The sequence below is a fragment of the Dermochelys coriacea genome, chromosome 5 (genome assembly GCF_009764565.3).
Source record: "Dermochelys coriacea isolate rDerCor1 chromosome 5, rDerCor1.pri.v4, whole genome shotgun sequence".
Lineage (NCBI taxonomy): Eukaryota > Metazoa > Chordata > Testudines > Dermochelyidae > Dermochelys > Dermochelys coriacea.
The window spans coordinates 79,233,163-79,377,341 of NC_050072.1; the positions used below are offsets into that span (position 1 = coordinate 79,233,163).

Genomic DNA, 144,179 nt, shown 5'->3' on the forward strand with positions numbered 1-144,179 from the left:
TTGAAAAGAAATGTCATTAATTGTTTAAATACTGAGACACAGTACCTAGAGAGAGAGAATATAGTGTGTGTGTAACGTCAATGCGAAATAGAACAATATGAATTATATTGTTGCATTTGTTAGGTATTTTGATCTGATCTTTTATATTCAATGTATATATTTGGATAAGTATATATTATATAGGACAAATGATATCCCTTTTCTATCCTTTCATATGATGTGAAAAAGCCTGAAGAAACTTGATCTTAAATACTAAGTGATACATGAGATTTCTCAGTAATTACACGGAAAACAGCCAACCTTGTGATCCTGAATTTTGAGCAAGGAAAAAAATTGTAGTTAAAGCGTAGACGTTTAGCACAGGAGGCTACGTCTTGACTACCTAAAGTTTGGTTTGTGTGGTGCACTAGCGTACGTACAGCTTTTCTGGAGTATGAAGGGGCTAACTCTCGAGTCGAGAGAGAACTAAGGCGGAAGTAGAGCAGATTGAAAGCAGCGGGTTTCTCCATCTATGCTGGGAACTCTTGAAATGGATCTTATCAAAGTAACCATGGAGAACAGAAAGTAAACGGTACCGAGAAATGTAAAAAAGGAGTGTATGCAACCAGATGTGCATCAGGAAAGCAGAGAAAGGGGAACAATTAATAAGGAAACGGACAAGGAAGCGAATCAAAATACACCGTAGCATCTGCAGGATAAAAGCAAAATGTAAATCAAAGGTCAAATACTTGAAGGGTATCAAATAAAAGTGTCATAGGAAACTGACCTACAAGAGAGTCCAACCTGAGCACACCGAGCTCCAGGGAAGAGTTTAAAGCTGTCTAAACTCGTCTGTCTAAAGTGTCAACCTGCGCCTACTATACTATACAGGTCCCTTCCAGTCGTCCCGCTTTCTCGGCCAAGATGCTGTCTTTTGACAAGTCCATAGCAAACAAGTAAAACTTTACACTTCATAGTCCTGCCTTAGCAGGACACGTCTGGACACCCCAGAAGCCCCCTTAGCCACCGTTCCCTATCTATGGGATAATGGAAACAGAACTGTTTTAAGAACCCCAGCTCCCCCAGTTTGGGGACACCTTCTTTAAGAATGAAACCAGGAACAAAGTGCGGGAGGCTGCCAAAAACGGGGCTCTGTGTTTAGACCCACGGTTAACCTCTCGCTCGCTCGCTCCCTCCCTCTCTCTCTCTCTCTCACACACACCACACACTGTATTTTGTGCTGTCGTAAAGCCCACGTGTCCAGCGCGGAGTCTGCCAGAGAGGAGCCCGGACGCGCCTGAAATACTCAGCCACAGCAGAGGGAGCCCGGCTGCTCGGATCTCACCAGGTTTATCCCTTCCAGCCGCTACCTGGAAGCTCGTGTTGTCGAGGGATAACAAAAAAGTTCCCTTCTTAAACCTCGTACGACTTGTGATCTCCCAGGGCTGCGCACACAGCACAGACACAGGCGTAAAGCCAATAGAAATACTCAGGTAAGGGGGAGCCATGCCATGCCCGGCTCTGGGTCGGGGACACCCAGGGGAGCCGTGGAAGGCGGTTTTGTTGTTTGTTTGGGGTTTCTTCCTCCTCCGAGGGCGCGATCCGCCGTTGTGTCTGACTGTGCCAAGTTTCCTGAGCGATTGTTTTGCTCATACATACGGATCTCGAAGTGCAGAATCGTTTTCCCTCTCAGCCTTTCTATGAAGTGAACTTTGGGGTTGTTTGTGGGTGGTAAAAATGCACCGGGGTGGGGGAGAGGGAGAAAGATCCTTGCAGCAGGCGTGGGGAGGGGGGGGGGGCGGGGGCTCAGTTAGCCACGGAGCTTTGCGGAGGCATGGCGAGCTGGCTGGCTGGTCTTTCTGATTTTGGGGTGGCTCCCAGGGGCACCCCCTCGCTTTGCAGACGCTTTGAAGGCGTGAGGGGCTGTACATGCCAGACCCCCGCCCTGCAGCTCTGTACTGTGGTTTATTGACAGAGGAGCACTTGGCGTTTGGTGTGGTCGTTGGAAAGTTCCCTGCTCTGCCTGTTTCAGAGGGAGCCGGTTGGTTACCTGCCAGGCCGGGACTCCTCTGAGCCTCGGCTGGGGATTTCTCTCGCCAGACACCAAACCAGGGCACTTGGGTCTGCCGGCTCTTTCAAACAGCCCCCGCACCTCCGCCGCGGGAGGCGGTGTTTGAACGCGGGCTCGGCCCGGGGCAGGCGGGAGGCAGGAGCTCACGCCGGTCTCTCCCGTTTCCCTGCTCTCTAGGCTGCGGAGATGTTGAAGCCCGGCGACCCAGGCGGATCCGCTTTCCTGAAGGTGGATCCCGCCTATCTCCAGCACTGGCAGCAGCTGTTCCCGCAGAGCAGCCAGCTCAAGAGCAGCGGGGCCCTCAGCCAGCTCCCGCCGCCGCCCGATCCCGCGGCCGACAGCCTCCGCCAGCGCCCGGCCTCTCTCTCCTCCGCTTCCTCTTCCTCTTCCTCTTCGTCTTCGTCCACCCCGTCTTCCTCCACCTCCGCCGCTTCCCTGGCCGGGCTGGCCTCGATCTCTGTGGCCCAGATTCCCGCCTTCGGGCCGCTACCGAGCTCCGAGGCCCCCTCCGGAGCCCCGGCCTCCCTGCAGAGCAAAGACTTGGGCGGCGGGGGCGCCAAGGGCAGCGAGCGGGCTGCGCCCAGGTTTCGCTGTACGGCAGAGGAGCTGGACTATTACCTGTATGGACAGCAGCGCATGGAGATCATCCCCCTGAACCAGCACACCAGTGACCCCAACAACCGTATGTACCCCTTCATACAGCTACCCTCCCTGCCCAGGGCAAGCCTGACACCTAGAGAGCCCGAAGTCAGCCCGCTCACGCCCAAGGCTGGGTAACGGCGACCTTGACCCTGCACCCTCTCGCTCTGCTCCCTGCTCTCTCCTGCTGACAAGCGTCAAATGTCCTGCTCGTCCCCGCCAGTTACAATTAGTCGCATTGCTTGGTAGATCCAGGTTTTAGTCTCATTGCTTGGTAGAACCAGGTTCCATTTCTGTCGAAGACCCTTCTCTGGGAGGCGCCCTTTACAAAACAAGCTTTTCTGGAAGCAAGTTTTTGAGAGAGTGCTTAGGGAAATGAATTCAGAATGCAGATAAGCAACACAGCAATTCACTGCGAAGTGGTTCCTTTTGTTTCTCTTACTTGGTTCCTATATGAAAAGCCAAAGTTTGCAGGACGTTATTCTTAGCTCTTTTACAAGAAATCAGTTACTCAGCTGCGCTTGGCAGGGGAAAAGTTTTCATTTGAAGGGCTGCGGAGAACTTCCTCCCCCCCATATCTCACCTTGGAATATCATTTACCTTTCAGAGCTTGTTAACATCAATCACACCTTGGTAGTTTATTTTTATTTCTATTGAAAAGTGTGACATAGTAATCTAATAGGACACGTTTGTTTTCAAAAGTATAAATGTCCTGTACCGGACTGGATGTCAAACCAATTTTGTGCATGGGATCTGATAGGCACTTACTCCTGTTATCACCGTTATCACCGCAATTATTTTTTTGGAGGTAGACCCAAATCATTAAGCAGTCCTTGCTGATTTTTAAAACCTACTGTTTGTAGCATTCATAAACATTAAATATACCTTCAATGGCCTCAATAGATCATATTAATTAAAACATGTTAATACTTTCTCGAAGTATTGACCAAATTGACCCATCCCATTTATTAACAATAACATGCATTTCGTCTCGATGTAAGCAGAACATATCTTTATCTCGTATGTTTTCTGCATTGTTCCCAAAAGACTGCTTCTTAAATAAATATAATTATCCTTTGAACTTTTGTTTTAGATAGCCTGTGAAAAATACTCCAGAACACCACAACAGCCCATAAACACATACAAAAGTAAAATGTGGGTTTGTTTAATTTCATTTCAAAGACTGACTTGTTTCGAAAGTTGCCATTAAATGGCTCTCTGTTGTGAATTAATTAAATTACATTGATGTTAATACTCTTAAAGAGTATGAGGGAAGTTGGTACAAGTTTAGTTCCTTCTTTGCCTTGAAAATGTTTCTGTTTTGGAAGGCGGTTTAGTTTTCAACTACTTTTGTGCTTCAATTTTACTCTGTAGCCAAAAGAGTTAGTGTATTTTCTACTCTCCAGTGCAGAAAACCTGATCTCATAAATTACATGCACTTAATGGAATTTGAATGCACTTTTAATCGCCAACCAAACTACTCAGACAATACATGTTTAACTTCTCAGAGCAGCTCTGTAAATCTACAAGATAAAGGTTTTAAAAAGAGAAAGAAAGATAAAGTGATTTGGAAGGAACATTTTTAAGGAGTGAGTGGAATAAATAGCACGCTGCAGAGTAGCTGGTGAAGTCTGCAGAGTTTCCTTCCAATCACAGCATTAAAGGTGGATTTGATAAAGAATACATCGATCACAAAGGACGTTTGTAAAATGCTCATCTTGTTGTGCCTAACTAGTTTTCACTGTTTTTGAAAGCAAGGGAGAAACGGTGCAAGAATTATTACATTTTACAGGTCTTCAGTAAACGCATTGTCATTTAACTTGTTTAGTAGGCAACTTCTCCTTGCAATTATGTTAGATTTGTTATTATTATTTAATACGAAATGTTAAGACTTAGATATGTTTGCTCTGTGATTTTGGGCAATATGTTAACAAAAGGGAAATAATACATACTTCATATGGAAGTTACAATAATATGCTCTTCACTTATTAAGGCACAATTCAAAAAGAAAACTGATCAGCACTGGGAGAGCTGGTACATACATCATATAATATGAAAGAAAATGTACAGAAATCACAGTACTGTGATCTTTGGTAGAACTGATTTTCAACTAGCTTCACTACTTCCTTAATTCCGTATACTGTAGGTGGCTCTCTGAGGGGAAGGAGTGTGGTTTGTGGATGAGGTGAGAGGTGATTGATTTTAATTTGAGTTCTAGCTCCAAATAAACCTACCGAAGTTCCAAGACTGGCAAAGAGTCGCTTAAAAAGCACAGAAGTTGCAATGCTGTTTTTTTAAAGAGTTCTGTGCCGGTATGATAGCAACAGATTGAGGGCTCGATCTGTTGACGTAAATGGATAGTATAACAGAGTAGAGACTGCGGGATCGGGCCTTAATATATGCAGAGATTTCGAAGTAGACAGGCGTAGGAACCTTACTAACAGATATTTTTTGGATTTAGTTTTGTTTGCGCTTCTTCTTAAAAATACTGTGAAATTATAAATCACTGTAGTCATTATTTCTTCTCCAAACGATACTTTAAACATCCTTTCCCCCAACAGTGAAGGATAAACTCCTTCTCCGCCTTAGAGGAATCACAGTTTAGTTTAACATCTTTAGGGAAACGCGGTCTCTTTACTGCGCTGCAGAAAAGAGACTGGTTCAAACTTTTTCCTTGATCTAGATGCTTTGCAAATAAAACCTCACCCATACGTTTAATATTAATATTGTGGCACAAACCTACAAAAGACCTACAGTGATGATGAATTCCAAATTCACACGCGCCACTAGCTCAATAGCTCACATATCGTGGCTAATAAATAAACTAATTAATTAAAATAAAATTAAATAAACATTACAAAGTTGCAAATTGCGTGTCAGCATTAATTTTACACGTCTTGGGCTTTGTCACCATTTAAACGTATTATAATGTGAGGTTCACATTTAATTTACTTGATTTAAAATATTTTTACAGAGAATTATACAATATGAACGATCACAAAAGTGATAGTAGTTTTGACCATTTTGGTTAGTAAAGTTAATACGTCTTTTCAAAATGCGTATTATTTACCCTATGATAGTAAAAAAGAATTACTCTAACAAATAATAAAAACTCTACGTTATCCTACATATTATCCTGCTCAATTATGCTAGCCATTTAATATCCTATCATCTGTCATTTATATGGACTGTTATGACGTTAAAGATAGATACGAAAAAGTTACTCCGCAAACACATGCGTCGATTTTCAAACATCAATTGAAAATTGTTGTATTTTTTAAATGAACTCACAAGGATTGTGGGCTAAATGTCTGGGTGTTTTTTTTTTTCAAATTGGGTTATTTTGAGTTTGAAAACCATAATAATCAAACTAATTAGGACCCAAACCTGCAGTCTTTACACCCATTGAAGGAAATGGGATTCTATTAAAATCAATGGTAATGTTGCCTGAGTAGGAGGCACGCGATTGGGGACAATTATCTGAGTAGCTCTTTATTTAAAAGGAGCAGAATTATTGGGGGGAGGAGGGGATACATATAGGAGAGGATGAGGTCCTGGGTTGGGTATGTGAATACCAAGTTTCAGCGGGGGGAAAAGTTGAACTGCCCCAAGTACAGCGGCCCCTTGTTCCTGGGAAGAGGCTTTCATAATGGAAAGGCTGAGTCCTCTACCTGAACTGTAAAGCACCAACCTGCCGCTATAATAAATATGCTGTGTAAAACGAATGGGTCACATAAACCAGCAGTCTGCACGCCTCGTACTATTCAATTTCCAGGGAGCTGCGAGTGTATGTATAACATGCAGGGAAGTGGATCCGTGTGGGGAATATTTGCATTTTTGCAGATTGCTGGGAACATGTATGATTTAGCTATTTTACATCATTGGTTACCCAGCACCCTTTAACATAGCAGATAGCCATATATTAGATTGAGGTTAGAGAAGGTGGTGACTGTTTATTTAAGGTGATAAAATGGTCCATCAGCAGTAATCTCCATCGATATGTGCCACAAGGAGATGAAGGATGAGGGGACAAGCCACAATTAATTGCCCTACAGTTTTGTGGAAGAGAGTGGAGCCAGTGCAGACCGAGCTTCGATCTCCTCTCCCAGAGCCCATTCATCATCTCTACCTTGTATATGGGGGTCTCTCAGGGGCAGGGGGTAGCAAGGTTTATCTATACACAATATTCTCCTAACCTTCTGATACCTTAGACTGAAATTTAATTCCTTCGTACACTCAGTCGAAGACGGAGAATATCAAAATCCTTCTCCCCGCCCCCGCCCCTCGCCCAGAACACGCTGTTTGTTTTGTTTCCGGCGGTGAGGGTTTTCCAGGAAAAACTGAGAAAACCCTACATCGTCCAGCGCTGTTCTGCACACAGGAGTCACCTGCCCCCCCTCCGCCCCATAAGGAACCAGTGAGGCGGAGCGTGACTTTCTTGATCTCTCTCCGGTCATATAGAGGAGCGATTCACCCGCCGTGGAAACTGCCCCTTCCGCTTCGGTCTGTGCCTGATTTTATCGGGGCAAAGCTCTGCCCGCTGGGGGAGAGGGAGAGGGAGTGACTGAGGGTCTTGGTCTTGTCGGTTTGAGAGAAGGGGTTGGGGGCTTGTGCAAAGAAAAAGACAACGCACCTACTTTTAAAGATCTATCGCTCTACCACCTAGCCACGCGGCTGTAAGCGTGCCCCAAGGCAGGATACCTCCCCCTAGTGCATTGTGCTAGCTTTATGGATCCCGGGGGGCATATTTACTCCATAATCCCCTGGGAAAGCGGGGCAGCTAAGCAGCCAGGCCTTCGCCTTGTTGCCGTCCCCGCAGGAGCAGGGAGGCGAGGGAGCCGCACGCAGCCCGGGGCAGCCTCCGGGGAGGGAGTGGGAGAGATGGCGCTGTCCGCAAAGGGCCTCCGCAGCAGCAGCAGCAGCAGCAGCAGCGCGTGCCCTGCCTGGCGGCACCTGCTGCCGAGCCCGCGTGCCTGGGCGGGCCCGCGCGCTGTGGAGACAGGCTGCGCAGAACGGCCCCCGCCCCGGGCGGCAGAGCTGAGCTGGGCCAGGCGCGGGCAATGGAGCTATACAGATGTAGCTGTGCGGAGGAGACAACGCCAGGCCCTGGGAAGGAGGGGGAAAGCAGAGCCCCCCACTGCGGTGCGCACTGGCCTGCATTAAACTTAGCCTGAGTGTAGAGACTTCTGCTGAGGCCAAGCCTGGTTTCCTGTGCAAAGAAAGAGCGAGAGGGGAGCAGCAAGAAACCCCTCTGCTTTACTGCTGCTGCCACTGTTACCTGTGGGATCTCTGGGACGCCATGGAGAGGACTTTAAAATCAGGTGGATTTTTTTTCCAGAGAGAATAATGGTGTGAATCCAAGTTCAACAGGCTTGAAAAATCCCCTACACCTCAAAGGGGAGAATTTCCATCTGGTCAAAATCAGACCTCTTAGAGGATTCTAGAGAAGGTAAAAAAAAATGGTCTCATTTCCTAGCTAGTGACCAATGAGCCCCTTTCCTCCCCCACTAATGGCTGAGCTATGGTGGTAACCTGTAAGGAAGCAGGAAAGCCAATCTAAAAGATTCTAGCTTTGTAAATGCATGTGAAATATGCTTTACCTGTCTCCTTTGTTGTTGCATACAGTTCTTCTCATGGGCATATATAAATATTGATACGATACTTAGTTTAATACAAATAATTACTACTACTACTAATTAATAAAATAATTTGGCGCATAATCCCATAGATAATTAGCTCATCCGATGACAGGAAAAAATGTGCAAAAGAGAAGTAAAAGAGATCACCCCCTATCAAAGACGAGGGCAAAAAGCTCTTTGGGATGGATTTTGTTTTGGGTTTTTTGCACAAAAGGATCTCCAAGCAATTTACACACTGTGATGAATTTGTCTTGATAACAGCCCTATGAAGTAGGGAGATATTAGTTCCAGTTTACCAGTGAGGAAACTGAGACCCAGGAAGATTCAATGGCTTACCTAATGTCACATAAAAAGTCTTTAGCAGTCAGGAAACCAAAGTGCAGGTCTCCTGTCTCCCAGTTTAGGCCCTTAACCACTAATGGGCATAGACCACCCTTTCTTTCAGGTGTATATATTATCTATTTACACAGAAAGATAGGGTTAGTATATGATGTATATTTATATGTTGGCAATAACATTTGAAATGATGGGCAATTATACTGGATACCAGCAGACTCCTAGTGAATCATGAAGCACAAGGTCAAAGGCCAAACTTCTGCAATACCAGCAAACTGCAGGTATCCAGCATAACTGCACCTTTGAAACACGTTATTGCTGAGATGAAATGTATTTTCTTTCATTTATTGTTACAGCTGGTTATATATAATGTTTATATCATTATGTTGGTTTCTACATGCATCGCCAAGAACTTTCTTCATCCATTCAGCTTTCCTTTTAAATATACAGTGCTGCTGTTATTCAAATTAGTGTGCTTTGAGGTTGTGCATGTGTCTTTTGGGGGAAATGGTGTGTTCTTTCATTGTGCTTGAGTCTGAGATTTGTATATATATGTGCGTGGAGTTATATTACAGACTTTATGGTGTATTCATTTAATGGCAGTTTTTGTATGGGGAAGAATAAATGATAAAAATATTGCACTCCTCCCCAAAAAGCCATAGCAAGCAACTCTACAAATAGATCATTTAATTTTTTTACCTTGCTCCTTCCTTTCCCTTATTCCTCCCATCAACAGATAGAGTGTGGGGATATAGAATCATAGAATATTAGGGTTGGAAGAGACCTCAGGAGGTCATCTAGTCCTGTCCCCTGCTCAAAGCAGGACCAACACCAACTAAATCATCCCAGCCAAGGCTTTGTCAAGCTGGACCTTAAAAACTTCTAGTGATGGAGATTCTACCACCTCCCTAGGTAACCCACTCCAGTGCTTCACCACCCTCCTAGTGAAATAGAGTGAGAAACTGTGAACTCTCTCCAGAGAGTCTGGCTGCATTCTCATTTGTTAACTCCAGCATTCTCAGGGAGGTAATGCTGAATTTTACCAGGAGACATCCAGTTCTGGCTGCAGTCTCCCACGCTTCATCCATTTCCATCAAATCTCTGTTTTTTACTGCCATCTCCTTCCGGCTTTCTTCCTAAATTAGTGCCTGATCGGTAGTCCATTGAAGTCAATGGAAATATTTCCATTGACTTCAGTGAGGTCTGTAATGTTCATTACCATTTGGATCCATTAGGGCCAAAAAGTGGGGCTGGCGCAGTGGTATGTTACTTACTGCCCTGGGTGGCAGCCCTTCTGAAAAGCGCAGGATTGCCGTACCATTTACAGAAGGACCAGAAAATCCCTTCTGTATTCACTTTGCACATAGTTTTTTTTCTGGAAACCACAGTAGTGCAGTAGAATCCTCATACTTCAGGATGCAAGTTGATCACAATTGGGGGATAGAAGAAAATTTCCCACTGGTATATTATCAAGCAATTATGTCCACTATATTACACCTTGTTCTGAGGTATCCAGCAAGTGACTACTGTGTGAGACAGGATTTTGGTCTAGATGGACCATTAGGCTGTTCCAGATCAGCAATTCTCATGTTCTAGAAATTAAGCTTCCTCATCTCCCCTCCTTCCCCCCATCACTTGAGATTAAGGACTTTTTTCCTCCTCTGAGATGAAGGACTCCACCATTCATTATGGGCTGTCTTTAGCTGGCAGGACCAAGTGAGCAGGAGGGGCTGAAAAATATGGTGCTTCAGAGACTCCTGAGAATCATCAGACAAAAATAAGAGGCACAAAAAGGGAAAGGGCAAGTACAATAGCAATGTCCTCTAAGTAAGGTAAAATATGTATTCATGGGCTTCCACTTCTTATAAACTAGGAAACTTGCTTGGATTGTATTTTTAATTAAATAAAGTCCTCCAAAGTTACATATTTTTAAGCATTTGACTAAAAGCATGAATGATTCAGATCTTGCTTAGCATGAATGACAGACTTACAATGCACTGCCAGCACCCCTCCCTTTTACTCTTTAGCCAGCCCAGACTCTCTAGCCAGCCCAGTTTCAGAAAATATCCAGCTTTTCAGTCTTTCAGCCTTAATAGTAATGAAAGGGAAGAAGTACATCAGGAAGAGAAGATCCTGCAAATGCCAAACATCAGCTATTACTGTTCAGTGGGGATAGTTGGTGGAAAGGGAACAGCAGTACCCTTTGCTAGCTGGTGAAAAAGAATCTTCTTCTGGGGCCAAGTGACAGTGACATGGCATCCATTTATATTTTTCTTCAAATTTCCAATCTCTGTTTCTTGGAGATAGAGAGTGCTAAAAGGTTGTTTTCATGCTACTAATCCACATCTATAGTCAAATACAAAATACAATGCATAAAGCAGGGGAGGTTCTAACAGGTGTGTGTGTGCGCGCGCATGTGCGTGTTAAAAAATGATATGTACCTGGTGGCAGGGTACAGGGAGCTGACACTGGAGTTACCTGGACAGAGTCAAGAAGATGCCTTGGCTTCATTTATTCAAGTTGTTTTGCAGACATTGTGTCGCCAAGAGGACCGTTAATAACCAGGATGCTGGGAGAAGGTTACACATCTAAAAGATCATCAAGCAGGGTACAAATTATTCATAGTTCAACGGTTTGCTCTGGGTGCTAACTGAGATCTTGGTTAGCCATCTTTTCCTTAAATCTGAGACTTCCTTACAGAATTTTTTTTGTAGATTACATTATGAGAAATCAGATTTTTTTTTTTTAAAAGAGTATTTAATTGACAGTTGTGTCTTTTTTGCCATTTGGGGCCTGGTCCAGTATACTTTCACATATCAAACTCCAGTTGCAATGTACATTTTGGTATGCAACAAATGCAGGATTGGGGTCATCATAATCATTCCTTGACCCTTAGGTTTCTGGGGGAAGAGGGAGGTAGGATGTTGTGATATTTTTCTCTACTTTCCAAATAAGCTTTGAAAATACAAACATGGATTTGCTAAGCTTTGTTATCTAGATGTGTGTTTGCTTTTGGGAATTGGTATGGAGAGTGTTTGCTACATAATAGCCTCTCTCAAGACAGTGAGTAACACATTCTAAATTTTCTGTGAGAAAGAGAGACAATGAATTTATCTGATATCATGAGACATTTTCTTGTATAAAATATATTTTCCTGTTAACTTTTACCTTTTTATTAAAAATAAAAAGTAATTGACAAAAATCAGGTACAAATATTTTAGCTTACACACAGTTTTGGTATGGGTTTTAAATGAGGTTTTATAAACAAATAAGTTATAATGATATATTGAAGTAAAACATGTTCTAATAAAAGAAACCCTGCATAATAAACATCTTTATATTTATAAAGCATATTTCACATCAGAGGATCTCAAAGTTCTTTAAAAATTCTGGGCCATATTTGGCTGTGAGGAAATGAAAGGTGTGCAAATAGGCCCGTAGGAGTAGTCAACATGGAAGGGGGAAATGAACGTCAGTCGCACAAATCACATAGTTTGAAAAAGGTGCTGGGTAGGGAAGAGAGTGGTTGAGGGACGGATGTCTATGTGGCATCATCTGGCATATCTGTGGGAAACTATTTGCCACTTTAATGATGACACTGTCAGAACTAACTCCTGTGGGTTCCTGCGTCATGCTGTCAAACCCCCTTGGGTGAGGGAGTGGCCTTAACGTGGGTGGGGAAGACATAGCAGCATACATCAAGATTTCCACATGGATTTTGCGATATCTACACATTTTGAAAACCATTCCCTTTACTCCCATTTATCGTCCGGCAAACCTCACTTTCAGATTGCATGATGAATTAGGAATTTCATGAGATGAAACAAAGAGTTGACTGTGCAATCCCACCTCCTCCCTGGGCTTCTTCCACAAGAGTTAAGTGATACAGACTTCTCTCTCTATAGAATTACTTAATTGAAGCCACTTCTCTAGTGGAGGACAGCAGTGAACTGGCACAGGACATACTTGTGGAGGATATAGAAATTTGCTTAAGGACACAGAGAATCCCTCCAGGATTGTTTAGGGACAAATGTTCAAGGGTGTTTCATACTAGCCTTCATTTGCCATTTACTAACTCTTGCAAGTTTCTCAGCTTATCACTTGCATGTGTTAGGACACATGTGGACAATAGATGATAATGCTCAAAAATATGGGCAATTAAAAGTATGTGCAAAAATTTGTGAATGCATAAAGAGAGGCTGTATTTTGAAAATGTAACCCTTAATGTCCATGCAGAGTAGACAGAAAGGTTTTTTTAAGGTCTCATTTGAAAGACTCCAACATAATAAACAGCATGGAACTACTCAATTCATCTACCTTGGAAGGAAGAAGGATTGAGTCAGTCCTGCTGGGATTTGAACCTGTGGTTCCAGGGAGTCTAGTTATTCCAAATCTGTGGGTTAGACCACTAAACCTCAGGCCCTCTGGTGAATAGTTTGCATTATTTTTATAAGAATGCATGTGGCTAATGTAAAATTATTAGGGGAAGAACCACGAATTGCTATGTGAATATAGTAGTATAATTATTGCTTTTTGTTTGTATTTCTGGAATAGATTCATATAAAAACTTTAATTGTGCTACAAGATGTAAAATTGCCGAGGACAGTAACATAGTTCAATAGATTTATTATTACGTTAACTCAATGTATCTCCAGAGAAATGGATTTTCTGAGCATGAAACATTTTCCTGGAAGTTGAGCATTCGTGGCATATGTAAAAATGTGTAATGGAAACACTTTTCCAAAATGTTCGTTGCTTATAAAAGAAAATCCCAGACAGATCTTCCCAAAATATAGAACCATCATTAATAGTGGTAGTTAGTGTAATCAGCATTTTAACACAGTGGTCTTTTTGTTAGGAACCGGTTGCATTACCAAACATGGTCGTCTTAACATCATCCTCATCTGCTATAGTAGACATTAAACATGTATTATTGTACAATAAAACAATGTTCTTAAAGTTGTTTTGTGGTATCTGGGAAAGTCAGATTGAGCTGTAAGAAAGCAAATGAATAAGATTTCGTAAATATAATTTATCATTGAGAGTTTTCCTTTATTTCTTTGTATTAAATAAGCATACATGCATGCACATGGTAATGTGGAACTAGAGCTAATATTTTGTAAGAAATAAGGATCAAATTAAATTCCATTCCAATAACACCCCTGAATTGAGCTGTAGCAAGATGAATAGGGGGAAGGAGGGAAAGATCTTCAGAAATCATGAATGAGATATAAAATTGAAGCATATTACTAAATCCTTCATCACAGGAGGCAGATGGTTTAAAACAGCCTTTGTATTAATCAAAAAAACTAATCGTAGAAACTCTGTCCCAATGAGTGAGGCTTGGCAGGTCAATGAACACATTGTGCTTGCAGAATGTCTGCAGAGCTTCTGCTGAGGCTCTCACATTTCTCTTTTAAGGGCTTTGGTGAGGTTAAGAGAAGGGAATAAGCAACGTGCAAAAGTGTGTTTGTGTTTAGATGTCTTTAAATGGATGAAAAGGTGGAGGAATGTATGTATGTGTCCTTGTCTGTGGTGGAGATGATGGTAGTAGCCTGACGACATCAAGTTAATTACTCTTTTTCCTATTTGCCTCACAGGATGTGACATGTGTGCTGATAACCGCAATGGCGAGTGCCCCATGCATGGGCCACTTCACTCTCTGCGCCGCCTAGTGGGCACTAGTAGTGCTGCAGCTGCAGCACCTCCACCTGAGATCCCTGAATGGCTCAGGGACCTTCCCCGGGAAGTGTGTCTGTGTACCAGTACTGTACCTGGTCTGGCCTATGGCATCTGCGCTGCGCAGAGGATCCAGCAGGGCACCTGGATTGGGCCCTTCCAGGGAGTTGTTCTTCTGCCAGAGAAGGTTCAAACGGGAGTCATCAGGAACACGCAGCACCTCTGGGAAGTAAGTCATCTTCTTTCTATTCCTGATAGAAGTTTGATTTTCTCAAAGTCTATATCAAGTGTCATTGTATGTAGGACATACAGTTTAGTTCCTTTGTACATAATGGCTAGATTGATCTGACCCCAAAGCCCACAATGGATTTAAATGTATAATCAGTAATATATACCTGAAAGACTTGCCTACACTTTCTACAACTGAGGGTACCATTGGCAAACTAATAGGAACCTTAGAACTGCACCTAGTTTGCATAAAAAAGGGGCAGATTGCTGTACATTTTCTTATCTTTAATATGGAGATATGGTTTGAGGCAGCCATAGTCCCAACATACAGTGCTTCTTTCATCTTTAGCCAAGTGGCTGCAGCCCAGGGGGATGACTGGTTCCAATATGTGTTGCTCCATCTTGATTTGAGTGGAGGGCACTCAGTTTGAGATGGCACATTGCATTCTCAGACCAGTCATCTTTGTGGCCTGGAAATGTGATGGGACTCACAGTTCCTGTTTGTTACACTCCCATGTTAAAGATGGGGGTATTCACCAACACTTAGAACTCTGGGCCACATTTGGCTAGTGTGCTTAGTTTTGACCGTCCCTCCTCTGGTACTGTAGGCAGCATCCTTGCTTAGAATCCAGGTTTATTTTTTTGTTTGGCAATTCCTTCTTAGTAGCTATCCTCTTGAAAGGAGTAATGCAGTGCTATTTGGCAGTAGACACTGACGATCAGCGTAAAGGCATTTTAGGATTTGGAAGTTTGGTGTAGTTTGGATGAACGTTGGCTGTAGATTCCAGGTTGGTTTAAGAAATCATAAAATCTATATTGCGCTTGGTCTTACAGGCGCTTCCCCAGTCACTAATCTACTATAACTCAGGGTTTGCAAGTGCAGCACCATTTGAGGAATCCCTATTTTCAGAAGTTTAACATTCAGCTGTACAAATGATCTTCAGGTTGAAAGCTAGCATCTGTATTATGCTGACCAGGAAGCTATAATTTGATTGTGTAGAGCAGTTTTGCATTTTGGTAAATTAGTTAAAAAAAAAAAAAAGAAAAGAAAACACAGTGTGCTGATTTTAGACAGAGCTTTAACAATAAACAGCTAACAAAAGTATCTTCTTCCCTCCCTTATCATGTCCCAGTATTTATTAAATTAAGTGTCCATTATAAAAAGAGGAATGGCATTCTGACCTCCCTATCCTTTTGCCACTCATTTCTCCTGAATTCATAACATACTTTCTGGGGTATTTTTGTCTCTTGAATTTTAAAAACAGTTTTGTTTTGTGCTCGAAAATGTCAGGCCTGATTCTGTAAATCCTCTGTGGAAAGAACTCCCGCTGAAATCAAGGGGACTGACATCTGCGGAGAGTTGGTAGGATTGTGTCAATTGTCCAGAAGAGGAGGAAGTATTTGTGAAATCAGTGGCTCCAACCCTGCACCTAAACAAGCAAAATCATCATTGTTAACTTGCTGAGATAGTGAAGTTAGAGAAGTGTTTGCTAGTTAGGGACCTGATCCAAAGCCTACTGAAGAGAATGTGAGTCTTTCCATTGACTTCAGTGAGCTCTGCATTAATCTCCAAGTGTATTTATAACTGTCATTAGGATTTTTACTAGATGTTTGGTATTATGAATTCAAACATGCAAATGTGTACTGTATTCATTCACAGCAGACCTGTAAGCTCTTTGAGTCAGGGCTGTCATGTGTTATGTGTTCGTACAGCAACTATCAGCACTATCATAGATGACTTGGTTCCTGAATGCTACCACAATACGAATAAATAATTATATACCCAAGGCCCTTTTCTTCAGTTCTTACAAAACCTTCCATTGAGGCCAGTGAGAGTTTCACATAAAGGCTGAAAGATCAGCCCCAACAAGTTTCAAAATGCATTGTATGAAATTCTGGCCCTATGGAAGTCAACGGGAGTTTTCCCAATGACTTCAGGGGGTCAGAATTTCACCTATTTTGCATATTGGGCCAGATCCTGTTCCAGTTGAAATAAATTGCAAAACTTCTATTGACTTTTATGGGAGCACATTTAGGCACATTATTCATACTCATTTATAGAGCATACACTGTAATATTGCAACAGGACTTGATACTATTTCTGACATGGTGTTTGTGGTTTATATTGTCTTAAACTAAAGAATATGAAATAATAAAATTTAGGGGGTCAGTTTTTCAACTTCTGTTAATCATCACAGTTCAAATGAAGTCACTAGAGTTAAGATATTTTATACAGTTGAGATGTCAGCCCTATATATTTACATAATTAATTTTTTCCCAGTATTTTGATCATTAGTTAGACTCTGGTCACTTTTTATGTAAGTAAAGTTTTAAATATTGACAACTTTTTTCAAGGTGACCATTTTTTAGCCTATTTCAAGTTCACTTAAATATTGTGGTTTTGAAAGGTCAACTGAAATGTGCATATTACTTGTGCCCTCTGATAGAGACACTGACGAGAGACAATGTGGGGAAGGAAACAGAGAGGAAATAGAAAAATATTTAGTGAAAACCAGAGAGTAATGGGAGGCGTAGGGAGGGGAGAGCAGAGAGCATAACAGAAAAAAAGGTTAATGAAAAAATAAAAACTGTACCGATGTAAATCCCAAATACTGTCCAGTTATGAGTGTCACCTGAGCTTTGTGCTGGTTTGTTCTTCTATCCCAAACAATTTGTGCAGACTTCCTTTATGGCAGAAAAATGGTGTGTGTGTGTGCGTGCGTTTGTGTGTGTGCATGTGTGTGCTCGTGTGTGTGTGTGTGTGTGTGTGTGTGTGTGCGTGTGTGTGCATGTGCATGAACAATTTTGGAAAGAAAAATAGGTTTGCGTGGGGAGACTTATGAACTCAGACTATTTCTGCAAACGCAAAAAGAAAATCCAAGGATCACAAAACCTTCAAGTTTTGGCCATTCTTCATTTATTTTGACCCTCAAAATGGTAGTTTTAATTTTCTGAATACTGATGTTTACTAAAGAATGAATATAGCAAGGGAAGGAGACTAGGAGGAGATTGCAGTTTTACAAAGTGATTTCTGTGAATAAATGAAGAAATATAATGTGTTTGAATAATCTATATACTTTTATTATATCTCATATAATAAAATGTAGATAAAATCAAATAATAAAAATTAAAGGATCATCATTGTCTTTTTATAAAATCATGGCTGTAGTTAATTCCCTTCCATCTCCCTTTTAATATTGAATACTCATCTGTAGTCACTTTTACATTTGAATCTGATTTTTAAAGTCCTGACGGATCTTAGTGAGGTAAATATCTTTTTTTTTTCAGTACTCTAAATAGATTTCTAATATTTTTTTCTCCTTTGCATTGCAAAGTTAAGGTGATGGATTTTTGTTTCACTTTACAGCTCTTTATTGTTTTCAGTGTGTGCTCAATAAACTGAAGAGCTATTCCAAAAACAATTAAGCATAGATGCAGATTTGGTGCTTTTTTATTTCCTTTGCTGTGGCAAACATCAGAATCATTACATTTGACTTATGGTTCAAAACTATGAAAATATTTTTAGGTCTGTCTGCATGAGTGCTCCCACAATGCAGTCAGTGTTTGCTTTATATGTAATCCATATAGCTCAATGTACAGCAATTCAGAGTAAATTAAATACCATTCCATTACATCACAACGTGTCATAACAGCTATGGGTGTTCATTAGAAATTATAGAGTTCTTTAGCAATTAGTTAAGATAATTTTTTATAGCCTACAGTAAGATCAGATCTTCAGAAAGCCAAAAATATTAGTCATTTTGGTTGTGGTTGTTTCTCTTCCCTGTCCACATTCTCTTCCCCCCGGCCCCCCTCCTGCCCTTTGGCCCACTTCAATCTAGATACAATAAACTCAGATTTGTTTAAAAGGAAAACAGTACTGGGTGTATTAAGTAAACATTCTCTTTGGTAATACAGGCATTTATTCCAACAGTACTTGATAACTTTTCCGATCTTTTTTTTCATTTTGAAGTAATGGGAAAAATCCTCTTCTAATGTTATTGAAAAGAAAACACAGACTTTCTCAGCAATTAGGTCTTATTGATGAGAATGAGATAATTTTCCCTTAATGTGTTTTCTAATAAAGAAGTGAAAAGGCACACTTGATTCTAACATATATGAAAACATTATCTCAATTATTAATGTGTCCTTATTCCCTAGAGATAAATTAATCTAGTTGCACATGGTTTCCCCTTTCTGTTTAACATCAGAATTTAATAAGACCAGACTTAAGGAATGCATATGGGATACACTTAAAATTCTATTGGAATAAAATACAGAAGTTTTAGGAGTTAAAGTTTTTCAGACTCCATAAATCCGAGAAGGAACTGAATGATTGATGGATCTCTTCCTCAAAAATATTTAATAGAAGAACCATTTTGATCACTTAGCTGAAGCAAAGTTTTACTGCAATTGCAGAGATAGCTATATTGAAGGATTGAATCTCATAGTTGCTTTTCCTCTTTATACTGGTAACATTTTGCCTTTGTCAGTGTTATATGTTGGAAATCAGCTAAATAATTGTTCTTGAGATATTCAAGGGTATATCAACTATATTGTTACACTTCATTGTGGTTTGATTTTATGTCATAATTTTAGATGTAGTTTAAAATTTTGCTTGTATGTTTAGATCTTACCTTTTATATCTATTAGTTTTATTTAAAGAGGTGAATAAAAATACACACATAAAATGAGATTTATTAATAATTGCAAAATGATAATTCTGTTTTGCCCTAAAGATGGACAGCATTAATTGGCACTAGTATAAGGACAAATCCTCCTGTCCTTTCAATGTGGTACCATGTGTCTGGGTGTTGTGCTCCCTTTGAAGTCAATGAGAATTTTGCCACGGACTTCAGTGAGAGCAAGATAAGGAAGTATAATGAGATATATATTAGCCAGACCCCATACTGTACACATTTGTATGTATTCATCTATAGAAAGAACTATTACCTTTAAATTAAGAACTCATTCAAATTATAGTGATACATATGCATTCATGTTCTCAAAGCTATAGTTTTGGCCTAAATTAGCCTGATACAGCAAAAGCACTAGGGGATAGAATTATGCCATAGTTCTATTAAAGTGAAAATTATGTTTCTCAGCAATCCATCATCTGATATTCTAGAGGGCTTGTCAGCTCTGTTTCAAATATGTCATGTTCATGAAATTCAAATAATTTTGCCCTCAAAATAAACCTTAGTTATGTTACTATTATGTCTTAAATTATGCAGAGTAACAGCTGGTGCTGCTGTTTGTGTTTTGCCTCATATGATTGTAAGATGTCTTTAAAAAAAAGATAAACTGTGTTTTTATCATATATATATATATATATATATATATATATATATATATATAAACCATCTTCTGTATATTGGAAATATTGCTAGTATTGTGTTCAGTAACTCAGCTAGCTAGAAGTTCAGTAAGATCACATTTAGGGTCACAGCATATTTAATTTATGATAATTGCACTAAGCTGCTATAAAGCAGCTTGTTCCAGTCAGTTTTTCATGATCATTTACTATCCTATTTCTTCCAGTATCTTTAGTAATTTATAGATTCCTTATTGAAGAGTTTAAATCCCAAACTATATCTGAAATTACTTTGATTTCAAATATAAAAGCTTATCTTAGCTTATGTTTCACATAGTTTCCTTTAATCAGACAATTAAATTTAGCCCATTTGATGTTTCTCATTAGGATCATCTTACCTGTTTGTTATGAGTCATTCATACCTCTGTCTTCAATGTATTTATTTGATTGATATACTGTACTTATTATATCTCTAGGCACACAAATCTAAAAACACATATAGCAAAAAAGTAATTTAACTTGCGGTAGGTCCCAATTCTGCTCCCACTGAAGAGAATGTGAGCTTTGCAAAATCCTTGAGTAGCAGTCATGCACATATCAGTTATGCACATGTCCTCCATATTGGGGGAAAATCTAGTTTTTAAGGCATACAATTACTCCTAATTTATGGTACCATTAACTGTGAATTATTTCTATTCACTTCTGATTAAATGTGAATAAAGGTAGCAGTTTAATGATGTGTATGGATACCCTAAATATATTGTATACCTGATACCAATAATATATTGGTGATAGATACCATTAAAAAATCCATTGTGCCTAAATGCAGAACAAATTTTTCAGTATGGAAAAGATGTTCAGGATTTCACAGAATTATCTTGATCACTTCTTTATACCTTTTATCCTCTCAGATTTCATGACATCAGATGTGTATCGACAAAAAATACAGACTCTTGAATAACTACTTAACATAAAAGCTGGAAAATCCACTCTAACATACACTTTCCATCTAAGCATTTGCCACCTTTTTCAGATAAGTTACAGAATTCCATTATCCAAATTGTTACACATGTGTGACAGAGGTTGACCTTTAGTCATGTCAATCCTTTTTGTGTAGGCCTCAGGCTCCAGCCTAATGGCTCAAAGCCTGATTTACTCACTGTAATAAGGGCAGGAGGTCGAGCAATTGTCAGCCTGCCTGCTCGTACTCTTCTCAGAGCCTGGTTGAAGGCTGTTAACACAAAGCTTTTCAAAGTGAATTTACAACCTCCACCACTGACAGAGGCCAATCAGTACACCATAAATGTCAGGTTAGTGAGATTGAGCAGTAAGTAAAGTACTGACAGCACACTATTGGCTGAAATCAATTGCTCAAGGTTTAACTGAAAATAGCCATCTATGTATAAGTACATTTGTGGAACCAAGTTAAGTATGCAGAACAAGTTTCAGGTGGATTTCATAGAATTACCTGTTAATAATAGCATATGGCACTGGGCTTTGCATTTGTGCTGTTTTAGTATAACATTGCTTGTGCTTATATGATTTGTGATGAGAAAGTCTGTGCACTGGAGCTGGTCCTTAGTTACAGAAATGAAGTAGCATGTTACTGTATGGAAAAAAGAAAAAGAAAAGCAAAATTTTGGTACAGGGAAAACTAGGGACATTTTAATGCTACTGATTCATTAGAGATTAAAAAATTTCAGCTTTAAGTGGTTCATGAAAATTCCAAAACTTTCCGCAAAGACTCATTCACAAGGAAACTGTGGCTTTTTTTATTGTTCCTGTTGTTCTGTAATGTAAAACTATAGTAGAAGTCACTAATGAGTGATTGTGTCCTGATGGTCTGAATATCCATGAGATATAGTTACCTACAAGACTGAATGTTTTTATCATTTTGTGTAATGACAGTTTCGACAACAATTCATTTAGCTCTGAAGGCATCAGCATTTAAATGTAAGAATCCATTAAAATGCTGTATGCAAGGATTTATAAATTAGGCAATTTCCTTGATTATTGCAATCATTTACAAAATTGATTGTCCCAGTGTGGTATAGACAGGTTGCAGCAATGAGCATTGACAACAGGCATGTCCTCTAATATCTATAGTCATTGTTCACTAAAATAGGACGCCTTTCTCTACTGTGAGGTTGTTTTCCCTCTCAAGGTCAATTATGCATTGAAATAAGGCTACTAACCTATAAGACCACACAACTTTAAAGGAGACCCACATAAGACGACATGCTATTTATAGGCTGCAATGATAGCAGGAAAGCTTTTTTTCCCCTTTCACACGTAATTTGTTTGCTGCTGATCTAGACATTCATTGGAGTCTACAGTGCATATTCTCTGTGTGATCCATTATTGAAAGGTAAATAATTTTTGCAAATTGCAGCTGTATATATTTATTTGATTGAAGATATAAAAGTCAATAATGTGTTTTATTTGTTGCTTCTTACAGTTCTAATTAACCGATAGATATACTGTATAGTAACTTGATTTGGGTCAATTATTTCTAGAAGACATAATAAAGACATTATGTCACAATAAGAATATACCCTTGAAGTAAGTTTTCCTACACCAGAACAAATACAATAAATCTACTAACCATTAACCACAAAAACCATAATGTTCTCTGTATGTGTGAAAAATCAGAAATGTACCTGATAAAAATATCTGGACATTGTCACCTTAACAGACATTATTTCACATTATTGTTGAAAAATGTAGATTATGTTCAGGCAAACATAGTTGGCAACAAAGTAGCTCATGTCAGGTCACATGCTGATTGTGGTCATATAGGGTCAAATCCTGCAGTCCTTAGTCAGTTCTTGCTTAGGCAAAACTCTCATTGGTGCCTTAGTCGGGTTTTCAGGACAGAGTGAATGCCATACAGGAGTGTTTTACTCACTGTTTTAAAATCAGCATTTTTCCAAGATAAGAAGCCAGCATTTTCTCTGAGAAGCACTACAGAACCTCTAGGTTGTATCTCACTGTACACCCAGCACTGGTTTGATAAGATTAGAACAAAATTACCTTAAAAGCACCCTGATTATGGATACGCTGTAGCTTGACCTAAGGCCAACATTTTAGTTTGGAAAAAAGACTGTATTTTCAGTGACTGCATATTAATACATTGTGTTTAATTAGATAAACAGCTGCATCAAAAATACATTTTCCTCTTTTTAGTGTTTTGTAAAAATCTATAACACATTTGTTTCTGGTGTGTATTACATTGCATATTTATTACACAGATTTGGCAAAATGGTCACATACCAGGCAATAATTTAACTGTAATTCAGCTAGGTGTTACTAGTGAAGAGCACATCTATCTATCTATCTATCCATCAAATATGTGTGTGTGTGCATATATGTATGTGTGTGTGTGTGTGTGTGTGTGTGTATATATATATATATATGGGTGTCTCAACAGTTTTGGTTTCAGTTATGCAACTGTAAAGCAGAGCTGAGTCAGTCTATCAGGCATTAATTGTCATGGAGACTTTACTATATCAACAGAAGAAATTTGAGACCACTATTTATTATACTGTATATTTATTATAAAGCAATGAAATTGGGAAATAAAATAATGCTTATTCAAATTAAGAATCTTTTCTCTCTTTTAGTATAATTTTAAAACAAACTAATAACAGTATTGAAATTTATTTTATGTAAAATAAATAAATATAGGGTTAAATATATTCAGCCAATCTAATGTACTGATTAAGTCAAAATCCTTGAATGATTTTTAATTTGATTATATATATAATTTTTTATTTTCTGCCTGCAGTTATGTCAGAGGGTCATTTGTAGAGATGAGGATGTTAATGTTTGTTGGTGTTGCCACAAAGATTTTTAGAGCAATATGGTTTCATAGCAGATATTCCTTCATAGGGCACCATTATGTCTGGCAGTTTTAAAGGTGGAGCCTTTAGTTTGCTATTTTTTAAAAATGTCTTTTTTATATATGCCTGAGGTTTCTGTTGTTTTTAGATTGGCTTCAATTATGTCCACATGACTCTGTCCTTCTACTACTCCCATGGGAGAAGTGTATATGTGGCAGATATGCATATTTAATTAAATTATTTAGGAATAAATTATTGGGCTCAGGCACATTTCTTGCTTGCATGAATGGTTGCTGATAAAGTCATTCCCCGACTGGTAGATGCCAAGTCTTGTTTGCATCACAAAGATCTGTTTGGATGATTCTGCTGGCCTCGTGTTGGTTCATCTTCTCATGGTCAGCATGAGGACAGAAAGAGTAAGGTAAACAAGGTGACTATGCTTGTTCAATTCTCTGATGCCAGGTTAGGAAATACCCAGTATATGTTACACATGAGTTTCAGGATTTAGAAATTCTGGTCACCTGCTACTTATCAAACTTCCTTTATTAGTTCTGAGTTGGGGGTGAAATTGGAGTCCTCTGGACTTGTTCTAGGTGAATTCAGTGTCCATAAGGATAATGGACCAAATTTACTGTTGACCTCAGTGTTGCAGCTCCATTGAAGCCAAAGGAGCTATGGCTGTTTACACCAGTGGTGAATTTGGATTCTTGAATGTATAGCTTCTGTAGTAACACAGGATACCCTGGGTGGTTTATTGCTCAAATCACACCAGTTGGCACACTGATTCTGACTTTTGGTATTGTAAATAAGGGATTGACTCAAACTAAAACTTTTGTTATGGTGAGATCATAATCTCTAGGTGAGATTAATACCTTATGCTCATAATAGAGTTGTGTGGAACATTTTTAACAATCTGTTTTCCATAAGTACAACACTGTGGCATCTACATGTCTTCTCCTTTTGCGTTATGCTCATAGATTATTCTGGTTTTCAGAGACAGCCTGTGATAAATGAAGCCGCAGGTGAGAAAAGTTGCATTATCAAAGGCAGACTGAGCACAATTCATTGTGTCATAGGGAATGTTTGTGTTCCTATGATTCGACACTGGTTAAGGCAGAGAAGTTATTACACCTCAGCTATTGAATCTGTGAAAACCTGTTCAGTGAAACTACTCCTTCCCACCCCATCCTTCTATATATCTTCAGAAAAATACAAATTAGAAGATCATCTGTAATTCAGTGATGCAATATCATACCTCTGATAGTGATGCTGCACTGAAGGAAGGTAGATAAAAAGACCTATAGAATTCTGGACATAGCTGGATCTAGTGAATGTTGTAATTCTCAGGAAACCTTCTATTTATTCATATTTGAGCTTAGGTCTAACTCCCGCTGCACTGTGGTGAAATCTTTAACAAATGTATTGACAGCACAAAACATAAGGCCTTAATTTTTTTCAAAGTACTTAGTATTTGCAGTTAATTTAATTTGAATTATGTCACCTCTGTATGAATGACTCATGTACTTATTATTATCTGCTTTGTATTCTAAAGTATGGTGAATGAGAGCTAATGCTCTAAACATGGTTTTGATAGTGTTGAAATGTTTTCATAACAGGGATAGTTGTTTTATATCTTGACCACATCTGCTGCAAGCCAAGTTCAGAATTAGCAGATGACATTGAAGCAGTTTCTAAAAACATTTGCCAAGGCAGGTAATGGTAGCAGGCAGTATTGACTTTTGAGTTGACAAAGAATGTTAACTTTTGAGGGAATATGCATACACAATTCAACAGTTATGTGGAAACATGTTCCAAAAAGTCCATTATTTATTACTTAGTGCTGCAGTAAGCTTTTTGGGCAGCTATACCAGTATGCTTGACTAAGACCTCAGCCGTGCCTGCCAGCAGCATCCTCATCCCTTCAGACAGCGAGCTACTCCTCTCTACCTTTCTTTAAATCCCAATACCACAAATTACTGAGTACCACAAAGGGGATGTTCAGCACCTTGCGGGATGGGACCTTTAATGATGAAGTTGAGGTCTAGTCTCTGTGTTGGGTCCCAATGTATTTTTACTACTGCCTCCCATTCCCTGGTTTGTGGTCTAACACATGAGGGCTTGGTATGTTCCAGATCTCTGGGCATATTAAAATGCATTGAACAGGAGGTGGAGGCTGCTCAGTTTCCACTGCAGTTTTAGTGCAAACGTAATTGAATGGGAGGTGAACAGTAATACTCAGTATCGAGCCTGAGCCTCAACTTCATCACCAAGGTGTCCAGGAAAGGGAGGTTGTTGCAGGGGTGAGATATAAGGGGTTGCCAGGCACTTATTATTGGACAATGCTTGAAGTAACCCTGTCTATTCTATACTGTATGTACAAGTGGTTGTGAACCACTGCATTGCAGCCATATTCAGAAAGGGATATTGTAAGTACTCCCTCTCAAGGGGCACAAGCATTAGAAATGTGCTGGTTAGAAACATACTCATCAATAAACAGTGATTTAAATTTCAGCAGGCTTTTAAAGCTTTGGCCCCACCTGCCTCACAGATTCACACAGTGGGGCCCGGCTGGGCTGGATTTGCCAAAAGCTTTTCTGAATGGATGCCATGGGTTAAATGCCCTTTCTGATGAATCATGGCTTGGCATTGTGTCAGCCTGTGCCCTCAATTGCACCCCTTGCTCCAGTTGCTTCCTCTTATTAGCTAGGATGGAGCTGCCCTGCCTTCCCCCTCTCCCTTTTTTAGGCTAACCTAGAGGAGGAGCAAAGAGCCTTTTACGCTCTCCATCTGCTTCAACAAGGTTTTCCTACCCCTATAACTATGTGCTGGAGAAGGGATAAGAGCAAGTGGTCTGACCTTATCCTCAGGAGATTATATTGGCGCTTAATTGCTTAATGTATGTTGTTGTTGCTTTTGGCTGACTAGACAGTGCATTCTCTTATTTGTTTGGTTCAAACCAGAATCACATTTAGGTTTCCACACATGACATGACATACTGGAACAACTTGGGGGGCAGACATAGTCTTTGCAGGGGGGTGACTTTGTTCAGCTGTTTGGGCAGACAATAACTAAGAAAGGGTATGTAACTCCCAGAATTGTAGGATTCAGTGTGTAGCTGGGACTGAGAAATTAATCAACGCAGACTGCCTGGGCTCTGGCTCAATGGTAGCTCTAACCCTGTACAGAGGAGGAGCATGGCTTGGTGCAAGCCACAGGCCCAAGTCTGGGTGGGCCTGACAGTACTTCTGGCAGAGTAGCTGTTTGACCTTGGGGTCTGCCAATCACAACAAAGGGTAGCTCATAGTCAGGCTAAGCAGCTACAGGCTAAGCAGCACCCTTTGCTGCAAAGACTACATTCTTTTCTTTTCTTTTTTCTTGTTTATTTCATAAAGTGTTAGACTTCATGCCACATATTACCTCCAGCTAGTCAGGTGGCTTTTGGGGTAACCCCTGGGCAATGGTGCCTTGAGAATTTTAACCTACTGTGTGCAGATTTCCTTATTTCCCAAGACTGTAGGCAGAGCAACAATTTTCCAGAATCTCCTTTGTTAAACCAAACCATAATTACATTGCATCCTTTTTAGGATACAGCAATTATTTATCATGTTATATTAGTAGTTTAAGAACTTACTGGTCTCAGTGTGCTCCTTTATTCAGAGCTAATGTTTCTTCCACACGTTAACTTCTCACTTCATCCCTCTTGAATCTCATAGATCCACCTCCTGCTTTTTTCAGTTTACTCATCCCAGTTCCAGGGCCCCTATGTTATATCAGAGCTGTCTTACTGGCTAGGAATAGTTGGCCATGTCTCTCACAGGAGTCCATTAATCCCAATTATGAAATGACAAGCATAGTTGCTAAAGTGCAACATGAGGCTTTCTTTCACTTTCTAAGGTACAGCACAATGTTTTCGTAGTGTATCTAGCCATAGATATGTGCTGCAGTCCTTCCACTACTGCATTTAGCTTTCAAATGATCTGTCTTAGCAGAGTAGTTGTTAAGTTGGGACAGTTCCATGCTGTGATAATTTATTATTAGAATCAGCCTAGCTGGAGAAATCACAAACCACCATGCTGTTTAATTATTTTTTTAGTTGTCTTCCATTAATAATGCTTTGTGTGACCCTGAAACCAGGTACACTCATGCTAGGTGATCCCTAAAATGAGGGTACTCACGCTGGGACTTGTTTTTACTTGAAAGGGGACATATTTTATTTATAAACTGTACAGTTTACACCCTGTTCCTCATGACATCCATTAGTAGCTCTAGCCCTATAATCCTCATGCCTACTCCGAAGCAGGAGTCCAGGATGAGCTCCAGAATTGTTTCCCTATCACAGATAAAGAGCTGCTGTCACATGATCACTAGACCAGCTGGGATGGTCTTGCTTTTAATATCTTGATGTTGTGCTCTTAGTTGTTGTGTTGTGTTGCCTCATTTAAATTATAATGACAATAATTCATGGCAACTTTACAATCATGCATGTAGTAAATCTCCAAATTATTAAAGTTAAATATTATGAATGGGAATTTACTTTGGATGCCATTATTTCTATATGAGAAATGGCTGTGCCTCATGCTACATAGCTCAGTTTATTTATGTTGTAAGAAGGACTTCGTAATGAAACTTAAAGAGAGTAGTTTGCTAGAGACTGGAAGTCTGGCTGAAAACCTCCCACTCCTGCAAGCTCTTTGATAGGCTTACCAAGAATACCTCACAGATGTCTGCCTTCCAATTCTGTGTGAACAAATGGGATTTTGTGCATATGCATTTGTAGAAGTTTCCTGAACATGTGAGCCTTGAAGTCACTGGCAAAATTAAATATGGGAGGAAATTAGGGAATAAAGAAAAGAAGCAGTCTGCTAGAACCATCCATCTGAGGGAAACAATGGAGAATTGGACAGTAATTCTGAGCAGAGGCAAGGAACATGGGGAGTGAGATTCCAGTCTCACTCAAAACATTGGACCTTGTGTGGAAGATTAGTGTCCTTCTCGCTCTCTGTTCTAAATAGCTACTGGTGATTTCACCCCTTTGTCCCAAATTAGACTTGAGTTGTATCATGGGGATTGAATTGCTGATCCATTGTTTGTTCGCTTTTGGGTGTAACGCTCAATGACAGGTTGTGAGGGGAAATGTCTAGAAACTTAGAAACTAGAAGCACAAGTGTCAGTGAACAAATGTGTTATTAATGTATCATTTTCCATTTGTCCTCTATTTTCTAGATTACTTCCCACCTCTTTCTGCTCTAGTTTTTCCCAATTTTGATATCTCAGTTAAACTTTCAATTAAGTTGTTGTTAACCTAGACTTTCAAGCTTGGGAAGCTTTACAAAAGTAATTTTGTGTGTGTTCCCATGCTTGGGAAACTTGACTTTGAAAAAAAATCGTTTGACATGTTCATTATGGTAGTGCCTAAGGGCCAGCCAAGAGTGGGGCCTCAGTGTGCTAGGCACTGTACAAACACAAAGTAATAGATGGTCCCTGTCCCAAAGAGCTTGCAGTCTAAATAGACAAGAAAGACATGGGGTGGGGGAAGGGGAATAACAGACAGGCAGAGTGAACAATGTGATGGCTGTAAACATTATGTAAGGACCACAGTTTTTTGGGGTGGTGGGTGGAGTTAGTTAAAGGGATAAGCTACATGAAAAGAAAAGGGAAGGGAAGTGGCCGAGGGGGAAGAAGAGGATAAGAAGGGCAGGTGTGGAGTGAAATTTAGGTGATGAGACTATGAGGGAGGGGGAGGGTTGGAGCAAACAGCCAATCAGCAGAGGGCAGAGAAATTTCAGATAGAACTGTAGGAAGTTCTCTGTCCCGAGGTCACGTTTTTGCTCCTATCTGCAGTGCTGGAGTCTCTGGTTGGCTCCTCTCTGCAGTTTTCTCCCAAGCTCACATGGGGGGGAAGGCACCACCTAAGTCCTACTGCCCCTAGAGTAAAGTCTAGGGAGTCCAGGGGGAGGGCTGGTCTCATCTGGGCTGCATTTCTCCCCTGCTGCCACTAGTGCAGCAGTCCCTGCTTTGGCTGCTTCTGCCCCTACCAGCTAGCTAGAGTGTCTAACTGGATCCTCTCTGCAGTTTTTTCCCCAAGCCCTCATGGGGAGGGGGGAGAGGGGTGGCATCACCGGGTGCTAGTACCTCAGTGGGGTTGGGGGGAACTTGAAAACATATCAATATACTAAGACTTCTAGAGAAAGTGTTTATGACCATTTTAGTAGTGCTTTACTGGGTTTTGCAAAGACTAAAATGGGTCTCCAAGTAGCATCAGCAGATAAAAGTAGAAAACAGGCCACAATCACTTGAGCATCACCATCAACTGTAATTGTGTCAGAGCTTGTAGCCTGTGCCAGGTCAACCACAAGCAAATGACATAACTGCAAACACTCGAGCAGACTATATTCTATCTAGAAAAGGGCAGTCCTCCACACACAGTAGCCAGTATTTTAACCAAGTCACACTTACAATTTGCTAAACCCACATGACAAATTAAAATGATGAAAATTGGATACAGTTTCAAATTATTGATTTCAAAAGTCTATTGTTGTTGTTAAAAAAATCAATTATGGTGCCAAGTTATGATCAATTGGATCCAATCCAATGTATACAAAAGATATAAATAGTACAAAGATCGGTCCTGATCCTGCAAGATGCTTCACCTCAGTGTCTTTGCATGGTTCTGAGCCCTCTCAGTTACTCCCTTTGACATCAGTGGGAGTGAAAGCAGCTCAGCAGCTAGCAGGATCAGGTTTGCAGAGTCTAATCCTGATCTAGAACACAAGCTTGGTATCACCACATGTCTGGAAAAATCAGCTGTTATATAGATCAGCATCATATTTTATTTCTCAAGCTATGTGGTGATGTGTACCATGTGTGTGGGATCAGAACCAGGCCTACAGATTCTTTTATTGCGTGGTCTCAGATTTGTTGAGCTGACTCTTAACATTTTTGTTAGATCCAGTGATGATGAGCTGCCAAAATCTTAACAACCGGTTCCCTCCTCACCCCACATTGGGGTCATTGCCCACTCCCATCCCCCGGGACTCCTGCCCCATCCAACCACCCGCATTCCTTGATGCCCCCACCCCCGGATCCCTGCCCCATCCACGCCCCTCCCCTGTCTTCTGACTGCCCCCAGAACCAAGCAGGAGGGTCTCGTGGGCCACCATAGCGGGTGCCCACCCAGCCCCTAAGAGCCAGAGGGACCTGCCGGGGGCGAGGTGGGGAGTCCTGGCGGTGCTTACCTGCGGCAGCTCCCAGGAAGCATCCATCAGGTCCCTCTGGCTCCTAGGGGTGGGGTAGTGTAGCTAGGGGGAGAGCAGGGGGAGCGGCTGCTCCCCCCACTGATCACATCAAAAGTGGCACCTTAGGCGCTGACTCCCTGGGTGCTCTGGGGCTGGAGCACCCACGGGGAGAATTTGGTGGATGAAGAGCACCCACCGGCAGCTCCCCATCCCATGCCTAGCCCCAGCTCACCTCACCTCCGCTCCGCCTCCTCCCCTGAAAGCGCTGCCCCGCTCTGCTTCTCCACCCCCCCCCCACTTCCCGCGTATCAGCTGTTTGCGTGGGAAGCCGGGGAGGGCTGAGAAGCAGGCAGCGGCTTCGCGCTCAGGTCCAGGGAGGTGGAGGCAAGCTGGGGCGGGGAGCAGTTCCCCTGCATGCCCCCTGGGTTACCTGCTGCGGTGCGGGTGGCCCTCCTGAGTGCGGCTTCTCAGCCCACCCCGGCTTCCTGCGCAAACAGCTGATTCGCGGGAAGCTGGGGGGTGGAGAAGCAGGGCAGGGCAGCGCGTTCAGGGGAGGAGGCGGAACGGGAGGTGAGCTGGGGTGGGGAGCTGCCGGTGGGTGCTCTGCACCCACCAAATTTTCCCCTTGGGTGCTCCAGCCCTTTTCCTACTTCTTTTACCAGCATTTTTAATAGCCTGAACAGATCTATGTGTAAATGACTGCAATGCTGCAACAGTTACATGCTGGCTGGGTGTGTCTTCCTCTAGAGGCTGGTCCAACTAGAGGATATTAACCTACTGCTGCTACCAGCTAATGGATTACTGCTTTAGTTCAAATGGTAGAGGCCTGTGCTCTGATGTTCTGGATTCAGTCTCCACAGATAACCCAAGGAAATGTCAGCTGAATGGGCCCTTCCACATAACTCTGAGAATTTCCCTCTTTATTAGGTAAAGTCAGCCATGTGGTTTCCACCTGGAAGTCTGATCCTCATGATTACGTGGTATATTCAATCTGCAGCCAGTGATCTTTTGCACTTGAAACTGAGTCAGAACTCCAAGGGAATAAGAAATTTAGAGCAACAGTAGCTTGTTACATTTCAAAGCAACAATCCCATTGCAACAACACTGTGAATGAACATTACAGCTATTATCCAGCAACCCTACAGCTGTCACTTTGGTGAACCTTTTGATAAATTGGATTGTGGTATTTATAGAATCTATTAAAATACAACTCATCATGTGTTTGTTTATATGTTGACAAGATGATGTACACCCTGCAGGTCAAAGGTGATGTGAATTGTTATGGTGTTCTTGTCAAAGCAGTTAAAAAAGGAACATTTAAATAATTTTTTGTGGACCAATTATTTAACTAAGAGTACGACAGCAACGCACAAAATTCTTATTTAGCAATATTCTACTGATCTGACACTAATATCTGTGATTGTTATTAATCAAAAAAGACTTTCCTACTTTGTCTCTATTATGTTGGAGAATTGGCAGCTCCGATAGAAAAACAAATAGCAAAATTATACAGAAAGGCATTGATTTAACTACTTGGGTGGTTTATCCTGTGCCACAAAGAACTTTTCATTCTGTCTTGTCACCTATTAATTACCTCCTTTTTATTAAATTAGTTGATATAGCACGTACAAAACTTTAGGATTATTTAATTTGTTATAAATATTCTAACTCAAAAATATGTATTTCTTTGAACATCATTGCAAAAAATGGAGCAAGAATAATGTATAATAGACTGAATTATAAATTTAACCTCTATGGTCCCAATTCTGCCTATAGATACACCTTTGTAAATCCTATTGTAAACTATGAAATTTGTAAATTCATCTCTAAAATCAGAGTAGTATCAATTGGAAGTGTTTCCTGCAGGATTGGACCCAAATGCACACACTGTAGGATCCAGAGTATATTCCCAACATCCCCTTAATCTCTTTTCAACCAAATCCTCAGGGAAGTACCCAGTATAAATAGCTGGGCTGAGAGCTAGGCAGATGGATAACAAGGAGAAATCTGTTCCCATTCCACATTGTAATGATTTGGGTTTTTTATTCTAGTACCTAACATATCAGGTGCCTTCTTAAGAAATAAGAAAGACCTGTTCTCTGCTCCAACCTAAATATAAAGAATTTTAAACAGGTGAGATAAGATAAGGGAGTGCAAAGGGAACAAATACAGTTGTATGGTTGCTGAGGTGTATCATGTACATATCTTACAATTACTGAGTTATCTATGCTTTCTTCTTACTCCTCTTAAATTAGGTTTTATAAATGAGTTTATTTATTTGAAGGAGGGATTGGAGATGGCAGGCACAAGAGAGGAGAAGAGCATATGCAAATAGCAGAGGAAGGGAGGACAAGGAGATGGAGAGAATGCAAGGAGAGTTTAAGGAGCAGGAATTTAGGGGTAAGAAAAAAGTGGACAAGGAAGATGGGTGGAGTCAGATATAAGTCACTGACTGTTGGGCACTTGAGTCCTGGGACATCTGTTGTTCTGTTGAAGATGAAATAGCACAAGTCCTGATGTCACTGGGACAAAAGATATTTAGATACCTAAACCCCAGATTAGGTGCCTACGTCTGACAGTTAGGTGCCTAAGTCCTCGTTTCAGGATCCACTGCGATCCACAAAATGCCTGCCTAACCCTATAGGCACCTAAACTCACTTGATGCCTAAATTTTTGCTGTAAAAGTTCCCTAGAACCTAAGTTTCTTCCTCTAGGCATGCACCCTGCTGCCTCACTCAAGGTGTCTGGACATCTATCTCCTGCTTAAGCCCCAGAGCAATTCATGAACTAGGGGTTCACCTGCCTATCTCATGTGCAGGGCCTGATCTGCCATGCATGCTCAGAGGTCGTCTTCCAGATTTGTTCCTGTTCAAAATCTGACCACATGAGATGGTGGTAACGCTCATCTTATAACTTTTAGCCCAATGATGACAGCACTCACCTGGGCTACGAGAGACGTGGATTAAATTCCCCCTCTGCCTGAGGAGAAGAAAGGATTTGAAGAGGGGTCTCCCTTCTCTCAGGTGAGTGCTCTAACCACTGAGCTCCCACAATCCCGCTGGTTGAGGCTGTTCAACTGTATATAAATAATTAAAGAATCATTGAAACAGGGAACTGGATCCTGGGTCTCCCATCTCCCAGCTGGGTGCCCTAACCACTGGACTATACTCTCCCTCTCTTTCTGGCTCAATGAATATTAATTATTTATATGCAGTGAAAAGCTTCAACAGGAAATATCGAAGGAGACAAGTGGGCTAAAAGTTATAAAGTGGCTGCACGCACGCACGCAGTTGCCTGCGCGTGCGCGCACACACGGAGTTTTGTGTAGAATGAAGCAGGTGCCTACCTCATTTTCACAAAAAACAACTCAGGTGCTAAAGCCACCTGACTCCAAGAGAGGGGTTCCTGGTTTTGTATCATGAGCAGAGATAGATGCCTCACTGCAGCCAGTCCTTATGTGTTTATCTCCGTGAGCGGGGCAAGGCTTAGAGCAAACTCATGGGCATTTCCCATTACCTAGCTTAGGTGGGGAGCTATCTAGCATGCTGACTTTGTGGATTGCCTTTTTAGGTGCCTGTCTCTCCCCATTCATTGTATAGAGAAACTAGGCACCTAACTCAAAATTTGTGGACTACAATGTTGTTTCTAGGTGCCTATAAGTTAGGCATTGCAATGTCTGTCCTTTTGCAGATCTGGACCAAAGAGACTACAGGGAAGCTGCAGGGGAGATGCAGGGGAGCTGGGAGCTTTGGAGATCTACTTCCAGAAGGCTTGGTGGTGGTGGTGGTTGTATGGTAATAGTGGGGTACCTGGGCTCCTATCTCCCACGGCCAGCTGCCTGTGGAGCTGGTATAAAGGAGAAAGGACAGCAGGCTTTTCTTTTATTTATATTACAGAAAGGTAGTTTTGGGGGGGGGGGGTTAAATTAATTTAAACACAGCTTGTGTTGTATTTTGTTGCCCTTCCTTTCCAATCCCATTTTACCAAGGAAGAGGGCTAATTGTTTTAAAATGAAAGCTGAGATCTTCCTTCAAGGCCCCCAAAACGTCCTTATTTTACCCCGCCTCTACAATTTGCCAAAGCCTTGACATGGAAGCACTGCTTCAGAGGTTAAGGCAGTAGATATATCTTGTCATTCACTCTTAGGCTTCTCTGATGAGATTGCCAGCAATTAGAACCAATTGTGATGGTGGTTATATGACGAGGACACTTTTTCCCAGTAGGAACTGGACTGAGACCACAAAAGTCCTTTACATAAGCTAAGGTACAGCCACCAGACGATAACGACATTTGGTCACTAAGGGTCTGATCCTGAACCCATTATAGTCAATGGCAAAATTCCTGTTTACTCAAATCTGAACAGGAGAGTGCCCAAATAACATGGACTGAATTCAAATGTCTGACCCAGAGATGTAAAGCTTTATAAAATTTTCATCTGTATGCTGCCCTAGTGTGAATGGGTATTGATTACAAGGGTCTGTAATGAATGGGTGATCTGTATTGCAAATTTTTTAGGTAAATGATAGGAAACCTGGAACCAGATGAAATTTGGAAGGTTTTAGATTTCATTCCAAACCCCAAACTCAGGCCAGGATCACACAGGTTCTTGGACAAACCTGTTATGGAACATGTGCTTAGTTTTATGCAAACCTACATTGAGTTTTAAAGAAACTCAAAACATAGTTCAGGGGTGAATCATGTGAATCAAAAATGAAGGGTTTGCAAAAAATCTCTGTTTAGTGAAATTGTTCCAGTACTGCTTATATAGCTGTAATCTAGGGGATGGTGTAGAGACCCAATATCACCCTTTATTGTGTTTTCTAGTTTTTCTGAGTTTGTCAGACCTTGAATATTTTTTGAACATTGTTTCTTGTGGCTTAAGTATAAATAATGGAAATATGATACCCTGAGCTTGCCTTTGAATGTATTCTTTGGCATGTATAATGTTTTATACAGAACTTCATAGCTCTGAAAAGGGATAAAAATCCAGTTTTATTAGTTAAGCTTTTCATTTATGTTAATGGTCTTTGTTATGTTTGTTTGTCTCTACACAAAGAAAAGAATCTCAGTCTAAAACAATAAGAACAAGAATAAAGTGTCTTTGAGAGAGCGGGAGGTTGACTCTGTAAGTCTACTGAGCATGAGCAACAAAATAGTTGCTGAACTCTGTGTGCAGTTAATGTGTTTAGAAATGAAAGTTGCTGTAAGTTACATGGAAAATAAAAGATCTATAGCTCAATTTTAGGACATTTGTGACCTAACGTTTATTTGTATGTAGTTTATTTAATTTCCACATCTGGTGTGCACATCAAATACTTGTTTGCAAAAGTGGTTAGTTAGGCAGCTACTTATCCATTTGTATGTGCAAATTCCTAATTTGTGTGCTCAATCATGGTAAATGAATGCAATGTAGGATGGAAATACATCCACAATTTGTTCTTTATTTGGTAAAAATTTGGCCTTTCTGGTGGTTCATTGCAGTGTGATGGAGGATATTGTTATGGTGGGAGTCACCAGATGGCACTGTTACACAGTTTTACAAGTTATTTTTCCCAGCATGTGAGCAGTGTTCAGTCTTTTACCATATGCTGCATTGTTGCTAGTTTTTGTAATGTTGTTTCTTTTGGGGGGAACTGTTGCAAGTGGCAGGAGAGTTTGTGTTCTTCCTTAATCTCTCTAGCTAGACTCAATTGTTGGGGCAGAACTGATCTCTGGGAACCAGGCAGTGGTGTGTTGGCAAAGGTGCCTGAGAGGTTTGCCTGTGTGCCATTTGCAACTTACTCTGTTTAACGGTTGATGTTAATAAATCAAATTACACTAGAAAACATGTAAACTGTGCATCACTGATTTCTCCTGCAATGGTCAACAAACATGGAAAGCCCCAAAAACCTACCCTTGGGAGAAGGGTACCAATATCAATCTTTGGTAAATATACTTTTGGGAAGATTTAACTCAAGTAAACAATTACAAATGATTCTGTTTGGTGTCATTCTTCTACCTCGTTTCCTCTTATGCCTTCCCCTGTTTAACTGTGCTTGTTGCTTTATGACATCAGAGCCATCAAATTATGGTCAATTTGGTTAACTTTGGATGTCTGAAAAGCTTTTGAAATACAAACATCTATACACATGATATTAATATGGTTGAGATTTTAAATATTGTAATCCATATCTATGTTAATATCTAGAAAACTCAGTACTCCGCATAGGTTTTGTAAATAAGGGGTAGAATTTTCAAAACGTCCAAATAACTTAGGAACACAAGTCCCACTAAAAGTCTATGGGACTTGTGCTCCTAAGTCACTAAGATGCTTTTGAAAATCCCATGCATGGTCTCTTCAAATATATCTGGTTATCTTAGATAAGGATTCACATTTACTCGATCTGATAACCTTGAAATAGTTACAATTTAAAGGATATATTACTCTGCTCTCTCTTTTATAACCTCAGGATTCTAAGTAATGCATGTACTGGTATGCAGTTATTGTCAGTCTCAGACATACTCATATTCTTGTCACTCGCACACTATCTCAAGGCTTTCAAAGAATGATTGAGGCATCCTGGACAGTCAAGATTTAAAATTAAAATAGAGTGCTAGTGGCATATTTTTAGGTTTCTGTGATTTTAAAATATGTGCACATATGTCTGGAAAGCTTTCCCAGCACAATAGTTCTTGTGAGCAATATGAGGAGGAAATGTTTCCAAGTTCTTGAGCTTACACCGCTGAAGTAATTATTGGATAGGTCATTTTAGGGAGTAACTTTCAGCAGTTTAGATCTCTCAAAACTGCTGCTGCTGCAGTGGCTGTGTACCAGTCGAGAAAATAAATAAAAGCAAGAAGGATATTTTGGTAGAGAAAAGATATTTAAAAACACCACCACCACTACCAACACTCACACAACCCCTTCCCCCCAAAAACAGATTAATAAAACAATACTTCCAGCTGAATTGTACAGAACATATTTACTTAATGCTGTTTAAATGGAGCTTAATAGGAATTAGTACAATTTTTAACATTAATATGATTTAACAACTCTTCAGTTTTAATGGGGCATTTGATACGTTGCTACTCCAAAAGGCGCTGAAGCAGCCACAATATAATCTTAACAATATAATAAATATTTGTATCAAATACGTTCATCCAAAACGTCTGTGAATATGACCGATAACTGTTTGCTCGTTACTTTGAGAGTTGTTGCTGGTGAACTTTACAATGGCATCATATCCGTTCATATTTGTACCTTACCTATGACTCACCACTAAATGACTAACAAGTTGCATTTTACACTGTCTGAGATCATACAGACATCATCAACTGTCGGACAAATATTGTTCTAATTTTACTCTAGTGTAAAATCAGATTAACCTCTAAATCAACAGGACTCCAAGTCTGGATTTATGTAGATCTATGCAAGAGAAGAATTTGGCTCAATAGCATCTGATATGTCTACTAAAATAAATGCTGTATATTTTAAACATTCTCTGTTTTGCAAATATAGAGTCACCAATATTTTTCTTGCAAAACATTTGTTCTCAATTGTAGCCGTCTTCCTTTAAAAAGGTCAGAAGAAGTTCAAAATGACATGCTGGAGTATATTTTTTGTTTGGAAAAGTGATCTGGTCATTGCCATAGCAAAGCTATATTAAATTCTTTTAGTTGTATGATATAATTTTTATATTAATACCGTATTTTAAAGGTATTCATGCAATAGTAGAGTTCTGTTGGCAGTGTTACAGTTCAGATATTTGCCATGTTTGCCTTTAGAAATTTGCAAACTTACAACTGAAATAATTGTTGCATGAAGAAAATATAGACAATTTTTAAAAAAAGAAATACCCTGTGGATAATTACATCATGACAGATCTATGAAGTGTCTTTGGCATACTATACATTTTTGTTTTCAGATATATTATTAGATCAATACAAATCACAGGGTTGAGTGTAGGCAGTAAATGAATGACACATGATGAGGCTGGGATTTTAGTCTCACGTCTATGCAAAGTTATGGGAAAGTTATGTGAATACGTACTATTAATGTTGATAGGAGTTATATGTACAAAGTTCCAGTGGATAGGACACTGGATTGGGAATCACAAGGCCTGAGTGCTAGTCCCTACTCGTCTACTGACTCGCTGCTTAACTTCTCCATGTCTCGGTTTCCATCCGATGAAGTGAGCTGTAGCTCACGAAAGCTTATGCTCTAATAAATTTGTTAGTCTCTAAGCTGCCACAAGTACTCCTTTTCTTTTTGCGAATACAGACTAACACGGCTGCTACTCTGAAACCCATCTTTGTAAAATGAGACTAAAGGTATATACCCATTTTTGTAAAGGGCTTTGAGGCTTTATAGAGGAAAAGTGCTAATAGTCAATGCAAAATACTATTATTATTTTATTATAACTTCTTGTGTTTTAAGAATTGAAACACTCCCTCCTGACCCCTAAGCCCACACCTCCAAGATAAATAAATGTTTCAAAATCTGCAGACTTGGGGGTCATTCTCCAGATACATAGAAGATTTACAGCACAGTTAATAGGAATTAAGCATACTCCTGCCATATTTTGAGGAGAATACCATCTCTGGTAACCATTATGGAATTTCACATACTTATACTTACTGAATTCAAAATGACTTTGGGCCTCTTTCAGATCCCGCTAAAGTCAGTGTTAAAATTCACATTGATCTTTAACGTGGTCAGGATCATGCCCTTTTTGAATAGCTAATAGGATGCTGATTCTAAACATTTTTGGAGAAATAACTTTTTGGACTGAAAATGTGTCTCCAAAGAAGTGAGCCTAGCATTTAAAAAAATCATATGAATTTTAAAATTTTATTATTGTAAGGTTTACATATAATTCATAGTTTATGTGGTGGGTGAAATAAATGACAAGAATATAATTCTTCTAGCCACTTCAATTTTTATGACATGATTTCACAGAAACTTTTGGGATACTGTGGATGAGAAAGATAAAGATATAGATGTGAGTTCCTAAGTATTCATTTGGATGACTGGTTAGCAAATGTCACTCTTATCTATGGGTTAATGTATTTAACTGTTGAACAAAAAGTATTGCTTTGATGGAGTGTTGTGAGTCTTTATTTACATAACTGTACTTCTCTACTTGGTCATCACAGGATCAGATGTACAGACAAAATTCTTTTTACTTTCAATGTTGATCTCTATTGCACATTATGTACTTCTCTGTGCTGAACTCCCATTGACACCAATGCCAATTCTGTGCATGGAATACATGAAAAATAGCGATTGGCACTACAGACTGGAGGAGAGAATTCCCTTGCATGTGGCAGATTGTCATTTTTTGTGAGACACGTGGCTTTATGGAAGAGACTACAACTGTTAAATGTTAGATTATGGCATGCCTCTGAATTTGCCTCATTATTAAGGTTGTCCTGCCCTTTTAACATGTTTACTCATCTTTGATTCCAAGGGTTTTATAGTAAGTGTAATAAATTGCCTACCCAGATGCCACATAAGATTACTAGATAATTTACTAACCTGGACAAAGTAAATCTCTCTCTCAGGAAGCCCAGAGTAGCTCATGTCCTTCTTTAAGGTCTACTAGGGAATGAAAGACCTTTGAGGAAAAAAAGGAGCAAAATGTGTCAGTGAAACACTGTACTGTTTGATTGGGCAATCTGTAGTACAGTACTTCTTTGACAAAATGGATCAGTGAAGGCTAAAATCATAGCACATTGACTTCTCTCTTTTCTCTTCCTGTCCTCCCAGTTCCTTAGACAGTAGTTAGACAATTTTTAACACTCAGAAATGACAGTTTTGGGATTGCAACAGCTGCTGTGGGGTTGTCTTACAACAGTGTCTTATCTAAGTTGGCTGTGACTCCTGTAATATTAGTGACTCCCTCATACTGAAATACTTCTTCATCTTCTCCTCTCACCTTGTCCTTGATATTCACTGAAGGCATTAGGCTTTTTGGTTTACTCTTGTTGGGTGGAGTGAGTTGAAGATATTAAGACACACACAGGATTTAAGCTTAGGAATGTTTTTCAGAATAACTGTAAAATATGAAATATATGTTATTCACAATATGTTGGAGGTCAGTTTGCCCTCAAAATAGAATGCTTGACAATTGCGCTTTCTTAGTGTGGGTTAGAAAAAGAATGTAGTAGACTTAGGAAAACATAATAATTTAAGAAATGACATATTTCAACAAAAAATAAAACTGTAGGGAGTACAGAAAAGAAGTAAAACCTTAGGAAACCATTACTTCATTAGGACAAACATTTAATGTGTTTTTAAAGACTCCTTATTAAAAAGGGTTAGTTCTAGGACATTTGTGTTTGTGTGAAATCATAAATCTGTCTCATAAGAACCAGAAAGTGCTTCTTATTACAGATACACTGATTTCTATTACAACTGTGTCTAGCTCTTTGGAAGTAGTTAATCTGAGTAACTGGTTAACAGTCTTCTTGCAAATAGATGCCTTAATGCTTGCTCCTCTTCCAAATGTGGTGATGAATTTGATTGGGAAGGCTCATCCACAAATTCAGAGCCAGTATCTGATTTTCAAGTCATTTGAAAAGGAGTAAAAGAAAAACTGTATTGCATCTTGCTAGCAGGAATATATTCATTTATGTTTGGTCTCCCAAGCAAAATATTTAAGTGAGCTCCCGAATTTATACAAGTTTTCTCTCTGCTTCTCCATTTTGCTTCTCTTTCTAAGCCCCCTTCCTGAGCATATCTTTTCCCTCAATGCCCTCCAACTCTAGGGTTGCCAACTTTCTAGTCGCACAAAACTGAACACCCTAGCCCCGCCCTCTCCCCAAGACCTCACCCCCAGCTCACTACATTCCCCCTACCTCGGTGGCTCACTGTCCCCCACCCTCACTCACTCTCACTGGGCTGGGGAAGAGGGTTGGGGTGCAGGAGGGGGTGAGGGCTCTAACTGGCGTGGACTCCATGGTGGGGCCAGAAATGAGGGGTTTAGGGTGCGGGAGGGGGCTCCGGGTTTGGGCAGAGAGTTGGGGTATGGGAGGGGGTGAGGGCCCTGGCTGGGGGTGCAGGTTCTTGGATGGGGCTGGGGATGAGAGGTTTGGGGTGCAGGAGGGGGCTCCAGGCTGGGAGTGGGGCTGAGGGATGCAGAGTGTGGGAGGGGGCTGCGGATTGGGGCAGGGGATTGGGGTGCAGAAGGAGGTGAAGGCTCTGGGGTGGGGCTGGGGACAAGGGGTTCAGGGTATGGGAGGAGGCTCTGGGCCGGACCAGGGGTCTGGGGTGCAGCAGGGGTGAGGGCTCTGGGATGGGACTAGGGATGAGGGGTTTGGGTACAGGAGGGGGCTCTGGGTTTGGAGGGGCTCAGGGCTGGACAGAGGTTGGGGCTCGGGTTTGGGGCACTGGCTTACCTTGGGCTGCTCCCGGTCAGTGGTGCAGCGGGTGGGCTGAGGCAGGCTGCCTGCCGGTCCTGGCCCCAGGCTGCATGCACCCCAGAAGCAGCCAGCAATTCCAGGTCCTAGGCGGGGGGGTCAGGAGGTTCCGTGTGCCGCTCTCACCTGCAGGCACAGTGCTGCCCCCCCAGCCCGGCAAGGGGAGTGCAGAGCCTGTGTTCAGGATGGGGGAAGCACGTGGAGCCCCATGGTCCCCCCTGCCTTCGAGCCCCGAGGCGGACCTGCTGGCTGCTTCCGGGGCATGGTGCGGTGCCAGCCAGGACAGATGGGGATTGCTCTTTATTTACCGCACACTGCCAACCAGACTTTTAACGACCTGGTCAGTGGTGCTGAACGGAGCCGCCAGGGTCCCTTTTTGACCAGGTGTTCTGGTCAAAAACTGGACACGTGGTCACCCTACCCAGCTCATGGATTAGTTCACACACACACTTACTTTCTGTCCATAGCTGTTCATCTGCCCCTTTGGGGACTGGCCTCAGAAGAAGCAAGCTGGCTGTCAGTATGCTCAACTTCTTCTATTCAGTCCTCATACAGGTTCCAGGGTTTCCTCACTCTCTTTGGGGGAATCTCTGCCCAACTCGGGGAGCTGCGGCCTTCCTTTCCTGGAGGGTGGGGGAAACAGGGCTATTCCTGTCAAGATTAGGAAGATTACTAACCCACATTAATGAATTGCCCTCCTTACACCATCTCTATTTAAGGGGAAAGTGTCTAAGTTGAGGGAGAGTTTACATTTTCAACTACCATCTTGTCTGGATCTCCAGTGCATTTAGTCTTATCTGTGTCTTTTAGATTGCAAACTCTTAGGTACAGTGAATGTTTTTATGTATGCCTATTATAGCACATCACTGACATCCACTAGCTAATTAATAATAATAACTAAATTGACCTCTGGTGTCCCTATTGACTTCCATTGAATTACACTAGGGATTAATTTAGCCCATTGTGTTGCACAGTAAAGACAGCTGGGGGAGAGTAATTAAAAAACAGACTTTGTGTGTTCATAGCCATGAAAAACACCCTCGCTTATTGTTGAGCTGGATGTGTCTGAGATTGAGGGTAGAAATGATGTGAAATGGGAAAAGTCCTGGGATGAGAGAATGAATTGGAAAGCTCCTAGGGTATTTAGGGAAAAAGAGATGAGTAGAAAGGAAAGACAGATATGGGCCTTAGTGCCAAAGAGATGAGGACCCAGAGAAAGAGGGTTGTGTTGTGGTGGCTGGTGTAAACAAAAAAGAGATGTGTAGCCAATTCTGGTCTCATGTACACATGTGAAAATCAAGAGTAACTCCATGGAGTTCAAGAGAATGATGCTGATGTAAGGGAGCCAGAGAAAGACGTGGGAGTTCTTGGGATATGGTGGGAGGGAGAGAAACATGGGAAATTGGGGTAGAGAGCAGAGGAGAAGGATGCAATGGAAAGGAAAAATGTGAGCACTGGTGAAGGAAATGGGAGTGAGGAAAGATACTAAAAACAAGGGAGAAATGGATAGAAAGAAGGACAAAAACTGGACAGAGTTAGAGTTAAAGGAAAAAACAGGATAACACAAATCTTTATGGTTGGTCATTTTTATTTTTTTCATTGTTGTTAGGTGTTTTCTGATGTAATAGTAATGAAGTGGGGGAGGGCAGGAAAGGAGAAGAATGCTAAGACTTTGTGGTGAGTGAAAAGATGGTAGGACAGAATGCAAAATAATGGAGGTTGGAAATCTTGGTTAGATATGGAAGGGGAAATCAGAGGCCATTGTGGGGAGGAAGTTTCCAAATTTATCTAGGAAAATAGGCTTAGGAAAGGTGAGGAACCGTGATGACATGCATAGTATCTTTACAATGTTGTATTGAATCATCATGCAATGTAATGACATAGAAATCCAAATGTAGACATTTGTAGAGTTTATATAATGAAGATTGGCATTCAAATCGCTACAGGATGAGGGAAGAGTGCCACCTACAGACTCACCAGCACTGTTTCCTGCAGCATCTCGGTATTCTGTGGATTTCGCCTATTTAAATGCAGATTTGGCCTGAACTTGCTTAGTTTATGAGCAGGAGTGAATCACAACAAAACAAAGCATGGCTGCAGGTCATAGCATGGGATATCCACTGATGTTATGTTGTACATTGAGATGCACCATCAATTTTCATTTATTCATATATCTGTATCATTGCAGAGTTATAAACACTGCTTTCATGAATTATGTATACTGGAAATAAAGAGCAGACCACATCATTACACATTATTTTTAGATCAGAACTTTTAGGACAGAACTGATTCTGCTCTTTTTTTTTGGCAGGAAGCTTGGATTTGTGTACTGAAAGGGGAAACAGTTAATTTATATTGTCCTGTCTGGGTAATTTTCCAAAATAGATACTTCCTTCCTCACCTACAGTGCCTCTGATTCTATTTTTAATTTTCACATCACATTTATGTGATGAGTATATGAGCAGTTATTCAAATTTACTAGTCATATTCTGAGATAAATTACAGGACATAGGTTTCTGCAGTGGTGAGTGTGCCAGAATCTATTAAGCATTGATCTCTGTTCATGTCAGCAAATATGGAAATGAAAGGGAAGAGGGAATCCTGGAGCAGAAGAGTAATTGGAACCTGTTATGTTTCACCCACCTCAAGAGATGAGGGGGGATGGGAAAAATTGAAATGGTGTGGCCCGCCCTTTATTTAGAGTATACGCAACTCATGACAGCAGTTTTTATAACTCTAAAAATTGCACTTAATAAATATGAGAAGATACAGGTTTTCTTGATTACTTAAACCTAAATGTTTATTCAAGCTTTCTTGAGAAGTTTGTCTAATTTAAACAGAGCTAGGGCCTGCTGAACTGATGCCATTTTTTTGATGTGGACTCAGTACAGATTAAACGAGTCTTAATAACATCCAAACTCATTTAGTTTGTAAATGTATTCTACAGAGGCTTTACTTCATGGTTTGGTTACTATAATCAGAAATAAACTGACATTAATTTTTCATAGGTAGATTATATTTAAGAGTTTTATACTTCATTTCATGTAATAAAATGATGCTGGTTTTAATTTAATTTTTTTTCAAAAGAAATGTGTAAATATTGTTAGTGTAGTTCATAGCAATGAAGTATTACTTGTATTTTCCTTTTTGGTATTGATGTTATAGAGACATTGGAGACACTAACACATTGTGGATATCGTAGCTGAGAGAAGGAGATGGAAAAAGATAGGTTTGAAACACAGCCTGCAAAATGGCACAAAGCCAATACACTGAAAAATGGCAAACATGTCACATGGAACAGCTGGACACAGAAATATTTCTCTTTAATTTGGAAGGATAAAATTTTTTTCACAGCAGGCCACTCTCAAAAGAGTACAACATCAAAGAGGGTGGGTCCCACCAGTCAAACATCATCTGGCTCCAGTATGGAACAAAATGAATGAACTGTCAGGACTTTTTTCCAGTGTATATGTTTTTGCCAAGTGAAAAGTAAAAGGTTCAGTGGCTTGTTCTGATCACAGACCAAATCCTGATAATGTAAAGCTGATTCCCCAAAGTCTTCCTCTGATCATCTGACAGGAGATGTCTGAAGAAGACCCCAGATTGATTGATTGATCCACTTTGTATTGATGGCCTCTGCCACCCTTAGAGATAAGTGAGATATGCCAAATGCTTAACAGCTCTGGAGGGCTCCTGTGACGGTGACTTGAACATGTTCTAATCTACTGTATAATCCTCACAGAAACCCCAGTAATCTTCTAAAGAAACTTAACGTGATACTTACCAATACCTGACCTGCACTGTGATGAGAAAAAAATCAATTTCACATTGTCCAAAAGGTGTCCACTGCAAACACCAATATGTGTTACTGTTCACTGACTCTTTTCAACTGTTTTTTTCTGATTCTGACTTCAGCCTTGAAACAGGATTAACTGCAAATTAAATGTTATCATGCTGATTTACTAATATTTCTGTAATCTAATGGAAGTAAAGAATTGATACAACACACATATTTTTCAGTATTAAACTACAGCAACACAGTTTTTACAGCCATTACTCATTTGTTTTATGAGGAATCTCAGGCGTAGTTTATCATATATTTTATTACTTGACCTTTTAATCATCATCTTGGGAACTTGGCATTCCAGACATTCCAAAATATTCAAAACTAAAAATAACAATGTGCTTCATTATTTAAAACTTGCACAAAGAAGTTAGGTATGATATCTTTTTTTAAAAAAAATTAACTCCTTTGTTCCCTACAAACATGAACAGCTCTTTCAGAAATGTGGGATTCAAAAAGTATTTAAACAGTTATTATAGCAGAGCCTAGAAGCAACTCAGATTATGGCTCCATTGAGATAGGTGCTATACTAATGCATAGTAAGAGATAGTCCCTTCCCTAAAACACCAAGAAGACAGACAAAGGGTAGAAGAAAGTATTATCTCTATTTTTACAGCTGGGAATTCAAGACAGAGAACTTAAGTAACTTGCCCAAGGTCACAAAGGAACTCTGTAGTATGTCTAGGAATTGAACCACAATTTTTTGAGTCCTGGTGCAGAGCCTCAGCCTTAAGCACAAGACTATTTTTCCTTTTCTCACCTGCTTATTCTCTGCTGGATCACAATCAGCTCAATCAGTAATGATCTCAGGGGAACATGATACCATATTTCCCTACCATTGCTTGAAAATTAAGTTGTTTCTAGTATGGGCTTTTATTTAAGAATCTCTGGTTTTTACAGAAAAAACTGTCACGAATTGTTAATTTTATTTATTTTTAATTTCATTTTTTTCTTGGAATATATTTAAAACATGAAATAGGTAAGTCAAAGTGCAGCCCATGGAGGTCTATGTTGTGTCTTGTGATCCCTTTCATCTTCAGCATGGAGGTATAGGCAATCAAGATTACAGGCCTTCAAGCCTTTAGCTCTCAGATTGAGATAAAGCTTTATATGCTGGAACTTGAAGATCATAGCTGAGACCTATCGTCCCCATGGTTAGACCTCCATATTCAATGAGTGTGACCACAAGCTGCACTGAAGAACTCCTTAGGCTGCACTTCCATGGGCTTGTTTCATGGACTATGACTGTTAAGGCCTGATCCATAGCCCACTGAAGTCAATAGATTTGCCCCACTGACTTCATTTGGATCAGGCCCTTAATGATGGTCCTGGCAAGTCTGCCCATCACTTGGGCAAAATGTAGGCACTCTGGGTATAAAAGAAACAAAGAAACACTTCACTGAATTATGCACAGACATCTACACGTCTGTAGAGGAAAATTCCACTCATTTTAACCAATCCAACAGTGTATGAAGCCAGAAGCCCTTCTCACCAGTAATAAACTGTGAAATATATTTATTAGGAAATAAAATATAATTACATTTGGGATTTCTGCATCTCCTGTTCTTGCTGCTGGGGGCCATCACCTTATTGGAAGTGACAGTATTTGTGACACTGGCACAGTTGGATCCTTAGGTAAGAAATGGTAAACCAACTTCTAGCCTATTTTAAAGCAGAGGGATACTGAATGGTTGTCATTTAAAATGTTTGTAGCTCCACTGAAGTAAAATATCAATCTTGCTTTTGTTATTAATTAGTAAAAATATCTTTGTAGCACTTCTCCCTGGGTGCATTAGCAACACATCCACCTTACACTGTCCATTCAAAAACTAGCTGTTCTACTTGAATGGATACTTTATTATGCACATTGTTTCCTGTAAGTTCTTTCATGGAATATCCTTGGACATAATTCACATGATGCATGGCAATGAGGAGATTGTGGCTAAAAACACAGTGAAAGAATTTGTACTACTTGTTTCTTTCCTTCCACAATGAGAAGCTCACCTTGGATCTGATCCTGGAGATTTTCTTCCACCTCTTCTTGGTTGGACCCTCAGATCCAGTCACAGTTTTTCTTCTCGGCCCCTTTACCTCTCTCAGAGCCATGGAGCTGCTAAGTAGGGTAGCAGGTGTGAAATATCGGGAAGCGGGGGAGGGGGATTGTAGGTGCCTATATAAGACAAACCCCGGAATATCAGGACAATCCCTATAAAATTGGGATATCTGGTCACTGTACTGGTAAGCCAACTCTGATGAGTATTTGTGAAGGAGGCAGGTGGCGAAAGATCCTGCAACAAACACTCCTGTATCGAAATGCAACAGCAGCAGTATTCATAATGTAGGAGAATCTGCTAATGGCATGTCCAGAGTTGAGAAGAGGCAACTACTTGCAAGCAGAATATAAGGCAGTTAGGCCCAAAACCTCAAAGGTAGTTAGGCACTTAACTCCGATTGATTTCAATGGAAATTTGGCACCTAACCTGCTGAGGTGGTTTTGTAAATCCTGGTAGATGCCTATCTGCATCTTTAGGCACCTAAATACCATTGTAAATCTATCTCCTAGACACTATGATGATATGAGAGCTATCACAAATGATAAAATAGATAAAAGAAAGAATAAGAGACTCTAACTACAAAGTAGGAGAAAAAAATATCTTGGTTCCTCACTCTAACAGAGCTCCACAGATTTTGAAACCAACAGCCATTCCATATGCTCTAGATAGTGATTGCTTTAATATTTCTTTAAATATCATAAGAGAAATGTTGGGTCTGGGGTTTTGCAAGTGTAAATTCTAACACTCATGATGATACAGGCTTGTCCAAAGCTGTGCACGCACAGTTTGAAGCCATATGTTTAAAACGGCCCACAGCAAATGTAGTGGATCAATTGAGCAGCTCTCACCATGTTACCAAGCCCCAGCTGCCATGGAGACAGGCAGAGCTGAACTCTGAGGTATGTAAGGGAAACAGAGCTCTCCTGCAAAGATGTCCCAAACCCTCTGCCCCACTTGCACAGTGGAACCAAAGCAATTCTGCTGTGTTTAGAGCCTTTTATTTATTAGCACCAAGATCACAGTGAACCAGGAGAAGAACTCTGGAGTTGTGACTCCCACTCCCCTGCTTTAATCACCAGAAAATACTGCCTCCCTTGAGGCCTAATAATTTAACCTACCAACACCTGTTCTTATACCAGCTGTCAATGGTCTAAAGTAGTGTTACTCAACAATGGGTCCGTGGTCCCTTAGATCTCCCTGACACAGTTGAAGAAGGCAGCAAGCCAGTCCCTGGCATCAAAAAGGTTGAGAAACAGTGGTTTAAAGCACTAATCTGAAATGTTATTTGTGCTTAAATATCTTTACCCCTTTAATTTTTTGCCCAGTTGGATTTGACTGTATGAATATGAGCGAAAAGAACTTCTCAGTTAAACAAAGGAGCAACAACATGGGGGTAAGGAATTAGCTGACTTCTTTTTAATGATATAGGATGCTGGGATTGTTTGGTAAAGTTAATATAGATATTAAAGATGGTGGATGATGGTATCCATTGTTACATACCAGAAGAAATGCTCATGTCTTATAAGCAATGAGGTAACAAGGGTCAGCTTGATTGTCCTTGTTCTCTGGCCCAAGGTGCCATTTTAGGAATTGCAACACCTTCTCATATGAATAGTACCAATAATTTCAGTGGGACTATTCACATGAGCAATGGTTTGCAGTTTCAGGCACTTATTGGGACTGGGTGCATGGGCCTTCTTCATTAAAGAGTTCACATATGGAACTCCTTCTCCCTGAACACGCCTGCTTGAGTCTCTTCTGCGCCCAGCTGGACTTGGTGTCAAGTTCTTCTCTCAGGATTATCACATCTTTGATCATTTGTTTCCCTCTTTTTTTCATTATCTTTCTCTTCTTGGAACATTTTTCTTTTTTGCTCATTGCTTTTTGTGAGGGTAGTTTATCTACGCACTGAGCCCAATTTGGCAAAATATTTGCTTATTAAGCACTGTGTCCCAGGTAAATGAGACAGTAGAGAAGAAGTTGGAAAACTGCCTCAGCATAGACTGTGGTGATGCTACTTCAGCTGGCTGAATTGGTGCTGCCTCCACATGCCCTTGCTGCTATTGTGACTGCATTTATAGGAATGGGCAGTGGGGTACAATATGGATCTTCAAATACTAAAACCAAGCAAAATCTTCCAAATTGGAACCACTGGTGCACTAAACACCAGCATTTGCTTTATCGTGTCACTGGAGCTATTAAGAGGATACAAAAGCATTGCAAAAGCCATTAAGAGGATACAAAAGAGGAGGCCATAAAATGCTTTGTGGGAACTCCATCAACTTTAATTTGCGTGTGTGTGCATGCGTGTGTGCGTACATTTTCTGACTTTTGCCTTTGTGAACAGATTAATGTTGCTTATTACAGCCCTAAAAGTTACATTGCCTCCATGCCCTTGTCTCTGTGCTGGAGAAAATCTAGTTTATAGGTTACCAATTTCACACAAATTTAGTTTGAAGTCTGTAACATCACCAGGTAGGACCATATTGTTGAGTAGTACTAGCCCTTATTGTTACGTGGAAATCTCCTTTACAACAGGGGACCTCCCGGTTTCAGTGTCAGTATCGAACATTGAAACTTTTATTTAAAATCAACCATTTTATGAACTCATCAGCTTTCCAGAATTAGACCTCTGTTCCGCAACCACTTACACACATGCTTCTCTTTACACAAGTAGTCCCACTGAGGGCAATGAGACTACATGTGTGCATTTTCTGGATTGGGGTCTAAATGAGAGATGAAGCCTTTCACCTAACACAGACAGTTCCAAACAATATTTATATTTTCATATGCTATAATCCTTTGAGATACATTAAGTCCAAGTAGCTTTTAATATTAGTTGGCAAATATTTTCTTTTTAAAAAATGGCTAGAGGATGCCTGCTAGATTAAAGAGAAGAAACATTAAGCAGATATTGCAAGTCCATACCAGATATGACTAACTGTAAAGAAGTGTTTAGGATAGCCTGGGCAGTTATAGATCACTGAATATCAAGATTGATTTCTCTACATTTTTAAAGATGTGCAGAGGCTGTTGGGGAGGATCTCCAACAAACATTCAAGAATGTTTCTTTTTAAATTTCTTCCAGAGAGGCCTCCTGATGTTTCCTTTCTGCTCACGTAGTTCAGATTCTTTTCTGCTAATAGTAATTAAAGACATTTTAAGTGCATCTAAAAATGTTTGGAAGCCTTTGACTGTAGCAGAAAAGTGTGTGCATGTAATATAAAAATTCGCAAAACAAAAAAAATGTTTTAAAAAAATAGTTAACTTTGCTAAGTGACAACAATGGTAGCTACCTTAAAAGTAAGTAAATTAATAGCTAAGGACATAGTGTCTATGTATCTTTCGATCTATAAAGCCCACTTACTATAATACCTTACACTGTCCAAATAGGAATTGTTTGTTTTTATTATCAAGTTTTAATGAATGAATGTTTCATTACATCCTAACCACTTTAACACTAATCTAGGAGTTCTTGGTTTTAAAAATAATAATATTTGTTATCTTGATATCTGACCCTAGGTAGTCTTTTTGAGGCATATTTTAAAGTGCAAAATATCAGTTAATCTGTTTATCAACTAAGAGTAGAATGTTTAGTAAAGCACTTATAACTGACATTTCTTGGAAATAATTTCTATATAGCTGAAGAGAAAAGCCATGTAACATTATCAGCTTATGGTAAAAATTAGTTATGGATGTGTCAGTGTAATTACCTATACATGGATATTTTAAATTATTTTTCAAACTAGTTTTTTGTTAGTATTTTGATATTACTGATATAATAATAATTTTGCATCAAATTTAAGGTTACTGTGCTGTGATGGAACATGAATTTCTTTGTGCTTGTGTTTCTTTATTATATAGCTAGTGTAAAATTTATTATGTGTTTATCTAATTATTGCCTTTCTTTTAAATGCTGGGTTTTGTAAATGATGTGCTTGGGGAATTTCCCATGTTTGTGAGTTTGGCTTTGGTCTTTTTCATGTTTTGTTTTGCATAAGTGAATAAAGAGATGATTTTCAAATCTTCAGTAAATAGGATGAGTGTATTACCAGATTAATAAATCAAAGGAGAGAGCAACACTGACTAAATTTATAATTATTTTAGTGAGGCTTCCTCATTCAGTGTGTCCCTGTCAAAATACTCATATTTACTAAGCAACTGAGTTAGCTATTCACAAACAGTGCAGCTCATTTTTGCTCTGAGTGCTGATTAGAAGTGCTAAAATATAAATAACATATTAAGTATCAGACCCAAGACATTTTATTCTTTAGCCCTAGCTAATCTACTGCACCACAGTCCCTCTCAGTCAAGACACTGAACCATGCTGTGTTTAATTACCGCACTTGACCGGTGTAACTAATATTAATGCTTTACATTTACATAGCACATTTTCATCTACAGATCTCAAAGTACTCAACAAAAATGAATAATCATTATTATTCCCATTTTACGTTTGGCCTAAATAAATCCAGGGATTTCAAGCCATTTTCATAGTAGAGACCAGGTTTATAACCTTAGGGCTTGATCCTTCAAAGTGCCAAGCGCTGTAGTCCTGATCTATCCAAGCACTTTAGCATGTGCTTAACTTTTAAATACATTAGTAGTCAACTCCCTAGAAATCAATAGGATCAATATCGGGCTCCAAAACTCTCTGCAATACAAATTGTTAGTTACTTTGCTTAATTATAACCTATTTTCTTCAAATAAAGAGTGTACTTGAGTTGTCAGAGAGATCCAACGGTCGGGAAAACTTGAAAGATTTGGAATAAGATATTATTGAGCTAGAGGGAGACAAAAGTCAAAATTTCCTGATTACGTTTAGGCTAGGGGGTGGAGTTTGAGTTAAAAAGCAAACCACAGCTTAGGTTCAGGATCAATGCTAATTTTTGTATAAATAGTGAATGTTTTAAATTCTAGAAAAAAATAAAATGTTGGGAATACAGTGACACAAACAGCAACTTTTCCAAAACAAATAACCAACCAGTGATATCAGATCTGAGTACCACAGCATATCCGCAAAGCCCAGTCTTTATTACACCCAATTCTCTTCTCCAAAAGCCTAAATGAAAATATGGGCCTTGCAATGGGTCCTGAAGAGCTGGACATTTTAGCCCCTTCAGGAGGGCATTGGAGTCCATAGTTGGAGGGCCCCTTACAAAGAAACTCCTACAGGCAGCTTCCTGTATCTCATATTGAGGGAAGTCTTTTGAAAATCTCATCCTTGTTGCATATTATAGTTACCATGACCTTATATGTGCCATATCAATATAGACAATACTGTACAGCAAAAAGTAAAAAAAAATCCTTTACCAACAGTAAGAATTAATTTGCAGAGTTTGGGGTTTTTAGCCATCTCTTGGATGCCTTACATCATAAATAAAAGTATAATTATAATAGTCACTTTTAGGATCTGAATGTAGAAGCATATACGTTTTCTCTTTAAAAAATTCCACTGTGAGGGCCAGTCTTTCCTCTTTTTGCAAGCAAGGAAAACAAGAGGTCAATTAAGTTGTACGCTAATACTTTTTATTGGGCTAAGTGGAAAAATAAAATGCAGGCAGACTTTCAAAAGACACAATCCTTCATTAGGCCATGGAAAGAGAACAAAGCTAAGCAACAGATAGAGAGGAAAGAACTTGACTGAACTAACCATTTTTTCCCTCACTGTCTCTCCTGTGAATTTGTATTTAACTACTTCACTGCTGGCTTGCCTCTCTGTGCAGAAATGCTCCATTAAAATGTCAACCTTCCATTACAGTTATTGCGCACTTCAGGACCTTGTACATCCAACAGCATTTGAGGTGTATTTTGCCATGTACCTGCGTGTTAATTAAGAGCCTAGATGGCAGCATCTGGGTGAAAATGATTCAGAATTTTCTGAATGCTTTTGCCATGTCTTGTCTGGCATATTGTTATTCATTTATTATTATTAATTATTATTGTTTTTGTGGCAATGCCTAGGACATCAGCTTGTTTTGCGGGGTGGGGGAGAGTCTGATCCAAGTGGAAGGTCTCATTTAAATTTAGTACATGACATATTCTCAGGGACATACACAAGGGTGGGGGGGGGGGGCAGGCACAGAGAGAGGGAGGCTCTCTCGCTCTCTCCCTGCCAGGGCCACAGGAGCTCTGTGACTCCACTGCACCAAGTACTTGTGGATACATTTATTCAGATGGCTCCACAGTGCATGTATTTTTGTTGAAATAGTGAGTGTACTGCTATTTATTTCTATGCATATGATGTACATGTGTGCATTGATATGGTTTGATATGTATAATATGTGTGTGTTTAATGTGCCCCTCCAAAAGCGGTCACATTTCAATTCATGCGCACGCCCCTGCATATTCTAAATAATTCCCAACTGTTTGGTTACAGTAGCTTTTTATTTTGCTTAGTAACCATTTTTTCTAGATTTTTCAAGGATCACTTATATGGTATATTATCTGGTTTGAAAAGACTATTATTATTAATAATATATTTTAATCATTATTTATTATATTATTGCGGTTGTCCCCAAAGGCTGCAATCAAGGATCAGGACCCCATTGTGTAGGGCTGTACATGCAATTAAAAGACAAACCGTGCCCCTGAAAGATATTACAACCTGAGCATATGACAAAAGACAAGTGGAGAAAAACAAACAGGGTAGATGAAACAATTATATTTGGGATAAGAAGCAGCAGTCTCAGCGCACCAACTGCCTACTTGTTGTCTCCATTATATCTCTGCTCTGAACACATTATATCTCTGCTCTGAACACATCTAGTTTATGTAGCAGCGTTGATGGCAACCTGGAAAGAGGTTGGTCATCTGCCCTTCATATACCTCATAGTCTGCAGCTACTCACTGTGTCCAATGCTCCTAAATGTTGGAGAGGCTGTATTCTTGCGAAGGGGCAATAACAACTGGAAAAGAGATTACTTTCAATAGTTTGTGTCAATTAGAGCCCTCTTCCACTTTGACCTATGCTCTGGCTCTGATAAGAAAGCAAGGACTTCTGATATTCTGAAACCAAGAGATATAACTGCAAAATCATCATGCATTTAAATTTGAGTATATAATCTCTTTAACTGTAAAACATCAATATCCTGTTACATAGAAATTAATAAAAAAGGAACAAGTCGTACCAAATAAATATTCCTTATACAGTAACCTTGTGTCAGTATCTGAACTGTACCATTAGCTTGGTATACTACTTAAGCTAAATTAGAATGGACTAAAGATAGGAAATGTTAATGAACTACTTATTAGCAAAACTAACAAAGAATTAACAGTTATATTGGCTCAGAAGAGGGAAGGGGAGCCAGTAAGGAGGTTGGATGCTGCTCCCAGCTCTGATTGAAAGAAACAACATGGGGAGAAAGAAGGAGACAATGAATTGGTTGGATTCCGCTCCCTAGATCATATCAGGGAAAGGCACAGGGTGAGGAGTGTTGTGGGACCTAGAGAGGCAAGTGGGTTCTCCAGCCAGAGTTGGGGAAAGAATACCTTATTTTCAGCATGGCAGCTTCTTCTGGAATCTGTTAAAAGTAATCCCAGAAGGGATGGATAAGTGAACAGACAAAACGGTCAAAGGTAAATGCATAGTAAATGCAATTTATTACAAAGCTAGCTTCGCTACATGCGTAGTATGTATATGTGTATGTGTAATATAGAGGGAATGTGTAAATGTATATAATATGCCAGAGTAGCTCCATTCACAGCTTGTGCTAGAGTATAAATGTTCTACATTACAGCTGATTATGCTTCCCCCCACCCTTCATACTTGTTGCCTGAGTTAGACAAAAATGTAGTGATATCGTGAATCAACTTCTTCAAACCTCAACTGGGGTTTTCTGATTTAACAAATAAACAGACAATGTAGCAATGTCCTTGCTTTAGTGTTAAAGGCCCTCTGCTTTATGTCACTGTGGATTTTGGTTCTTGGCGTAACAGGAGTAGGAATGCTGTGGGTTCATTTGAAATGGGGAAAATGCAGTTGTCTCTGATGAGGAACCTGGAACATCAGATAATCAACAACATTTGTAGCAATTTCCCCTTCCTTTCCCTGCCATTAATCCAATAGAAAATATGACAGAGAAATTGTGATGTCTCCCAAAAATAAGAAAAGCTAGCAGAATTATGAAACTTTGCCCAATTTAGAGTTTCCATCTGCTTTATAGACATTGCTTCTACAGCTGTGGAGCAATGTGGAGACATACAGAAAGCTAAATCATAGGTATAAGTCAGTAGTAAAATGAGGTAACCATTACAGGGCTGATCCGAAGCTGAGTGAAGTCAATGCAAGTCCTGTTCACTTTGGATCAGGGCTATAATTCAGTTCATTCTTGTTTTATAAAGGGGATTATTTCTATTCAAGAGTGAAGCTTGAGTGAATTGGTACCAAGACATGCTCAGTGGCAGGTCTTAGCTAGTCATATTCAGAAAGTATGGAAAGGCCTCTGTTTGTCCATGTTTATCTATAAATGTTGGGTCCATTTTCCCTCTCACCTGGTCTGCTGTTCTCATCCTTTTCATCTCTATCTTTTAGAATTCATGGCATAGAGGGAGATATTAGCTCTATGAATGGGATTTTTTTTTTTGCCTCAGTGTAAGCCATGTTGCTATGCAAGGCACCATATAAATGCCTTCAATAAATAAAAAGTAAGCATTGTGTGAAAAACTGTTTAGACAGATTTTGCCAGGATGGTTCCAGCCAAACACTGTTAGTCATTAATTTTTCCTTCTCTCTCTCTTTGTGGGCACATTTCCTGTACAACTTTTCCCTCTCCGTTACATATGTTTTATTCGTTGTAGCATATTTGCCTATATTTGTACAATAAATTAGCATGTATTTATATGAAAAGATGTCAGTTCATGTTTTTATTAGTTAATAACAAGGTACAACACATGGAAAAAACAACAAATGAAAACCATCAAGAACATTTATTTGTCCTTTTTAGACACAGGTCTTTTTTTCTGAGACACCCTTAAAACCCTGAGAATCCCTGCTATGTTAACCTAATTATTAGCTCTTGGATTAGCTGGCCCTCCAGTCAAGGAGCATCAGGCATGGTTCCATCTTTAGCTTGTTATAGCCACTCATGAATAACTATATGAGTCATTGTAGAAGACTCACTTTCTCCTTCATCATCTCCCAATGATGAATACATTGCCTCTGAAGAAATCCCAGCCTTTCTCAACCAGGAACAAAGAAACAAGGTGAGGTTGTAAGCTCATACCTCCCATGTGGTAGGGCACTGTGCTAGGCTGGCCCTGTTTGGTGCATTTAATGTGCGCATGGTTAAAATCAGGCTAGATTTTTAAAATGATGATTGAGACACAGTTACACTGATTTATTTAATATAATTTCTGGATCAATCCTGCCAACATAAAATTGAGTTTATGGAATTGATAATGTGTTTTCTTTTTAAATCTTCAATTCAATTTAATATATGTATGTTTTCCCTGTTTTATTAGCTGAACTAATTTTTAAAAGGGAAGATTATCTTTAATATGCTTAGATGTTTTTCTGCAAGCATGTCATGAAAGAAAGTGCTCTTAAAGGGATAGGAATTAGTAAATGGGCAATCTCAACACGTTTGGAGATCAGGTTTGGTTTGGATAAACACCCAACTGTTAGAGTGCTGATCTGAAACTTAACCAAACTATCCAAATGATTTCCAAAATTTGATTAAAAAGGTTGTGAGAACAGGCTCTCTCACTGTAGTCTAGATCTTCTGGTTCCAATCCCAGTTCCAGTGCATCCGTGTATGAAAAATAATGGAGAACTAAAAGCTAACCTAATATTGCAGAGCGTCCAAAGAGGTTTGATTCTTTGGTTCTAGAAGGACACAGTAAGAAGTGGGGTTCTTTTTTAAACCTCAGGCTGGTTTTCCTGTCCTTAGCGGGGATGTCTTATTTAAGAAAACGTAGATCCTTCAAGACTGGTTTCTCATTTGCTAACTCAGAAATTGTGCTTTTAATTACTCTTTCTCCTTCCACTTCCATTAATTTTAGTACTATGAATCTTAGGGCTCCCCAGTAGTTTAGTATTTGCTGTATTATACTCTGTGCCATCCTGTCCTAAAGTACAAGCTTTTGCTGTATTTGAAATGTCAAAGAAGTGATCCTTGTTTAGGGATTAAAACAATGAGGAGTCCGGTGGCACCTTAAAGACTAAACAGCTTTATTTGGGCATAAGCTTTCGTGGGTAAAAAACCCACTTCTTCAGATGTTTAGGGATTACTAACCCGTGTTCAGCTGTTCCAGCCATTTCAATGCAGCCTTTACATCCAGATTTTCTTGTTTATGTGGCAGTTCATTATTTAAGGCTGGCCTGTCAAAAATGGTTAAATATTCTTTGGGAAGCACAGTCACATCTTTGAGACACCACAAATATGTTTAATATAAAAAAGATTGGCTTGATAAGAGGAACATGATAAACTTGCATCACCAAAAATATTCCTCTGTTGTTCTGTTTGTATTTCTAAGTGCATCAATAAGCAGTGACAAATCTCATGGCAATACATTTCTGGAACAGGCACACAGAGACACTGGCAAAGCAGTGAAAATGATTGCTGATGATTCGTTCTAACTACTTGACCTTCTGACCTCTTTTCCAGATATATGACCAAGATGGGACACTACAGCACTTTATTGATGGCGGGGAACCCAGTAAGTCAAGTTGGATGAGGTATATCCGATGTGCAAGGCACTGTGGGGAACAGAATCTAACCGTAGTTCAGTACAGGTAAAGTATGTCTTGATTTATTCGCTGCAAGAAAAAAATCCTTGAAGTGAAAAGTCAGAAGTGTAATTATCACCAGTTCACAAACAATTGTTGGGCTTTCTTGAATGGCTTCGTTTTGTGCAGTAGAATCTCAGTAGTATGGATTTAAGAGCTCTTAAATTTGGTTGTCAAAAACTGGGGATGGGGAATATCATTGAGAGCACATACGGCAGGGTTGATTCTGATCTCACTGATGTTCCTGATGATTTAAACCCTATGTCATTAGAAGAGGAACATGTATGCAGATCACATTGTACGAAGCAATCTGCATCTCCTTTGAGTAGTCTCAGGAGACTGCTTTGGAAAGAGTAGTTTGCTTGGAAGAGTTGTCCTCCATCCGTTACAATAAATAAATATGTTAGGGGAGAAGGACAAGGAGAAGGCCTCATTTGAAATGAAAACATCGGAATTTTGAACACTGAAGCCAGTTTGGGGAGAATCATTGGGCATTTATGACCCAAATATGCATCTGCAGAATGCACCTGTCAGCCAATATGGTCTCATGGCCTATGCCTATGATGTCAATAGCTAGTGAAGGTTATAACAAAATAAAAACGAGAATGTGAAAAAGAATGTGTAAAGAAATTATGGCTCCCATTTCTCCCCATACAAACAATAGAAAAAAACCTAGAAAATGTGTTACATAAATATATGATCTCAACCATAAACAAATCTTTCCCCTTCAGAATCAGAAGCAACTGTTTGGCTTTATTAAATGTTATTAGCAAGTACATCAAAGAATGTTTGGGAACTAAGCTGAGCTCTCCTGCTGTTGGCTATTTATTTTGGGTTTTCTTTTTTTTTAATGGCAAGTTTTAAACTTATTTATAATATTTTAAATATTTTAACAAATGTGAATGCAAACAAAAATGAAAAATACACACAGTTTGATTATTTTCTTTTAGGGTGCCAGTTTAACAATGATAAAAATGGCCCAATAGCATTTTTAAACTTTGTTTCTGGCCCCTTTCAAAATAAAGTAACAATTCAAAGAAGAATATATGACAATGTTTTATTATATTATTACAAACTTTTATTGTGCTCTTAAATATTTATATTTTTAGCTATAATTCTGATGGTTCATTTTTTAAATTGTCTGTTTAAACTAAGGTTGTCTCTGTGTTGTAAAGAGCACTTTTGGTTGGTAGTCCAGGTATATTATGAACAACTGAATCAACCATGTGTGAGTATGTGTAGAGTGTGTGTGTGTGTGTGTGTGTGTATATACATACATATAGATGAAAAACATAAATGAAATATGGGCATGAAAAGTCGTTACACATCTGTCAATATTAAGTATATTTTACAACTCTGCTTTCATGATGAAGCTTTTACTTAGAGTTCCCTCTGTTGATCTGTTTTTGATTACTTCAGATCTTTGTAAAATGAACTACAAAAACACAATTTAAAAAACTGGCATCCATCACCAGTGACTGAATCCAAGTGTAAGAAAATAGAAAAGTTGGACACTGAAAAACTGGTCTAATTTTTATTGTACATGGACGTCCTCCTCACAGAAAGTCAGCTGGTTTAAATTCATTTTGTTATGATTTGTAATATCTAAATGGAATTTTCTTGAAAGCGCTCTTGATTGATTGACCCTTAGCTGAACGTTTTGTTTTTATTTTGAGGCTGACAATAATGTTTGTTGGCATGTGTTCTGCTTCAACTGCGTTGGGACGCCATGAAGCTATCTTTATGAGTCATCCAACCACAATACTAAATACATGTCAGCAAAGGAAATATTATCCGAAAAGGGAAAAATCCCTTTGATGTACTTCAGCATGCAGAGATTTCTGCGAGTTTTGGAAGCTCTGTACGCTTGTAAGGAACGGTGTACGCTTACACATTTTTTTTCGGCCTACTCCAAGCTTCACAGACCACCCATTGCTCAAAAACAGTTCTGCTCTTTCAGCAGCAAAGTGTGTCATTTGGTTTTAGCACATTCATTTGCCGGACTGCTGTGTTTATGTTAAGGGAAGCCAAACTGAGAGATGAAATGTTACAAGGGTGAAGTACAAAGTAGACTCGATTTTTCTCAAGTTAGGAGATGCTGGTGATTTATAGCATGGCTCCAATTTTGATTTTTATGTAACGGTGGAAAGAATTAATAACATGTACAGCTTTGGGAGAGAGAGGAGCAGAGAAAGAGAGTGAGAGAGAGAGAGAGAGAGAGAGAGAGACACACGAAGGCAAGAGTTTTTGTCAGATATTCATAGAAAGTTGGGAAAAACTTTCTGCTTAGCTAGCAGTGCCCTCCTGAGACAGGGTGGCAATAAGCGAGGAAAATAACAAGATAAATGAAATTTTTGCAGCTGCTAGTAAAATACTGAGAATCTGCACTTTTTTATTGATCTTTATGATCCTGTTGCCAAGAGCCACTTTGCAGTGACAAAATATGTTGACAAGTGCATATCTCACTGCCATGAAAAATGTGGTGAAGGATTCTCCTTATGTCTGCAGTGTTATACAAGGAACAAATTGCATGGCTATGGCAAATTCTTTACAGAAAGGCTAAATTTAAGGCCTACCAACCCTAAACTCTTTTATCTTGAACTTCAGGCTAATATTTGTAGCAATTCTTCACTGAGAAAACCAGTTGAGGTCGAACTTTTTTTTTAAAGTCTATAGATATTTTTCTGCCTTACACAAGCTGTTTTAAAAAATGGTCATTTCTTGGTACCTTGACTGTATCATTTTGGTGTGTAATCGTTCAGGCAGAGTGGAATGCTCTTCTTGTATGTATTGAATTTCTATCCATCTCATATAAGGGTGTTTTACTGTACTGTACCAGGGTTAAGCGAAAAGCTACTACAAACCAATAAGATTTTCAGTTCCTCTTCTAGATGCTCGATTCTGATGTCACACTGATTTTGCACTTATCTCTAACTTAGTTGGAATTACTCGAGTCCTTAACTCAAAGAGAGATCAGGATCAGGCCCTCTAGTCTTTTGATTGCAAAACTCTAGGGTTTTTTCCCTAAATTTGAGAACTCTCAGATCCATGGCTTATGAATGTCCCAGTGTTTTCCCAGACGATAGAACTTATAGAAGGTTTCAGAGTAGCAGCCGTGTTAGTCTGTATTCGCAAAAAGAAAAGGAGTACTTGTGGCACCTTAGAGACTAACAAATTTATTAGAGCATAAGCTTTCGTGAGCTACAGCTCACTTCATCGGATGCATTCAGTGGAAAATACAGTGGGGAGATTTATATACACACACAGAGAACATGAAACAGTGGGTTTTATCATACACCGTGTAAGGAGATTGATCACTTAAGATGAGCTATTACCAGCAGAAAGGGGGGGGAGGAAAACCTTTTATGGTGATAATCAAGGTGGGCCATTTCCAGCAGTTAACAAAAATGTCAGAGGAACAGTGGGGGGTGGGGTGGGGGGGAGAAATAACATGGGGAAATAGATTTACTTTGTGTAATGACCCATCCGCTCCCAGTCTCTATTCAAGCCTAAGTTAATTGTATCCATTTGCAAATTAATTCCAATTCAGCAGTCTCTCGTTGGAGTCTGTTTTTGAAGTTTTTTTGTTGAAGGATAGCCACTCTCAGGTCTGTAATCGAGTGACCGGAGAGATTGAAGTGTTCTCTGACTGGTTTTTGAATGTTATAATTCTTGACGTCTGAATCGTGTCCATTTATTCTTTTACGTAGAGACTGTCCAGTTTGACGAATGTACATGGCAGAGGGGCATTGCTGGCACATGATGGCATATATCACATTGGTAGATGAGCAGGTGAACGAGCCTCTGATAGTGTGGCTGATGTGATTAGGCCCCATGATGGTGTCCTCTGAATAGATATGTGGACAAGCCATTACCCTCTGATCCCACTGAGGGTTACCAAAAGAAACTACAACATTTGCTCAAGAAAATCCCTGAAAAAGCACAAGAACAAATCCGCACAGACACACCCCTGGAACCCCGACCTGGGGTATTCTATCTGCTACCCAAGATCCATAAACCTGGAAATCCTGGATGCCCCATCATCTCAGGCATTGGCACCCTGACAGCAGAATTGTCTGGCTATGTAGATTCCCTCCTCAGGCCCTACGCTACTAGCACTCCCAGCTATCTTCAAGACAACACTGACTTCCTGAGGAAACTACAATCCATTGGTGATCTTCCAGAAAACACCATCCTGGCCACTATGGCTGTAGAAGCCCTCTACGCCAACATTTCACACAAAGATGGACTACAAGCTATCAGGAACAGTATCCCAGATAATGTCACGGCTAACCTGGTGGCTGAACTTTTTGACTTTGTTCTCGCCCATAATTATTTCACATTTGGGGACAATGTATACCTTCAAATGAGCGGCACTGCTATGGGTACCCGCATGGCCCCACAGTATGCCAACATTTTTATGGCTGACTTAGAACAACGCTTCCTTAGCTCTCATCTCCTAACACTCCTACTCTACTTGCGCTACATTGATGACATCTTCATCATCTGGACCCATGGAAAAGAAGCCCTTGAGGAATTCCACCATGATTTCAACAATTTCCATCCCACCATCAACCTCAGCCTGGACCAGTCCACACAAGAGATCCACTTCCTGGACACTACAGCGCTAATAAGCGATGGTCACATAAACACCACCCTATATCGGAAACCTACTGACAGCTATTCCTACCTACATGCCTCTAGCTTTCATCCAGATCACACCACACGATCCATTGTCTACAGCCAAGCTCTACGATATAACCGCATTTGCTCCAACCCTTCAGACAGAGACAAACACCTGCAAGATCTCTATCATGCATTCTTAAAACTACAATACCCACCTGCTGAAGTGAAGAAACAGATTGACAGAGCCAGAAGAGTACCCAGAAGTCACCTACTACAGGACAGGCCCAACAAAGAAAACAACAGAACGCCACTAGCCATCACCTTCAGCCCCCAACTAAAACCTCTGCAACGCATCATCAAAGATCTACAACTTATCCTGAAGGACGACCCATCACTCTCACAGATCTTGGGAGACAGGCCAGTCCTTGCTTACAGACAGCCCCCCAACCTGAAGCAAATACTCACCAGCAACCAAACACCACACAACGGAACCACTAACCCAGGAACCTATCCTTGCAACAAAGCCCGTTGCCAACTCTGTCCACATATCTGTTCAGAGGACATCATCATAGGGCCTAATCACATCAGCCACACTATCAGAGGCTCGTTCACCTGCGCATCTACCAATGTGATATATGCCATCATGTGCCAGCAATGCCCCTCTGCCATGTACATTGGCCAAACTGGACAGTCTCTACGTAAAAGAATGAATGGACACAAATCAGACGTCAAGAATTATAACATTCAAAAACCAGTCGGAGAACACTTCAATCTCTCCGGTCACTCGATTACAGACCTGAGAGTGGCTATCCTTCAACAAAAAAACTTCAAAAACAGACTCCAAGGAGAGACTGCTGAATTGGAATTAATTTGCAAACTGGATACAATTAACTTAGGCTTGAATAGAGACTGGGAGTGGATAGGTCATTACACAAAGTAAAACTATTTCTTCTCCCCACCCCACCCCCCACTGTTCCTCAGACGTTTTTGTTAACTGCTGGAAATGGCCCACCTTGATTATCACCATAAAAGGTTTTCCTCCCCTCACCCTTCCTGCTGGTAATAGCTCATCTTAAGTGATCACTCTCCTTACAGTGTGTATGATAAAACCCATTGTTTCATGTTCTTTGTGTATTTTCCACCGAATGCATCCGATGAAGTGAGCTGTAGCTCACGAAAGCTTATGCTCAAATAAATTTGTTAGTCTCTAAGGTGCCACAAGTACTCCTTTTCTTTTAACTTATAGAAGGATTCTCAGTTATGGTGAATACTAGATCATACTTACCCGAGGGGCCATCTATCTTGTTCCCATGTTTCATATTGAGAAAGATTTCCTCAGTAGCTCTTTTTCATTACAAGCCCTTTTTTTGGACTCTTCTGGGCCAAAAGTCCATATTATTCAACCCTAGTTCTCTCTCTTTTGGGAGGTATATTTCTGTTGTGAGACTGAAGGAAATATAAGAGGACACATGTTAAAAATCATTTTCTGTATTTAAAAAAATTCTTTACTTCTGTTACTAACAGCACTTACTAAATCTAAAAGAATTATTATCTATTTACTTTTTACCTTCTAAACTGTGTGTTTGAAGTTTCCCTCAGTTTGGATAGTGAAAATAAACTCATCTGTTTTGAGTCGGTCCCACTTACTAGATCTTGTGCACTGGTGCAATTTGCATTCCAAATTCTGCACTGGAATGTTTTTGAAACAAAAAAACCTGTCTCCCTTAAAATTTCTTTCAAAAAGGATACTGCAACAACAATAGATTATTATGTTTGTAAAACATTTTCTTAGGGCTTAAACTACCTTAGCCCTGGTCTACACTACGAGTTTAGATGGAATTTAGCAGCATTAGATCGATTTAACCCTGCACCCATCCACATGACTAAACCATTTTTGTCAATTTAAAGGGCTCTTAAAATCGATTTCTGTACTCCTCCCCAACGAGGGGATTAGCACTGAAATCGATATCGCCGGGTCAAATTTTGGGTAGTGTGAACGAAATTCAATGGTATTGGCCTCCAGGAGCTATCCCAGAGTGCTCCCTTGTGACCACTCTGGACAGCACTTTCAACTCAGATGCACTAGACAGGAAAAGCACCTGGAACTTTTGAATTTCATTTCCTGTTTGGCCAGCGTGGCAAGCTCATCAGCAGAGGTGACCGTGCAGAGCTCATTAGCACAGGTGACTATGCAGTCCCAGAATCGCAAAAGAGCTCCAGCATGGACTGAACGGGAGGTACTGGATCTGATCTCTGTATGGGGAGACGAATCCGTGCTATCAGAACTCAGTTCCAAAAGACAAAATGCCAAAATATTTGAAAAAATCTCCAAGGGTATGATGGACAGAGGCTATAACAGGGACCCGCAGCAGAGCCACGTGAAAATTAAGAAGCTCAGGCAAACCTACCAAAGAGGCAAATGGCTGCTCCGGGTCAGAGCCCCAGACATGCCGCTTCTATGATGAGCTGCCTGTAATTGTAGGGGGTGTCCCTACCACTACCTCACCCCTGTCCATGGAGTCTCACACAACAGTGATGAGGAAGATGAGGAGGAGGACGAGGATAGTGCACAACAGGCAAGTGGAGAAACCATTCTCCCAGACAGCCAGGAACTGTTTCTCACCCTGGAGCCAATACCCTCCGAACCCTTCCAAGGTGGGCTCCCGGACCATGAAGCCAGAGAAGGCACCTCTGGTGAGTGTACCTTTTGTAAATATAATACATGGTTTAAAAGCAAGCGTGTTTAATGATTAATTTGCCCAGAAGACTTGGGATGCATTTGTGGCCAGTACAGCTACTTGAAAAGTCTGTTAACGTGTCTGGGGATGAAGCGGAAATCCTCCAGGGACATTGTTAAGGGAACAATCAGAGGTGACCATTGAAAAGAAATCATCCCCACTTTTAGCCATGCGGTGGGAGTGGGGCCGTTCACGCTGAGCTGTTTGCGTTTGGCTGGCAGGGATCTTCCCTGATACTAGTCACGCGGTGGGAGGAGGGGTGAAGTGATCATCCCAAAGAATTGGGTGAGTGTGGAGGTTAGTTGGGTTTGTGCTGCATGTTAACCTGAAAACCACAGCCCCTCCTTTTAAATGGCCAACCCAACGGGTGCTTGGTATGGAAAAGGAGGGTGCTGCTGTTTGAAACCATTACCACATTATGAAGGTTGAAGAAGCTGAAAGATTGTGGCTTACCATGGCTGCCTGCAAGCCAAATTCTGTTGCCCAGCCCTGTGTGTGTGATCTCTCTCACCAAACCAGCAGGCCCTCAATACAAAAAGCAAAATGCGACCTTGTACCAAAAGCACATGTGCTATGTAATGTTAACAGCTTGGTTCACCCTGAAAAAGTCTACCCATTGTTCTCTAAAATTAGTCTTTTTAAATACTACTCTCCCTTTTTTTCCTCCTGCGGCTGCAAATGTTTCAACGCTCCCCCGATCATCTCTGTCCCAGAAACTAGCGTAGATAAGACGGCGAAAAAAATGCACTCACGATGAAATGTTCTCTGAGCTCATGCAGTCCTCCCGCACTGAAAGAGCTCAGCAGAATGCATGGAGGCAAACAATGGCAGAGTCCAGGAAAGCAGAAAATGAACACAAGGATAGGAGGGACGAGCAAGATTAGAGGTTGTGGGAGCAAAAGGAGAGGTGGCGGCAGCATGATGAGAGGAGGCAGGATGCAATGCTGAGGTTACTGTGGGATCAAACTGATATGCTCCGGCGTCTGGTGGAGCTGCAGGAAAGGCATCAGGAGCACAGCCCACCACTGCAGCTCCTGTGTAACTGCTCGCCCTCCTCCCCAGGTTCCATAGCCTCCTCACCCACATACCCAAGAACGCAGGGGGTCGGGGCCCTCTGGGCACCCAACCACTTCACCCCAGACTGCCCAAGCAACAGAAGGCTGACATGAAATAAGTTTTGAAGTGCAGTGTGGCCTTGTCCTTCCCTCCTCCCTCACCCGACCTGGTGCTTCCCTCCTCCCCCACCTCTCCCGGGCTCCCTTGGCAGTTATCCCCCTATTTGTGTGATGAATTAATAAAGAATGCATGATTTTGAAACAACAATGACTTTATTGCCTCTGCAAGCGGTGAGTGAAGTGGAGAGGGCGGTTGGCTTACAGGGAAGTAGAGTGAACCAAGCGGGCAGATTTTCATCAAGGAGAAATAAACAGAACTGTTGTACTGTAGCCTAGCCAATACATGAAACTGGTTTTCAAAGCTTCTCTGATGTGCAGCGTGCCCTGCTGTGCTCTTCTAATCACCCTGGTGTCTGGGTGTGGCAATTTGCCTCAACCTCCCACCGCACCATAAACGTCTCCCCCTTACTCTCACAAATATTGTGGAGCACTCAGCAAGCAGCAATAACAATTTCGCTGTGGTCTAACCGAGTCAGTACACTGCACCAGTGCGCTTTTAAACGTCCAAATGCACATTCTACCACCATTCTGTACTTGCTCAGCCTATAGTTGAACAGCCCCTTACTACTGTCCCGGGTGCCTGTGTATGGCTTCATCAGCCATGGTTTTAAGGGGTAGGCTGGGTCCCCAAGGATAACTATAGGCATTTTAACATCCCTAACAGTTACTTTCTGGTCTGGGAAGTAAGTCCCTTCCCGCAGCTGTTCAAACAGACCAGAGTTCCTGAAGATGCGAGCTTCATGTACCTTTCCCGGCCATCCCACGTTGATGTTGGTGAAATGTCCCTTGTGATCCTCCAGTGCTTGCAGCACCATTGAAAAGTACCCCTTACTATTTACGTACTGGCTGCCAAGGTGGTCCAGTCCCATGATAGGGATATGCATTCCATCTATTGCCCCACCACAGTTAGGGAATCCCATGGGAGCAAAGCCATCCACTATAACCTGCACATTTCCCAGAGTCACTACCCTTGATAGCAGCAGCTCAGTGATTGCGTTGATTCCTGACTGACCGGTAGTTGGCGTTGCAAGCTTCTAGAGGGCTATCACCACTTGCTTGTGAACTGTGAGGGCTGATCTCATCTTGGTATTCTTGTGCTTCAGAGCAGGGGAAAGCAAGCCACAAAGTTTCATGAAAATGCCTTTATGTATGCGAAAGTTTTGCAGCCACTGGGAATCAACCTACAACGCTATGTGGTCCCACCAGTCTGTGCTTGTTTCCCGGGCCCAGAATCAGCGTTCCACAGCATGAGCCTGCCCCATTGCCACCAGGATGACCAAATTGCCAGGGCCCGTATTTTGAGAGAAGTCTGTGTTCATGTCCTCATCACTCTCATCACCGCACTGCCGTCGCCGCCTCGCCAGCTTTTGCAGGTTCTGGTTCTGCACATACTTAAGGATAACGCGTGAGGTGTTTACAATGCTTATAACTGCTGTGGTGATCTGAGCGGGCTCCATGCTTGCTGTGGCATGGCCTCTGCACGAGAGCAGAGTTGCAGCGGAAGCGGTGGCTGACGACGGTTTGCACCGCGCACATTTCCTGAGGAAGAACACATGTACCCGGGAGCCCATGACAGACAACATGGAGAAATTCACAATTGAGACAATAGCAGCAGAGCAGAGTTGCAGTGGATGATGATGGTTAGCAGTCCTAATGCACTGGCTGCTGAAAGCAATATGGTGTCCGCATGGAAAAAAGGCATGAAACCATTGTCTGCCATTGCTTTCACAGAGGGAGGGGCGACTGACAACATGTACCCAAAACTACCCGCAACAGTGTTTTTGCTACATCAGGCATTGGGAGCTTAACCCAGAATTCCAATGGGCGGAGGAAATTGTGGGAACTGTGGGCTAGCTAGCCACAATGCATCGCTTCGTAAGTTGATGCTAGCCACGTTAGTGAGGACGCACTCTGCTGACCTAATGCGCTTAGTGTGGGCATATGCAATCGACTGTATAAAATCGATTTCTATAATATCGACCTAATTTCGTAGTATAGGTATACTTACAAAGTAGCTTGAAGCTGTTTGTTATCCTGTGTTACAAGCACTAATTGGAGTCCCACATTGATGAGATGGATTCAGGTTTACTATAATCAATGAACTATTCTTTCAGGATAACTTGCAGAAATTCTTCCAAAACAGTGGAATTCTATCATAATTGTGCATATGGTAAAAGGAGCACTACCTGTTTCTAAACTGGGCTATTTTTCTGTTTGTTATGACTAGGTCAAATATATTCTACAGGGCCTGTATAGATATCCCCAGAGGCACTGAACTGCTGGTGTGGTACAATGACAGCTACACATCTTTCTTTGGAATCCCTTTACAGTGTATTGCACAGGATGAAAACTGTAAGTATTTTATTTCTAACTATATGTCCACAGTGCATATTTCACAATTAATCTGTTTTGTTCCTTGTGTTTCTTAAGAAGTATGAAGTAAACCATGGATATTTATTTAAGGTAAGCTGGACGATTACAAAATAAGGCTCTGATTCTGGAAATTCTTAAGATATATGACTTCAGTGGAACATGAAGTATGAGTAAAACGCACAAATCTACAGGAGGGCAGGACTCGGACCTAAATTGCAGGTTCCCCCTATGGCATAGCAACATATGAAATCCCTCCTTACTAGGGATTTATTGCCAGTTTATTCTCTGTTTACTTCCACAACCCTCTCACTAGTTGCCAGTTCTATCATAGGATTTACTCTCTTGCCAAAAAGATAACATAATATGATCTTTCCAGCCACTGTCAATGCTGCTTCATCATATTACTGTGGGATGTGTTGATGGAGGCCTAGGCTGGCTGTCCATAAAGATGAGGTCCTTGTGGTTAGAGAAAATGCTAGTTCCTTTAAATAAAGGCTAATTACAAATAACCTTATATGATGATGTAGCCCCCATCCTGTCACAACTATCCCCAATTCCATTCATTCCTCTCCCCTGCCATTTTATTTTACTGTGAATTTAAAAAAGGCATATAATTTATATCACAGACCCAGTCATGCAAGGTGCTGTGTGTACTTGTCTTCAGTGGGAATTAAGAGTGCTCAGCACCTCATAGGATTGGTCTGTGTGTGTGTGTGTGTGTGTGTGTGTGTGTGTGTGTGTGTAGGACTACCTTCTTTCAGCTTGCATCAGGGAACTCTTTTCCATTGTGACAGCCATGTGTGACTATGTGGTGGAAGAAGCAAATAATAAATGCTTGAATGACTTTGGCCAAAAATGACCCTGTGGCTGCAAGCGCATAATAAACTATATATTATATTTTTTCAGTCAAATACGTGGATACTTAAACAGCTATACTGAGATGAACTTGGTCTCTTAGCAACTTAAATACTGAACCAGGCAGCAATAAAACAGCAAGATACCAGGGATTAAACTGTCAAAAATAAACATCCTTTTTCATCTGGAGTTTTCAAATCTGTTGAGGGGAGTTTTAAAGACATTAAATTACTGGCCATAATGTTTTGCACTAAAAAAATCATCCACTCCAGTGGGTAATACAGAAATATTATTTGCATTTCTGTGAGTTGTACTTTACAAAATCATTTTTTTTTAATGATACAGTGAACAAAATCCCATCACAGTTAAAACTTTAAATATTGTCACTTATTACTTCGCTACAAGGGAAACCAAGGAGTTTCATCCACAAGCTAGGGAGACCGACAGAAAGAGAAAAATTCATCTCTGGGCAGAAGGCCAGCACCAGGCTTATGCATAACCTAAATGCCACTTAAACCCTCAAAATTTACCCACAATGAACTGTGACAATATTACTTAGCTCTGAAACCTCATTATTTGAGTCTCTTGATGGAGGTTTTATGCTTAAAATTTTTTAAAAATTAAATGTCCCTTGTGTGACACAGAAACGTAAAACAGAGTTATGAAAAGAAAAGTTTACATATAACAGGCTCTGCTGCACATGTTGTTCCATACACCTAAGATGTTTGGATGCGTTTTAAAAACTTCACTGCAGTGCACATCCTACTGGAGGTAACTCTACTCAGAAAATAGGTTCTCAGATTGTACAGTGAAGAGCACCATAGAAAGAACTACACATAGCTAAATTAAATAACATGGATTACCATGTTTGTTTTGGTCGAGGAAACATTTAAAAAATAATTTTGTAAAGGAACTTTGTATTATTTACAGTAGGATATCAAAATAGGTTTGTACTGCATTTTTTTATTTCAGTAACTATTCACTGATCACATTAATCACAATCATTCATTGAACAGACCATTTGAAACTGCTGCTGTATCTCAACTAGACATACTTGAAGTGAGCTGTAGCTCACGAAAGCTTATGCTCTAATAAATTTGTTAGTCTCTAAGGTGCCACAAGTACTCCTTTTCTTTTTGTATTCAGAAGGTAAATGTGTGTGTGTGAGAGAGAGAGAGAGAGAGAGAGAGAGAGAGAGAAATCCCCAAATGCTACATTAAAACAATGTTATGGTTGCAAATTCAAGCACTCCAAAGTTATGAAACACCAGAATTTAAGACATCCATGTGACATTGTGTGTTATGGTACAGCCTTTAAGTACATGATCACATACTGTTTTTTCCACAGAATCCCTGCCTTATTCAGTGCACAAGATGGACAGTGCTCAAGGAATGAGGCAGATCTCAAATATTTCTTTTATACGTGTGACTCCCCATGATTCATTTACTGCACAACATCCAAATGCTGCACTGAATGCAAAATTTTATTTTCTCATGTGTTGCATTGTGCTCATCATCAAAATATGTGAGTGCCTCACAAACCTTAATTAATTTATCTTTTCTACACCTCTGTGAGGTAGGGAAGTATTAGTAATCCCATTATATTGGTGGGGAACTGAGATACAAAGATATGTAGGCATATATTTTGCAAGGTCTCATGATGAACTAAATCCAACTAACCTTAATCATGCAAGCAATCACATTGAAGACCCTGGATTTGTATTGTACAAGCTTTGTGTGTATGAATGAGGGTGTAATATTGCCCTTTAGTGACTGCCCATTGATAGGATAAGGGGAACTACTGCTGTGTCTGTTTTCTGCAACACAGAGATTTGATATAGTGTAAGCCCAGCAGAATTTTCTCTCCGATGTGAATTCTATCATACTTCTAACCATTCTTGTCACTCTTCTCTGGACCTTTACAAACTCTCAAACCTCTCTTCAGATGACTTCCTACATGTCAGAACCAGCTTCTCCATTCGGATCGCATTCTCATTCCAGCCCTTCGTATATGTGTTATAATAACATTAAATTGTTTGAATCCAGTCAGTTGAAAATAACTTTGAATATTTTTGATTTTCTCCCCAAATTGTGTTAGTTTTAAGAAATAGTAAAGCAGATCTTATTTACTTTTTTGTTTTCTCCCAGTGAATGTCCCTTCGACTGTAATGGAGGCCATGTCCAGACCAGACACTCTACAGTCATTTAACAAAAGTAGTAAACTACCCCCTGCCACTCCACAGCGATCCATAGTATTTCCACAGACTCCGTGTAGCAGAAATTTTTCTCTTCTGGATAAGTCTGGGCCCATCGAGTCAGGATTTAACCAGATCAGTGTCAAAAACCAACGAGTTCTTGCAAGCCCAACGTCAACGAGCCAACTAAATTCTGAATTCAGTGACTGGCACCTTTGGAAATGTGGGCAATGCTTTAAGACTTTCACCCAGCGGATCCTCTTACAGATGCATGTGTGTACGCAGAACCCTGACAGGTAAAACACAGGCTCTCTTTATTTCTGTATGGATGGGTAGCCAGACCTTCTGCTTTTTACTTTTATCAGACTGTTATCATTTCCAAAACTAAACCATTATTAGGAGGAGCCTGCACAACATAATACATCTGTGGCTGTGTGAAGTAAGCTGATAATGGCCATTGCTTGACTTCACATTTTGTAAAAACATTTGGTACCTAAATGTACAGACAAGAGGAAATAGCCAAGAATATAATCTTGTTTTCAGAATGGTTTGGTACATCTGTTAGAGGGAACAAAACAAAAGGAAATTTTATTAATATTATGGATGAAAAAATGAGGTCAAGATAATGAAAAGTCTCTTTGTCTTCCAAAGACAATATAGCTTGCTGTTCAGTGGCTGTCATAATCATTTCAGGGTTCACCTATAGTGTGCAATGTGTATGAACTTAATTAAGTACTAAGAGGTAATGAATTGGAATTTTTTGCTTAGTACTATTTTTCTTCAGAGCATGCAAACCCATAAATCGTGGAAAGCTGTCAAAAGGAAATACCTACTCCACTAGTGATATGGAGGAAAACAGATGCCACTTATTCAATAAACTAATATCCGCACAGAAGAAAAATGTTGACTAGATACCTCAGAGTCAAAGTTGGTTTGAAAGTTTGTCAATAGAGAATTTTATGGCCATGAACTGAGGATGAAATTTAGCTGAACAAGTGAATTAAAATTTCAGGTACTCTGACAAGTGGCAGAGTAGATATAATGGAACTATTATTTATGAATCGAAGCTGGTTTATTTGACAATCTTGATCGCTGGCAGCACAAAAGACAAAAATCAAATTAATTCAACAAATAAGACTGCCCATGTTTTGTCTCTCCTTCAGCTGTGAAGAAGGCTTGAGTAAAACAGCTGAATCTCCTGGAAAATCATTCTAAATGCAGCACTCAAATGCAAGTTACATTTGACAAAAATGCAATAGCAGTATATAATGTGTGTGTTTGTGTAATAAGCATATATCCTATGCTGCTGGATAAAAATAGATGAAGTTTAAAATGTGTGTGGTAGAACTAGGGTCCAGAACTTAATCCTGAATAGAATTTTGAGAGTTGCTAAAATTTTGGATGCGGCAAAACCTTTTCAAGTTTCCGTGCCCTTTAGCAATTTCTAAAGTGCACGCTGGCTCCAGCAGAAACAAAGCATTGTCATGTTAAAAATATATATTTGTATAGAAAAATAGCTTTTATTGGTTTTTTCATGCTATAAATTATGTAATTTTCTGATAGCAGCCAACTTTTAAATGCCTCCTGAGTTCCCACAATATGTAACACAACCAAAACTGCCAGAGAAAAATATTTTCCCATAGTTCTCTAAAACATTGTTTGGGATTTTAGCTATATGATTCCCAACTGTATTCATTGTGATTCACATAGCTAAAACCTCTGGCAACATTTTGAAAATATAGGAGTATAGGTCAGAGTTCTTGCATTTAGATTCTAGATTTTTCTGTGTTCTCATATTCCTAACTAGAAATCACCATTATTTAAACTTATGTCATGGCCAGGCTTTTCTCCTACTATAAATAGCATTAGTAGAGCATATAGCTAGCAACATAGGAACTGGAAAAGAAGTATCTTTGCTTATTTCTAGGAACACCTCTTATTTCTTAAAGTAATTTCTTGGCAACAAGAAATCAAGATATAAATTGCCAAAGCTCGTTTGCCTGCTGGCCTGAGATACTGTATGCAACTCTTAGGATTGGAATTTCTCTCTGCTATCTACTGCACCACTCTAGCCGATAAACAGCTACCTGTTTATTGTCAGAATTTGTAAACACACCAGCCACTGCATCTTTGATGTGAGGGAAATAGCTGTGGCTGCCTCCTCTAGCAAAGGCCTTGAGACTATCTAGTCTGGCGTTGTGTTTGTTTTTCAGGCAACATGATTAACTATACGTGGTCAAAGCAGGAAAAGGATCCTTGAATGTAGCTATGATCCCCACTTCATAGTGTGAAATTTAAGAAATGCAAACTATTTGGGATTTGAGAAATACAAAGAAGGAAATGACTTAAAACTTCCTTTATCTCAGAAGAAATCTGAATGAGAGTGGAGGATAAGATAAGAGTGAAAAAGGACAGAAAAAAATGTTTTTCAATCAGCCCCTGAGAACAGAATACTATTCAGCAGGCAGAAGTTTGAATATATAAATACTGGGTAATAGTGAACCCAAGATGAGGAGGGTCCCAAGTTCTCCCAGAAGTTTCTTTGAATTTGAGATTAATTAAGATTTTAATGAAAGCTTATTTTCCCCTTTCATTTACTTCCCTTTCCCACTGAGGTCTTTTTTTTTTTCCTGTTTGTTAAATAATATAGTTTCTCTGGAGTCACTTGATGGGTGGGGAGGTAAGATCTAAACCCCTCCATATTTGACCCAGGGACCATCCAAGCCTCTGGAGTTTTTCCTTAAACTCTTGCCCAGACAGAGGCAATTTGACCCTCTATTCCTTGAACCAGGAGTCAGAAATCCCTTTTCTCTTCTGTTTTTCTGCTGCAGAAATTCCCAACAATCCCATTTGGGGGGCTCCAGAAAGGGGTAAGCGAAAGCCTTCAATCACAGTGAATCATTTTCAGACAAATATTTTCATTTATTTTTTTAAAAATCAGCAACAGTTCTTAGAATGACCAGTTTTTATTTACATCTTTCTTTTTTCTCTCTTTGATTGTCATGTATACTATGTAGTGGTGTTAACAGAGGGAGGATGCCTGCACTTCCCAGGTGTTGCTTGTGGCCCACTTTCATATTCAATGTGTATGTGTGATATTTACTCTTGTTGATTGTCATGTATTTAAACTGATGATTGGAGGGTAGACACTATCCATGCAAGTGTGTCCATGGTGGGTGGATTCTGGATGTTAACTGGTCCTCGTGCTCTTTGTTTCCTTGAAGTATATTAATGTACACTTTGTTTTGCTGTTACAGTTCAGCAATGAATGTCTGGTTATTTTTTTAAAGATTAAGTTGTCAATTTAATTGATGTTTTTCTCTAGGCACCATGGCTCTATCCCAATTGCTATTTTTCTTGCAATACATTTTTCTTTGTAGGATGTGTATCTTTGGCTCTCGGTACTGTTGCCCTAATTAACTAATTACTTAATTTTTAAAAACCTATAGCAACCAAAGAGAAAAGAAATCCTGTGAACAATGTCTATGTCTATTTATAGAGTGACTATGGATTATTGTGCAATTAAAGTAAATGTCTTGCTGAATTGAACATTTGTTCTTGCATACTCTTTTCAAAAAGGTTTGCAGGCTTCCAGCACTTATAGTTAAGAGTAGCAAAAGGTGCACAAAATGGTACCACTCCCCTACTGCTTCAGAAGTTTAGAAACACATGAGCTATTTTGTTCTTTATTAAATGATGGCCCCAAAAGTCATAGAGGACTTGATTCTGTGATCCTTACTTCTACTGAGTTGTACTTACTCATGTTTGTAGTCTTGTTGGCTGCAATGGGGGCTACTCTGTTTGAATAAGTACTATTTGGTGTGAGTAAGAGTTTCAGGAGTAGGCCCATAGTTAGTAAATATAACAAAACCCATCAATCTGAGCCCTGTGAGAACTTCAAGATGTAGACTAGTACTTAAATGTCACTTTGCAGAATCATGTCCTCTCCGTTCAGTTTGACAGAGACTGAGTACCTGCACGAAACTCTTTATAAATACTCATGGTGAGTAACTTCAAATGTTCCATGTGGTAGGGTCCAAGGCAACTGATTCTTTTAACTAAAGCATCCACAACTAGGCACTCCCTGACTAATCCTGCCCCTCTGCAAGGATTATGCCAACAGCTTCTTCACCTCTCTGAAACAGTCATTTTGGGCCATTCAGAATGGCAGTTGGAGTGTATCACTGACACCCTGAGTTGCATTTTCCCCTCTCATTAACCATACAAAACAGCAGATTCCACTCCAATTCCATATCCATTCAGTAATGAAGAGGGTACTGAAACTTTGGCCCAGGTCTGCAGTTCTGCTCCAAAACCACTGACGTGTGTGTGAGAGCAATTCATGGAGTCCCTTCCCTGAAGGCAGAGAGTACCAGCATCACAACATGCCCCGCTTTCATTGACTCAGGTAACGTAAAAACTAAGACAATGCCTGAATTGGAGTCTTTTATCTTCCCGTAAAGCCTTGGCACCAAACTGTTTAGTGGGGAAAGCCATGGTGTCCCACTCCCTGGCATTCTGACATCATGCAATATGTCTTTGTTTCTTCACTAGCAACAAGTACCTACACTTAGCCTTCTGCCAGTGAGAAATGTGTCTGCAGCTGTATGTCAGGCTTTCTCCTATTGGTTAGTATTTCTCTAGCTGAGGAAACAATGAATCTGATTCACCATTTGGCTTTGCTGATTTGACAGTATTTCAGTGAAAAGTTTACAGGTATTAAAAAACTCACTGTTACAAGCAACTCATTCTCAAAAGATTTACACTGGAATTCTATGAGACCCATGAAGATAGTGAATGAAACTGTGTGAAGAGGCCCATAAAAGACCAGCTCACCATAAAAGAGAAAAAAGAAAAGGAGTACTTGTGGCACCTTAGAGACTAACAAATTTAGAAAATAAAAGAGAAAGTAATTGAGATTTTTTTCAGGACTCTGATCATGCAGCCCATCATTCAAATATTTCTTCCAATTTATGCTGGAGACAGTGTAAAGAAATGGGACACATGTTCATATGAGCTGGATTAGTCCAGGAGTTCTGCCCTTTTGGATTCAGAAGACATATATTGCAATACCGAAGGAATGGGCACAAGAGAAATAGATTAATTAGATCAATCTTTTACTAAAAGAAGACTGGAAAAAGTGGTTTCAACCCTATGTATTTTTGTGTTGGGGTTTACTTAAATGAGAAAACCGTAAATAAATGGTCATATTCTAGTGCAATCTTCCCAAAAAGTTATACAGTTGATTGGATAAGCATGCATATTTTGAGTGAAATTCAGTTAAGTGTATAGATGGTGTTTCACTTTGTGATGATCACCCCCAGAAAGTGGACTACAAAAAAAAAAAAAGGATTTTTAGCACTGGCAAAAGAAAACAGCAATAATGGTTTCAATAGAATTTATGCATTCAAGAGACAGGTTTAAAGTACACTCAAAAAACAAAGTTTTTAACCATTTCTGTGAGCTTGAAAAATGTAATTTGAGAATATTGTAAACCCTTAGATGCCAGAGATTCACCCATATTTAAAGAAATTCTTTAAAAAATTATACTTTAGATATCTGAGCCTATAGCCTTTACATTCATGAGTGCACCCAGGGGAGACTCTCACATGAGTAAGAGTCATTGGATTGGTCTCTAAAGAAGAGAGATTGAGGGCCCCTACAAGCTGATGATCTAACAATGTAAAATCTACCAACAGAAGTTTAATGTTATCAAAGATGGGTAACTAAATGAATTTCTAGTACATGAGGCAAATGAGAGCTGGGCAATTTTGTCTGTGGGCAGAATTTGCCTCTTAGATAGGGAGATATGCTTTCTTTGAGTTTGGGTGAGAAGATGAAGCATATGGCCTAATTTTTAAGGAGAGAGGATTGGAGGATAGGACTGCTACGTTCTTTTTGTTGACTCTCAGTGATCTCCTATATGTACATTTCTTTGTTTAAGTTAAACTATCTTTAAAATTGGTATAATAATACCTAATTCAGAGATGTATTTGTTAGGCTTAATTAACGTTTCTAAAGCACTATGAAAGCCTTTCTGAAGTGCTACAGTATAGAGATGTAAATTAATTATTGTTATTATTAATTATTATATTACTTCTAGCACACAGTGATGGGGAGAAAATTCTAGGATAGATTTTTACAGAAAAATTATGTTTCAAAAATTCTTAGGACCATATTTTCATACACAGATGCATATGTTTCACCTATAAAATATGCATATAACAATTTACATGCATGCAAATGTGTATTCACATTTAGAAGAGGGTATTCTTGGTACGTACCCATTCATGCATAAAAGTAACTGCAGAGAAACTCAAATTTGCTGGAGCATCCACTTGTATATGACCCCAGACCAACTAAGCTGTTACCCACATGGGTAACTTTAAACACATGGGCAGTTTATTTGCAGTCAATGGCACTAACACATGCCTAAAGTTATGCATTTGTGGAAGAGCTTTGTAAATATCTTATCTACTTTCTTTGCACTGCAAGCAGTTTCCAATACGCAGAACTGTATGAGTTTTTGAATGAGGGTTTGTGGATGGGGTCAGAACCATGTTGCAGCTTCAACCTAGGTGCCTCTTTTTGAAAATTCAGCCTATAAAGTCCACCATTTTGGTTTTCATTTCATGACCCCTATTCTCTCCATGACCCTGAGAATAAGGGGGCCACCATCTTAATACGGTTTTCCAGAGCAGAGCAAAATGATGGCACAGGAGATAACTGCTACATCAAAGACAACCCTGCTCTGAAGGTATCCATGTACTCACCAAACCGATCATCCCTCACATTCAGTCCAGCTTCACTGCTTTCATTTTTTAAAAACAATGTATTGATTTCTTTCTGCTAAGAAAAACAACAGCCCAAGTACAGTAAAAATGGTTACAAAACAAAATTATAACTTTTCTGCTTATTTTATACTCTCTTTCTTGGAAAATACCATAAAATATTATAGCAGTATTCAAAAAGTCATACAGTTCTGCATATTGGGAACTGCCTGCAGTTCAAAGAAAGTAGATAAGACATTTACAAATTATCAGCTCATACATTTATGCATGCATAAATTTGTCTTCTTTTTAAAACAGGCTTTGCTTAACTTATGATTCATGTATCTAGCTCCAAAATACTTAATTGATCCCTTTCTTGATTAATCTGATTAGAGATATGCATCATATATGCAGACTCACACAAGGGGTTAATTTATTTGGTGAAATAACATCTTTTATAGTCAATCCTGCAAGATTTGGGTGAAAGGCAACAAAATGAGAGACAAGGGACATAAGAATAGACAATCTTCTACAAAGTTCGTTTTGTGCATCATACAGTGTAATGCACTATGAATAATATAAAATCTAAATTGTCATCATAGACAAGAAATCGAGTTTGAATCAATTTGGGGGCTAATGGCAACATTTTATTTGGCTTCTTAATGTTTGCTCATAACTGATTTACTACTGTGAAGTATTTACATACAAAGAATGGTGTGACTTCTCACAATGTGAAATTAATCATACTGACTGTTGTTAAAAAATAAAAGATTAATTGGTTTTATTTAGTGTCTTATTGTTTATTATGGGAGCTGTTAAAAATAGATAACCAGAGGCTAATAAACGTTAATGGTCCCTCTCACTATTAGAAAATCAATTGTTCATGGATATGGCATATCTTAATATATTTATTTTTGCTTAAAAATGTTTAATCCTAAAAAGCCTGAATTTACATATCTGTTTGATTGTCCATTAACAATGCATGTGAAGAAGCAATAAAGCTGAAAAACATATTTCTCTTGTCTTCCAAAATGGTAATAGATATACCGAAGTTACAAGTGTTTATTTAAAATATATTATTTCACATGCACTTATATAATTTTTAAAGAGAATAGGGAAAACAATGTTAGTATAATCATCCAGACCAGGTAATCTTTCCACAACTTTTACATACATCTTTCAAACTTCTTTGAAAGCAGTTAGATAGATTTTCAAATGTAAGTAATTAAAATTGTATAGTATTGAGTTATTGACCAATACCAGACTATTAATCAAGCAAAAAAAATCTACAATCAGTGCTCAGTACTCTGAAGCATATAAAATAATAGTATTTGTGATCAGCGATGCAAGCAGACACAATTAAGCAGCTCACTTGACAAATGAGAGGGTACACTTTATTTTGCACTTAATTGAATTGTTGTACGTGCTTGGTCACCACTGTCTCCTTCCCTTTAGTTTTGGTTTCTAGCCATTTGAACATACACATTTGTTAAAGAGAGAGCAATTAAGACAGCAAGAATTGTGCCCTGAATTCCTGCTCTCTATGAAAATCATTAATATCCCTTAAGACATTCTTAATTTTCTTTTAAAAAAATTTGATAAACAGAACAGAACCCTGCCACTGATTTACTTTAAATGTCCTCACAGATAGAAAGCATTCCAAATATTGAAGTAGTTTACCAAATTGTTTTAACTTAGAGAAACTTGTGGTGGGGGGAATTAAATCTATTTTGCCACAACAGAATTTGATTTACTTTGTATATGTTTCTCAGAACACTTTTTGCCACTTTAACAAGTTAGTAATGGTATTGGTACTCAAACTATTGTCCTGTCTCATCCTTCTATCTCTCAGCCTCTTCTTTTTACTTGAGTTTGTATTGATGTTGTTATAATTCTGAACTTGTGGCATCACAATCAGTTCACTGCAAGAAATTAAGATGTCACAAAAACAGAATTATGATTTCATTTCAGGATCACACAAAAGGAAAATCCAGGCCAGGATGGAAAAACCTATTAATTAAGTGCAAATGTCTTCAATAACAGCAAGAATACAGAAACATAATAGAAAAAGCAAAAATTTATTTTTTTTCCAAATTTGTCTCATTGTGAAAGTTCCTCTTTAAAGAGCTTTACTTTTTGGAGTGTGCAAGGGATTAGAAAAATAATATTTTCAATTGGTCATAGAAACCATAGATATACCAGGTAAAATTTTTAGCTAAGCCTGAATTAATGGTAGAGAGGAATAGGACTTTCTGAGTCTGCTAATATAGGGCTCAAATCCCTATGTTAGAGGGAGTTTTCATTGCATAAGGAATACGGTATTGGCCCCTTAGTTTGAGGAAACTAAAAAAAGTCAGACATATAATCTAACCCAGGTTTTGTGTATACCTGAAGAATACTTTGACTATATTGGGGGCCTTGTAGGACCTTTGGCAGTTTCTATACATGGATTCTGTCCTCTAAATTTGCATAGTGGTTCATGGTGGGGGAGGAGGGGAAGCGCGAATTGCATGTGTTCTACTATAGATCCAGAGATTCACATCCAGACTCCTCTTTGAAAACTAAGAAATTAATTTGAAAAAATTAGCTTGCACCACCAAAGTTGTTTTCTATTTGCTGAAATAGAAAGTAGTGATCACACGGTGTTTCTATTGTTTTGCAGACCCTATCAGTGTGGCCACTGCTCCCAATCTTTCTCCCAACCTTCGGAACTAAGGAACCATGTAGTCACCCATTCCAGTGACAGACCTTTCAAGTGCGGCTATTGCGGTCGTGCCTTTGCTGGTGCTACAACACTCAACAATCATATCCGGACACATACAGGGGAAAAACCCTTTAAGTAAGTAACTGAAGCTACCAATGTTGATCAAGAATGAGCAGAGAGGGAATGGCATCGCAGTTGTCCACCCACAACAGCCATGTATAAGCCCATGGGAGAGCTTCTTTTGAAAGCCAAGGTCAAGATTCCAGACAGACTCATTAGCAGTGTGACTGAAATCAGAATCAAACCAGGCATGTATGCAGATACCTAGTATACGTATGGCCCAGATCAAATGCCTATCATCCAGTCAAAACTTGATTGTTTTAATTTAAATAGCAGTTTAACAATTGTGTCTCAATTAGAGAACCTTAGTTGAAAATAGAAAAGGAGTACTTGTGGCACCTTAGAGACTAACAAATTTATTAGAGCATAAGCTTTCGTGAGCTACAGCTCACTTCATCGGATGCCAGCAGTTAACAAGAATATCAGAGGAAACTGCTGGAATTAGCCTACCTTGCTTGTCACCATGAAAGGTTTTCCTCCTTTCCCCCCCCTGCTGCTGGTGATGGCTTATCTTAAGTGATCACTCTCCTTACAGTGTGTATGATAAACCCATTGTTTCATGTTCTCTGTGTGTGTGTGTGTGTGTGTGTGTGTGTGTGTGTGTGTGTGTGTGTGTGTATAAATCTATCCTCTGCTTTTTCCACCAAATGCATCCGATGAAGTGAGCTGTAGCTCACGAAAGCTTATGCTCTAATAAATTTGTTAGTCTCTAAGGTGCCACAAGTACTCCTTTTCTTTTTGCGAATACAGACTAACACGGCTGCTACTCTGAAACCTGTCATTAGTTGAAAATGTCTGACAAACTGAAGGAGTTTGGTCGAGGCTGTGCTGTAACTGGCATAATATGGTTCATCCCTGTTTTGTGAATACACTGAAGTAACTCGTATACCAGTTAATTTGTAATTGTTAATCACATACAGAGAAAAATAGACTCAGAACCATTGGACAGGAAAAACACTATGGGTAACCCATGACATGACTCTAGTAAACTCAAAATAAAACTCATACAAATAATTTGCAAATGCAGTGATCAGAGAAAATCAGTTGTCTGTCAAGGTGGTTTTCAATTTTTAATTAAAAAAAACTGTACTGGAAACTGAATATAGTTCAACAAAATCCTTGATACAAACATTCTGAATTCAAACATTCTTTGGGTGTTTGGAAACAAACCTTGTTTCAGATTTTGTGAATGTCGCTGTCTCTATAATTGGCCAACCCCAAACCTGAAATCGGAATACACCCAAATTTGGTAGGGTTGGAAATCTAAAGCTGAATTTTTGTGGCTTGGGCCCATCTTTATTTGCAAGTGCATTCTTAGGACAAGTGGTAACCTGTTGTTGTAACTGTCTCTGCAGTTCTGCAGCTGTAGTGTTTTACATGTATTCATACCCTGTGTGCAGGTTTCAATGTACATGTACACAGTGAGACCTTTATTATCTACATTTCATGAAGGACTTCTCTAAGAGGTGTAAGTTCAGATAACAGAGGGAATTTAACAAGATCTGCAGGCTTCCGCACTTTTGAGGTCGTATAGAAATCACTTCTCTACCTTAGCTAGCTATTCACTTAAAATAAAACCCAAAACTCAGCCAAGCCACAGACATTTGTTTGTTTGTTTCTGTATTTGAGAGGCTGGTGTACAGCTGGTTAATGTAGGTTTCTACTTCATGGAGATAAAGGAATCTGCTCTGACCAACTACTTACTTAATCTAGGAGGCTCTTATAGAAGAAAATGTGTATTAATAAAAAGTCTATCTCTCTCTTAGCTGAATTGAGAGACATGGATTCATATAATTTTCTGCCTGGAACCAATACCTCCCTGGGAAAAAATAACCAAACCATTATTTTCTGTAAATACCTGGTCTTCTGTGGGGATGAGGAAATAAGGAGCTGAAGGGATAGAGTGTCTTTCCCAGTTCACTACGTGCCCTCACTCAACGTGATTTTTCTTTTCCTGTATTTCATGCCAGGCTAATGTAAGAGAGCTTCTGTCACTGAACCCTCACAGCAAGATCCCATCAGAGTTGCCCACCCTCCATATATGGTCACAAGAGACGCATGGCCTCCATGCATGTGTGTGCTTGGGAATGGAAGGACAGAATCAGAATTCTGGGCACATCCCATACAGTAGATTTTGGGAACCAGGAATAGAAAATAGGACCGCTTTGTGGGTGTCAAGTCATGGAATCCTGCAGCCTCAACAATGACACCCACAGTGCCAGTATCTTGAGTGAACAGAGTCCATAGAAAGAGACATAAAAATAGTGCTAGCAATCAGATTGATTTTTATCTAGTTGCTGTGTAAATAGATTTTAGTAATTAATTGAAGAGGTTTCCAGGTCAAAGTGGAAAATAGATTTCTTTTAATGTTAAGGTGTTACTTATGTGTAACCTTGTTGACTCCACTTAATTTTTTTTTCTTAACATCCTGTTTTTGTCATGTTTCCAATAGAACTGTTATTTTGCCCCATTTACAATCATTAATTCCCCCCCCCCTTTGGTCTGGTGATTTTTTTTTCCATAATGTTCTTTGTGACCACAACACAATTTCATTCTTGAAAGATCACAGGTTTCAGAGTAGCAGCCGTGTTAGTCTGTATTCGCAAAAAGAAAAGGAGTACTTGTGGCACCTTAGAGACTAACAAATTTATTAGAGCATAAGCTTTCGTGAGCTACAGCTCACTTCATCGGATGCATTTGGTGGAAAAAACAGAGGAGAGATTTATATACACACACACACAGAGAACATGAAACAATGGGTTTATCATACACACTGAAAGGAGAAAGAAAAGGAGTACTTGTGGCACCTTAAAGACTAACAAATTTATTAGAGCATAAGCTTTCGTGAGCTACAGCTCACTTCATCGGATCCGATGAAGTGAGCTGTAGCTCACGAAAGCTTATGCTCTAATAAATTTGTTAGTCTTTAAGGTGCCACAAGTACTCCTTTTCTTTTTGCGAATACAGACTGTAAGGAGAGTGATCACTTAAGATAAGCCATCACCAGCAGCGGGAGGGTGGGGGAAATAGTTTTACTTTGTGTAATGACTCATCCATTCCCAGTCTCTATTCAAGCCTAAGTTAATTGTATCCAGTTTACTCTGTCCACATATCTATTCAGGGTATACCATCATAGGGCCTAATCACATCAGCTACACTATCAGAGGCTCGTTCACCTGCGCATCTACCAATGTGATATATGCCATCATGTGCCAGCAATGCCCCTCTGCCATGTACATTGGCCAAACTGGACAGTCTCTACGTAAAAGAATGAATGGACACAAATCAGACGTCAAGAATTATAACATTCAAAAACCAGTTGGAGAACACTTCAATCTCTCTGGTCACTCGATCACAGACCTAAGAGTGGCTATACTTCAACAAAAAAGCTTCAAAAACAGACTCCAACGAGAGACTGCTGAATTGGAATTAATTTGCAAACTGGATACAATTAACTTAGGCTTGAATAGAGACTGGGAATGGATGAGTCATTACACAAAGTAAAACTATTTCCCCATGGTATTTCTCCCTCCCACCCCACCCCCCACGGTTCCTCTGATATTCTTGTTAACTGCTGGAATTAGCCTACCTTGCTTGTCACCATGAAAGGTTTTCCTCCTTTCCCCCCCCTGCTGCTGGTGATGGCTTATCTTAAGTGATCACTCTCCTTACAGTGTGTATGATAAACCCATTGTTTCATGTTCTCTGTGTGTGTGTATATAAATCTCTCCTCTGCTTTTTCCACCAAATGCATCCGATGAAGTGAGCTGTAGCTCACGAAAGCTTATGCTCTAATAAATTTGTTAGTCTCTAAGGTGCCACAAGTACTCCTTTTCTTATTCTTGAAAGAAACTGTTAAGTTAAGTACTATGTAATTAACAGATATTCTGGGGTGTTGTTTTATTTTTTGTTTCTTTTGTTGCTCACGTTAAGATATACATGTACTTGACACTATGGATTTGCCCTTTCTTAAAGGTGAAATGCAGAGCAACGAAATATATAAATAAATGTGTGTGCATGCACACATATGCACACCTTTTACTGCTTCCTTACAATGGATAAGAACAACATTGTACAATGGTTTTAGGGTTTTTTTAAACCTGCTTAATACAAGAAACATCAGTTCTAATTTCTCAGTTTTTTGCTGAAGGTCTTTACAAGAGCTTTGGAGGACCCTGAATAGTGATGTCACATGGAGCTAAACTGAGCTCCAACTCTCCCTGTCCCCAGATGTCAGAGGCAGGGATCCATATTCTTATGTGCTGATCCCTGCAAGCTTCTCCACAAGTGCAGACCCCTGCACTGATGTGGACCAGCATGCAGGAGGGTGGGCATAAGATTATCCAGAAATCGATTTACCCTCCCCTTCAGTTGTGGGGAGAGACCGAGCTGCAGCTTATGTACCTCACAGAGGTGTTGTGAGGATAAATACATTAAAAAGATTATCAATTACGTTGAGATCTACTGATGAAAAGGACTATTTAAGAGAAAGGTACTCTTATTGGTTTGTGTATCACCACCATTCAGATCCTCCTAAATTGCTGCCAAATCTTCCAGCAGAAGAAAGAATTGAGGGCTTGATTCTAAAGTTAAAACAAAAATAAAAAACAAAAAGGAAAAACCCCAAACACATTCTGAGGCTATTTTTAAATATCAAGAAGTAGTACATGGTTCAAAGACAATTTTTGTGGTTTTGCTTTGCAATGTACTTTAAAATATATATATTTACAAAGGGGATTTGAGCATATGCTTACTTAAAAAGTGAAAACTAAAAAGTCCGTTGGTTTAAACTCTCCATATCCCTAAAGGACAGGCAATCATGGCAATGTAGACAGAGTTTAACGTGTTCTAGATGAATAGGCTTTGGGAATATTCTTGCAATTAACAAAACAGATAATTGACATATGTTCAGAAAGTTGCTGGTTTTTTTAATATTTTTTAATTTTTAGGACTAAGTTACAGAACATTTTTGATTAAAAATTGAACTAAATTGTATTAAAAATATCATGGGTGTAATTTTAAAAATGGTTTATGTACAATTTCACAGCTAAAATGTGCACAGAAGTAACATGCATGTACAGTTAATGTGATTACATGTGCAAACCAACTAATCGTTCACGTAAAGAGCCAGTTAAGCATTTAACTAGCCATTTATACAATATTAGCCTAATATACACAGAATCACAGTGATTATGCACACAGATTAGTCACACAACTTCATGCACTTTTTTGCATGTAGAGTTGTGTGCTCGCAATTTTGAAAAAGACAAATATTTTAAAATCCCTTCACAATTTGTTTAAAAATTATTATTAAAGGGGTAATCTATGATTGGTTCAGTGTGGAAGAAGGTTCTTTTGCTGTAAGGTCTAGCTGTGTGTGTGTATGTGTGTGTGTGTGAGAGAGAGAGACTTTTGTATTTGTATTTTGTATATTTGTATTTGTATTTCCCTATAGATTAAAAAAAAGCTAAGTGAGGTTATGTGTAATCAAAGCCTGGCTACATTGTCTGGGCAGCAGGTCCAGTTGGAAGGGATTTCTTTTCATCATCAAAAGCTAGGAAGTGAGCCTCATCATTGTAATGTTTTATGTACTCTTATCTCACTGAAGTCTCCACTATGACTCTTAATCTGGCACAAAGCTCTCAACCAAATTAAAAGGTAGGAAAAAACAGAAAATTATTGAGCAAGCCACTATCCTATATTGTACTACTACCGTCTCTTCCAGTTCAGTGACATTAGCTAAAGATGAGTTAAAAGAACATGATGTTGCTGCTGTGACAACCACTAACAGTGACAGGGTTCTGTACAGCAAACTAGGAGAACAGTGATGTGGGTACTATCTAGCCAAACAGTACTTCCTGAAAAACCACCATGATGTCAATGCTGTTTGAGACCCTTAGAAAACCAGCCATACTATTGAGCAAAGTGAAAGTATATACACTCCCTTCTTTCTCTCCCCTCCCGCCGGCCTTAATCAAACTAGTAAAAGAGGGATATGTGTTGTGGACAAGGCAAAAGCTTGCTACATCTTGCATATGGTGTCACTGTATGAAAAATAACAAGGATCCAGTTTTCAGTAATGGCCTCTAACTTGGTGGCACAGTTTTAAATCATTCTTATGTGTGGGCCTAACATGGGACCACTTAACATGGGACTACTTAAGTCCCACAAAGGGCTCTCAAAGAGCTTATGTGGAACTTTAGTACAGGGCTCTTTTGTTGGCCTTCTGCTCAGGGGTAAATGAAACTAACAATGCATTGTAGAAATAAATATTAGTGGTTGTACAGAACATCTGTCCCTGATTGATTCATAGATACTAAGGTCAGAAGGGACCATTCTGATCATCTAGGCCGACCTCCTGCACAGCGCAGGCCACAGAATCTCACCCACCCACTCCTATGAAAAACCTCACATATGTCTATGAGCTATTGAAGTCCTGAAATCATGGTTTAAAGACTTCAAGGAGCAGAGAATCCTCCCTCAAGTGACCCGTGCCCCATGCTACAGAGGAAGGCAAAAAACCTCCAGGGCCTCTTCCAATCTGCCCTGGAGGAAAATTCCTTTCCGACCCCAAATACAGCGATCAGCTAAACCCTGAGCATATGGGCAAGATTCACCAGCCACATACTACAGAAAATTCTTTCCTGGGTAACTCAGATCCCACCCATTTAATATCCAATCTCAGGGGATTAGGCCTATTTATCCTGAATATTTAAAGATCAATTAATTACCAAAATCACATTATCCCATCATACCATCTCCTCCATAAACTTATCGAGTAGAATCTTAAAGCCAGATAGATCTTTTGCCCCCTCTGCTTCCCTTGGAAGGCTATTCCAAAACTTCACTCCTCTGATGGTTAGAAACCATCTAATTTCAAGTCTAAACTTCCTGGTGGCCAGTTTATACCCATTTATTCTTGTGTCCACATTGGTACTGAGCTTAAATAATTCCTCTCCCTCTCTGGTATTTATCCCTCTGATATATTTATAGAGAGCAATCATATCTCCCTCAACCTTCTTTTAGTTAGGCTAAACAAGCCAAGTTCCTTGAGTCTCCTTTCATAAGACAAGTTTTCCATTCCTCGGATTATCCTAGTAGCCCTTCTCTGTACCTATTCCAGTTTGAATTCATCCTTTTTAAACATGGGAGACCATAACTGCACACAGTATTCCAGGTGAGGTCTCACTAGTGCCTTGTATAATGGTACTAAAACCTCCTTATCCCTACTGGAAATAACTCTCCTGATGCATCCCAAGATCGCATTAGCTTTTTTCACAGCCATATCACATTGGCAGCTCATAGTCATCCTATGATCAACCAATACTCCAAGGTCCTTCTCCTCCTCCCTTTCTTCTAATTGATGCGTCCCCAGCTTATAACTAAAATTCTTGTTATTAATCCCTAAATGCATAACCTTACACTTCTCACTATTCAATTTCATCCTATTACTATTACTCTAGTTTACAAGGTCAGATCCTCCTGTATAATATCCCGATCCTTCTCTGAATTGGCAATACCTCCCAGCTTTGTATCATCTGCAAACTTTATTAGCACACTCCCACTTTTTGTGCTGAGGTCAGTAATAAAAAGATTAAATAAGATTGGTCCCAAAACTGATCCCTGAGGAACTCCACTAGTAACCTCCCTCCAGCCTGACAGTTTGCCTTTCAGTAGGACCCATTGTAGTCTCCCCTTTAATCAATTCCTTATCCACCTTTCAATGTTCATATTGATCCTCATCTTTTCCAATTTAACTATTCCCCATGTGGCACAGTATCAAACGCCTTACTGAAATCTAGGTAAATTAGATCCACTGCATTTCCTTTGTCTAAAAAATCTGTTACTTTCTCAAAGAAGATCAGGTTGGTTTGGCACGATCTACCTTTTGTAAAACCGTGTTGTATTTTGTCCCATTTACTATTGACTTCAATGTCCTTAACTATTTTCTCCTTAAAAATTTTTTCCAGGATCTTGCATACTACAAATGTCAAACTAACAGGCCTGTAGTTACCCGGATCACTTTTTTTTCATTTCTTAAAAATAGGAACTACATTAGCAATTCTCCAATCATACGGTACAACTCCTGAGTTTACACATTCATTAAAAATTCTTATTAATGGGCTTGCAATTTCAGGTGCCAATTCCTTTAATATTCTTGGATGAAGATTATCTGGGCCCCCCGATTTAGTCCCATTAAGCTGTTTCGCTTCTACCTCAGATATGGTGATATCTACCTCCATATCCTCATTCCCATTTGTCATGCTACCATTATCCCTAAGATCCTCTTTAGCCTTATTAAATACTGAGGCAAAGTATTATTGTTTAGATATTGGGCCATGCCTAGATTATCCTTGACCCTCCACTCCATCCTCAGTGTTTAGCGGTCCCACTTTTTCTTTCTTTGTTTTCTTATTTATATGGCTATAGAAGCTTTTACTATTGGTTTTAGTTCCCTTTGCAAGGTCCAACTCTACTTGACTTTTAGCCTGTCTCACTTTATCCCTACATGCTCTGACCTCAATAAGGTATCTTTCCTTGCTGATCCCTCCCATCTTCCACTTCCTGTGTGCTTTCTGCTTCTTCTTAATCACCTCTCTAAGATGCTTGCTCATCCAGCTTGGTCTACAACTCCTGTCTATGAATTTGTTCCCCTTTCTTGGGATACAGGCTTCCGATAGCTTCTGCAGCTTTGATTTAAAGTAATCCCAAGCCTCCTCTACCTTTAGATCCATAAATTCTTCAGTCCAATCCACTTCCTTAACTAATTTCCTTAATTTTTGAAAGTCAGCCCTTTTGAAATCAAAAACCCTAGTTGCAGATTTATTTTTGTTAATCCTTCCGTTCAGTTTGAACTGAATTAGCTCATGATCACTTGAACCAAGATTATCCCCTACAACCATTTCTTCTATGAGGTCCTCACTACTCACCAAAACCAAATCTAAAATGGCATCCCCTTTAGTCGGTTCAGCAACTACTTGATGAAGGAATCGATCAGCTATCATATCTAAGAAAATCTGAGCCCTATTATTATTACTAGCACTGGTCCTCCAGTCTATATCTGGGAAGTTAAAGTCTCCCATTATCACACAGTTTCCATTAGTATTTACTTTATTAAAAACATTAAAAAGGGTTTTATCCATATCCAAATTAGATCCTGGCAGGCTATAGCACACCCCAAGCACTATCCGAGGGGAGGCTCTACTAGTTTTCTTCCCCAATGTATTTTTTTATATTGCACCTTCATAGCAGGTAGTAGGAAGAATAACTACTAATAGTTACAGCCACAATTATATAATAACAAATCTTCACCTTCAGAAATAAAGATTGTGTTGAGGCTGGTCTGAAAATCTGGCCAAAAAATCTCAGAATGGGTTATGATCTACATGTTAGCCTTGTGAGTGATCACTGTTGATCACTGTTAACCTGAACTATTGTCTCTCTGCAATAACTTTAAGGAACACTTTTGCTTCCACATATACTAGATGCCTACCACCTTCCCTGCCAATCATCAGTTTACTTAACTAGCACACAACATTAAACACTTATGGCTCAGTATATGCATGTATCTGTCTTTGTTGGTCCATTTGAAGAATACAGCATACTACACCAATTACTTTATAGAGAGTATGTGGGGAAGGACAGCCATTACAGAGAAAACCCACAGCACAATCCTGGAAAAATTATTTCCTTTTCACTGTCCACTTTCTGTTTTTCTTTCCTTCTACTTTATCCTAAGCCTGTGATACTGATGGTTGTGATGGCCCACCTCATCTGTTCATATCTGGATATTTACTTACAACTTGATCCTCCAGTGTGCTGAGCAACCTAGCCCCAAACCAGCAAAATACTTGAATATGTGTTTAATTTTAAGCATTTTAAACTATGCATATGCTTAGTCCCATTCTTTTTAATGGGATTTAAGCATGAGTTTAAGATTTTTGCTGAATAGGGATGGGATTACATATGCACATAAAGTGCTTTGTTGAATCTGGGCCACACATACAAAATTAACATCTGAAAACTGGTTCACTAAATATTTACATATTGAAGTGATTTCCTTCCTTCGTTCCTGGTCCACATTTTTAGCAATGGACTTTTAACTTTTCAAATTGCTTTCAAGACAGTTATACCAAAAATTATTTAGGCACCTAAACACGTAGCATGATTTTCAAAAATGATGTGTACCCTCAGCTCCTATTAACTTTAGTGGGATTTCTGGTTTATTCAACATCTCTGCAAATCAAGCCACTTTTTTGTGTATCCAAATATTAATTTAGAAGCCTAATTTTACAGACCCATGTTTGAAAAATCTTAGCCTACATATATCATATATGCAATATATAGGTAAACACTGCTGTGTAGATCTACATAGGTCTGTATTGATCTAGAATGTGTGTACAATACACACACACAGAGTCATATATCAAATAACAAAATGCAAAGTTGAGGAAATTGCAGAGACTTGTATAGCCTAAACTTATCCTGGCACCAAAACTGATTCCAGTTACTTCATGATTTTTTATATATAAGAATATAATTTGCAAGTTATAGTAATGAACATTATAGTCAAGTAATGAAAAGTAGTATATTTTGACATACTAATCCTGTAACTAATCAGTTTTCTAATAAACAATCAGCAATACACTAATGTGTCATCAGCACTTCAGGAACTCTGGAGGGAGGATGATCTGCACATAGACGTTAATGAATACACCAAAAATCATTAGGCAATCAATATTTCTGAGTTATTTTCATTGAGCTGATAATGTATCAGACCTAACGCTGACATTTTACATTTGTCAAGATCACAGTGCAGTTTTTAACAGTAGAACAGGCTGCTAAAAATATTCCCAGAAAGACAATCAAAGAAACACAATGTACAGATGTTGATGTTCTATGCTGGGTACAATAGCTTAGATGAATGAATAATATCTGTGCTGTGGGTTCCTAATCATTTTTTTTTCTAAAAATGACTAACATGTAGAACATATCACAATTATGAATGTATGTAAATATCTTCTTACTCTTTTTTGTAAATGGCAAATCCTGTAATAAATCACCTTCAGTAATTTATATTGGTGGCTTTCAACCTTTCCAGACTACTCTACCACTTTCAGGAGTCTGATTTGTCTTGTATACCCCCAAGTTTCACCTCACTTAAAAACTACTTGTTTACAAAATCAGACATAAAAATACAAAAGTGTCACAGCACGCTAGTGCTGAAAAATTGCTTATGTTCTCATTTTTACCATATAATTATAAAATAAATCGATTGGAATATAAATATTGTACTTACATTTCGGTGTACAGTATTTAGAGCCATATAAACAAGTTATTGTCTAAATGAAATTTTAGTTTGTACTGACTTCACTAGTGCTTTTTATGTAGCCTGCAGTAAAGGTAGGCAAATATCTAGATAAGTTGATGTACCCTCAATAGACCTCTGCGTAGCCCCAGGGGCATGTGTACCTCTGGTTGAGAACCACTGATTTATATCACTGAAGAGAGAAAGATGGATACAAGGTAACAGGCCATTGTTTTCCTCACTTTTTGAAGATGGGAAATTAATTCATTATAGTGATGCTTTTATTGATGAAGATAAAACATCACACAGCTCCATTAAATTAATGGAGCCTTTATGAGTGAGAGCCTTACAGTGAAAAATCTGCTGTATTCCTAGCTCATTGTACAATTATATCTAGCATTCAAAATGCTAATTAAGAGGACACAATATGGGAATAAGTTAAAATTAGATGCACAGTGGATTCTCTTTTACTAGAGGGCTAGATGACTCATTCTGAACTAGAGAAACCCCTTTTCTTTTTTCTCAAACTTCATATTTTAATTCTCTGATTATTTTGCCACAGATTGTAGTTCACTGGAGAGGGGGGAAGGGTAATGAAAAGACTTAAAAGACAATGAAACGCACACTGCTGATTTTAAGAGTTCTTCTCACCCCCTCCCCACAACTATATCAAATGCTGTGGATGTTTTCAGACAATTGATTAACCAAGCACTAATCCTACCAGATTGTTTAAAGTAAACCAAACTATATAGTAATAGATAAATACAGAGTTTTCTTCTTGTTATTACACTAAGAAATTATTGCTCTACAGCTTCTCTTCTTCCAATAGGTGAATTTCTGATTTTTAAATTAGCAGAAGGTGAAATTCTATTTGTCATCAATTTCTCCTCGGGGGTTACAGAGCAGAAAACTGCAGCCAAGCTGCTGCTTTGATGGCTCACTCCTAAAAATCTCTTTTTGTTCTTTATCTATTTGAACTGACAGTGATCAGAGCTACAGCAGGACAGGCCTCTCTGGAGAAATCACCTTCCCCCTGTCTATTGACAGATTCCTCTGTTCTGAATCAGACAGGCCTCGTCCCATCATATGCATTAAGGCCTTGGAAGTAGCCACCAATTAAACCTCTTGAGCCGGTAAAATCTGAAGCCACTTTTGAGTGTCTGTTCTGATTAGACAGGATGAGACAAAGCCCATCACTCCTCGCCTCCCCCCAAGAGCAGCTCCCCAGTCTCAATTTTCTGTCTTGTCTTCACCAGGTGCGAGAGGTGTGAGAGGAGCTTCACACAAGCCACCCAGCTGAGTCGACACCAGAGGATGCCCAATGAGTGCAAGCCAATAACAGAAAGCACAGAATCAATTGAAGTGGATTAACTGATTGACTGGTTGGAATTAAACTGCAAGGAAAGTCATGATTAAATGTCACGGACACTTAAGCAAAACCAAAGATTTCCTCTGAGCAACTTTCAATCAGTCCCAGAAAACCAAAAGCAGTAATAAAATAAGTAAGATGTTAAGAGATATTGATCCTGGCATGGAAGTAAGACCAGGAAAGAGATTATTTATTTATGACTAGGGATAAGACTTATTTCAATGGACAAATAACCTGAGACTGCTAACATTTCAAGTCCCACCATGTATTGCTTTATTTCTAAAAGCCTTTATCATTGTTATTTAATACCAAAGCAAGGAATCTCAAGGGTTCTTCTGCCTATAGTTATGACTGCAAATGCACACGGACTTGTTTATTGTTGCACCTTTTTTTTTGAAGCATGACTCAAAGGACCCAGAACTAGTCCTTATATTTGGTTGGGTTGGTCTTGACATGGCTATAATAGAAATTCTTGTGTCTGAATGGTGCAATGGAAAGTGTTCTAGAACCATATCTGAATCAGTTCCCAGTTCCTCAGACCAAAGGACATTTCATATAATGGTTCCAAACTTTACATTTTTGCACACTTTTTCAATCTACATAGTTTTATTAGACAATTTTGTCCTGGTACAAAGTTCCTGGAAAACCAAACAAACGTTTTTCATGTCTATACATATACGGTTGTGTAAGACTATAGCAAGAAACATACTGTAACACATAGAGCTTTGAAACACAATATCACTGTTTAAAGAGAAAGAAAGTGTTTTCAGTAAAACTCTAAGGTTAATAAATTCTCTAGCTGAAAGTCCTACAATGGGAAGCAAAACAAAAAAGATTAGATTTTATTTAGGAGGTTGATGTAATGATTTGTTACTCAAAAGTCTACTGTATCTTATTTTACAGTGTCCAGATATTTGTACCTTATTGGCTCAGGTTCATTTGAAAGCAATCCCAGGTTACCTGAAACTTTCAACAAACTCAGCCAGTTTCAAGATTGCAACAAAACCTGAATCCAGGTGTCTTGTGTGTGGCTTCATTGCAGTCACTTTAGAGAGCTCTACCTAATTTTCATTCAAGCCAAGAGCTTAATTCCCATTAATGCTAAAGGGAGTTTATACACACTTATCAAGGAAAGACCTGTCCTCAAAAAGATATATAAACAGTAGTATAGAGTACTTAATGTGTGCATATGGGAAAGGCTAAACACCTTTCAGGCTGTACACTTTCTGAACAGGCACAGCTAATGTGATGTGTTTTTTATTGGCAGTTGCACACATTCGGTGAAATGCTGCCCCAATGGAGACAATGAGAATGTTTCCATTGATTCAGCAGGGCCAGGATTTTAACCACTCATCCTTAAAGCATTCAGGATTAAAAATATATCCCTTTGAATACAGTTCATATTTTTTTTAAAGAGTAAATGTTTATGTGTGAGTAAAGTCCTTTGTGGAGGCGGGGGTATTGGTTACACGTTACTCACCTTTAAAGAAATGCCTAGTTTCCTGAGTTGGTAGGCACTTCTGCAAGGGAAGCAGTGGGGGCAAAAGATCTATCTGGTTTTAAGATTCTGTTTGATAAGTTTATGGAGGAGATGGTATGATGGGATAATGGGATTTTGGTAAGTAATTGATCTTTAAATATTCAGGGTAAATAGGACTAATCCCCTGAGATGGGATATTGGATGGGATCTGAGTTACCCAGGAAAGAATTTTCTGTAGTATCTGGCTGGTGAATCTTGCCCATATGCTCAGGGTTTAGCTGATTGCCATATTTGGGGTCGGGAAGGAATTTTCCTCCAGGGCAGATTGGAGAGGCCCTGGAGGTTTTTCGCCTTCCTCTGTAGCATGGGGCATGGTTGACTTGAGGGAGGCTTCTCTGCTCCTTGAAGTCTTTAAACCATGATTTAAGGACTTCAATAGCTCAGACATAGGTGAGGTTTTTCATAGGAGTGGGTGGGTGAGATTCTGTGGCCTGCGCTGTGCAGGAGGTCGGACTAGATGATCAGAATGGTCCCTTCTGACCTTAGTATCTATGAATCAGATATTAGGCAGCACACCCTCATCAGTTTCAATGGTGACTTCTGCTTAAAAAAAGATTGCGCAAAGCAGTGCCTCTTTAAATCAAACACCATCAAACAAGACTACTAACCTTTCTTTCCACACAGAGCTGTTGATGTTTCTATGTGTTATTCTAAGATGGTAAAGAAACATGAGTGCATGGCAACCCAGAGCAGAGGTCATCAGAGAGATGCTGGATCTTGATTTCCTAACATTATTTATAAATACAAGGAGTGAATCCTGGCCTCACAAGTCAATGGCAATACTCTTGTTAACTTCATTGAGTCCAGAATTTCACCCAATATATGGTGCACAAGCTTTCTTCAACAGCTACATGCATATTGGGATGCCACTAGGAAAATGAGCGTCCTACCTACTTCAGAGCTTGTACTCCCAGGAATGCGAGATTCCAGTGCTGGAGGAGGGAGTTTAGAAAAAAGGAGGTGGTATTGGCAAATGAAGGGCAATAAGATGATAGAAATACAGCCCATTCCTAGGTCTGACCTATTTTTTGGTGCTAACATCTTGCTTTTTTTAAGAACTCTCCCAGTTTGTCATCATTTTGTATTTCAAGAGATTGCTGGTCATTTGTGACCATGTGTTCTTCCTATCTTATTGCTGGCATACTACACACCATAACAGTTCACAGTCAAGATACTCTATTTGCCAGTTTCTATATTATTTTTCACTGTTTCATCCACATTGGTGTGGTCTTGCATTATGGGCTGTCTGAAGTATTCACAGCATCATCTGAAAACCTCAACAATTATTTAAATGGGTTCAATTTAACAAAAAAAGGGCTGAATTTTCTGGACTAATTTTCACTCAAAAATGGTCTCTTTTCAAGGCTAAAATTTGATGTGTTTTAATTTCATGGTCTTGTTTAATAAAAGATCAATTTTCACATTTAATTTTTTAAAATGTTCTCTGTTTCATTGCAAACACTGCAATTTTAAGATAATGCGATGGAGCCAGTTTTGGGGGTCTTGCTATATCATGGAGGCTAAATTGTAATTTTGTTTTGTGAAATTTGTGATGAAAAACAGATTCATTCTTTTTGCCCGATCCTAATTTTCAAGTTGTTTATAAGTACTCAATTACAAAATCAGAAAGTAGTAGAAATCTAGTAAAAAGGCATTTTCCACTTTCCAGCCCTGTTTCTAAACCAAAGAGATTTGGATAAGCTTGGGTAAGAGTCCAACTTTATGGATGCTTATCCAGATTTATCCTTTGAATTATTTGAGGTTCTAATCTAGTATTTATCTGATTTTTCTATAGGATGAGAGCCAGATAACATGAATAGCGAGGTATCAAATATTACAATTTAAAGGTCAGAATTTAGGCATCAGTTTATTCACAGTAGTAATTGGCTTAAGCAGCAAAGTTCAGAACCAAATCTGTATTTTCGTAACATTCAGGAGTGTTTGGATTTGGGCCATGTCTACTTTAGAGAGACCAGAACTGCTTCTAAACCGTTTAGCACATCTCTGGTAGTACCATGATGCACACACATTACTCTAGTTTACTAATTAAATAATCCCAATATAATGCAACAGTCCTATTCAGCACTTGAACAGAGCAAGACTCTCATCACTATTGTAAATTATGGAATTATTTCATCATAAACTGCAGAAATAAGTAGGTTTTGCATCAAAGTTAGGTGAGAAATGAGATATGGTAAACTCTGATAGGCAAATGTGAGCTACATGTTGTATCAGCAAACTATGTTTTTGTATTATCAAGGTATTCTCTCCTTTTTCTATGAGATGAAATCAGTAGCAGATCTGAGCACTAAGTATCTCATAAGGTAAGGCCTATGATTTGCAGTAGTTTTTAAGGGACAGTTCAGAAAAGCACTTAAGCCTGTACTTAAAATTAAAGTTGTGCATAACTCCATTGCTGAAAAGTGATGGCCTTCATCATGTGCTTAAAGTGCTTTCCTGAATGTGGCCCAAAAGATTTGAAGACTAACTGCATTCTTTTAGGAGTTTGTTGGGATTTGTTTTTAAACATTCCCGTGAAAAGCATAATTTTTGCAAAAATTATTTTGTACTTCCAAAGGACATTTTATTGTATTTGCTCATTTTATTCACTATGTTGTCTGATTTCCAAGCACATTTTTAATTATTGCATTGTCGCTTTACTAAGGCACTTTCACAATATAGTTGGCAACATACAAATGCAAGTCTGTGCAAAAAAAATACGTAATTTCAGAGTGGATGTTTCGCTCTCAAGTTATTCAGTGCAACAGTGTGCATCTATTACAATATAGTAAATGTAAAACTGTCCTTGAGAGTATTGACAAGCTAAAACACATCCTGAATTGAACTAAACAAAATCTAGTTGCTTTCTACTCTTACTGAATGCTGAGTGAGTTTCTATTTGGGTATCAATGTGTAATTATGCATTTCGGTCCATTAAGGATATAATCTTATATGCTTGAACACAGTGAATTAAAACAGTAAGTAAGGTATGATTACCTCAAACAATAGTAATTATGTGCCTACCATTTCTGAATTTCTGAAACTGTTGAGATCTCCCTTTTGAAGTTTGGTAAATATGTACAAGTATAACATTCTTCCAATACTGGAAAATCCAAAACCTTTTACAATACGTCTAAAATTGTATACATTTCTAATGTTCACATACACACAGAATGAAGTCTCTTTCCCTCACACACACTTCTTAAAAAAGCTTCAGGCCCCTTAAGAAATCACAGCTGACAAATAATATGAACTTTTTAAATATCAAAATGACAGTTCTCTTTTGAACAAGAACAGAGCTTTGAACAATGTAATAATTACAGTACATTAGATACTAAAAACTGAAAGGCTATGATGTGTGGATCTGTTACTTTCTTTGTATACTTCTCTCTTTTTAAAATTGTTATTTATCACTTGTATGGTGCCGTTAGGGTATATGGAGTGTCTGATAGCTGCCAAACAGATGTGGTTGCTAAACAGTAAATATTTGAAAATAAAGAAGTGGTAAAAGTCCTCACTACTTTTGAAAGTTATGTATTGTTAGGACTTATTTTAAATTTATCATTAGTGCACTTTTTTGTTGCTTCCAAATACCTTCTGTGTATGAGTTTCCATAAAATAAAACATTTTGAGATTGTGCTTTTTCCTCTGATTTGTCTCATTTTGGAAAGTTTAGACATCATCAAGCCAATCTAGAAAAGGGCAAATAGCCATGCAGCAAGTGTACAGTATGCTGGAAGAGTCCTTTGTTGTCATAAGAATAATAATGACACTGTACTTAGAATGGTAAACAGCTTGCTTGCATTTTTTTAAACCTCATAAAATTGCGGTTTTTTTTACTGCAAAGGACCAATTAAGTCATGCATGTAGCTGTATTCTTGTGACATAAACTGTAAAGATTACCAGTGTTTAAATGAAAAAGGCACACATTTAAAGAAAAGACAAAGAAATGTAAATATATTTGATTAATAAAACATTTCTATCATTAAGTCCTATATCTTCCTTTTCCTTTGTTCATAATTATGTTTTCAAAATATTCATGGAACAGAAATACAAATATGCTTTAAATGTGCTGATGCAAAAGGCAGTATCAAAATAACCTGAGGTGCTTTGCAATATTCTTTGTGCAATAGTTTTTATGATCCTACAGCAAATCGTTTTTACATTGTAACCTGAGGTCCGACTGTGGAAAAGTGAGAACTACTTTCCTACAATACTGTGTAGATTGTTTTTTATTTTAATGATGAAAATAATTTTGCATTTTAACTGATTTTTCATATTCAAATTACATGTTTTTTTTTTTTTAGGCTAAGCTTTAACCTTCATTATGTATTTACCTGAGCCCCAACTTACAAGGATCACCATCTAGTGGCCTGAGACAGAATTTCAGTGCTCCAAGTTTATCTGATATCTGATCTGTCTTTTAAAATATTTCTAAAGCACTACTATGGTCTGCTGCAATAGACCTTCTGTGCCTTTTGTAATATGATTTCACTGCAGTCATATATGTCAAAAAGCAATGATTATTTCACTAAGTCCCCCTTGTTCCATTTGAAAAAAAACCACTTGAATATGAGAAAAATGTCAGTTTTTGTTATTTTTCATGTTATATGACCTTTTATGTAAGCAGCAGAACCACCCCGGTAGAATAATTGTGCAAAACTACTGTACTTGAGAAAATACTCAGGTAATTGGCCAGCAGGCTGCCTGCTGATTTGCAAGTAGCATGGATAGTCAATCATCCAAGGCAAATTTCTATATATGTCAGGAAACTTCTTTAAAACAAGAAATTATATTGGGTCATGATGCATGAGATTATATTTCCCAACCTGTGTAATCTGTCATGAGCTAATGAGACACAAATGTTTAAAAGGGGAGGTGGGAGGGAGCCCTTTGGGCTGATGATCTAATGATAGCCTTATAAGACATGTAAGGTAGATTCCTGCGTCCACCTCACTCCCTTTCTTGTGAGTTATTTAGTGGGGGTGAGTCTCAGGTCTCTTAGCAGGCAGTGCTCCTAGTTTTTTTCTTTAATTCCTTTGATGAATTTATTTTAGGTGCTGGTCTGAGAGCTTCAGGGACTGAAGTTTAACCAAAGAGTAGGTATGACACTCGCACTCCACCCCAACATAGCTTAGCTGTGAACTGGAAGATCAATTCTAGGGCTAATAGCAAAGCAACCAAATAATTGAAACAAGTAAATAATAAAAAAGGTAATGGAAAAATCAAGAAAAGTTATTTTCACTGCTTATAGGAATTATGCATTACCTACTGTAACCAATTGTTTAGAGAATACTGAAAAAAATTGCCAGCCCTTATTAATGATGAAAAATTAGGTAGATCGCATTGTCCTCCATGTATAGCAAAAACTAAAGTGGATTGGGAAGGTGTTAAATTCTCTGTAGCACAATTTGTAATTTGGGATCAGTGACCACTGCATCCTATTTAAGGCTTATGTTATTCTAAACAACCTTGCTTAGTGTCTGGTTCTATGTATATTTCTTTTACGGTGTCAGTTCCAATATTAGATACTGACACTGCAATATAGTTGGTTACTGTCCATTCCGTAGGTTACCTGGAAAATGGCATCTACAGGAAACTAACTCCACTACTGATGTATCAAACTCAGCAACACAGACCTGAAGGGTCCCCCTAGAGAAGTTGCTAAGCAGGCCGCTCAAATAGGGAAAGGGATAACCCTGATAATAGTATACCAGGACTTGCTGGTCCATACAGCTCACCAGACACTGAGAGAGACCCTACTTATGTTTTTAGGAGATTGTATAACACTACTGAGGAAATCAGGGACTCTATTCAGTGCCTAAAAATGGGACCAAGTTCTCCAGGCAGGTAATGCCTGTGAAGTAATGCTAGAGGAATACAAATTTTATAGTGGGATTTAGAGTAAGGCAGAATGAGAGACTAAACGCTCCTGTGATACCAAGGTCATGCATTAAAACATGAAACCTCTGTGGCACAAAATGTAGGGCACATGCACAGAGGAGATTCTATAACTCTGCATGCTAGTTGAGTGTGATCTTATGGCAAGCTGCACCACTTATAAAAGAAAGAAAGTTCTCCCATGAGCTGAAGCTAAGACATCTTTACCAGATAGCTTTAAAGGGGCAGAAGTCCTTGATAGTATTGCAACTCAGCTTCAGGAAATTGTATGTCCAGGGCAAACAGGAGTAACCCATCTGGCAAATGTTCAACAATCACCCAGGGACGCACATCTTCTGTGTAAGGTGAACTGAATATGCAGCGAGACTTCAATGCCTGGGAAAGATTGTATTAACTCTTTCTTTCCTATATTTCTTTGACTTTAGACAATGAATTTGCTGAGCTTGCTTATTTGGTCTCTTGAACAGTCTTAATATTGAATCACAAGTACAGTCAATTAGTTGGCTACACACTTTTCTGAATAGGGGTGAGCCAGCCAAGAGGCTACCTGTACCAGTGTGATGGCTTTGACAGCACTACTCTAGTATGTGGCCATGCAGGTCTGTACCAGTACAAGACATGAACGTTAGCCTATATTGTGAAGCATACCAAGTGCTGATGCCAGCAATGAGTTTGACCTCTAATATGGCTAGACAGTATTGTGTAGTGACTAATTATAAAAAAGGTGTACAGAATCCTTGTCTCTAATGTTACTAGCCCAAATTTGTTTTTACTCCTTATGTACTTAGTATTGTAAAAGTCTTACTCTACTATCTCAGCAGATCTCAGTTTTTCAAAATAAAGCCATGCTTCAAAGTGAGCCCCAGTACCAGGATGAAGTCAAAAATATGTGCCAGTTTTTAACATGCATATGGATTCACTAACTTTAAATTTAAAAACCTTATTAAAAGGAAAAGCAACTCATATTTTTCAGATTAACAATAACATGCTTAAAGCAGAACAAGTTTTGGCCAACCTTATCCATGATGGCAATCTGGAAATAATAATTTCCCATACTTGAATAGAAGTTATGTTTAAAGTTATGCTTATATTACAAGGAGTATTATTTTTAATTGTATTAATCATGTATTGCCACTTACACGGTTTGCTAAAACAGTGGAAATCTCACATGAATGCCCTTATCTTTGCTTCATATATTAATCTGGCTAAAGTATTACCCTGATATAATCAGCAAAGTGACAAGCAGGGGACAGTTAGCCAACAGATACAGGATATATTCACACTCTTATACACACACCACATTAATAGATATTATACACATGGTATTAATGTAACATGTGCATTGGGTAATGATGTTAAATTGTACTAGGCTTATTTTTGCTCACTTAGGTGAAGACATATAGTGTGTGATGCCCCAGGACAAGTATAGCTCAGTACTTGGCTTAAGCAAATATAAAAACTGTCAAGCGCTAGATGGATGAGTGCTATGAAACAAAGGACTAACGTGGTACAAGGAAATAATTATAAGAGTTATGAATGCTCTGTATTAGGGAGTATCTTCATGCCCCTCAACGTATGGAATTTAATGTTCAACCAAAAGCCGGGAAAGTACAGGGTAGCACTAAAAAGCAAAGCTGGCACAAACTGGCTAGTTGAATTTAAATTTTAAAGTGATGGGAACAGTGCTCTGTAACTTGTAAACACCCATCCTATAAAAGATGGCTAGTTTAAGGGGACATCTTCTGTGTAAGGTGAACCGAATACACAGAGAGACTTCACTGCCTGGGAAGGATTGATGATATATTAACTTTTTCTTTCCTGTACCAATTGCTTTTTCCTTTAGATGATTTGGCCGAGCTTGGTTATTTGGTCTCTTGCCCATTCCTAATATTCAACTGCAAGTCAATTAGTTGGCTATACTCTTTTGTCAATAAGCTGCACCATAAGGTTTCAAAAGAAATTCTGGTCCAACTCTCCCTGATCATGACATGGGGTCTCATTGTGGATGGAGATTGCAGGCTGATGATTAGGCATTTTGAACTGTTTGTAGCTTAGTAACAGACTAAATGAGAAGAAATAATTATCTTCTATGTTAAAGTCAAGAGAGCTGTCTGAGTAAAGGAACTCAGGTTCTGGGTGTGTGGTTTTATGGGTACAGCTATACTGGCGAGGGGAAATACCATGGCATCAAGTCTCGGAGCCCAGGTCAAGTGAGTGGGGCTCATGGGACTCATGCCATGCGACTAAAAATACAGGTGTAGACATTCCTGCTTGGGCTGGAGCCTGGACTCTGAGATCCTCCCTCCTCACTAGGTTTCAGGGCCCAGGCTTCAGCCTGCGTAGAAATATGTAGACTGCTATATTTAGCCTAATAGCGCAAGCCTAATGAACCCACCTCAGTAGACCTAGCTGCTAAGACTTGCTGTGCATCTTTTGGAGGGGGAGGGGGTTTCAGCATAGACATACCCTATAACAACAGATGACAGGATCAATTATGTATTTTAAACCTATTTTTAATTGTCAGAGAATATTCATCTATTTATTTTATTGGATATAAACAAACATTTGGTAACCCACTTGCTCTTAACACTCGAGCATTTTTGTAGATTGAGAACCAGCTAAGAGTGAAAAAAAACTTACAGGGAGCTGGCCTTTGGCACCTGTGTGTGCAGCAAACAAATGAGTATTAAGACTTGCTTTCCCTTTTGACTACAGCAGAGCCAGGGCCGGCTCTACAGTTTTTGCCGCCCCAAGCCTTGAAAAAAACTGCCGTCATGGATAGCAAAAAAGAGAAGCCGTGGAATTGCCGCCGAGGCCGGCAGAACAGAGGAGCTACCGCGGAATTGCCGCCTCCACGGAAACACTGCCGCCCCTTTCTAACTGCCGCCCCAAGCACCTGCTTGGAACACTGGTACCTGGAGCCGGTCCTGAGCAGAGCCAATTATAAAATAATGCAGCAGGCAAACTGGATCTGAAAAACAGCTGGAACTAACTTCAGGGCAGGAGGAAAAACAAAAGGGAATGACTACATAGGTCTGTATATTAGGTATAGATATTTGTTTTCTGGAATCTCAAAATATTTGCACTTCACCCTTCAAGTCTCACCTCTAAGAGTCACTTTGTCAAATCATGTTTTCTGTTGTGGAGTAGTCAGTCTTGTTTTAACAAGGCCTCTATACTCAGTGGCCTTCCACAATCATCCTTCCGCAAGCCAGACCAGCCACTCATAGGCAATCCTTGAGACAGACCTGTACCACAGTTGCTTTTTCTTAGATGTCCTCTTCTCCAAGCTAGCAGCTGTGCAGTTGATTTTTGGCAGCGTATCTTTAGGGAATTAGTCCTTTTTCTTTCTTCATGCCCCCATTCTCTCTGCTCTCACCACTCTCATCCATTATACTTTTATTTCTTTCACACCCCTCTTCCACACTCCTATGTTCAATCAATGTCTATTTCTCAAGTTTCTTCAAATGAGTATGCATATGGCTATGAAAAAAATCTGCCCTTGTTTATGTTTTACAGTGGATCATTGGACTTCATTTTCTTTTCCATAACCTAGGCCTTCATGAACATGATTCAAATGTCATGCAGAGACTTGGGGCTGGATTTTTTCAGGGAGCCCAGAGTAATTTGGATTGCAGAGTTTGCACCTCTGATGAACAAAGCGCGGTAGCTTTTATTGTGAATTTATTTAGTAGAATTCTTTTTTTTAAGCTTTCTTACAAGTTGCAATTGTTTTGTGGTGTTAGTGAATTATTAAAAATTATTACCAAGCTGGGAAATTGAAGGATGACCTTAGAAAATACAATAGAGGGTACAAAAATGCACATTCAAGTCATCTAAACCATCATTAACTGTGGTCCCTGTTTTCTACATTGTGTAACCATCATACCTTGTAGTTAAGAGACACACACTGGGCCAGATTCTCAACTGGTGTAAATAAGAGTAACTATTTTGAAGTGACTGGAACTACACTTATTTACACCAGTTGAGCATCTGGCCTTACTGTGACAACTTTAAGGAGATCTGCTCCAGCCCTTCACAATTTCAAAGCCTCAGCTACAAGTCTGTGCTACTGTATCCCATGGAAAGACAACACCTTTGCATTTGAAATATCTATGTGCTTTTGTGGAAGTACCCCAAATGTCAGTTACTTTTAAGGAATAGAAGGGGAAAGCCCAGCTGCAGGAGTTTGCTGTAGCACTGCACAACATTTCAGTTTAAATGCTGCAGTACAATATGATCAGTCTACTAACAAAAGAAAGAAGCTAACTGGTGTGCCTATCTCAGATTTTGAAACAATCAATGTGCTGAAGGTGTGCACGGCTTGCAGGTAGGAATCTCTGAGACTGAGGCTTTTCCTTTTTCTGTGGGTAATCCCAGAAAAGAAAGAGCTGGTTGAGAAATGATTGTTTTCCCTTTGGAAAATTTTTATACATTTTTTTTTCTAAAAACCCTCTGAAATTTTGAGGGGTTTTGTCAGAAAACAAAAAGCCAAACTCAAAAAATTCCAGTAAATAAAATTTCATGTTTTGGTTGGTGAAAACTGAAAAATTTCTACAAAAAAGGTAATTTTTTGGTGAACATTTCCCTCCCTTCAATTTGCCAGTAATTTCTGATATAGATGTTCCCAGAATTAAATAACCTTGCCGTGGTTGCTCCTGAACCATCCCTTTCTGATGGCATCATACTCTGCATTCCAAGAATACATTGGCTTTTTTGCTGCTAAATCACAGGGAAAACTCATATCTACTTCACTGTCCCCTATTACTTCTAGGTACATTTCAGTAGTAAAGTTTCACAGGTTTTTCCCCTCCCATTAAGTATCTGTATTTTGGACAGCAAATGCTTCTTTATGGACTTTGCTCATTTAAAAAAAATGCTTTAAGCAACAATAAGTTGCAGTGAACTAGCTATACCAGTTATCACTCATTTACCCTAGCATAAAACAAATCTACTGTTGCCTAAAATGCTTTTTCAAAAATTGTAACAGAGATCATAATCTATCCCATTGTTTATTTTTAAATTATATTTTCCCAATAGAAACATTTTAATACAATATATTTTATATCCTGATTCCTGCCCACCTCTGGATATAACACTGCCTCAAAAAGCACAGCCACATCTAGTAATTTATATTTAATAGATTCTCAGGGTGAATTAGGACAAAGATGGACACGTACCATAGTCTTTATGTGTTCATAGCATAGTGCCATTAAAAATAATTCTCTAGTGATGTTGATGAGGGAGGAGTTGTTACTGCATACCTGATTATCCTCTGCAGCAATTGTACATACGTTCAGTAATGTATTTCTTCCTGATCACTGATTTGTCTTTGAACGCTTGCTTCTTTTTAAAAAGACTGTGTTCATTTTTCACAAAAATAGTAAACCCACCTAGTAATGTCTGGGAAGATGAAATCTATCCACAAAACTCTGTCACCAACAGAGGTTTAGTCATTTAAAATAACCAATCCAATCGTCCAAGTCTTGATTGTTCGACGTTCTTTCTGGCTTTACAGTTTTGATTAAGAGGCTCAGCAAAGAGGTGAAGTTGCAGAATAGCAAAGGGTTCCTTGACCTAAGGAGCTTGAAGTCAGCAGGTCACTTATAGTGACTGTGATTTATTGATCAATAAACATAGCCTTTCCAAACCCTTCTTTTTCTTGTCTTGCTGGCCTATTTTTGCAGGCATACTGCTCTCCTTCAAAGGATGTGTGCATTGAACTTTCTGAAAGAACATTCAACCACACATATAAAATACAATGAATCCATATCATACTTTTTAACCCTAATCATGTGTTTTAACAAACTGGACTGTGTTTGATGTGATTAACTAATATTAAAAGCTATACTGAAAGAAAGAAAAACATTGCATCTCAGTTTGTAAAAACCCTTCAGCTAAAACTCCATCAAGAGAAAAACTACATATCCCACAAATTAGGTTGCCCTTTAGTGAACCACATGATTTGAACCTTTTTGGAGAGCTGGGGAGGAGCAATTTGTCCTCTAAGCAGCTTTGGTTCCAAGAGTCCACATAGTGCTCAGACAGCAATTTGCAAGATCTAGCTATACCAACTAAAATGTGGTGAAATAAAAATAAAACAAATAAAATAAAGAGAGAGAAAAAAGAAAAAAAGATACATAGTTGCACAGAAACCAACTCTTCACTACCGTCATTATAGGGAACTGATTTGATTTATAGCTATTCTAACAGATGGATTACAAACATGAGAAAAGTAAATCTAATTTGACTAAAGACACAGGCAAGATTTAAGTGACTGAAACTATTAATTTTAAAAATACTATTTTTTGAATAATATATTTTCTTAACAAGCAGAATCCCAATATAGCCTATAGTCTTATTCTACTGTATAATTTATGTGCTAGAAAAATACAGTCTATGCATTTTTTCCTTTCTTAAAGATCTTTAAGAAGTTTTTCATCTTCTAAATACCTAAGTTATACATATGGGGGGAAAACAGAGACTGGTGGGAGGAGGGGGATAAAAAGTCAAGTATTAATAATAATAAAAAAGCAACCTTATACCAGAGAAAATTAAGGATATTCAGAGGAAGGATATGTATGAATCATACGAATTTTTTCATTAAAATCACTTTTATCACAAAATCACACAAATAAGTCCTTCATTTGTCTCTAGGTTTAAAATACTGTATTGCATTTATCTTGTATTAAATCAAGGTTCTCTTTCCCTTGGTAGATCATCTCACTGCTGTTCTCACACACCAGAGTACTTACGGCCTTCTAAATAATCTTCACTGTACATTTGAAATGAAATGCGCCATGAAGAAATAAAAATAAGCTTCTTCAAACCAAAATTGTTCAGTGTGAGGTGGATAGGCTTTTTGTTGTTTCTTAAGATTCAGTCCAACATATACTGTATTTTGAGAGATTATTATTACACTGTGTTTTGTTCTGGATGTTTTATTTGGGGCTCCAATTTATATTTATAAACTATAACCCTTGATTTGATCCCAAATTAACTGGATTCTTTTCTTAAACCTGAAACTTGCAGAGGAATTAAAAAAAAAGCAGGAAGAGGCAAGTCCACATACTGCATTCCATACCAAATCAAGCCACAAAGAATAGACATAAATAAAGATAAACAAAGTCCTCTAAATTCCAGTCATGCAACAACAACAACTGTGTGCTCACCAGCAATAAAATCTTCAAAAAAGCAAACTTTTTTTCTGTTGTTTTCACTGTTTTAAAATAGTTCAAAACATGATAAATGGAAAATTGGCACTGCATTCCGTTCTGTCTGTTCCATTAGGACGATGTTTGGTTTCTATGCCACCCATGTCACTACAGATGAACAATGTTTCAGAGAAAATGTACCCACCACCAGTTCTGAGACCACATGTGCAACATAAATTATGTTCTTAATGCTCGTGCATGGTACCCCTGTGTTTCTAAATGCTTAATGCCACTATGAGTAAATGATTTCTTTCCACTACTGCTCAAAGTGCCAGAAGGCAGGCGAAATTTAAACACAACTAAGATCAACATTGCAAGTTTACTTGGCCTCTACATCTAGCAACACTGCCATAAATTTCTTAGGCTTCTTATTTGAGAATTTAAAAGGCCCTATAGACTTGGCAAGGTTTATATAACAACATCTCGTCTATGTGGATTATAAACTTTGGAAATCCTGAGCAGTGGGCTTTGTATCCTATTTGGTCAGTGGGTCATTGGGTGACCCAGCACTTACCCAATCAGCTGCTTGTTCAGTGTTGACTATTGTGATGGTGACCACCTCACAGTGCCAGAAGCAGAATGATTAGCAGCACTTCAGGTTCCTTTGTGTTTTTTTTTCTGACATTGTCCCTGCCTAGAAGAAACAGTTATTTTATTTCATTTTTATAGCTTTTGGTTTCTGGAATTATTTTTAACTGTGGGCTGTGTTATATACACTCACCCCTAAACCAAGCTTTTAGAAATCATACAAATGACCAGACAATACTTTGATAGTCAATAATCCATTGTAATAGGGGTACTGTGATATATAGGAAGAGAATGATCTGTATTCCTGACACCAGTCACCTGACATGAGTCAGAGTTACCAAAGATTATTCCCTTGTCTCAGTGAGGTTGACATGCACTGACTCCAGTGGTTATTGCTACATTTGTGACAGTGGAGAGCACAGCCATTTAAATGTTCCCTATTATTTCCTAGTCCACGCACTGCAAATCAATGAGATCTGTATGGCTGCATTACTAATGATGGTGTTTCTGCCGTGTCTGTGGGAACAGGCAGTCTTGGGAAGGCCAACAAATAACACCAGTGTAATTCTATCAAAGACCCCTTTATTATAGTAACTCCATGAAGACTTCATTAACCCCCCCAAATGGATTGTATTTTCCTCCTTAAAATATACTGTGGTTAAAATTAGTGAAGCATTTTTCCTGAGCTGCATATTATGCATTATGGAAAATATTTCACAAAGGATCCACTATTGTTCCACAGTTAGTGACTTAGCCCTCTGAGGAAAGATAATGCTAAGCATTAACACAGTACTAATAGTGTGTCAGTAAGTACAATAGATAATCTGTTACCATCATTGTACTTTGCTTTTATAGACGAGGTGGCAGCACATATCCGGCACACACTGTTAAAAACCCTAAATTGCCTTAGATTACATTACCTCAGTTGTTTAGTATATTCTACAGTAAGTATGGTCTTACAAATACTGAGCTTCATCATCTAAAGAAAACTTTGAAATATGTACTGATGACCACTGTCCTATGTGGTGACTGTCTCCCTTCTATATTCCATTGTTTATTCATTTAGGTGAAAGAGATTTACAGGCCATAGGGACATTGTTTGAGATCCTGTCTCCAAACTTGCTGAGGCCCAAATGTGGGGAAAATAGCCCAGTGACAGACATGACAAAGCTACAATGAACTTTCAACAATGCCCTTTAAACTTTTTTAGAACCAATGGAGTTGAGTACAGCCTGAGTTTCATGATTCATCATATATGAAGTCAGTAATTTACTGGAAAAAAAGTGACATATATCACAAGATCAGTGCGAAACAAAGAAATTCAGGACTAAAATCATGGTGTATATGTTGCTTATGTTTGGTACAATATGGTGAGGATTACTACATGGATTCATACCTGCCTTGCTCTCTCTTGGAATGACCTACATGTGCACAGCACAGCCTTACACAGTTCATTGTACAGGAATCAAGTTGCAGTCTCTGCTGAACCACCTGGGCTCTTCAGCACTTTAAGATGAACTAAAAATAGAGTTTAGCCCAAATATATGGGTTGAATTTCCACATTAACCAGGCTCTAGGGGACATTCAGAACAGAAATACATTTCAACTAATCTTTTTAAACATGATTTTTCCTCTGTGAAATCCTCTAGGTTTACTGCAGCTATACCATAGTGCATCATTCAGTGACATCACAAATACAATGGATTCAATGGTTGCACTAATATTTCTCATATTTGTCATATCACCAAATGATGCATTATGGGATTTCTGCAGTGAACCAGGAAGTAGCAAGAGAACTTCACAGATTAAAAAGAATTTATAAATGTACTGTACTGAATGCTCCTACAGTGGGGTCATTCGGTAGAGAAATTTAGGCTTAGCTCAATTTTCATTTTGGCTTTGCGACTGAACTTTTAAATGTAAAGACACGAATTTGAATAAGAAGCAGACTGCAGAATTATTTGTCATGTCTCCTTGCTAAAATTCTCTTTTCCAGAAAATTAACCATCAAAATAAACAAGTCTCAGACACTTTCTTACAAACAGTAAATCACTCAGCCATGATGCTGAGGAGTGGTATATCTGCCTCCCTGCAGTGTAGTTCATCTTTGCCAGGAAAGCTGATCTCAAACAGCCCCACTCCCTAATAAGGTTATTCTAATGCTATTTCTAACATTCAGTGAAGGAAGACAGAAGTAAAGGGATTAATTAGTGAGATATGGCTCCTACTTGTGTTGTGGAATAATTTTTCTTCCACGCGCTTTCATTTGCTTCCCAAGTTGCACAAAAGAGGCCTGTTTTTTGGGTCACAAACACAGTATGAACATACAAGTGTAACTCATTCTTTAATCCTTCTTATCTCAAAGTCCACTTTGAAAGATGCTAGCAATTCATCCTGGAAGTACCTGCTTCTTGCTGCCTATAGATCAAAATATAGGGCCAAAAGAACAACTCTGATATAGATACCAGCTGAGGATTTGGCCTATACATTATAGGGAAAAAAGGAACTGTTTTCTCAGAGTGTTAAGGCCCAGCATGACTAGAAAAGGTGCAGAGAATTGCTATGAAAAATATAAATGATAGGATGAAATGTGGCAGGGATTGGGGGTGTAAAGCTCTTCCATATGTAGAGAGAGTAAAAGATTATAAATTTAGAAAGGAGACATTTTTTAAAGGAGATGTGAGAGAAATATATCATTGGAGGCGTAATCAATAGCTTATTGAAGTCACTGAGGTCCCCTTATTAACTTAAATGGGTATTGGCTCAGTTCCTTAACCAACCATCCCTTGAGCTGTCCTATTAAAAGTTTCATTTTGTAGATTTCATCCACCGTTTGTCAGCTCAGCTACAAGTTCTGGCTGGTTCCTAAAATCAGTTGCATTTTAAATTAAAAATAAAATTAAAAAACAACAAAAAACAGGTCAAAACTGAATAACAAGTGCTGCCCAATGCAGTTACTGCAGGTATTTACTGATGCCTTTAGGCCTTGATTCAGGAAGGCACATAAACATGTGTAAGTCCATCCCCTTCAGGACAGCATATAAACATATGCTTAAAATCCCTTTGACTTCAATGAGACTTAACAATATGCTTAAAGTTTTCCCTTCCCAAATAGGGACTCTTTCCTGAATCAGGCCTTTAGTTCCCTTGATAAAAGGCTATACACACAATGAACAATTCTTTGACAAATGTTGAGAGCCACAACAACAAAGTTGGATTGGTCTGTAAAGTTGTCAGAACACTGAGGCATGCACCTGAGGTATTTTGTTTCCTAACTGAATGATCTATATCCAATATTTGATGATTATTACAGGCTTTTCATAAGGAAAAACATGATTTGGCAAAATCATGACAAAACATATGCCTCTCCTTCTAACAAGTTAAGTTTTCATATTAATCTGCTTGTTACAGAAACTTAAAAAGAAAACCTAGAAGAAATTTTTTTCATTATTTTCCTCCAAGTTTTAAATAAAAAAAGAAACCAAAAAAGTTGAAAGGGAGTGGGAAACAAATTATAAGCAGTATGTTTCATTTGGTACTGTAGAAAGGAAAATGACTCTGCTAAGAGACTATGCATAACATTAAGCAATACCAGATGTGGTATTTGAAATTAATACTAGTAACTACTGACAATTTTTATACTCTGTTTCCTTTCCAGGCAGCTATGAACAGGTAAATGTGGTGGGGGTGAAAATATGGTGCCAAAAGAACTCAGCTAATTATTTGAGTTAAACCTGCTGTAAAAATATCACATAGGTTAATGAAGTTTGAAAAAACACTTTGGCCCATATCTGCAAAGATATGTTGGTGCCTAAAGGTTAGGTTAAGCACCAAAGTCCCTGATTCAGATTCCACTGCAATCCGCAACACCCGTTCCCCCCCCCCCCAACCGATCTCTGTAAGTGCCTAAACTCACTCAGTACCTAAATTTTTAGAATAAGAGTTCCCTAGGTGCCTCTGAGAATGTGCGCAGCTCCCTGATTCTAGGTATTCAGATGCCTATGTCCCGCCTATGGCCCAGAGCGATCCATGAACCAGGAGAAAAGAGCAGGGCTTGTTTATTTTGTGTGTGGGGCCCAATCTGATAGGCATGCTCAGAGACCATTTACCAGATCAGGTCCCATTCACAATGTTGTGGTGGTGACAACACCCGCCTTATAACTTTTAGCTCCATGGTTAGAGCACTGACGTGCACTGTGGGAGAACCAGGTTCAATTCCCCACACTCTGCCAGAGAGGAAGAAAGGATTTGAAGAGGGGTCTCCCACCTCTGAGGAGAGTGCTTTAACTGTGGAGTTATGGGATATTCTGATGTGGGAAGCTCAGGGGCCTCCCTTAGTCTGTCCTGTTGCAGCTATTCCACAATGAATAAATAATTAAATAGTCATTGAGCTAGAGATAGAAGGAGAAAATGGAAATTACTGTAGTCCTATGGTTAGGGCACCCATCTGGGAAGTGGCAGACCAAGGGTCCAGACTCTCTGCTCCAATCACACTTTCATTACCAGGGTCATGGCTGAAGTGCTGGTATGGTCAGGTGATTTCCAGCTGCCAGAATAGTCCATTGGAAATGCTCAAAGTTGTGGTAGAGGACACGTATGCCCTTTACATGCCCCGCCTGCTTTGTACCCCCAGCCTCCTGAGCTGTACCAGAAGCTGTTCTATAATTATAGCTTATAAACTCTTTGGACCAGGGATTGCATCTTCATATATGTCTCTATATACGAGACTGGGGCCTCTAGATGCTACTGCACTGTGCATATTAAATAATATTGCCACATTATGATGCTGTAGCACTACATCAACATGGCATTTTCACATTATGTTACTATATGAATATGTGATGCTACATTATGATGCCACAATGTGAAGATTCAATGCCATTATGATGCTCCATCACACAACTATGTTGCAACATCTAAAATATACTTTCCCATGTGGAAGTTTCAGAACCTTCTTTCTATGCACCATTGTAAAAGATAACAGTATATGGTAACTGTCTATTGAAGGTACAAATATACAGATTATATTGGACAGATCAAATATGTTTGAATTCTGACATTTTTAACCAAACCAGGGACAATTTTTTTAACTAAACAATTTCCTTTTTTTTAAGCCAGCTGTTGCTTATATTATAAACACTTCAAAAACATACTCTAGTGAACAATCCTGCAGTGCCAGGCAGACCGACTAAATGAAATAATAAGGCTTTGCCAGCTGTAATTTTTCTGGTTTCTGCAGTATATTCTAAAGAGGAGATGCAGCCAAAAATATCCTCTCGCTGGATAGGTCAGCCCAAGAAAACTTCATAAGACTGAGCTGCAAAGCTGGCCAGCTGAAGAGAATTCCAGTAAATTAGATCCCCACTTCTCACATTCAGCTTCTCCTCAGTCTCTATCTGCCTCCATCCCTATATCACACTAGCAGGAGTTATTAAATCATTCACTGCTTTTAACACATAGTGACTGGATTGAATGGTGTCCAGGTCCTCATTTTCTATGGAGAAGGGAGGCAGTTGTTCCCTTCCCCCTGCCCCCAAAGTTGGTTTGCCCATTTACCTCTCAGACTTTTCATAGATCTATATGCTCCATTATATCCTCCACTTTTTGCCTGCCCTAGGCTTTGGGTGCAGTCTTTAGGAAAGCAGTAATTGCCTAGTTTTTCTCATTCATGATGCTGTTTGGGTTCAGAGAATGTTCTATATGCTGACATAGTGTTTCCCTCTCCCTCCTTCCCCCCAGATTTTTCTGATATGACACCTCTGAAATGTATCTTTGTCTGCACCTGGGAAGGAACAGTGGCATGAGGCTATATTATGATTATTCAGATAGGTATTAATAGAGAACATCCTTCATGGCTGCAGAGCTCATTTGACTATGGAGCTTCCATGGGCCAGTAGACAATGATGATTTCTGTTCCAGGCTCTAAGAACGGACTTAATCTTTCATGAAACTCCACTGATTCAGAGTGACACCAAGGTTGCACAGGGCCATAAACATGCAGCTTCCCTGATATTCCTCTCATATTTAATCTGTAGTGAAAAAAAATGCACCCCAATACATTATGAGTCACCTGCCCAGCAAAACACATATAATTCTAATGAAAGTAATTAATTGGGTCATCACCATCCACCTACATAGATATTTGTCAGAGGCATATATTTGTCTGGGCCTGATCCTGGTCTGGAGAAAGTACTAAACAATTCCTGTGTATTCACTTAACTTCATGCCCAGCCAGATCTTGTTTACCTATTGCCCACTCTCAATATATTATGTACACTATTTATTTGCAAATAAGGTTAATATCCTAACCTTTGTCTTGCTGCAAAAGAAATGAACAAGTGTGAGAGGCGGTTATTTTATACAGTCATTCCACATAAATTATTATCTTCCTTCTACTTTTATATGTTTTTATTTAAAGAAAAAATTGAGATATTTATATAGGAAGTCATATTTAAATGACATGCAAGGCAGGCAAGCTAAAGCCTGCAGTCCTTGTTCAGTCATTATCCTGGCACAACTCTTACTGAAGTCAGTGGGCATTTAGCCTGAGTAAAGACTAAAAGCTGCAGGATATGGCCCACTGCACATAATTACTAAAGATGGACAAACTAGTCTGGAGAGAATAAAAAACAAAACAAAACCTTTGCTCAAAACCCAAACCATACAGAAGCCAATTGCTTAGTCTTCTGCAGTAGGTTTTAATATTTGTGAATGACAATATTCACAGGCCCCCACATGACGCTGGCACTGAATGTGGTATCACAGGATGTTGGGCAACTTCACACAGCAGCCCTGTCTTATTGCAATAGTGGCACTGCGTGCTCCGATCACAGGTATGCTGCTTCAGAAATACCCTCCTATATGAGAGCAGAATTCAACCCTGCTCAGCACCACAGCAGAACCAGCAATGATACAAATACCTCCTATAAAGTTCAAGACTTACTACAGAGAAACGTTTGAGACATTTTGTTTTAGGAAAACTATGTACGTTTTAAAGAGGCTGAGTTTCCATGAAATGAGGTTTGAAATCCCCATCTATCTATTATTTGTTCTGCTTCTGCTCAGCTCCCTCAATCTTTCATTCCCCCAGCTCCCCTGCAACAAGCCTCCAGTGATCTCCATAATGAGAGGAATAAAGTGGAGTTCTAGTCATGGGGACAGCAGAGGAGTGCTCTCAATGCACCTTTCATGATAGCCCTGCTCTACCAGTTTGGCAAGAAAGGATGCCAACTCATTCGACCCCATCAGTCTTTGTGTGCCTCTGCATGTTCTCGCGTGGACCATAAAAACTATTTTCCCACCATGTTGGACCCAACAGTGGATAAAGTGGATTCAAACAGGAAGGAGAGCTCTCACCACACCAGCTAAGGAGCCGGGGGAGCTAGGAGGGAGCACTGAGAGAAAGGACGGGGGGAAATACCTTTCTGCTTTTAGCAGAGAGGCCCCCACCCACACTTTCCTTTACCTTGACCCAAATTAAGGGCCCAGTTCTGCCAGCTTTACTCACAGGTGTAAATCCTTACTCACTTGGAGTAGTCTTGTGGCTGCAATAGAACTACCCCCCATGAGAAAGAGTTATTTACAAGGGAAAGGTTGTCAGATGCAGGAAGGAAGGACTGGAAAATTCAAAAGAAATTTTGTTTGTTGTGAGATGTCCAGATGTCCAAATGTATTTCAGGACAAAAGATTTCAGATCAATTATGGATAAGGCATCCAAACATGTGGATGTTTAGCTGATATGAACCTTCTATGGCCTGAGGCTCATTATAATCACCATCACAGAATAATGCAGAGGAGAACAACAGAAATTTGCATTTTCTTCATAAAAGCAGACTTTTTAGTTCTGGTAGTTAATATATGTAACAGAAAACAGCTCAGCTAATTTACTAGCCCTTCTGTTGGAGCAAAAAATGTGGCAAATCACTTATATAGCTTCAAGATGGAAAAGTTCTTAAACTCACATTACCAATTGAGTGATTGAAAAAATACACATTATATTTTGGAAGGTATTGAAAAGTAGCCTCATAAATTTAATCCTCAGATGTTATGGAGCCTCAGTGATAAAATTAAAACAAAAAAACAAAAACCCTCCTCCTGATTATTCAAAACTGCATAGGCAAATGTATCTGCTATATATTAACATTTTCAGACACCTAGGCATTACAGTGGATTTTAATGTGTTTCCCTCAAAATACTTAAAGGCACTTTTTATAATATATGAACCACTAAATAAAAAGCATGAAATATATCTTCAAGACACAGTGATTAATGCAAGATTGACTCATATAAATGCAGTTTATGGCCATAGTCCAGCTAGCTCTCTCAATGCTAAAGAGAGTCATTACAATAGTTTTCCATTTCAAAATTGCATCAATTTTTACTTACAACATTTTGAAAACAGGTACAGCAACTTCCAATCAGCTGCACTGCAATAATTTAAGATACCATTTTCATTAAGATGTAAAAGTTTGAATCATGGGAAGAGGACAAAACTTTACAGTGTTGATCTTCTGGCTGTCATCATTTCCAGCATTATCAGTTGCTGTAGAGTACGTCTCTATGAAGACATGAATAGAGCTGGTCAATTATTCATTGCAAATAAGTTACCTTGATGAATTTAGTCCTTCCTCCCCCACTCCTATTATTCATGAACCAATCCTGATGTCTCCAGAGATAGTTTTAATGACAAGTATTTGTGGAATAGTTTATGTGAAGATTCGAGTCTAGAGGTTGTTCAGAACTATTGGTGTTTAATTGTTTGTTGTTAGTGCAGTGCAAATTGTCACTAAGCCCAACTACACTAGGAGTTGAGGTCGAATTTAGCAGCATTAAATTGATTTAACCCTGCACTGTCCACACAATGAAGCCCTTTCTTTCAACTTACAGGGCTCTTAAAATCGATTTCCTTACTCCACCCCCGACAAGGGGATTAGCGCTGAAATAGGCCTTGCCAGGTCGAATTTGGGGTACTGTGGATGCAATTAGATGGTATTGGCCTCCAGGAGCTATCCCAGAGTGCTCCCTTGTGGCCGCTCTGGACAGCACTCTCAACTCAGATGCACTGGCCAGGTAGACAGGAAAAGGCCCGCAAACTTTTGAATTTCATTTCCTGTTTGGCCAGCCTGGCAAGCTGCAGGTGAGTGCAGAGCTCATCAGTAGAGGTGACCATGATGGAGTCCCAGAATCACAAAAGAGCTCCAGCATGGACCAAATGGGAGATATGGGATCTGATTGCTGTATGGGGAGAGAATCCGTGCTATCAGAACTCCGTTCGACTTTTTAAATGCAAAACATTTGTCACAATCTCCCAGGACATGAAGGACAGAGGCCATAACAGGGACCCAAAGCAGTGCCACGTGAAACTTAAGGAGCTGAGGCAAGCCTACCAGAAAACCAGAGAGCAAATGGCCACTCCTGATCAGAGCCCCAAACATGCTGCTTCTATGATGAGCTGCATGCCATTTTAGTGGGTTCAGCCACCACTACCCCAACCGTGTTGTTTGACTCCTTCAATGGAGATGGAGGCAACACGGAAGCAGGTTTGGGGATGAGGAAGATGATGATGAGGAGGTTGTAAATAGCTCACAACAAGCAAGCAGAGGAAACCGGTTTTGCCAACAGCCAGTTTCTCACCCTGGACCTGGATCCATACCCCCCTCGAACCCACCCAAGGCTGCCTCCCGGACCTGCCAGGCAGCGAAGGGACCTCTGGTGAGTGTACCTTTAAAATAGTATACATGGTTTAAAAGGAAGCATGTTTAATGATTAATTTGCCCTGGCATTCGTGGCTCTCCTGGATATACTCCCAAAGCCTTTGCAAAAGGTTTCTGGGGAGGGCAGCCTTATTCCATCCACCATGGTAAGACACTCTACCACTCCAGACCAGTAGCATATAGTCGGGAATCATTGTAAAACAAAGCATTGCAATGTATGTTTGCTGGCGTTCAAACAACATCCGTTCTTTATCTCTCTGTGTTATCCTCAGGAGAGCGATATCATTCATGGTCAACTGGTTAAAATAGGGTGCTTTTCTTAAGGGGACATTGAGAGGTGCCTGTTCCTGCTGGGCTCTTTGCCTATGGCTGAACAGAAATGTTTCCCACTGTTAGCAATGGGGAGGGGAGAGAAGGGGTGTTAGCCACACAGTGGGTGGAGGCAAAATGCGACCTTGTAACGAAAGCACATGTGCTGTGTATGCAATGTTAACAGCAAGGTTTACCATGAAAGAGTGTACCCATTGTTCTATAAAATGTGTCTTTTTAAATACCACTGTCCCTTTTTCTTTCTCCATCAGCTGCATGTGTTTCAAGGATCACAGGATCTTCTCCTTCCCAGAGGCTAGTGAAGATTAGAAGGTGAAAAAAAACGCACATCGCGATGAAATGTTCTCTGAGCTCATGCTGTCCTCCCACACTGATAGGCACAGATGAATGTGTGGAGGCAGACAATGTCAGAGTGCAGGAAAGCACAAAATAACCGGGATGAGAGGTGGTGGGCTGAAGAGAGTAAGTGGTGGGCTGAGGAGAGGGCTGAAGCTGAAAGGTGGCATGATGAGAGGAGGCAGGATTCAATGCTGAGACTGCTGGAGGATCAAACTAATATGCTCCAGCATATGGTTGAGCTGCAGAAAAGGCAGCAGGAGCACAGACCGTCGCTACAGCCCCTGTGTAACCAACCGTCCTCCTTCCCAAGTTCCATAGCCTACTCACCCAGACACCCAAGAAAGCGGGGGGGGGGCCTCCAGCCACACAGCCACTCCGCCCCAGAGGATTGCCCAAGCAACAGAAGGCTGGCATTCAATAAGTTTTAAACTTTTAAAGTGTTGTGTGGGCTTGTCCTTCCCTCCTCCACCACCCCTCCAAGGTACCTTGGAAGCTATCCCCCTATTTGTGTGATGAATTAATAAAGAATGCATGAATGTGAAGCAACAATGACTTTATTGCCTGAGCAAGCGGTGATCGAAGGGAAGAGGGGGAGGGTGGTTAGCTTACAGGGAAGTAGAGTGAACCAAGGGGTGTTCATCAAGGAGAAACAAACAGAACTTTCACAGCGTAGCCTGGCCAGTCATGAAACTGGTTTTCAAAGCTTCTGTGATGCGTACTGCACCCTCCTGTGCTCTTCTAACTGCCTTGGTGTCTGGCTGTGCGTAACCAGCGGCCAGGTGATTTGCCTCAACCTCCCACCCTGCCATAAACATCTCCCCCTTATTCTCACAGATATTGTGAAGTGCACAGCAAGCAGTAATAACAGTGGGAAAATCGGTTTCGCTGAGCTCTAACCGAGTCAATAAACTGCGCCAGTGCACTTTTAAACATCCAAATGCACATTCTATCACCATTCTGCACTTGCTCAGCCTGTCCTGACTACTGTCCAGGCTGCCAGTGTATGGCTTCATGAACCATGGCATTAAGGGGTAGGCTGGGTCCCCAAAGATAACTATAGGCATTTCAACATCCCCAACAGTTATTTTCTGGTCTGGGAAGAAAGTCCCTTCCTGCAGCTTTTGAAACAGACCACAGCTCCTGAAGATGCGAGCGTCATGTACCTTTCCCGGCCATCCCCTGTTGATGTTGGTGAAACATCCCTTGTGATCCACCAGTGCTTGCAGCACTATTAAAAAGTACCCCTTGCAGTTTATGTACTCGCCGGCTTGGTGCTCTGGTGCGAAGACAGGGATATGGGTTCCTTCTATGGCCCCACCACAGTTAGGGAATCCCATTGCAGCAAAGCCATCCACTATGACCTGCACATTTCCCAGAGTCACTACCCTTGATATCAGCAGATCTTTGATTGGGTTGGCTACTTGCATCACAGCAGCCCCCTCAGATTTGCCCACTCCAAATTGATTCCTGACTGACCAGTAGCTGTCTGGCGTTGCAAGTTTCCACAGGGCTATTGCCACTCGCTTGTGAACTGCGAGGGCTGCTCTCATCTTGGTATTCTTGCGCTTCAGGGCAGGGGAAAGCAAGTCACAAAGTTCCATGAAAGTGCCCTTACGCATGCGAAAGTTTTTCAGCCATTTGGAATCATCTCAGACCTGCAACACTATGCAGTCCCACCACTCTGTGCTTGTTTCCTGGGCCCGGAATCTGCATTCCACGGCATGAACCTGACCCATTAGCACCATGATGCCCACATTGTGAGGGCCTGTGCTTTGAGAGAAGTCTGTGTCCATGTCCTCATCGCTCATCACCGTGCTGACATCGCCTACTTGCCCGGTTTCGCTTTGCCAGGTTCTGGTGCTGCATATACTGTTGGATAATGTGTGGGGCATTTAATGTTCTTCTAATTGCCAAAGTGACCTGAGCGGGCTCCATGCTTCCCATGCTATGGCGTCTGCACAGAAAAAAGGCGTGGAACAATTGTCTGCCATTGCTCTGATGGAGGGAGGGGTGACTGATGACATGGCTTACAGGGATGGTTTACAGGGAATTAAAATCAACAAAGGAGGTGGCTTTACATCAAGGAGAAACAAAAACAACTGTCACACAGAGTGGCCCCCTCAACGATTGAACTCAAAAACCTGGGTTTTGCAAGCCAATGCTCAACCCACTGAGCTATCCCTCCCCCCGGTATTTCAGGCAAGACTAAATCTCCATTAAACTTTTTAAGGTGCCCCTCACAGACCTCACCAAAACGATTGTCGGCTGTTGATTTCATGGGGAGGGAGGGAGCAAATGAATACAAAACAAATCTGGTCTATTTCTTCTTTTGATCCACTCCATCTATCTTTTACATCTTTGGCTGGCAGCAGATGATGCAGTAGGACTGCTAGCCATCCAGATCCCCTGGCTGCTCAGCAGAAGATGGTGCAATAGGACTGCTGGCAGGACTAAAGAGAATGACCTGGTTGAATCACTCATAATTTAGTCCCTGCACCCATGTCTGCCCAGGCGCTCCTGACCAACCTTACTGAGGCGGCCAGGAGCACCTTGGACATGATGACGACGGTTATCAGGCCTATTGCACCCGTCTTCTGCCACAAGACAATGGGTTGCTGCTGTGTAGGAATGCAGTACCGCGTCTGCCAGCACCAAGGAGATGTACGGTGACAGTGAGCTGAGCGGGCTCCATGTTTGCCTTGGTATGGGGTCTGCACAGGTAACTCAGGAAAAAAGGCATGAAACAATTGTCTGCCATTGCTTTCACAGAGGGAGGGCCTGACGACATGTACCCAGAACCACCAGCGACAATGTTTTTGCCCCATTAGGCATTGGGATCTCAATCCAGAATTCCAATGAGCGGCGGAGACCGCAGGAACTGTGGGATAGCTACCCACAGTGCAACGCTCCGGAAGTCGATGCTAGCCTCGGTACTGTGGATGCACTCCGCCGAGTTAATGCACTTAATGCACTTAGAGCATTTTGTGTGGGGATACAAACAATTGACTATATAAAAACAATTTCTAAAAAACTTCTATAAATTTGACCTAATTTTGTAGTGTAGACGTAGGCTAACTCACATAGTATTTTCTCCTCCCTAATCAGAGGACAAACTTTTTGAAGAGGAGAAAAACAAATGAAATATTTGTGAATAATTAACAACATCCAGGACCACAGGAAAACCAGACAAACATAACATCTCTGATTAACATTTTTTTAAAGAATAAAATGTATTTGGCTGAAATTGCAGGGTGCAAAGAGCTTAGCTATTGTGTGCATCAGGGCTCATGTTGTGCTGGAATGCTGTTTCAGACACTGTATGTACACACAACCCCACATACATCCACTATACATACATGGGCAAAGTAACTGAGCAATACACTATACCTATTAATATATTTTGCAACTTTTTGTGGGATGTGGCACATCTCTTAGTGAAGTGAAGTGACAGACAAATCAGAGCTCACCTTTGTTAATCTGGTGTGCTCAGATCTGAATTGAGCCAAAGAGAAAGCAGCATTTCTTTCCTGATTGACAGGTAACTCTGTGTTCTGTACAATAGGCGTGTGCATGAAAAGGAGAGCAGGTAAAGCTTCTGGTGTGATTGGTCCCTGCAACAGGTGCATTTAAATTTTCATCAGGTTAGTGTGATATGGGAGGTGAGGTGTTGGCTGGACTACAGTCACCATTTTGGCAGAAATGGATTATTGAAGGTGGGAATCAAGGAGGAAGCACAAGCTCGCACATTGGGTGAGCAAATCAACCAATAACAATAATGTCCATCATTCTCTCCACTGCCTAGGAGGAGTCAGACAGAAAAGCCTAATCCTCATAGTGATATTTGTGGAAGTATGTCATGGAAAAAGTGCTCCTCCCCACAAACCAGCAAAAACGTTATGAAATATTTTACACATTGCTCTGTCTGGAACATTTAGAATGTTGGGTACATTTCCAAGGCAATTTAGATCCCCAACTGACCTCAGCTTCTTCCATTGCTTGAAGGAAATTTAGTACTGATTAAAATATCCTTTTCACAACTTCTTAGAGCCTGTGGCTGCTTTGTGACCTAGTGGTAAGGATCACAGACGAGCAACATGGAGGTGTTATTCCAGGCACCCCCTTCTCTAAGTGGATCAAAAAGGCATTAGGCACTAATGAAAGAGACTTCACCACACACAAACAAAAAAAAACAGGAAATGAAAAAAGAAGCAGGGAAAATAAAGTTCAGACAAAGTCTTCAAGGATTCCAACAGCAATATGCATTTTTAAGACTAAAATGTTTGAACCATTTTTATGACAAGAAAAACCTTTTTTATTGGCTGCTGAAAGGTTTATGATAGCTCTATAATCTAATCTATAATTTCTAAATTATTCTTGAACTTGTCCCTCAGGAATCTCCCTCATGGTTAGCCAGAGGAACTTGAAACCTCACAATGTCATAGTCATCACTACTGCTGAAAAAAAGATACAGGTTCACAGTTACTGGCACAATTGTGTCTTGCCCATTTAACCTATACCAAATACATGCAAGGAAGAAAAGACTGGTTACTAACCTGGTATGTAACTGTTGTTTTTTCCAAGATATGTTGTACATGTCCATGTCATTTCACTGAATCACAGACAGTTCAGTTTGGAGATGGGTTTCAGAGTCTATCTGAACAGTAACTGAAGAACTACTCGTCCAAACTTGGCATCATCCCTGGAATGCTGAGATAGAGCATAATGAGTTGTAAAGGTATGTATTGATGACCAAGTTGCAGCTCTACAAATGTCTGTTATAAGTACTTGAGCAAAACACTGTGGAAGCTGCCTGAGATCTTGTAGAGCACACTACCACTCTGCTTGGTGGGAGGAGGAAAGGGTTAATTTTGGCAACATCACTGCACAAATGTATGCAGGATGAAAGGCTTTTCATCTGGTCCATGAACAGCTTGGAAGAAATCTAAACAACCTAGTTCTGTCCAACTAAAAAGTCAATGCTGTTCCAAAATCCAAGGTATGGAGCCTCTCCTCATTCTTATGAGAAGTGGGGTTAGGAAAGAAGGTCAGTGAGACTATATATAGCTCAAATCAGGTAGAATTCTCATACTACTTTAGCCAGAAAATTTGGATGTGTACATAAGTATACCGGGTCCTTAAAAAAACTAGTGCATGGAGGGTCAGCTACCAATGCTCATAAAACTCTGCCAACCTTCTCACAGGTATAATAGCTACCAAAAATGCTACTTTCATAGATAGATGCAGTAAATTCAGATAGCCATAGGTTCAAAGGGCAGACCAATCAGCCTTGTTAGCACCAGGGAAGAATGGGACCCACAACATTCAGATATAACCTGGTTAGCCAGAGGAACTTGAAACCTCACAATATCATAGTCATCACTACTGCTGAAAAAGGAGACCCTTTCAGAATCTGATTGACATATGATTGGAAAATATTGAGTGCTCTGTGATTGGTGGGTGAAAATTGGATAACTGTTAGAGGAACTCTGATGGAATGAATTAATAGGCCTTGTTGCTTCAGGTGGGGAAAAAAAACCCAGTCCAAAACAGAGGTCAGGACTGGCGAAACACCATTCTATTTTGACCCTAAGGAGAATTGTTTGCACTTCAACAGGTAAGCATATCCAGTAGATAGCATCCTGTTATTCAGGAAAACATTTTGCACATTCCCCAAACACTCCACCTCTTGAAGTGTTAAGTATGGAGCCTCCAGGACATAAGATAGAGAGTGGCCAGATTGGGATGTAGCAAGTAACCATGATCCTGGGAGATCAGGCCAGGTTCTGGAAGTAGTATCAAAGGTGTCCTAGCAGAGAGACTCAGCAGACTGGAGTACCAGCGTTGGTGAGGCCAAGCCAGTGCTATGAGGATCATCTTGCTTGAGCTTGACCACCACCTTGGGAAGGAATGGAATGGGAGTGTAGGCATACAGAAGTGTGTCTTTCCAGGAAAGTATCCGTCAGTGAGCCCTGACTGTGACCTTCCCTGGAATAAAACAGTTGGCACTTTCTATTGAGATGATTAGCGAACAGGATGTGAGGGACCCCGCCAGGTTCAAAAAATGAATCTCATGAGATCCAGCCTGAGAGACATCCTGTGATCTCTGCTGAACAATCTGCTCAGGAGATCCACCAAGCATTTCTGAACATCAGGAAAGTGAGACGCTTTGAGATGTATTGCACAGGTGATACAAAAATCCTAAAGATGTACCACCTTTTGACAGAGAGGGACTGATCTTGCCCTTCTCTGTCTGTTCATGTAGAACAGCACTATAGTGTTGTCCATGAGAACTTGTAAAGTCTCTCCCCTGGTGTGAGGGAGCAAAGCCTGACAGGCAAGATGAATTGACCTCAACTCTTGCATGTTTATTGGGATAACTAAATCTTGATAATGCTACAGACCTTGAGCTTGTAAATTTCCTAGGTGATTCCCCCAACCTAGAGAAGTAGCATCTGTAACCAGAGTCAATATGGGTAAGGGAGAAGTGAAGGAAGCTCCCATACACATATTGGCAGGATCAGCCACCAATCCATGGAGACTAATATTCCTGCAGGTACTCAAACCAGCATGTCCAGTGGGTGACAAGCTGGGAACTACATTGATATTAAACAGCTCTGTAACTTTCTGAGATGAACCACATGTGTGCAGGAGGCCAACGGTCTGAAATAGTTTCTTATTGTTGTGATTGAATGGGCCTTGAGATCTGTGGAAATGTGTAGTATTGTCTGGAATCTGGCTTGAGGTAAGAATGCCCTGGCTATGATAGAATCCAGGTTCACCCTATAAATTATGTTCTCTGAACTAGGGTGAAGACTGACTTGTCCTTGTTGATCAACTGACCCAGAACATTGAAGAGGCATCAGATCCTGGATAGACTGATCTCCTCTTGGAGCATGGATGAACTTTGTACCAGACAATCATCCAGGTATGGAAATATTTGAACACCTGATTTCCTTAGGACTTCAGCCACACCTGCTTTGCATTTTGTAAATACTCACAGGGCAGCAGTCTGGCCAAAGGGTAGAGCTGTAAACTGATAATAGGTGTTCAGACCAGAAATCTTAGGAATCACCTAAGATGGATAGTTGCATGAAAATATATATTCTTCAAATTGAGGGCTGAGTACCAGTCACTGGGATCCAGTGAGGGGATAATGGACGCCAGAGTGACCATGTGAAATTTTATTTTCTTTACACATTTGTTCAAATTCCACAAGTCTAGGATGAGTCTGAGACCTCCTTTTGCCTTTGGAATCAGGAAGTAACATGAATAGAAATCATTCCCTCAGTGGAAAAGGGGAACCTCTTCTATAGCACCCAAATGGAGAAGTGACTTCATTTCTCGGAGGACATCCTCATGACAGTGTTCCCTAAAGAGAGAGACAGGGAAGGGGGTTGGGAGGGATGGATGGAAATAAATGGCATAATGTATCCCTAACTCCACAGTACTTAGAAGCCACCAATCTGTGGTAATGTGGGACCATACACATAGTAACTGGAACAATCTGTTGGAAAAAATAGGGGAGAGAAAAACCCGTACATCACAATGTGTTACTCTGTCTTCAATAAGGCAGTCAGACAGACTGTTTGGGATTTCCTGACTGTCTTGAAGAACCCACCTAAGAAGAAAATTGAGGAGGAGTTGGTCTTCTGTGGTTTTTCCTTTATTTTCTGAATTGGTCAGGCTGCCTAAATGGAAAGATGGGTATTTGTGGATAGACTTCAGGTGGGGAGACCTTCAAAGGGGAAATCCTGGATCATCTGCAAGACCTCTTGTGGGAGACCCAGGGACTGAAGCCATGAATATCTGTGCATAGTTATGCAGATGATATGACTCTGGCTGCTGAATCTCTCCCATCCAAGGATGCTTTCAGAGAGATCTGAGCCATTAGTTTGCCCTTGTGCAACATGGCTTGGAGTTTCTGTCTGGCATCCTTTAGCAACTTGTCTGAGGAATTTCCCATATTGTCCCAGAGAGAGAACCCATATCTTACCAAAAGGTTTTGTGATTAACTATGCACTATTGTAGACCAGATGTGGAATACATTTTTTTGGTGAAAAAAAATAATTTCTTTGCGTCTCTGTACTTTAGGGCAGAAGGTCATCCTTGATGTGCTCTTTTATTTACTGCTGAGATAACTGAGGAACACAGCAAAGGATGGGTATAAAAATGTTCGTAGCCATGAGAAGGAACATGGTACCTTCTCTCAGTTCTCTGAGATGTCAGAGTCGGAGAAGATGATGTTCACCACAATGATTTTGTAGGCTCTAGTATGGAATCATTGACAGATAGAACCCCTCTAGCAGGCCCTACTGAAACCAAAATGTGCACCAGCCTGTGAGGAACTCTCCTGGACCACCTAACAGGAACATCAAGAGAGGTATCTACTCTCCTTAAAAGATCTTGATAAGCTATCTAATCATTGTGGACAGGTGAGGAATTCCAGGGAAGTACAGTCTCATCAGGTAATGAGGAAGGAGTGAAGGAATTGTAGGCTGATCCTCCAGAAGTGCAGTGGACTGAGGTTCTGAAGCCTGAGTCAGGCTTTGAGGGTCTTGCTTGGTACGGACAATAACACCCTGTTCATGTGAGCTAGCCTGTTGTCTGCTAGGAGATCTGAAAGGCTGAGGAACCAGAGAAGAACTGGAAGTGGGAGGCATGCCCTACGGCCATGAGAACAGCATAGGACTTCAGCTGTGACTGCTGCAAGCATCCCTTTCCCTGGACTGTCTCTAGACATCCAGTGGGCACCAGTCATGGATTTCCCTTGATGAAAGTGAAGGGGAGTTCTGTCATCTAGCCCAGGCTGAGGGGCATAAGAACTTACTGTTGTATTAATTTAGATGGAATATAGGGGCCAAAAGATGTTAACACAATCCAGTCACTGTCCAACATTAAACAGCGTTAAGCAAAGTTTAGGGGTTACCATACAGACACTTCAGCCTGCTTTAGTCCCATGGCAAACACACCCTTACAAATTCTTTTAACCTTTTATTAAAAATACAGAAAAGAAGAAAAAACAGTTAAAACTTTTGAAAAGTTAAGGAAAGCTTTCATTTTAATAACATATTTTAGAAGGAAAAAACCCTTGATTGACAGCATCTTAGATGGTATCAAAGAAGTTAATAACTATCCTGAAGGTTTCCATTTGTGTTTGGGGTGCAGAATGGCCTTAAACTTGGCTTAGCTCCAAGGCCCTCTTCTCATTGACTTTAATAGACTTTGGGTCAGGCTATTAAAGGTTATGTGTAAGATAATTCCCTACACCTCAGTGATCCACAACTAGCCCATGGGCCTGTGGGCAGTCAGTGTAATGTAGAGCAGCCTTTAGGCTACATTAAGCTGAGGGAAATAGCACTGGTAAGCTTTGTACTTTGTCAAGCTTGTTATAGTAGACATACATCTTTAAACAGAGGTGTTTTAATGAGCATGTGCTATATGAGAACTATGGCAGAGGACCTTGAATAGAGCTTGCCAGCCAAAACATAGACTGGTCCAGATCAAATAAAGCTGCTCTGTAGGACCTTGAACCATTCAATTCATTAAAAAAAAAAAAAACTTTATTGAAGTAAGTTTACAAAAAGTGTAATAGAGATTCCTGTTACATCTAGCAAGTCTTAGTTTTTATCAACAAAGGACTTCACTGGAGTCTTTTAAGCCTTGTGTTAGGAGTACCACAGAACCATCAACCCCAGTTGGGGCACAAGCAGTCATTCTGCTTCAGGGAGACGGTATGCCTCATCCCAGAGCTCCTTGTCAAGGGGAGGGATCACTGTTTTATGGGACGGAGCTTGCACTGTCTTGCTCTGTGAACCTGTGCAGAGGAGAGTCAGAGTCATGGCCCTGCCTGATATTTGCCTTGTTTGGGGTAACCTGTAGCCTTGGGAGAATATTCAAGGAGCAGTCCCTGAACTCCCCTCCATGCACAGGCTACATTTCTGCCTAGCCCTCTACATGCGCAGTGCATAGAGCAGGGGGAAGCTCTTTGTTGTCGCCCTTCCCTCATTGTGCTCCTGCATAAAGGCCAGTTACTATCTAGCCCATTGGGAGAGCAATTCAAGGAACAGGCTATACTAGTCAAGAATTGCAAAGTTTTCAAGAGGGCTTTTTATTACTTCTCATCCTATAAACCAGTTTTCATTTAGATGCTGGAAGAAAGGTGCTGATTAAAGATTCTTCAGAGTGTGAGTTGATAAGGTAAGAGCCTCAGGTAAAGGAGCAATACTAATGCTCTTTCAAACTTGGCTTGGGTCACTTCCCAGCCTCCCCATATCATCTCCATTTCAATTGGAAAAAAATGAGTTTGGAGTAGCCAAACACATACAATATTTTTATTTCCTTTTTTTCCCCACTCCAAACCTTAAACTCTTTTGCCTTGTTCAAGCTCCCTAGTATTTTATGTGAGAATTCAGAAATCTGGTTCTCTGGAAACAATTGTTATGTCAGCTGATATTAACACAGCAAGCACTTTAACTATTTTTCCACCATATCCGTCAAAGGCAATGGCTAAAACATTCTCATTACTCTTCAACAAAGTTTCTCATTTTCTTCCAGTTCTGTCACTAGACAGCCTCTGTGCAGGCTCACTTTACAAAGCTATCAAGTCATTTAACTGAAATGACTTTAGGAAACTTTTTTGGTAGTCATGTATGACAAATTTGAATTCTTTAGGTCATAAGATAACGAAAAATATGCCCAGTCTAATTTACATGAGTAATTTAAAATTGTCTATCACTATAACTAACTCACAAATTGGGGAAGTGGAGATGATTTTTCTTCCCCCACAATCACCTAAAAACAGAGGTAAGAGATCTGCTACTAAAACTTGGAAAGATCTAGTTGCTATTGCTGCCTGTGATAATGAGATGTTCATAGTGTGCACAATTAAACAACAACAATTTTAGAGATGTCAATTCCATGTTTTTCCAATGAACATTGTTCAAGGAAGTACAGGGGAAAATTAGCTGGAATATAGTTTATTATATGTATTTATATCACAAGATTGTTGTAATTAAAGGCTTGATGTAGGAGAGAATCAGGCCCTCAATGTTTACTAGCAATTCTACAGCAAGGTATCTAAGTTACAACAGTTTCTGCCTAGGAAAATGGCATCTCATACTTTTTACATGAAGCAAATAACCCTAACTGACACCCCAAGCTGCATTTCAGTTTTAAATACTAGCTCAAGAATTTATACAAGAACTACTGTTAAGAGAAGTAAGCCTCTTTGAAACATGTTACTGGATTTGTTTGAACAGAAGAATCATATCAGAATAACTTGATGCACTCGTACTTAGGTGCAAAAACTCCCACTAGCATTAACATGGGTTACCAGGTAATTTGCCTTGTAATCAAGAGGAGAATAGATCCTAGAACAGACAGAACTACATACACTCTGAGTGATAATATTTTGAGAAATTTATTATCACCTCAATGAGGGAGAAAGAATTTGAATGTGAAAATCCTAGCAGAGTTATTAATGGAATTACCCATTTCAATTTCTTGCATAGCAATAAGGGTAAGGGGGAAAATACATACCAAAAATTTCCATGTAGATGAATCCATACTTATTCATACACAGGTTCTCAGACAAAGGTCTACGGAGCACTGTCTAGTGCTATCTATCTCTCTATCTAGTGGTCCAGGAAGACCAGCATAAAGGGCACAGATCCCAACCATATACTATCCAAAATTCCGTTACCTTTTTTTCTGCCACATCATGCAGCAAACTCGCATCTAATTTTGCATGTCTAATGTTTTGTCCACCGTCGCGCCCAGATCTCTTACCAGCTTCCCATGGATTTTCCCTCCTATTGAGCAGATTATTAGTAATTCAGTTTTACATCCTGATAATGAAAGGTATACATGTAAACCACTGTTGAACCTGTTCTCAGAAAACTACAAACTATTTGAAGCAGAATATTCTGAAGAGCAATTTAGTAGTAGAAAACAGATAACACTAAAATGAAAATCTTTAAACTCTTGTAAAGGGTTCGTTTGAGCTAATATGTTCCAGAAATACAAGATGACTTTAAAAACACCTTGCAAACTGCAGATAATCCTTAATACTCAAATGTTTTGTAGAGAAAGACATTGTATTGTCTAGAAAAAGGCCTCTAGAGTAAAACTCCATATCTCTTTTTAAAAAAAGGTATTTCTTTTAAAGGGGAGCAATTTAATAAAAACAACAAAGACAGAAACCAATAACATTAACTTTCAGTTTCCCTAGTTACATGCTAGTATTCTTGCTGTAATTATAACACAGAGGTCATTCCATAGGAATTACCAGCCTTGAAATGATATGAGACAATTATTCTCAAGGGAGTCAAACAAATTTGTAATACAAATACAGTTGAAATTTCAGACATCAATCTCTTTTTTAGCATAGCATGGGAACAAGGGAGCTGTGAGATGTAATTTTACCCTAAGGCCCAACAAACGATCACATTAAAATGATTTTTCCCTCCCAAAAAACTTTGACATGTGAATATATCCTAGAAAATGAATATAGTGTTCAGCTTTTATAATACAGTTTCCTGTGGGTAATAGCATTTGAAAAGAACCAAGAAACAGTTCTGAGAGTCTTTATGGATCTAGATATAAATTCACTAACCACAACCAGTATGTAAAGACCAAGCAGACACTCATTAGAAATCAGACTACGCATCAATATCCAGATCTGGAGCTGAACTTTCTCAAAGTTTCATACGTTTGAATCTAGGGTAAGGATATAGCCCATTATAGGGATTTGGCTCCAAACTTCCACAAAGTTCAGATCCAGTGTTAATTTAAATTGCCACTTTAAATTGCCATTTAAATTACTGATGTTAGTGGTATTCCTTATACTTGGGGAATTACCACAAATGCACATTTTTAAGAGCACTCGCTATCGTGAACTAGAAGCAGCTTAATTCTTTTATGAAAATTTGTTACAAAAAGTGAATTTCCAGGACAGACAAGAATGCCAGTGCTTCATTTCAGCCCAAAGTGAATAAGAAATGGGTGAATTAAAAAACAACAACAAAAAAAAAAAACACAGCAACCCACAATCCTTCACAAATGGGAATTATAAACAGGAACATCAACAGACTTTTAATTGTAGCTGCTCCTAGGTACTGCTCTCATTAACAAGACACATTCTTTTCCCTGGGGACAGGAAAAAATAGGAGACGGTGAATGTAGCCTCTTATGCTTCAGTGAATGAGCTTTATATCACCACATCATAATAATAATGGAAAATTTAGGGAATTTCACCAAGGAGAATTCTGTTCTCATGAGCCAGTTATACCAGTGCTTGGAAGAAATGGATAAAATTAGTTTTAAGTGCTTGTTTTCCACTAATATAGTATTTGTGTGCACACCACTGTTATTGTGGGTATGATACTGTGAATTTTATAGTGTATACAGGTGGGGAAATTCTGCTGTCCTTAAGTGAGCTGTAGCTCACAAAAGCTTATGCTCAAATAAATTTGTTAGTCACTAAGGTGCCACAAGTACTCCTTTTCTTTTTGTGAATACAGACTAACAAGGCTGCTACTCTGAAACCTTACTCAGGTGGGTGTCTATTCATCTGTCTGTCTGAGTTATTTACACAGTGTCAGTCATAGCAGTATTGATTTAAACAACAGGGTTTAGCTCAGTGTGTATGTTTATATGCATCAAAGTGGTGAAGTTGGAATGGATATAGGGGAACTGGTTTTGGCTAATGTTTGATTTACAGAAATCTATAAACACACTCTCTTCAGATAAGCGCATTTCTTCAAATGCCATTACTCAAAAAACAGGCTTCTTAGAAATCTTTACAGCTGACAAGTTACAATGTGACTTTTGACAACTTAGAAATACAGCTCTTTATGGTTTTTATTGTATTTAAATAGTATACCTCTTTTTAGTCATATGTAGAATTTAGGGTTAGTCTTTATGAAATAAAATCATTTTTTTAGATTCTCTTAGCCATTGCTTAATTTGTGCATGTGTACCCATCTATCTACAGAGAGAGAGGATGTGTATGTTTATGTTTATGGGGGGAGATGGATGGGAGATGTCCAGAAAATCTCCACGCCAGATTTTAGCATTGAGAGGGAAGAAGATGAAGTAAGAAAGGATACAGCCATGGGTAGGAGAATGTATATAAGGAGCGAGGGCGGTGTGGATACTAGTCTAATAGGTTATACTGGATGTAGAATGACTGTGCCTAATAGGGTACAAAATGTGAGCGAGGCCAAACAGCAAAAATTAAGATGTTTATACACCAATGCGAGGAGTCTAGGTAACAAAATGGAGGAACTAGAGCTACTGGTGCAGGAAGTGAAACCAGATATTATAGGGATAACAGAAACATGGTGGAATAGTAGTCATGACTGGACTACAGGTATTGAAGGGTATGTGCTGTTTAGGAAAGACAGAAACAAAGGTAAAGGGGGTGGAGTAGCATTGTATATCAACGATGAGTTAGAATGTAAAGAAATAAGAAGCGATGCAATGGATAAGACAGAGTCTGTCTGGGCAAAAATTACATTGGGGAAGAAAACTAGTAAAGCCTCTCCTGCGATAGTGCTTGGGGTGTGCTATAGACCTCCGGGATCTAATTTGGATGTGGATACAGCCCTTTTTAATGTCTTTAATAAAGTAAATACTAATGGAAACTGCATGATCATGGGAGACTTTAACTTCCCAGACATAGACTGGAGGACCAGTGCTAGTAATAATAATAGGGCTCAGATTTTCCTAGATGCGATAGCTGATGGATTCCTTCATCAAGTAGTTGCTGAACCGACTAGAGGGGATGCCATTTTAGATTTAATTTTGGTGAGTAGCGAGGACCTCATAGAAGAAATGGTTGTAGGGGACAATCTTGGCTCAAGTGATCATGAGCTAATTCAGTTCAAACTAAATGGAAGGATTAACAAAAATAAATCTGCAACTAGGGTTTTTGATTTCAAAAGGGCTGACTTTCAAAAATTAAGGCAATTAGTTAGGGAAGTGGATTGGACTGAAGAACTTATGGATCTAAAGGCAGTTGAGGCCTGGGATTACTTTAAATCAAAACTGCAGAAGCTATCGGAAGCCTGTATCCCAAGAAAGGGGAAAAAATTCATAGGAAGGAGTTGTAGACCAAGCTGGATGAGCAAGCATCTTAGAGAGGTGATTATGAAGAAGCAGAAAGCATACAGGGAGTGGAAGATGGGAGGGATCAGCAAGGAAACCTACCTAATTGAGGTCAGAAGATGTAGGGATAAAGTCAGAGAGGCTAAAAGTCGAGTAGAGTTGGACCTTGCAAAGGGAATTAAAACCAATAGTAAAAGGTTCTATAGCCATATAAATAAGAAGAAAACTAAGGAAGAAGTGGGGCCGCTTAACACTGAGGATGGAGTGGAGGTTAAAGATAATCTAGGCATGGCCCAATATCTAAACAAATACTTTGCCTCAGTCTTTAATAAGGCTAAAGAGGATCTTGGGGATAATGGTAGCATGACAAATGGGAAGGAGGCTATAGAGGTAGATATTACCATATCAGAGGTAGAAGCGAAACTGAAACAGCTTAATGGGACTAAATCGGGGGGCCCAGATAATCTTCATCCAAGAATATTAAAGGAATTGGCACCTGAAATTGCAAGCCCATTAGCAAGAATTTTTAATGAATCTGTAAACTCAGGAATAGTACCGAATGATTGGAGAATTGCTAATATAGTTCCTATTTTTAAGAAAGGAAAAAAAAGTGATCCAGGTAACTACAGGCCAGTTAGTTTGACATCTGTAGTATGCAAGGTCCTGGAAAAAATTTTGAAGGAGAAATTAGTTAAGGACATTGAAGTCAATGGTAAATGGGACAAAATACAACACGGTTTTACAAAAGGTAGATCGTGCCAAACCAATCTAATCTCCTTTTTTGAAAAAGTAACAGATTTTTTAGATAAAGGAAATGCAGTGGATCTAATTTACCTAGATTTCAGTAAGGCATTTGATACTGTGCCACATGGGGAATTATTAGTTAAATTGGAGAAGATGGGGATCAATATGAACATCAGAAGGTGGATAAGGAATTGGTTAAAGGGGAGACTGCAACGGGTCCTACTGAAAGGTGAACTGTCAGGTTGGAGGGAGGTTACTAGTGGAGTTCCTCAGGGATCGGTTTTGGGACCAATCTTATTTAATCTTTTTGTTACTGACCTTGGCACAAAAAGTGGGAGTGTGCTAATAAAGTTTGCAGATGATACAAAGCTGGGAGGTATTGCCAATTCGGAGAAGGATCGGGATATTATACAGGAGGATCTGGATGACCTTGTAAACTGGAGTAATAGTAATAGGATGAAATTTAATAGTGAGAAGTGTAAGGTTATGCATTTAGGGATTAATAACAAGAATTTTAGTTATAAGTTGGGGACGCATCAATTAGAAGTAACGGAAGAGGAGAAGGACCTTGGAGTATTGGTTGATCATAGGATGACTATGAGCTGCCAATGTGATATGGCTGTGAAAAAAGCTAATGCGGTTTTGGGATGCATCAGGAGAGGCATTTCCAGTAGGGATAAGGAGGTTTTAGTACCGTTATACAAGGCACTGGTGAGACCTCACCTAGAATACTGTGTGCAGTTCTGGTCTCCCATGTTTAAAAAGGATGAATTCAAACTGGAGCAGGTACAGAGAAGGGCTACTAGGATGATCCGAGGAATGGAAAACTTGTCTTATGAAAGGAGACTTAAGGAGCTTGGCTTGTTTAGCCTAACTAAAAGAAGGTTGAGGGGAGATATGATTGCTCTCTATAAATATATCAGAGGGATAAATACAGGAGAGGGAGAGGAATTATTTAAACTCAGCACCAATGTGGACACAAGAACAAATGGGTATAAACTGGCCACCAGGAAATTTAGACTTGAAATCAGACGAAGGTTTTTAACCATCAGAGGAGTGAAGTTTTGGAATAACCTTCCAAGGGAAGCAGTGGGGGCAAAAGATCTATCTGGTTTTAAGATTCTACTCGATAAGTTTATGGAGGAGATGGTATGATGGGATAATGGGATTTTGGTAAGTAATTGATCTTTAAATATTCAGGGTAAATAGGCCAAATCCCCTGAGATGGGATATTAGATGGATGGGATCTGATTTACTATTGAAAATTCTTTCCTGGGTATCTGGCTGGTGAATCTTGCCCATGTGCTCAGGGTTTGGCTGATTGCCATGTTTGGGGTCGGGAGGGAGTTTTCCTCCAGGGCAGATTGGAGAGGCCCTGGAGGTTTTTTTTTTTTTTGCCTTCCTCTGTAGCATGGGGCATGGTTGACTGGAGGGAGGCTTCTCTGCTCCTTGAAGTTTTGAACCATGATTTGAGGACTTCAATAGCTCAGACATGGGTGAGGTTTTTCATAGGAGTGGTGGGTGACATTCTGTGGCCTGCGCTGTGCAGGAGGTCGGACTAGATGATCAGAGTGGTCCCTTCTGACCTTAGTATCTATGAATCTATGAATCTATGTGCACACAAATTTTCTCTAGTATCCATTTGTTATTATGATGCATTCTTGTCTTCAGTGACATATACTATCAGCAACTGAATACAGGATCGCATTAGGTATAGCCTGTGAAAATATTTAGGTTTACCTGCTGACTTTCGTTGATTACACAAGAATGCTTCCCAAATGGAAGCTGACAAATTAATGAGACATGCAAACATATTCTGGTGCAAATAACTGCAAAACAAAGTTGTGCCTGTCTGATTGATGAGGATGATTAACTTAGGAAGCCTGCTCAGTGACCTCCCTAGGTACTTGGGATGAGGATAATGGTTGAAATGTCATGTTTCTACTTACCAGATTGAACAATCTCATCTCCCCCTTAACATCCCCACGGTGTTTCTAAGGTACTGTAGCTTCCCCACGAGATCTTGAAGAGATAGAAAAATTGGAAAAATCTATGCAAAGAATGGCAGACATCTTGAAGGTGCCTTGAAGTGTTTTCTAGCAATACACCCACATCTAACCGATGGTGGGAACCATCTTAGAGCCATATAATGCCCCAGCAAATTCCCAGCAGTACAAAAATTATGAGTCCCTGGTGTCACAGTTTCCTAAATTAGTTGTAAACGAATGTGTTGTTACATTGTTAAACTGAGGGAGGGGGACATAGGAAACGTCCAGAACAGCAACAAGCAGAATAGTTAAATACACATGGATTTTTTTAAAACATCATTTCTTATCCATTTTCATTTTTATCTGACTTAGGCAAGTCTCAGGTCATGGCAGTGGCTGGTTCTCTGATCATTAGGATACTGTACCCACTTGAAGTTCTATTTACTGAATTTGGGGTCAGTACATTAAGCAACCTGGTGGCATTTTGTTTTGATGGAGCAAGCTGAGGGCTTCAGTAGGGCAACGTTTTTGGTCTGAGATGAGGCCAAAAGAAAAGGTTAATCAGTTATTGCTTTCATGTCAACTCATGGTAGCAACTGAAACCTCAATGCCAGGAACCTAGGGAGACTTGCTTGTGGGAAGAAATCACGTCATGCCCAGCAATGACAAAAATAAATTATGAAAAGGACTTGTATATAAAATTCTCAAAGAAAATCAAATTAAAGTTAATGCTGAATCCAACAGTCATGTTAATTTCAAACAAAATGCTTGCAGATGGTTTTAAAAAGCTGTTGAACTTGCCTAAGCAGCCCAAGCTCTACATCTCTCCTGTGTGTTAAAGGAGTCATTGACACTGAATCCCTCTAAATGCTCACTTGTAACGACGCATTCCAAAAGTAGCATATTCACATAATTTATTTTATATATTCCTATTCCTGTACAAGTATTGTGAATATATTAGTTTGATATCATCTTAGGTTCACTCACATGAATTCTCTACTGTCCCATCATGAGCATGAAATGTTTGTGATGTGAGACCAGTAAAGAAAGTCGTATAGAAAAGGAACTTCATTTTCCAGATCTTTCAATGCATTTCTAGAGGAATTAGAATTGCATATGTCCAGAGGAACTCATGAATATGGGAAAAAAGGAACAGTTTAAAAGTAACTATTTTTCTTCCTGTTTTTAGTGAAAAGGATTATTAGAATCACATAGAACCTTTGACATAGTACTTTTTTCCTTGTAAACCACTATTATCATCATCTTATGGTTATAAGCGGTGCCTCTATTATCTCCCTGTTGGCCTCAATCTTGCAGATTTTCAGAGGATGCCCAGGAAAACTGACTACTTCTGCAAATCAGGCAGTAGAATTTAAGACTGAGGCCAGACAAATAAACATTAGGACTTTAGCTCTGGTTGTAGTTCTGGTAGCTGGGATTGGTTCATCATGCTTAGTCAACTCAGCAATTTAACTTTTAAAACAAATATTTTCATTTCTTTGCTATGAATCTGGAAAAGGAATCCAAACAAGGCCAGATCCTCCACTGGGGAAAACAGATGAAGTTTCAATGAAGTCAACAGAACAGTGGTTGGCAACTTGTGGCCCATCAGGGTAATCTGATCGTGGGCTGCGAGACATTTTGCCGACGTCGACCATCCGCAGGCAAAGCACATCTACATCCCTGTGGCCCACCGCTTCCCGCAGCTCCCAGTGGCTGGGAATGGCGAACCACAGCCACTGGGAGCTGCAGGGAGCCTTGCCTGTGGATAGTCAACATCAGCAAAATGTCTCACGGCCTGCAATCAGATTACTCTGATGAGCCACAGGTTGCCCACCACTGCAATAGAAGGTCCATAGAGCTGAATTATACAATACCCATGGTTTACAAAATGTGTTAAAATTATTTTATCCTTTTTGTTGGCTTGCTCAGAATATGAATTTGTCTAAGGAGCCAAGTAGAGCTCTTCCACTCCACTGATTCTGAGGTAACAGTAGTGAATCTGAATGAACACACACACTCAAACAAGAAGACTGGCTGCCTTTCTGGAAGATATGCTTTAGTCAAACAAGTTATTGGGCTCAATACAGGGTAACTTGGTGAAATTTAATGGCTTGAGATATACAGGAAGTCATACTCTAGATGATCCAATGATCCCTTCTGGTTTTAAACAATATGAATCCATGAATGTATTGCTTTAAAATGTTTTTTTTTCTTTTTGCCTCAGCATCAGCCTTAGCATGAGCTGATACAGCACAGTTCCTGCAGTGAAATGTAAACAGAAATAAACTTGTTCCTATAGTAGAATAAGCAGTGAATTTCACTCTGAGCAGGTTTTTATTCAATTTCTCAGCTTTGTTCTGCAACTGATTCATTTGAACAGATTTCACAGAACACCACAGGACCTGTGCAAATCAACGGGCAGTAGATTTATGCTCTTAAACAGCCTTGTTGTGCCCTTGCCCCGGGCAGTTTACACCAGGACTCAAAGAGGGGAGACACTGGTTATGGTAGTGCCTCTGTTTTAGGAAAGTTCTGAGAATGGGCTGCTATTGCTGAACGTATGGTTCCTGTTTGCTTCAGAGGAGAATAAAAAAGACGCACAGTAGATAAGCCAGATGATCTCATAACATTCTTGGTTAAACATTGGTTTAGATAGAATTCCCTCTACTGAAAACCTCATTCATGAAGAGAGGCAAGTACACTAGCCTTGTGTGGCTCATAATAGTGTCTGTTCTGCAATCATTGCAGATATTTTATCCATCTAGTCAGAGCTGGAATCATTTCCCTCTTTCATTTTTGTTAACTACTTCTATAGTCATTAAACTCATGTGCTATTTTAAACAGGGGATGTATGCTCTGTGTTACCTAACCCTCCCCTTCAACATGAAACCTGAGTTTTATGCTATAACTAGAGCATATGTGGAATGCCAAAGGTAGGGGATGGGACACAACAGATCTTGTAAGTAGCAAAGCACCCTTCTGAGGCATGGATATAGTAAGAGTCCCAAATACTTGTGACAGAGATTCATAGGTCAAATCCAAGATCTTGCTGCAGAGAAAATAAGCTTTCTAACAGGGATCATTCAAATAATTGTTGAGTCTCCTGTAAAGTCATTCAGTTAAGGCCCTTCAGTTGGAATACTCAAGATACAATGGATGTAGGGTTGCCAACTGTCTAATCATACAAACCCAAAAACCTTTGCCCCAAGGCCTCCCCAAGGCCCTGCCCCACTCACTCCATCCCCCCTCCCTCCATTGCTCACTCTTCCCCACCCTCACTCTCTTTCACCAGGTTGGGGCAGGGAGTTGGGATGTGGGAGAAGGTGTGGGCTCTGGACTGGGGGCCCAAGGGGTTCAGAGTGTGGAAGGGGGCTCTGGGATGAGCCTGGGGCAGGGGGTGAGGGCTATGTGAGGGAGCTTGGGTGCAGGAGGGGGCTCAGGCCTGGGACAGGGGATTAGGGTGCAGGAGGGGGTCAGGGGTGCTGGCTCCTGCAGGGTGGTGCTTACCTCAGGCGGCAGCACAGCAGGACTAAGGAAGGCTCCTTGCCTGCCCTGATCTCATGCCATTCCCAGAAACGGCTGGCACATCCTTGCGACCCCTCCATGCACAATCCCTGTCTGCAGGCACTGCCCCCACAGCTCCCATTGGCTGCAGTTCCTGGTCAATGGGAGCTGAGGAGTTGGGGCTTGGGGTGGGGGCAGTGTGCGGATACCCCCTCCCTTCCCTGGGGCCTCAGGGACGTGCCGGCCACTTCCGGGAGCAGCGTGCGGTCAGGGCAGACAGGAAGCCTGCCTTAGCCCGGCTACTCCGCCCAACTTTTAGCAGCCTAAAATCTCCCGGTTTGACTTCAGTAACCTCCGAGGGATAGAACATGATTTTGAGAGACTCCCAGCGAAACTGGAAGGATTGGCAACCCTAAATGGATGTCCTACCCCAAACTGCTTGGCCATAGCCTGTTTCAGTGGGAGGGGACAATGTGTGTTTATGGAGGGAGTTAAATGAATGGTATGTGTTAGATTAAAGGGCGGGCGGGTGTCCTGTGACATGCTTCAACCAGAAGCTCTCTGCCAGCATGAAGCTGCTCATACTCCAAGCTATGTAGCACAGGATATGAGCAATAAATATCACGTTACTAGGGCCTCACCACAACCCAGGCTCCCAGTAGCTGCAGTGCTAGAAGCACCACTGGAATGGGGTTTGCCTTCTAGTGACAGGAGTTGAAGAGCAGGAAACCTAATCATCTCGGAAAAGTTTGGGTCTGCCTATTGAAACATATATTCAAAATCCTACAAGAACACAAAAGATTCTGCATAACTGCAGGATATCCTGCTTATTTATGCAGTTAGTTATTCAGAAAAATTATGAAAACAGAGGCAGATACTCAGCTGATGCAAATTGTCAGAGCTTCCCTAGCTGAAGTCAGTGGAACTATGCCTATTGACATCATCTGAAGATCTGGCCTCAGGAATTTTGAATTCTAAATTACTCTTGAACATCTTGAACACACCTACTACAGATTGACAGGAAGGAATTAATAGCAAGAGTTATAATGTATGACTTGTTTTCTTCTCTGTTTTTCATTCTGCTATTCCTACTCATCACTTTTTAAAACACACATGCATTTCCCATAATTTGAGGTCCTAGGCAGCAATTTCTCATGAGAATTAAAACCAGGGGACCTTGCAGAGCTAACTATAATGTCATACGATTTCTAATTTTTCCTGTTTTAAAATTTAATTTAGAGTTGGTGAAAGGTGCCAGATGGTTAGCCATGAAAACTGAAGTCATCCATTAATTCTCAGAATAGGGTGAGTATAGTAAGAGGCAGTACACGCACATCCCTGCCAGTTAACTTAACAGGCATTAAAGGAACAATCTCTATAGGATGAGAAGTTAGCTTCCATGTATATTCAGTCCCAGGCCACTGTGTTTGGCTGTTAGTCTGACAATCACAACAGAGAGGAGGTTTTGTGATATGGATGTGTGTCTACCTGGAGCTAGATTTAAAAAATCAATTCATTACATATAAGCCACTGAACACCTGGCATAGGACTCACCACTACCAAATCTTGACTGAGTTAAAGACCTGGATTGGTGTGAAAGACACTGAATATTATATTTCATGTCCAATTTTTCTGAGCAATGTAGTCCTCCCATCTGATGTGGTTTTCATTCAGAAATAGATACAAAAAGTATCTTTTACCTCTTCTCACCACTTCTCTGAAATATTATAGAAAGCATGTTCTAGCAGTCCTAGCAGAAGACAGGGAGCCAGGATTAGGAGCTTGGTCATACCTCAGTGCGGGGGGCTGGACTAGATGGCCTTTCAAGTTACATTCCAGCCCTCACTTTCTACCATTCTAGAATACCAATGTTCCAGTCTTAGTACTGACTAATTCCTTTTGTAGCCTTTAACAAGTCATTTAGCTTATTTACTTCTACTTCTTCATGATAAAATACTTACTACCTCAGAAGGGTGTGGTGAAAACATAATGAAGATTGAAAGTACTATGTAAGTCTAAACAATAGTAACATACTCTTGAAACCCA

At 39.7% G+C, this 144,179-nt stretch overlaps 1 protein-coding gene across 2 annotated transcripts; it reads left to right on the forward strand.

The window, feature by feature from the left end:
* The first annotated feature begins 344 nt into the window (after positions 1 to 344).
* On the forward strand, positions 345 to 99,466 carry PRDM6 (PR/SET domain 6). 2 transcript variants are annotated; one of them, XM_038403546.2, is made up of 8 exons: positions 348 to 1,472; positions 2,228 to 2,732; positions 14,265 to 14,572; positions 58,868 to 58,995; positions 69,756 to 69,880; positions 72,904 to 73,246; positions 82,383 to 82,559; positions 95,109 to 99,466. In XM_038403546.2, the coding sequence occupies exons 2-8, from the start codon at positions 2,237 to 2,239 to the stop codon at positions 95,221 to 95,223; spliced, it is 1,692 nt and encodes a 563-aa protein (XP_038259474.1). In that variant the 5' UTR covers positions 348 to 1,472; positions 2,228 to 2,236; the 3' UTR covers positions 95,224 to 99,466. The 2 variants fall into 2 exon arrangements, with proteins under 2 accessions (XP_043370923.1, XP_038259474.1); XM_043514988.1 differs by lacking the exons at positions 82,383 to 82,559; positions 95,109 to 99,466 and adding an exon at positions 75,782 to 76,555 and having other exon boundaries at positions 345 to 1,472.
* The last annotated feature ends 44,713 nt before the right edge of the window (positions 99,467 to 144,179 follow it).

What these genes read in the sequence shown, in the direction of transcription:
- PRDM6 (XM_038403546.2), top strand. Translation starts at nt 2,237, where the DNA reads ATGTTGAAGCCCGGCGACCCAGGCGGATCCGCTTTCCTGAAGGTGGAT. An exon ending in CACCAGTGACCCCAACAACC is followed by an intron (nt 2,733 to 14,264) that starts GTATGTACCCCT and finishes TTTGCCTCACAG; the next exon opens with GATGTGACATGTGTGCTGAT. An exon ending in ACACGCAGCACCTCTGGGAA is followed by an intron (nt 14,573 to 58,867) that starts GTAAGTCATCTT and finishes CCTCTTTTCCAG; the next exon opens with ATATATGACCAAGATGGGAC.